This window comes from Xyrauchen texanus, chromosome 13 (genome assembly GCF_025860055.1).
Source record: "Xyrauchen texanus isolate HMW12.3.18 chromosome 13, RBS_HiC_50CHRs, whole genome shotgun sequence".
Taxonomy (NCBI): Eukaryota; Metazoa; Chordata; class Actinopteri; order Cypriniformes; family Catostomidae; genus Xyrauchen; species Xyrauchen texanus.
In genome coordinates, this window is record NC_068288.1 from 217191 (window position 1) to 361369 (window position 144179).

The 144179-nt window shown below is 39.5% G+C and overlaps 4 protein-coding genes and 1 long non-coding RNA gene across 11 annotated transcripts in view; 2 read left to right on the forward strand and 3 right to left on the reverse strand.

Moving 5' to 3' along the window:
• Window positions 1–7680, reverse strand: part of LOC127653636 (inactive rhomboid protein 2-like) — a 152429-nt gene extending 144749 nt beyond the window's left edge. For 3 of the 4 annotated variants that reach the window (XM_052140398.1, XM_052140397.1, XM_052140395.1), the window contains exons 1-2: window positions 7391–7680; window positions 1170–1263 (exon numbers count right to left, since the gene is read on the reverse strand). The gene's annotated coding sequence lies outside the window, so the exon portion shown is untranslated. The remainder of the gene's footprint in view (window positions 1–1169; window positions 1264–7390) is intronic. The other variant, XM_052140396.1, reaches the window with a different exon arrangement.
• A 7952-nt stretch (window positions 7681–15632) lies between these two features.
• On the reverse strand, window positions 15633–67147 carry acox1 (acyl-CoA oxidase 1, palmitoyl). Of its 2 annotated transcripts, none has more exons than XM_052140405.1 (14): window positions 66694–67147; window positions 65917–66076; window positions 46751–46911; window positions 41163–41270; window positions 40921–41040; window positions 36421–36536; window positions 35880–36049; window positions 28615–28777; window positions 28305–28495; window positions 27202–27378; window positions 26957–27062; window positions 18183–18326; window positions 16743–16949; window positions 15633–16528 (listed from the first exon to the last, which is right to left on the reverse strand). In XM_052140405.1, exons 1-14 carry the CDS (start codon window positions 66800–66802, stop codon window positions 16478–16480), a joined length of 1983 nt encoding a protein of 660 aa, XP_051996365.1. In that variant the 5' UTR covers window positions 66803–67147; the 3' UTR covers window positions 15633–16477. The 2 variants fall into 2 exon arrangements, with proteins under 2 accessions (XP_051996365.1, XP_051996364.1); XM_052140404.1 differs by lacking the exon at window positions 46751–46911 and adding an exon at window positions 43084–43244 and having other exon boundaries at window positions 15634–16528; window positions 66694–67145.
• LOC127653646 (uncharacterized) lies at window positions 50407–53317 on the reverse strand. Its single transcript, XM_052140417.1, has 2 exons — window positions 51374–53317; window positions 50407–51177 (listed from the first exon to the last, which is right to left on the reverse strand). The coding sequence occupies exon 2, from the start codon at window positions 51129–51131 to the stop codon at window positions 50412–50414; it is 720 nt and encodes a 239-aa protein (XP_051996377.1). The 5' UTR covers window positions 51132–51177; window positions 51374–53317; the 3' UTR covers window positions 50407–50411.
• A 2092-nt stretch (window positions 67148–69239) lies between the features above and the next one.
• ten1 (TEN1 subunit of CST complex) lies at window positions 69240–115991 on the forward strand. 3 transcript variants are annotated; one of them, XR_007971844.1, is made up of 6 exons: window positions 69240–69717; window positions 95480–95576; window positions 97825–97982; window positions 98064–98229; window positions 113173–113213; window positions 114727–115991. XR_007971844.1 is itself a non-coding variant. In XM_052140423.1 (4 exons), the coding sequence occupies exons 1-4, from the start codon at window positions 69690–69692 to the stop codon at window positions 98216–98218; spliced, it is 438 nt and encodes a 145-aa protein (XP_051996383.1). In that variant the 5' UTR covers window positions 69240–69689; the 3' UTR covers window positions 98219–98484. The 3 variants fall into 3 exon arrangements, 2 of the variants coding, with proteins under 2 accessions (XP_051996383.1, XP_051996384.1); XM_052140423.1 differs by lacking the exons at window positions 113173–113213; window positions 114727–115991 and having other exon boundaries at window positions 98064–98484; XM_052140424.1 differs by lacking the exons at window positions 95480–95576; window positions 113173–113213; window positions 114727–115991 and having other exon boundaries at window positions 69245–69717; window positions 98064–98479.
• A 27840-nt stretch (window positions 115992–143831) lies between these two features.
• LOC127653653 (uncharacterized) overlaps window positions 143832–144179 on the forward strand; it is a 723-nt gene continuing 375 nt past the window's right edge. Inside the window, exons 1-2 of the long non-coding RNA XR_007971845.1 lie at window positions 143832–143891; window positions 143989–144179. The exon at window positions 143989–144179 is cut by the window's right edge and continues 102 nt beyond it. This is a non-coding gene — a long non-coding RNA (uncharacterized LOC127653653). The remainder of the gene's footprint in view (window positions 143892–143988) is intronic.

Sequence of the window (144179 nt, forward strand, 5' to 3'; positions counted from 1 at the left end):
GAGCAACATGCTTTAAACTCTGTACGATATATTTCATTCATGGACAACGAAGTGTTTGAAATGGCTATCGTTGTGTGGACATTGTTTATTCCAAACTATGGGTAAAGAACATCTTACCACCTTGCCCTAACATATAGAAAAAAGCCACTACAATATGCAAATAATAATCTTTATAAAACAATATTTATGTGAATAATTATCTATATATACAGTATGCAATAAAGGCATGTCGCATGTCTGTTACATGTGCTACATTTTATTTTTCCACATGTATCAAACAACAACAACAACAAAGGGAAGGGGTAGCTTTCAGGGGCCCAAGAGAGATAGATCCCCCAATAGCGGTATGACGCCTGGAGATCGCCCGCCAGAGATAGCGTGCAAATTGATCATGACAAATACCGGCGCTCCAACATGGTAAATTCATGAGCTAACTGAGCTATAACTTTAATGCTGTCATTAATTTTGGATTGTTACCAAAATTAGTTAGCTGTCCACATTAAATTGTAAAAAAAATAATACAGTACAAATAATTATATTAATCATAATAACTCGTTCTTAAAACTAAACTATGGTGCCAAAATTTCCCTTTGCGCCTCCAGGCAGTGATTTTGCGAACAAATCTCACATGTGAGAATTTACAGTTTTACTGTGGCAGTACTTCCCACGGTAAAGAGGATAATTTTGGGTGAGCACCTACTGTACTCCCAGAAATGTTGAATTCTTTCCTCTGTTGACTTGTTGATGGGATCCATCTTATGACATCTGTTATCCAGTCTGTTCACGCACATGCACACTCTTCAAAAACATGTAAGAAAGCCGCTTGTGCATTTACATGGCCGAATTCTCCAGGAGAAACCTAGGTGTGTTAAACTGCTTTCTCTAAGTGCATGTGCACTTAAGAAAACTGTTTATTCCAGGGTTTTTGCTGAAAGTCATTCTGAAATGTTATGTCATGTAAATGAGAATTAAAATTTCCATTCGTGGTCATTTATGCCACAAAAACACCTAATATATTCTTCAGTATATCTTTGTTTTTATTCTGCAGAAGAAAGTCAAACAGATTTAAAACATCATGAGGATTGAGTAAATGAGGATAGAATTATAATATTTGCGTGAACCAACAAAATGCCTTGCACACCAACCAAAACACAATGCATTAAACTTACTATGTCAGAAGAAAACACTGTTCGTCTTGATTTCTGGACGGTTAGAAGGAAAAAGAGTAACAGTCACCTCACTGGCTCATCTTCAGGCTTCCTGCTAAATACACAAAGAAAATAGCTATGTCCAAAAAAGTCACCTCTTACACAATGTAATAAGAATGTTGAAAGAGTTCAAATTGACAGTAGTTCACTCCAGATAACAAAATAGAGACCTTTTCAGAATCAGGGTAATTGCGTTTTTGTGACACAACCAATAACAAAACACAGAAATGTAAATTCTATGTTCGCTCCATTTCACATAGGAAGTTAAGGCAGGCAGATAAAAGCTCTAATGATTCAGCAGTATCAGTTCTTCCTAGACAAACTTTTTATAAGGATATGCTAATTTTTATTCTGGGGGTTTGGGTTTAAAAAGCTAAAAAGTCATTAAAAAGGTCAGTAGTTGGTATTGAAGAAATAGTGAACAGTTAGGCTACAGCACATAAATGCATGTTCCCTTAAATACATTAATTCCAAGATTTCAGGTTAATTTTATTAATTTAGGTGTTATTTGTGTTATTTCATTACCTAAATAAATTGTTGACAAACGGACAAATGAAACAAGAAAAGGAGATGCATATCATATATCCATTATTAACGGATCAAAGGTTTTGTACCAGACCAGAGAGCTTAAAACTAAAGTTTTTGATAAATTGACTACATTTACATGGGCAGTTCTTGCAAAATGCAAGAAAAATCTCAGGGACTTTTGCATTGTCAAGCTACAGTCTTCATTTCTCTGTCCAATTTTACATGTCACTATGCACAATGGAATTGGTGAAGAAAGAACATCAGATGAGGAAGTGATGCCCACATTTCCCAGGTTACCTTTTGCATCATCGTAGAGCGCTGAAGAAATCAGCCAAGTAACTTTGCAACAGTAAGACACACACAACAGCCACCACAACATGGAAAACTTTATAGCCACATGCATTTCTTACATTCTTTACGCGTTGATTTTGGTGCAGATGATATGTACTTTATCCGTTGTGATTATGGTGATGTCCGAAGGCACAAGACAACACTTTTTGCTCCTGGATTTTTCTAAATCTACGAGCTCTGCTTTGCATCATTTTCATCCTTAAAAACTGTGTGTGAAGAGTACTAATAACATTTAGACCAAGAAGAGATCTCATGAATAAATAGACAATTTAGAAAATATATGGTTTGTCAATATTTTCCTAATGATCACTAGAATAGGTTTGTTGCCTGAATACTTGAAACCATTCTGTATCCGAGGGCCTACCTGTCATTTGCTTCAGGCTGCATATTCAAAATCATGCTTTCTGCATTCTTTAAATGGAGTCGACATGGGATCAGTAAAAGAAGCTGTTATAACCACTCTATGATGATTAAAAGATGTATGCAGTAGATAATGTGTACCGTAATTTCCGGACTATAAGCCGCAACTTTTTTCCCACGCTTTGAACCTCGCGGCTTATACAATGACGCAGCTAATATATGGATTTTTCCCGCTTTCAAATTTTATAAAAAAAAAAAAAAACATTCTGTGACGTGCTCAGTTTTTTTGGCGGCGTGAAGCTTTCATTAGACCAATGAAATTGCTGAACGGGTTAAGGTCAAAACAACTTTTTTTGTTTACTGTTTAGATTAAATCGAGCGCGCTCAAACTTTCCATCATTCTGATTATGGTAGTCATTTTGTCACCCTCACCATGGCAAAGACACGGAGAAATGCATATGATGCTGCTTTCAAGTTGAAGGCGATTGATCTGGCTGTTGGAAAAGGGTCTTAATGAGTCGATGATAAGACGCTGGAAACAGCAGCGTGAGGAATTGACTCGGTGCAAAAAGACAACTAAATCTGAGGCTATTCAACTCTGACACCGAAGGAGATGATTTCAGTGGTTTCAGTGCACAGCACGAGGAAGATAATGACCAATGACTTTCTTGGTAGGCTACTGTTTACTGCAAATGTTTTATTACAAGCCGTGTGTGGCAGCGGGGGCGTGGTCAAGCGCCTGTCTGGGAGAGAAAAGCTGTAAGGGCGCTTACACCTGCGCTAAATTATGTCTAACACCGGTGTCTAATTTCAAGTTCCCTGCTTCACGTGTCCTTCTTGGGAAAACTGTCACACGGGCACCAGTGTGACAGTTTTCAGCAGGGCCCTTGACGTTCCAGGTAAGGCTTTTAATGGCCACAGCAATGTTTACAAACAATTTTATAAAGTTTCTCAATTCTTCTATGCGCCAACACTAGACTGACATGTGTCACTTTCTCAGCTCTGTGGCTGCTGCCTTTTTATGCCGCTCTCCCAATGCTTACTGAAATTAGACACCGGTGTTAGACATAATTTAGCTCAAGTGTAACGCCCGTTTCACACATACTCCGTGTGCAGTGCGTATGCGGTGCGTATACGGTACAGGAGCAGCACGCGCTATAGTGCTTTCACATATGCTGCGTTTGCAGTGCGCTACTGATCCGCAGTTTCTGTGTGCCACAAAATCAAAAATGTGTAAGGAATTTTGATTTTAAACCCAAACGTTAAATTTGAGATTAAGGCATTGAAACAGTATGAAAATTCATTTTAATCATTGTGATTCTTTGTTTTACATGTAGTTCGAGTTGAAGAAAAGCTATCGCGCTATATCTGTTGCTAAGAAGGAGAAGAATGAGACGCATTTGCGTTCACTCTGTCTTTTTTTAGGGTAAAAAAATCATATAGGATGGCATTTTGCAACTTTTGGGACTATAATCATTCTTTTTTGTTTTCTTGACCCTGTAATTTAGTAACTGTAGAACACTTTAACTGAAATTATGCGTATATGATGAAATGATTACAGTTTCTTGTCAATCTATGTCTATTTTAATGTGAACAATGCGCTGTCACTTTAATTCAGCGCGGTGCAGCACAGCAAAAATAGACTCGGTGCGTAAACGATCGCTGCACTGTATAGGCACCGCAACTGGAACAGATCGTCGGACTGCATCCGCGTGCAGTGTAAAAGCTCTAACCTGTTAAAATGGGTACGGAAAAAATTACGCACTGCGAACGGAGTATGTGTGAAACGGGCGTAAGCGCCCTTACCGCTTTTTTCTCCCGGACGGGCGCTTGACCACGCCCCCGCTGCCACACCGTGTTTCGTTAAAGCCTATTTATTTTTGTTACAAGCCGTGTTTCGTTAAAGCCTGAATAAAGTTCATTTGTTTCAATGTACCGGTAGGCACCTGCGGCTTATAGACAGGTGCGGCTTATTTATGTTCAAAATAATATTTTATTTAAAAATCAGTGGGTGCGGCTTATATTCAGGTGCGCTCAATAGTCCGGAAATTACGGTAATTTTTAATGTTTACATACTGCATTCGTGGCTCTAATGCCAACACAAGCGTGCTAACCTTGGCCATAGTATGCACCTGGTACCCTCTTTTATTGTATTTTATGAAATAATTTGTGAAAATAGTGGACATAAGATTATGAAAAGGTTTCTTTTATATATATATATATATATATATATATATATATATATTTTATATAAATATATGAAGACAGACAGCTGATACTACTAAAAAGGAAAAGGGAGGGAGAAACTGAAATTCCAATAAAAGTGACTTAAAAGTTTAGGGTTCAGAATAAACATTATTTATGAGCCACACACCTTTCAGCCCTTCAAAGCTCTCATAGTGGATAGTAAAGTCTTTGAAGAGAACAGGACATAAAGATGATCACTTCCGAATTAAACACACACGTTGTTGTTGCTGCTCTTCTTCTCAGCTTTGTGTTGCGTTTGACTTCCGGGTTAAATGCACGTCGCACGACACCTCTGTTTCTTAGTGCGTACGCATAATGCAGAGGCATATTCAAGTCTGATTGACGTGTATCCATGCTGGACGGAACCAATCTACAATCACATTATCAAAGTCTTAGTTTGATTTTGCAAAATCCAGACTGGTTTTGGGCTTAAATTGGACTAAGACTTTTACATGATGCCTTAAAAAGAAGGATTATTGCTTTAATCCAAATGAAATCGAACTTTTAAAGTGCATGTAAATGCAATCAGTGTTTTGTTTACTTTTTGAATTAGTAATCCTGCCCTACTAATCTTTTAGGTTTACAAAACTTCATGGTGATCCAACTCTCCAATTGAACTAATTTCTATGTTCAATGGAAGAGCAAGTCTTAACTTGGCAAGTGGAAAGCCTCATTCCTCACATATTCCTCATACATTCCTCAGCCCTCCTTAGGCAAAAGGATTTGAAAGAGTGGTATAACTGTGGTAAAAAGCAGCAAGAAAGTATTTGATTGTCTGTCTGTCTTTGAAAATACAGCATGACTGGTCAGGAGGGAAAATTATATTATGGGCACAATAAAAAACAAACCTCTTGTGAATGATCAGAGATATGAAGCAGCTACTGTGATAAAATCCTTGATTTCCAGTAAACATGCAGAAACATGCTACTGTGAGCTTGCCTAAATGTGTTTAACATATTGGTTTACTTTTTACAAGTAAAAACATGTTAAAAGCATAATCTAACATGCTGTCCATCAAGCTTCTGACGACATGATGTGGGCATACAAATGGCACTAAAGAAATTGTGCAAGAACACAATATTTAAACCTATTTATACATATACATTTCCTGGCAAATTTCCATCAAACTGAATTGTGTAATCTAGAACCAAACAAAAATAATAAAACATCATTTTTATTTTTAATTTTGTCATATATTACTCAATTCAATTTAATGGTAACTTGCTATGAAATTGAAATGAGTAATTCTTGAAAAATATTTTGTGTGACTGATAATTTATGCTTTTTTAATTCAGGGGTTCAGTCTGTTCTGTTATATGAACATCAGGGTCATGTGATTCATTCTTCCGCAGGTGTTTGTGGTCTAGCATAACGTTTCTTAACTCTTCATGATTGTTAAAATAGCTACAAGAACTATGAATGTTTACACAGAGCTAAGGGATAGATCACCCAAAATGGAAAATTCTCTCATCATTTACTCACCCTCATGCCATCCCAGATGTGTATGACTTACTTAAATTCACAGAACGCAAATGAAGATTTTTTTTTTTAAGAATATCTCAGCTCTATAGGTCCATACAATGCAAGGTAGCCAGAACTTTGAATCTCAAAATACCACATTAAGTAATCCTAAAAGTAATCCATATGACTGAAGTGGTTTAATCCATCTCTTCAGAAGTGATATAATAGGTGTGGGTGAAAAACAAATTAATATTTAAGAGCCTTCTTACTATAAATCTCCACCTTTATCCAGCGCAGACTAGTAGGTGACTATATGCACAAAGAATGCGAATTGCCAAGAATGTGGAAGTTTAAGTGGAGATTGGTGGTAAATATTGATCTGTTTCTCACCAACACCTTTCATATTGCTTCAGAAGACATGGATTTAACCACTGGAGTCTTATGGATTACTTTTATGTAGACTTTGTGATTTTTGGAGATTTAAAGTTCTGGCAACCATTCACTTGCAATGTATGGACCTACAGAGCTGAGATATTCTCCTAAAAATCTTTGTGTTCTGCAGAAGAAAGTCATAAACATCCAGGATGGCATGAGGGTGAGTAAATGATGAGAACATTTTCATTTTGGGTGAACTGTATTTTCAACGCACAATACACAGGCTCATGAATTGAACATTTATTGTGAGATGCGAGTTGTAGTTTTGTTTAGGTCAGTTCATGATGTAGCCCTTATGCGATGTTATACTGTATTTACTTTATTGTTAATTACTTTAATACGCTTTAGTAACTGACGCCTCTGTTACATTGTATCATCTGAAACTGGCTTGGTTCCTATTTCATAACGGTTTCCTGAACATTAAGAAATTCGCAAAAGAATCAAGTCACTCGAATCTCACGCAGGCATTTATATGAAATACTTTTGGCCTTTTACAAAAAATTAGCTATCATATAACTGTGGTAGGACTACGGAGCCACTGTGCCGCCTACTCCTCGTTAATCTTTAAACTTTTTTTATTATAGACATTCTTACTGTCGTTGCAGATTTAACTATCTGTATTCCGCTCGTGCATGTAGCTACTCTGACAGAATAAATGTGTATTTTACGGGTGCATGCGCTCTCGGACGTGTGTACTATCCAGTAAGCATATCACATGCACTGATGAAATTACCATATTTAAAATATGGACACGATTTCTCATTCAAACACGGTAACAAGTTCAGATACTATTTTCTCACCTTACGGGTCAATGTGTGTACGTCCTCCGAAAGCTCTCCGCTGACCTTAGACACTAGTTTGAGCTATGGGTTACAACACTCCACGCGTTTCTCTTTTCTTTCATTCACTCGTTTCTGAGAAAACAGGAGTTATCCGGATCTTTCGGTACTAACTTGAAAGAAGTTCACCTTTAGAAAATAAACTAAATGCTGTAAAGTGACGCGTGTTGTAAATTGCTACCTAGATTGTGTTTTTGAAAAGAGAAAGAGTGAAAAGAGGAAGCCTGTGTTCATTTATGTCTTCCTGCTGCGCTTTCCTACACGCCGTCGGGTGGGAAACTGGGAGAGTTCCCTGATCATCAAATACATCCCGTGGATGTGCCATCTTATAGACTGTCTGGTACTTTTATATATTTTAGAGAAGATATTAATATGAATGAATGGATACATCATTTCAATATGGTAGTTTCTTCAAAACTATAGAAAAAAGCAATGGTAAAATGGTTTGTTTGTGAATAAAATTGTTTCCGCAATGAATAAACCAGCACGATCCATTAAAGGCTTTTGAGACAGCGGACTCTGGCATGACTAATGTTGGTCCTTCGCATGACTCATAGGTAAAATTACATAGAACAGTAGAAAACATCTTGGTATTTCTGGAATATATAACCTGTGTAGCCTTGCTATCGCCTAGCCTAGACTTTTGGTTACGTGTATGAAATTCAATGCCACATCAGAGCCCCCGCCTGATATACTTTGCCATTATAATGACTGTCATGGGGAGGGGGGAGTTAAGCCATTCATAGGTTCATTTTCTGGAGAACTGTAAGCATTCTTTCTCACTTGTGGTTTACTTGTTTCTTTACAGTGTTGCCAACTATTTTCAATGGAAAGTAGCTAAAGCCTGCTCGAAAAGTAGCTAAATGTCGCCAGATGACGTCATGCGTCATTAGCATATTAATGACGTCATCGCGTCGTATTTGCATTCTGCCTAATTTGTCGGTACTGTAGCCTACTTCAGTTTATAATAACGGTTATCTCCCCTAAACCGTGCTCATACTGTTTTTATATAAGTATATAGCCGAATGTCCAGTAAAACGGTTCTCAAGTACATATTTTCTGTTAGACAACGGAACGGAACTTAGCTAACGTTACATGTTTATGAGTTTGAAGAAGGTTTATTGTTGTGTTTGGATAAGTAAAATGTATAGAGTCTGTAAATATACGATCTGAAGTTGGAGAGTTCAGAAACCGAACCGGAATGAATTAAAACTCTGATTAGTAGTGAATATAAGCGCATGCCAAGAAAAAGCGGTGAAATTAAATGTTTTGAATTAAAACAAAGGAGAAGGCAGCTGCTATGTGATCACTGATTGGTTCCTGCTAACACAGCGTGCACATGCGCAGCTCATTCATGTCTATGTCCGCTGGCGTGCAGTCAACGGAATGTGCTGCTCCTCTCATCCGCTCACTGAACAGAGCAGACGCCGCGGGGAAGTAAGACCTCATGCTTGCAGTACTGGCGATATTTGGAATTTGGAAAGTTGCTAAGGTTTGTCCAAAAAGTCGCTAGATTTGTCGCTAGTCGCTTTTTTGAAAAAATGTCGCTAAAGGGGTCTGAAAAGTCGCTAAAAATAGCGACAAAGTCGCTAAGTTGGCAACAATGTTTCTTTAACGCGACCCACTTACACCCATCCAATGGCGTTGTGGGCGGGACTATATCTTTCTGGTTTGAGTGTTCAGAAAACAAAGTAAATTTTTGCAATACCTCTTGGTGGCGCTAGTTGCGCTGATCCTTAAACATACAATATCGAATTCTGTGTCTCGTTTGGAAGGATGCGGCTTTCGCGTTTGTTGTCAAGGCCGCATACGTCATCGAGGCTGTCTCGTTTACTTTTTAATTTTTTATTATTTTTATTGGGAGTTTGTTGTCGAGGCCGCATACGTCATCGAGGCTGTCTCGTTTACTTTTTTATTTTTTATTATTTTTATTGGGAATGCATCCTTCCAAACGAGACACAGCCATTATTACCATTTACTTCTGCTTTCTAAAGACTGGTGGTAATTATAAAATTAGTTGAGTTAGTTTCTTCTCATCAATCTCACCTGACTTTATTTTACTGTAAAGCTGTTTTTGAACAAATGTTTTTGTGAAAAAACGCTATATAAATGAATGTTGAATTTCCTTTTTATACATGTAGCATTTCTCTTATAGGCTATGTTTAGGGGAAAAAAAAGATACACAGTCAACTTACAATATAAAGTAAATAATTTCAATATACTTTATTTATTTTTGGCTTTAGTACAATGACAATATTCTTGTTAAATATTAAAGTTTGCAAACAACATGTTGTCTGTCTTTACACTTGTTGTTTTTCTTGCACAGTAAAAATTGGTCTTTATTCCAGTGGTGGAGCTAGGGGGTGGCCAGGGGTGGCCGTGGCCACCATGGACTAAACCCACTCGCTGTTTTAGTTATTGACTTTTGGTCATTTTTTGGCACAATTTAGTTCTTTAGAGATGAAATCATCACTGTACAAATGTGCAAACTTAACATGTGCACACACCAAGGTCGCAAAACCTCTCCGTCCTGGGTGTCATTGTCCCTCCACAGCTTTGCCACCACAGAGTGATCGCTTACCCCTGACTGGCCACCCTTATGAAAAAGTCCTGGCTCTGCCCCTGCTTTATTCAAGAAAATAAATAGCTACCTTTATATTTTAAGAAGGGGATCTCTAGCACGGTGATCATCATATTTAGGGGTCCTTGGTATCAAGAGGTTTAAAAACCCCTAGTCTAGAGGTGTGCCCATCTCTTCAGTCATCACACCACTTCTCTGTTCCCAAACCTAGTAAGCTGCATTTTAAGGCGAACTCATGATGCAAAGTTTGTTCCAAAAGGTACAGCCTATCTAAAACGTCTCAATTTGGCATGTACAGTATCTTTCGCAGAAGGCTTTGCAACAAGCTCAGTGATATAATGGACTAAAATGTTGGACAAGTTGAGAGAAATAGTAATTGTAAATATGCTTACATTTCCGGTGATATTGGGAAAAAGTAAAAAGTACTGATAAAATGTTTTATTCAGTCTAATTTATAATATTTTACCCAATATGTGTATTTGTTGTTTGTAAGAGTATCACATTGTTAATTAAAAAAAATGTGCTACTATCAGACTTGGAATTAATTGTGAATTTAGGCAGTAGACAGCAAGGCAACTTCCTATGTTTTGGAACATTGCTATTGTTTTCCATAAGAATCTGTAAATTCTGAACTTATACATACTTTCCATGGTGGTTGGCTGTTAAATAAGGCCATGTGATTTTTATTAATATAATGCATAGGCCATGTCTAAATCAGTTACCTTTAGACTGTATCAGTTTCCACAAAAATATCAGTTTCCACCAATATATCACCACCAAATCACCCTAAATTAATTTGTTCCACTGGCTTTGATTTAATACAAGTACCTTTCCAGATGTTATGGGCATACTTTAGTTTTCTTGGAAACATCTTTATTAAATCTGCTCTGCTCGGATGTGACCCTCTGTTAAAAAAAGCAGAGCCTCTAAATGTTCTAATAATAATGTTTATTTTATATACAGGTGAAACTCGAAAAATTAGAATATCGTGTAAAAGTTCATTTATTTCAGTAATTCAACTTAAAAGGTGAAACTAATATATTATATAGACTCATTACAAGCAAAGTAAGATATTTCAAGCCTTTATTTGATATAATTTTGATGATTATGGCTTACAGCTTATGAAAACCCCAAATTCAGAATCTCAGAAAATTAGAATATTGTGAAAAGGTTCAGTATTGTAGGCTCAAAGTGTCACACTCTAATCAGCTAAACACCTGCAAAGGGTTCCTGAGCCTTTAAATGGTCTCTCAGTCTGGTTCAGTTGAATTCACAATCATGGGGAAGACTGCTGACCTGACAGTTGTGCAGAAAACCATCATTGACACCCTCCACAAGGAGGGAAAGCCTCAAAAGGTAATTGCAAAAGAAGTTGGATGTTCTCAAAGTGCTGTATCAAAGCACATTAATAGAAAGTTAAGTGGAAGGGAAAAGTGTGGAAGAAAAAGGTGCACAAGCAGCAGGGATGACCGTAGCCTGGAGAGGATTGTCAGGAAAAGGCCATTCAAATGTGTGGGGGAGCTTCACAAGGAGTGGACTGAGGCTGCAGTTACTGCATCAAGAGCCACCACACACAGACGGGTCCTGGACATGGGCTTCAAATGTCAAACGTCTTAATGGGCTAAAGAAAAAAAGAACTGGTCTGTTGCTCAGTGGTCCAAAGTCCTCTTTTCTGATGAGAGCAAATTTTGCATCTCATTTGGAAACCAAGGTCCCAGAGTCTGGAGGAAGAATGGAGAGGCACACAATCCAAGATGCTTGAAGTCCAGTGTGAAGTTTCCACAGTCTGTGTTGGTTTGGGGAGCCATGTCATCGGCTGGTGTTGGTCCACTGTGCTTTATTAAGTCCAGAGTCAACGCAGCCGTCTACCGGGACATTTTAGAGCACTTCATGCTTCCTTCAGCAGACAAGCTTTATGGAGATGCTGACTTCATTTTCCAGCAGGACTTGGCACCTGCCCACACTGCCAAAAGTACCAAAACCTGGTTCAATGACCATGGTATTACTGTGCTTGATTGGCCAGCAAACTCGCCTGACCTGAACCCCATAGAGAATCTATGGGGCATTGCCAAGAGAAAGATGAGAGACATGAGACCAAACAATGCAGAAGAGCTGAAGGCCGCTATTGAAGCATCTTGGTCTTCCATAACACCTCGGCAGTGCCACAGGCTGATAGCGTCCATGCCACGCCGCATTGAGGCAGTAATTAATGCAAAAGGGGCCCAAACCAAGTACTGAGTACATATGCATGATTATACTTTTCAGAGGGCCGACATTTCTGTATTTAAAATCCTTTTTTTTTATTGATTTCATGTAATATTCTAATTTTCTGAGATTCTGAATTTGGGGTTTTAATAAGCTGTAAGCCATAATCATCAAAATTATATCAAATAAAGGCTTGAAATATCTTACTTTGCTTGTAATGAGTCTATATAATATTAGTTTCACCTTTTAAGTTGAATTACTGAAATTAATGAACTTTTGCACGATATTCTAATTTTTCGAGTTTCACCTGTAGTGCCTTTCGCCAAGTCATGGTCTCGTTACAATTAAAAAATAAAAAAATAAATAAAGATACAGGTGAGAACAATGATAAATGAAGTTTCAGATCAGAAAGACAGGTTATGAAAAGGTGAAGTCAGAGATGGTGGAGAAGTCACTGAGGAATTGTGGTAGAGAGTTCCATAATTCGGAGACTCTAAATGCCTTGCCACCAAGCCAGTTTAAAATGGGGAGTAACCAGTGAACCAGAGCCAGGCGACCTGTGTGTGTGAACCAGGGAGTAACGATGGAAGTCAGTGATGTACTGGGGAGAAAGACCATGTAAAGCTTTGAAGGTGATGAGGATTTTATATTGTATTCAATAAGAGACAGGTCGCCAGTGAAGGGTATGGAGAATAGAGGTAATGTGAGAAAAAAAATTGAATAAGTGAGAATCCTGGCAGCAGAGATTTGAATATATTGGAGTTTGTTGAGAAATTTATTTGGAGACTAGAGAAGAGAGAGTTACAGTAATCAGGTCGTGAGGTTATGAAGGCATGAACAAGTGTCTCGCCATCTTTGGAACGGAGGATGGGACAGAGCCTAGCAATGCTGCCAAATGACCAGCTTCCATCAAAGGTAGATTAACCCCGGAAAATTATCAATAATATTTTTCAGATGTCTGTCTTGTTACTTGCCCAAATTCAATTGACAAGATGGAGCTTGGCGTTTCATACCCAGCATTCATATCCAGTTCAGGCTTTGCAGAAAATATACCATGACCTCAGAGGCCTACCCCCTCTGCTTCAGACAACCCAATTGCAGATGATTACAAAAATGTAGAACTTGCTTTCTTCACACAAATACACAGAGAATTTATCTGTAGAATTAATGCTTATATTGGCAGGCAAAACCAGGCAGTAGACTTCTTACCCTTGCACCTGAATTAGACAGAGAAGCCCAGTCAATACATGTGAGGGGCGACTTTGTAGATGTGACCACTTCCTTAAATTGGTGCTCTACTGTCATCTTGCCATCAAGAAAAATCTTCTAGGACTATGAGCGTTGATGCTCCTGCCGAAGCAGTGCTATTGCTCAGCTACATAAAAGGTTTTGGATTCCCCAAGGAATCAAAGGAAGCTTTCTACAAACACCACCGTGGTTGCAGTCAATGCAACCGAAGAAGAGAAGGTAACTTTTCTCTTGCACCGTAACTATGCTTTACTCTTATTTCCCTGACATGTTCCTGTGGGTTAATCAGCTATATTTTCAGGAAGAACCCCCCATCATCATCATCATCCTCCTCATCCATAGACTGAAATATTCAAAATCGCATGAACGTTATGCATCCATGAGACTAAACCCCATTCAGCTGGCAAATAATAAATAAGATACTAAGCAATATTATACAAATTAGGTCTCCATTTCCACTCTATATTTTGTTTTGTATAAATTAAAAGCACTTACAGCACATATACTACTACATTACAAGTTTGTATATCATTATTTTCTTTATATGTACTCATTTTATTATTTGTCTCATCTGTTTAAGATATATTCTTTGCCAAATTTGCAAATCCTTTGGCAATACAGTGTAACTTTTACATGTCAAAACATTTAAGAAAAATAAAACAATTATTTGTTATGAAAAGGTGAAGTCAGAGATGGTGAAGTCACTGAGGAATTGTGGTAGAGAGTTCCATAATTCGGAGACTCTAAATGCCTTGCCACCAAGTCAGTTTAAAATGGGGAGTAACCAGTGAACCAGAGCCAGGCGACCTGTGTGTGTGAACCAGGGAGTAACGATGGAAGTCAGTGATGTACTGGGGAGAAAGACCATGTAAAGCTTTGAAGGTGATGAGGATTTTATATTGTATTCAATAAGAGACAGGTCGCCAGTGAAGGGTATGGAGAATAGAGGTAATGTGAGAAAAAAAATTGAATAAGTGAGAATCCTGGCAGCAGAGATTTGAATATATTGGAGTTTGTTGAGAAATTTATTTGGGAGACTAGAGAAGAGAGAGTTACAGTAATCAGGTCGTGAGGTTATGAAGGCATGAACAAGTGTCTCGCCATCTTTGGAACGGAGGATGGGACAGAGCCTAGCAATGCTGCCAAATGATCAGCTTCCATCAAAGGTAGATTAACCCCGGAAAATTATCAATAATATTTTTCAGATGTCTGTCTTGTTACTCGCCCAAATTCAATTGACCAGATGGAGCTTGGCGTTTCATACCCAGCATTCATATCCAGTTCAGGCTTTGCAGAAAATATACCATGACCTCAGAGGCCTACCCCCTCTGCTTCAGACAACCCAATTGCAGATGATTACAAAAATGTAGAACTTGCTTTCTTCACACAAATACACAGAGAATTTATCTGTAGAATTAATGCTTATATTGGCAGGCAAAACCAGGCAGTAGACTTCTTACCCTTGCACCTGAATTAGACACAGAAGCCCAGTCAATACATGTGAGGGGCGACTTTGTAGATGTGACCACTTCCTTAAATTGGTGCTCTACTGTCATCTTGCCATCAAGAAAAATCTTCTAGGACTATGAGCGTTGATGCTCCTGCCGAAGCAGTGCTATTGCTCAGCTGCATAAAAGGTTTTGGATTCCCCAAGGAATCAAAGGAAGCTTTCTACAAACACCACCGTGGTTGCAGTCAATGCAACCGAAGAAGAGAAGGTAACTTTTCTCCTACTTGCACCGTAACTCTGCTTTACTCTTATTTCCCTGACATGTTCCTGTGGGTTAATCAGCTATATTTTCAGGAAGAACCCCCCCCCCCCATCATCATCATCATCATCCATAGACTGAAATATTCAAAATCACATGAACTTTATGCATCCATGAGACTAAACCCTATTCAGCTGGCAAATAATAAATAAGATATTAAGCAATATTATACAAATTAGGTCTCCATTTCCACTCTATATTTTGTTTTGTATAAATTAAAAGCACTTACAGCACATATACTACTACATTACAAGTTTGTATATCATTATTTTCTTTATATGTACTCATTTTGTTATTTGTCTCATCTGTTTAAATATATTCTTTGCCAAATTTGCAAATCCTTTGGCAATACAGTGTAACTTTTACATGTCAAAACATTTAAGAAAAATAAAACAATTATTTACACAAATTGTATTTTGTTTTTATTAAAGTTCAATTAGAAACTAAAAATTACAATACTGACAAGCATATTTGAAAGGTACTTGGCAATTTAAACAGCACTCTAAAGGTTAATTTATTGAAGTATTAGTAATAAATTATTTGTAAAGTTGAAATAAGAGAAGTGTAAGAAATCTATATTTTTTATTTCTTCAGAGATCAGAATTCATACATCAGTGTACTAACTGTACTAATACTTAGTTTATAGAGTGAAAAAGGCTAAAAATTCAAATATTGCTGTTTGAGGGTGTGGTTAAGGCATCATTTTAGAGGCGGTGTATGTCTGACCCTCAAATTGCTCATTCTTCAGTCAATAATCATTTTAAACTCTCAGGTTATCCACACAGGGCTTTTAAATTCATGTTTAGTATTCCATTTAAAGTCATAGTTGTGTGAGTATTTTAGCATTTACCCCTCTAATTCAACTTGTTTGATTGTAAAGCATCAAGGGTATATTTATTTTAACATCATCCTTTGGAGAGACAAACACAAATTGAGCAAATATTCTGAGAGCAGGTAGGAATCTATACAATTACATAAGAAAGTGGAAACACATTAAATTATAATTCATTTTCAGTGCCTAGAAAATGCAATCATGACATACTGCTCTAAATAATTATAATGCAGACTGATATAATCACAAATATGTTAAAGAAAAAAAGCAATCTTTTCTCTGACAGCAGCATCTCATCATGGAGACTCTTCTAGAAGCACAGGAAACCCAAATGTTGAGAGATAAGATGATCTCCAGATAGGGTTAACAGTTTTCTTGAACCAGCACTTTGCTTCCAGTCATAAATGCACAGCTTATAATTTGGACTGTAGGGGCTTCAAGTACTTGTGGTAGGACTCATGCACCTTGAAGAGATAAATAAAAGTAAGGTTTATTAAAATTCCTTGCCAAAGTGTAAACAAAGAAGACCTACATACTAACTATTAGTACATATTACAGTACGTTTTAACTGACAAAACACAATTTGCTAATTATTACACATACACAGGAAAATAACAGATTTTAGATTTACTTCTAAAGTAAGACTTAACACAAATCCTGACTTAATTTACTCCTCACCTCTGTACGGTTGAGAGGAGATCTCTTGGCCCATTCAAACATGTGCTCATAGACGTTGCCATCATATCGCCCCAGAGAAGAATTCAGCATCTCATCACGGTAGTCAAAGGCATCAACCAGAGACACTGCATTGGGCCTTAATTCTGAGAGAAGACCCTTCAGCCTTTGAGAGATCTGAGCCAGCTGGGGAACGCTTATTTGACCAGTCTAACAAAGAAGAAAAACAGAATCAGGAACAGCTGTTCCTAGAACACATGCTAAACAAGCAGTCTGTATTTATCAAGCATTGTAGAGTGCTGGTATATAAACAGCTGTCTCCATGTCCTATACTGAACTGCATATCTGTAGGGCAGAAGCTACCCTGTAAACCATGAGGTAGGGCCCCGCTCATGGCTACTAACATCATGCAAGTTTGTAGCAGGTGGTGAAATAGTGACCCTGATGAACAATTCTTTTATTTTTAACTTTATATTGATTTCAGAGTGATGTAAATGAGAGGGAAGTGACTTCACAGCAAAGATTCTAGAATGGAGCTCTATGGTTACTCCTAGATAGGAAACATTAATGAGAAATTAGTTACCGAAATCTAAGTCGTTATTCACTCTCAAATCAAATCATTGATCACCTCATGTATACAGCACCCAAATCATATATGGCAGCACATCAAAAACATTAAACCTCATTGGTTCTTATGTCATGATGTTTGAGGTTTGATGTTATTGATGGCTAGGTTCACAAGATGGCACCTGTGAGCTTTCGCCATATGAATATGTGCATACTGAATAACATCACAAGGTGTGATCAGGGCTTTATTGTTGCTGTGAGAAGAGACTTCCAAAGGAGTCTTGTTAGAGACTTGGCTAAAACCAGCATGAGCGTGTTTACAATTAAAGAAAGAGAGGAAAGTGGTAAATCAGCAACAAGAGATAATGTCCTTTTTTTCCCCTTTTCCTCCCAATTTGGAATGCCCAATTCCCACTACATAGTAGGTCCTTGTGGTGGCGTGGTTACTCACCTCAATCCGGGTGGCGCAGGATAAGTCTCAGTTGCCTCTGCTTCAAAGACAGTCAATCTTATCACGTGCCTCGTTTTGCATGACACCATGGAGACTCCGCATGTGGAGGATCATGCTACTCTCCGCACAACTTACCACGCGCCCCATTGAGAGCGAGAACCAATTGTGATCACAAAGAGGTTACCCCATGTGACCCTACCCTCAATAGCAACCGGGCCAATTTGGATGCTTAAGAGACCTTTTTACTGTGGTTTCATGGTGTTTTGTCATTCATGGTGCTTGACAGCCCAGAGCCATTATTCATATTGATTTTATGGATTTTAAGACATGTGAAGACTTGTTTTCCACAGAATGAAAAAGTCATACATATTTGGAATATTTTTTAAGCAACATTTTTAAACTGAATGTGACTTATATGGTGTAACCTGCAAGAAGTCTCCAGAATTCTGTTGAACTCCGTGAAGGGCATAAAGCAGAGCCAAAGTGCTGAGCACAGAGTGGATGGCCGTATCCCCGATCTCACTCAGTTTAGAAGCAAACAACTTCACCACCACATAGTGACAATGGGCCTGTGGAGAGAGGATGAAGAGGAATTCTAGTCAAAACACACAGCTCCAAACTACAATAATTTATTTACTGCTGACAGATAGACCCTCTCCATATAAAATAAAACAGCTTGTATAAGGTTACTGATATGATTCTTCATCTCATGTAAGTGGTCAACTTTTTACATCGGTTTTACATCAAAGTTACTGATAATTACTTTAGGAGTAAAACTTCAGTAAGGTAAAAAATACGGAGAGCACTTTTAATTTAGTTGATTTGAGAGTGACCATCTTGTGTGTGTGTGGACCATGTATGCCAGGTTGATAATCTCATTGGTAACTATTTATTAACACCAAGTAGGCTATTGTTCTGAAAGCAAAAAGCAACTAATAATAAAAGACACTTTATCATCTGCTCAACTGCACAGCACAAGCAACACAAAGCAGTGACGCTTAAGTTGCGTGATACTCTACTGCAGCCTGCTCAAACTGATCTGCATTATTTCGTTCGTGAAAACGTTCTCGTTCATTTCCATACACTGACTCATATTTATCGTTTATTGAAATCTCTCTACTTTTTGAAGCCAATGAGCTGTAGTTTGAAGCGTGAGACTGCTTTGGTGGCTTTTCTTGATTTGAATGACTAACTATATCATGAGCCAATAGCATTCAAATGCAGGCTGTGAAGAAGCATATCAATGGTTACACCAGCTGAACAATCAAGTGGGTCGTTTGAGTTTGAACGAGGTGAGACAAGTGCACTGGTAAAGTCGTTCACAAACAAAATGAATGAATCACTCAAGGCATATCGTTTGTGAACAAGGATCTGCTGAATGACTGAACTAGAGGGGGCATGTCGTTTGTTCAGTGTAGCATTTGAGTAATCGCATTCAATAAGCAAAGTTTATCGATTTGTGAAGGGTCGATGTCGAGGCAATATTGAGACGTGAAAGTACGCGCGCATCCTTCAGGTCTACCACTGCAAACCAATCTAGTCCAGGCCAGCCAGCGTGACGGATTGGGAAGAGAGAGCCACGCATCCAAGCTCCGTGCTAGGGGCACTAAGGGAAGATTATTTTTGACATACCAGGTGAGGCTTCGCAGCGGGGCAGAGTAGGTAATGCGGCGTCGGGAGGCAAAAACGCATCCCGAGGCTCTGGTGCTGAGAAAAGGGGGGGCGGGTTAGTGACTGACGAGGAGGTCCCATGGAGGCGTCCTCTAGACTCATCAGAACCGGCCTCCCGGGGGACAACAGTCGCGGGGCTGGAGGCGAGAGATCTGCGTCCAATGTGCCGGGACTGTTGAGGTGTGGCGGCAGAGTGCCGTAAGAACAGCATTTGCGGGCCAGGTGACCCAGAGACAAAGGGAATTGCTCTTTTAATGAGAATGTGGGTACCGCAGCCCGAAGGGGGTGTGGCAAAGTAAATAAACTTAACAGAAGATTCTCCTCCCGGCCCTCCACTGGGGGACGGTGTGGTCTGCTTACCAGCTCCGGAGCAAACGTCTTGGTTCCTGGGTCACCCATCTCAGGAACGCTTGGGAGCCTTCCGGGTCCTCAAAGGGGTTCGTGAGACGGGGGCTGTGCACCTGCTGCAGGGTTCTCTACACTGGGCCTGAGAGCTGGGCCTGTGTTAAGGCGGAGCTGTAAGTTTCTTAGGTGCTGCAGGAGGACACTCTCGGCGGGCAGACGGGGCACAGCCAGCACTGGAGGTGTGACGGGGCATGATGTGAGATATAGCCTCAGTCTGCTTTTTCACCGCTGAGAACTGCTGGGCGAAGTCCTCGACGGTGTCGCTGAAAAGGCCGAACTGGGAGACAAGTGCGTCAAGGAAGCGTGTTTTGTCCACTTTGCACATCTCGACCATGTTCAGCCACAGATGACGTTCCTGAACCACGAGAGTGGCCATCTCCTGCCCGAGTGACCACGCTGTGACCTTCGTGGCCCTGAGGGCGAGGTCTGTCGCTGAGCGCAGTTTCTGCAGCACGTCGGGATCAGGACTACCCAAGTGCAGATTTTTAAGAGCCTTGGCCTGGTGGACTTGCATGAGGGCCATGGCATGCAGGGCGGAAGCGGCCCATCCAGTGGCGCTGTAGGCTTTGGAGGTCAGTGAAGACGTCATCCTACAGGTCTTGGAGGGGAGCACGGGGCGACCCCGCCATGTGGCGGCGTTCTCGGGGCACTGGTGGATTGCAACCGCTCTGTCCACCTGGGGGACCGCCGTGTACCCAGTGGGCCGCTCCGCCGTCGAGGGTAGTGAGAGCGGATGAGCGAGAGGCACGGTGACAGGTGGAGAATGGTGTCCTTAACGAACTCATCAGCTTATGCACTTCCGGGAAGAAAGGAACGGGGGTGGGTGGGGTCGCGGCTGTGAGCGGCGCGCAGACCCGAGGAACCAATCATCCAGCAGCGAAGGCAGTGGGGAGGACGGAGGTTTCCAGTCCAGCCCCACGCTGATGGCGGCCCGGGCAAGCATGTCCGACATCTGGGCGTCAGCCTCAGAGTTTTCCGGATCAGACGCCGGACCGCTCTCCGATGCAGCGGTGAGCTCATCTGGCTTGGGGGGCTCAAGAGGTTAGGCAGGCTGGCCGTGAGTCGTCCTCAATCCTGTGGGAAGGAGCGATGGGGGAAACAACGTAGCCATGGTTATGTTCTCACAGCGAGTACATGAGCCATCCACAAACGCTGCCTCTGTGTGATCGCTGTCCAGACACACAAGACAGCGCCTGTGGCCGTCAGGAGTGGAGAGCATTCTACCGCATCCAGGAACTACACAGGGGCAGAAGGGCATCTTTATAAAGACGCGTCCTGAAAAGGATGTTCAACGCCAGCTGTGTATATTGCTCTTTTAGAGAAAATAACTCTTTTAGAGAAATAAACTCTTTTACTGCACTGTCGAAGCGCCAGGGGCGAGAAAGCCGCAGATATGCGCCGTAGATCCAACAGCATTTGTATTCAGAGATGGGAGGAACAGTGTGCGACTCGCAGCAAACACAACCAAGAAAATTTCTGAATGAAACGGATGCATTTCCCTCCCTTTATACCCGTATGTCCGGGGGCGGGACATGCAAATTCTGTCTGCCAATTTCTCATTGGCCTTTTCTCATAGATCAGAGATGCGAAAGTCTCTCAAGAGAGACCCATAGTGTCGCTTCTTCGACACAACGTTGCAAGACTTTTACATGCCCACAACCAGCTATACCCTTAATTACATCAATGGTGTGAGTGGGTAATGCACTTGGCCAACAATAGACTACACATCGTACATTTTACTGATGCTGCCAGAGAGACTATGTTATTCTTCCTGCTGCTCACTGACTTGAAATCTACTCTAAGTTTATTTGTTCTTTTTGTGGGTTCGATGTGATTATTTTTTGGGGCTTATTTCATGGAATACATTTTTGTGCAAAATAATAGCACGGTTTATGTATACATTTTTTTTTCCTTTAAGTACATGTGTAACAAATATTAAGTATTAAATATAGCTGCAAGCAGCGATTAATGGGGGTTCAAGCCTTTATGGTCATTTAAGTTCACATACAAAAGATATTAAGTATTAATTTGATAGGCTGAAAACAACTAAAACAATGTTAAAATGCCTTAATTTTAAGAAACATCAGGTGAGGTATCACACAGATATGGTATTTTTTTTACATTCCTGACTGTTATAGTGCCACAAAGAGGCAAAAGGTACCCAATTTCATGTGTCCTTTGAATGACCCCTTATTTTTTGGAAAATGTCTCATTCCATTCCAGAGTTATAACTGTTCAAGTAAAAGTAGCAATGACTTAGCAGACTAAGACTAGATTAATAGCTGCTAAAATATGATTTTGTTGATTGCGGCTATGTTTTTCTAGGTATGTTTATGTGACTGTCCTTATAGACCTTGATGGCACCTTAGACACAGACACTGCATGCAAAATTTCAAGTCGATCGGCACAGCTGTTCCATAGTTAGATCAATTTTAATAATTTTAAAGAGGTGAATATGCAAAATAGTTTTTGTGTGTCTTTGGAATGACTCCATACATGTGTACCAAATTTGGTGACTTTATCTGATTCTGTTCAAGTTTTAACCATTTTTGTAAAAGTGGCCATGGCCATTATGAACGTTTTGATGTACCGTTTGACAATAAATCAAAATTTCAAAATTATTTGATAACTTTTCATTTTGAAAAATTTTGAGGACTCCAGAGAATCTTTCTGCACTGGTTTGGTTCCAATCGGGCGAACGGCCTAGGACTAGTTTCAAAAAGTAATCTTTTAAAATAACCTCAAATATTTATTGAATATTTTGTTTCACACCAATGGTACTTGAGATAAAGTTTTTCAGAATAAGGAGATCTTCAATGTGGTACGAATAACGTATTTCTTTGTGAAACATAGCAGTATATACTATGATTTACACTAATGCAAAACGTGATAGCATCTCCCAGTGGCCATTTATTTTTCACATTTTGCACAGACCTCTTGGGCCAAGAGACAAATAGGCCTACCAAGATTTTTTTTTTAAAGATAAAGATATGTAACTGTCCTCATATACCTTGATGGTACCTTGTACAAAGACACTGCATGCAAAATTTCAAGTCAATCAGACCAACTTAGATATTGCCATTTTATTTTTTTTTATAATATAGCGCCCCCAAGAGGCAGAAGTGTGAATGATCTCATTCCATCCAAGAGTAATAACCATTTAAGTAAAAGTGGCCCTGTTTAATCTTTCTGCACTGGTTTGAATATGATTGGACAAACGGCGTAGGACGAGTTAGTTTTGAATTTTTTTCAAATGAATGAAAAGTTCTAACTTTTTTTTTAATAACTTTTCATATTGGGAATCTGCTGAATCTTTTTGCACTGGTTTGTTTCTGATCGGGTCTAGGTTTGTTTTATTTTTTCAAACAATCAAAAATAGTGGAAAAACAAAAGGGCGGAGCAAAAATTGACACAGGGGTAAAAATCTTCGGTATGACTTAAGGAATCACTGGAAAAATAATTTTGTTTCTAGCCCTTACAAAGGTGTTGTAACAGTCTTATGCCTGTTACAAGGCATATATTTGTTTTGTTAAACCTGTACAGGACATAGTAGAGCAAGAAATTAGATCAGCCTGGTTTGCCACATGCTTTCTACTGCTCTCAAGAAGAAATTCTTGTGAGAACTTTTGTTTGCTGCTCAAATTAAGGATTTTTTGTTCTGTTCCAACTTTTGAAACCTGTTACACCTTGACTACTCAAGAGTTAGCTTTGTCTTTTGGTGCACAATTTTAAATGGCTAAGAGTCTGTTTGAAAAGGGAATACAAGGACTACCACAAAGCACTATTACCATACAACAGATAAGACCGTTTCCATTCAATTTCATCACTATCATGCTTCTATCATCCATCTATTACTTGCTGTATATTCATTTCACCTGTTCAAGCCATACCATATTCTGTTCATCATTTCATCTGAATGTCTTTTGTTTCATGGTTGTTTTCTTGTTGAAAGGTTTATTGAATGTTTGAGATTTGTAAATACACTCTTGTAAAAACAATTAATTGTTTATACTGAACTCAGCAAAAAATATATGTCCTCTCACTTTCAACTGCTTTTATTTTCAGCAAAATTATCATGTGTAAATATTTGTATGAACATAAAAAGATTCAACAATGAAGACATAAACTGAACAAGTTTCACAGATATGTGACTAAAAGAAATGGAATAATGCGTCCCTGAACAAGGGGGACGCATGGAAATCACACACAGAACGAGCAGTATGGCTGGTAGCATTGTCATGCTGGAGGGTCATGTCAGGATGAGCCTACAGGAAGGGTAACACATGAGGTAGGAGGATGTCTACCCTGTAATGCACAGCACTGAGATTGCCTGCAATAACAACAAGCTCTGTCCGATGATGCAGTGACACACTTCCCCAGACCATGATGGACCCTCCACCTCCAAAATCAATCCCACTGCAGAGTACAGGACTCAGTGTAAAGCTCACTCCTTCAATGATAAACGTGAGTCCAAATATCACCCCTGGTAAGACAAAACCACGACTCATCAGCGAAGATAACTTTTTGTCAGTCCTGTCTGGTCCAGCAAAGGTGGGTTTGTGCCCATAGACAACATTGTTGCCGGTGATGTCTGGTAAAAACCTGCCTTACAACAGGCCTACAAGACCTCAGTCTAGCCTCTCTCAGCCCATTGCAGATAGTCTTTGCACTAATGGAGGGATTGTGTGTTCCTGGTGTAACTTAGGCAGTTGTTGTTGTTGCCTCCTGAACCTGTCCCGCAGTTGTGATATTCGGATGTACCGGTCCTGTGCATGTGTTGTTAAACATGGTCTGCCACTGCGAGGATGATCAGCTGTCCTTCCTGTCTCCCTGTAGTGCTGTCATAGGCGTCTCAGTACGGACATTGCAATTTATTGCCATGGGCACATCTGCCTAAGGCATGTTCATGCTGATGAGCAGGGACCCTCTTTCCCAGCAGGGCCTCTTTCTTTTGGTGTTTTTCAGAGTCAGTAGAAAGGTCTCTTTAGTGTCCTATGTTTTTACAACTGTAACCTTAATTTCCTACCGTCTGTAAGCTGTTATTGTCTTAACGACCGTTCCACAGGTGCATGTTCATTAATTGTTTATGAATGGAAAGCATTGTTAAAACCCTTTACAATGCAGATCTGAAAAGGTAATTTGGATTTTTTATTTAATTATCTTTAAAATACAGTGTCCTGAAAAAGGAAGGTTTTTTTAATTATATTGTTTATTGTTAATACACTTATGAGAAGAATATTTGGTTGCTATTATTTCATTTGTTTTACTTTACATACTACTTTTAAACACTAAATATCCCCTGGATAGTTGCAAAACTGGTCCCCCCTTAATATCGTATAGCAGCCCAGTTCAAAGCAGTCGGATTGGTTATAGTTTGTAGACCCTTTATAGCAACGTTAAAACTTCAGAGGATGTGTAAAATCTTGGTCTTACAGACATCGAGACTTCTGAATCCATCTGGGAGGGACTACACCTATTTTCATCAGTTCATAATAATTACTCTAGAATAGAATTTCTTTATATATATCTAAGTCAATTATTCCATCTACCACTGACTGCTCAATTGGGTACATTTTAGTTTCAGATCATGCTTTAGTGCGTTTAGAGAGGTTGGCGCATATAGAGAAAGGAAGCTTTAATACATCTCTTCTACAGGACCCAGAATTTCAACAAATGATAAAGTCAGAAGTCAATGTTTATGTAGAAACCAACTGGTCCACAGTATGAGGATACTGAGGACCAGTTATGGTATGGGAGGCGCTTAAGGTAGTTCTTAGGGGGTGGATCATACAATAAGCCTCGTGCATTAAAAATATCAAAGCACAAGAATTCATAGAATTGGAAAAAAGAGTATTAAAAGTGCTGAAACAGAGCTGAAGTACAAAATGTCATCCAATGGTCTTAAAGACTTGACCCAGAAAAATATAGGTTCAATATTATTCTGTCACAGAACGTTGAGTTTTGGTTATTCAGGGCAAGACAGACATACTTTGAGTCAGGGGACAAAGGTTTGTTCAATTTAGATTTTTACACAAATGTTTCCTAAAGCACATGGTTGAACCCCAAATTGTGTATTAACAAGTCCCCCTTTTGCTGGAAAGCATGGTTGGAGAGGGGTGTTGCTATACCTGGTGACCTTTTTGAAAACGGAGCTTTGAGATAATTTGAAAATATAACATCAATTTGGGATTTTTAGGTGTCAATTTTTCAGTTATTTACAGTTGCGCCATTTACTTTGTACTATTTTTGGTGGTAGTACACAGCCCCCTAAAGCTGCAGACACCCTCTGTATGGTGCTCACATGCTTTGGAAAGGGGCATGAAGTTTCAGTGTATTATTCCTCATTGATTCAGAGTCTTAGTGATGGGGCCTTAACAGCTCTTAAAAGAGATTTTAACTTGGTATTGGAAGATGGGGAGTGTGAAAGAATAAAACATTTTTAAACCTATGCCTAGGGATTCAAGGGTATGCATTATTCAGTTTAAGATTTTGCATCATTTCTACTGGACTCCCTCTAGATTGGTTTAAAAGACACCCCTACCTGCTGGTGATGTCACTTGGAGGATGGAGACAATGGAGGTTAAAGTTGATTCTGTGTATATATATATATATATATATATATATAATCAGTTTTTGTTTTTTAAATGTATGAATCAGTAAAAAGTGATAAAAAAAAGGATCATTACACTTATCCTTTCTGGTTCTGGTTATGAATGACTGATTTTAGTTCAAAGCAATTACTTAAAAGATAACTAGTCCCCATCTACAAGCGCAATTTGCAGAAAAGGTCAGTGAATGAATCTGAACAAATCTTTTTGGTGAACAAATTTTTGGAAGACTCTTATCACAAAAATGAATCAAAATCACCACCATTATCAGCAATTCGTGATGAGCAGCAGTAGTTTTTCAGTGCGGTGCACTTCTGTTGACTAGTTTTGTAACAATTTAATAGAGTTTGGTATTTAGTTCATAACTAAATAAAACAGAATGCACGAATATGAAGGATTACTACAAGAGGAAGATTTGGCATGCAGGTGCAAGGGACTTGATGCAATTAAATGTGATGTTAAACAATATTTCTTTTGGCATTATAACTGTAAAGGTAGTTTATAAGAAGTCTCACATCAGATGCTCGGACAAGGTCGATGGAAGTGTTGTTCCAGGCATCTTCGTTGCTCTTGCTATGTTGTAGCTCCATCTGGAGGCTCTTAGCTGCCATTTCAACAAACCTGTGAACATGTTTCAAAAACATTGGAGCACAAGCTTTAAACAGCACTGTTAACAATAGCAGTTTATTTTACAACCTGTGCCTGCCAAAACGACACAAAATAAAATCTATAAAACTTAACATTTTTGGTTTTAACTTACTTGGCAGCTCTAAGTTTATATGCCTCCACGAGACTGACCAGGTCATTAATATTGACGACAGTGGGGCGGGAGGACACAGACTGGGGCTGAATCCTGCTCTGAGGTTCGTTCAGGTAAGAAACAATGCCAGTCAAATGCTGTCCTGCCCGCACTTGCTTGTAACTCTTCACCAAGTATCTAATAAACAGAACAAATGTTGGATAAGGTAATAAAAGCTGTATTCATACACACACACACACACACACACACACACACACACACACACACACACACACACACACACCATGGATGGCTTGACAAGCACAGTTATCTTTCCTGTGTTGATGTATTTTCCACTGAAACAGGAAGTTGGGTTGGGCTATTTCGAAGGACTCGTCCCCATTAGCCTTTAGTTTACGTCACAACCATGAACCATGCTTTGCTACTTCCTCTTGCTCTTAAGTCAGATGCAGTTAGTACTGTGGCAGTGGTTCTCAATGTGTGTGTGAGTAGAAATGTGTTAAGGTGAACAAGATTTTAAAACTGCCTTAATGTTCACCTTAACACATTAAAGTTTGCTGTGGTGACCATACACGGAAGAACAATGAACTTCGAATGCAGTTAATTCTCCACCATTTTCTCCTTTCATAGTGTCAGGTGTGCTTATTGTCTTGCTATTTTTGGGTGAGCTATTCCTTTAATAATGCTCCTGCAAAGCAGGAGGCTGATCACTTAATTTATTCTTTATTTTTGTTGTGATATTTGCACAATGTAGTCCTAAAAACAAAAAAGTTAATTTAGGTTGTTTTTCCCCCAATGAATTGTGTAACTTTTCATTATTCAGCAAAACAGTGAACACCAAGCATGCAGTTTTCATAACAATCTTTTTGTTATTCATCAGGAAGAGAGACATGAAGCCGAAAGACAATTTGCAATAAACTTTGTGACTAAACTAGCATTGAGTCAATTTGAGAAATATTGGTGAACTGAAAACAAAGTATCTTTAAGGTACACAAAGCAAAGACTAGCCTTTAATATAGGTGATAACATAATGTATGAAACAGGGAAGGAATTCAGTATTATAAAAAAAAAAAAAAAAAAACACTTGCTCATGGTGTTCTTACCTGGCTGTCTGTAGCATCATTACAGTATTCTCTCCCTCATAAGTGCAGGTAGGTGTGAAGGTGACATAGATGTCAGGCAAACTGCTGCAGCGGGAGTAGCCATGACCACCGCATGCCATGCGACACACCTCAATCCCTGCATTCGCTGCCCAGGTGGTAAAAGCCTTCAGACCTGCAGATAGAGCATGCAGCTACAGAAAGAACAGAGAGAAAAATAATATTTATTGATCTAATAAACACATTAATAAAAGCACAAAAACAAAAAATTCATGGACACAGATATAGGTCATCAAATTTTTTCTGAATGTACCTCTGGCAGCCCACTGAAGTCACCCTGGTTAATGTCTCCTGAGATGCGATGGTATGTTTTACTCATGTATTGTCCCACAAAATGGAAGGCGTATGCAGTGGCCAGTAGAGGAAAGAGTTTATATTGCTGGGTCTGATAGTCCAAGATCTGTGGCTCTGGTTCTCTAAAGAAAAAAAATATATATTTACAAGAAACAAGAAAGTTTCTTTAATAGCACAAGTTTTTGTTGAAAATTGTTCTTTTAGGCATAGGTTTAGTCTACAGAATGGTGTGAATTACATGATAACCATCAGGGGGTCAGAGTATGGAGGGGGGGTTATAATTTTGTGATGGGTAAAACTTTTCAATGAGGTTGCATACACTGGCGGTCAGAAGTTCGGAATAATTTACAGATTTTGCGGTTTTGGAAGGAAATTGGTACTTTAATTCACCTAAGAGGCATTCAACTGATCACAAAGTATAGTCAGGACATTTACTGATAAAAAAAAAAAAAGAAAACAGCACCATCACTTTTTGAAAAAGTCCTTTTGGATGAAATCTAGACAGGACCCATTTCCCGCAGCCATCTCTCCAACACCTTATCCTTGAGTAATTATGCTAAATTGCTAATTTGGTACTAGAAAATCACTTGCCATTATATCAAACACAGCTGAAAGCTATTTGGTTCATTAAATAAAGCTTAAAATTAGTATACAATAGACTCGCATGTCTTAAGGTCAATATTAGGTCAAAAACGGCAAAAAAGAAACAGCTTTCTCTAAAAACTCGTCAGCCAATCATTGTTTTGAGGAATGAAGGCTATACAATTCTTGAAATTGCCAACAAACTGAAGAGTTCCTACAAAGGTTTACAATGCAGTTTTCAAAGGACAAAGGACAACCGGCTCTAACAAGGACAGAAATAGATGTGGAAGGCCCAGATACAACTAAACAAGAGAATAAATACATCAGAGTCTCTAGTTTGAGAAATAGATGCCTCACATGTCCTCAGCTGATAGTTTAATTGAATTCTACCCACTCAACACCAGTTTCATGTAAAACAGTAAAGAGAAGACTCAGGGGTGCAGGCCTTATGGGAAGAATTGCAAAGAAAAAGCCCCTTTTGAAACGGAAAGTTTAGAGTGGGCAAAGAAACATACATTGGAAAACAGATAATTGGAAAAGAGTGTTATGGATCTTAAACCCATTAAGCTTTTGTGGGATCCGCTAGACTGTAAGGTGTGTAAGAAGTGCCTGACAAGACAGCCCCATCTATGGCAAGTGCTAGAGGAAGCATGGGGTGAAATATCACCCGAGTATCTGGACAAACTGACTGTCATTGCTGCACATGGAGGATTTTTGATAAGAACTCTCTGAAGTAGTTAAACCCTCTGGGGCGCCGGCACATCCTGCTGGATATTTTCGTCATTACAGCGGAAACAACTTAAACTACTCCGTCATTTTGGGGCATACAGATAAGTGTAAGACATCATTAGAGACTATAAAGGGTCTACTTTTATTTGGGTACACTCACAATAACAACAAAACCTTGTGCTTGTGTAAAATAAAGAAAATAAAAAAAGGTGAGCTTTCAGCAGTCTCCACGTTCACGAGCATATTTCTGAAACACGTCACAAAAATTAACTGCAGCTCCGTGAATACTTATCACACAAACATATGTCTAAAGAAAGCTTAAGATTTCTACTTTTAAATAAAACAATTCAAATTTAAAACAAATATTCTCCTGCAATGTAATCTGTATGAAACAAAGCAATGTACAGTTTTTACCAGTTCATCTAATTATAGATAATGTGATCACACCCACCAGCAGAGCACGCCATTCATTCGCTAATGTGCTGAGGCTATCAAGGGAAATGTTAAACGCCCCCGACAGTGTTCAGAGGTTTGATTTAAACAATTAATTCACTTTACTGCTCGTTTATAATGATACACATGCGAGGAAACTCCTGGATAGTAAAGATGAGTTAACATTTTCCTCAGAAGAAGAGCAGGACTACGATGAACGTTTGTATTTTGAAGAGAGACTTGATCCAGCCGAGGATACAATTTCGGACGAGTAAGTCATTTAGTTTTCATTAGTTGACATGCTATTTTATATAAACATGTACATATTTTACTAGTGGGACTGTTTCCAGACTTGCCAGCCAGGATTCAAAGTATTGACATTTGAAATATGTCCTTATAAGCAAGTTTTAGTTTACATTTAAATGCTGTTTCGGCTAAAGCAGGTATTTAAATTGTATGCTGTATGATACAAATATGAAATAAAAATTATATGAATGTTTAGATTATATTTTAACTAGTGTTTATGCTGCCTCATTATCATCAACAAAGCTTGTGCTTGCAAATATGTGTTCAGGTTAAATTAGTAAAATGCACTTTAAATTTTCCCATATTAGAAAATCACCATCTTATAATGATTTCTGAAGGATCATTTGACACTGAAGACTGCAGTTATGATGCTGAAAATTCAGCTTTGATCACAAATTGCATTTTACAATATATTCAAATAGAAAACAGTTCTTTTAAATTGTAAAAATAGTTCAAAATATCACTGTTTTTAATGTATTTTGGATCAAATAAATGCAGTTTTGGTGAGCAGAAGAGACTTATTTTAAACGGTAGAGTAGGTCTAAAATTAAGTAAAGACTTTATTTAAAGAAAATGTACAGTCAGATTACTTCTTTTAACCTCCTCGCATATGACCTTTCAACACTAAAATGGTCTTACAAAAATTAGTAAAATTAAAAATTAGTATACTATACTAATACTAAAATTAGTTAAATTAGTATATTGTTTTGTATGAATGGGTGATCAGGATTTTTTTCACATCATTTTGTAGCAAAAACTCTAGGCTACAAGATCCAGTTCTCAAAAGGATTGTGGACAAATGTTAAGTATGTATTATATGGCCTTATTTCACTGACTTAAAATGTTTGTTTTTTTCAAAAACCACGCATAAACGTTATTTTCTCAAAAATACAAACCTGTACATACATGTTGCTCACATATTATTGTAGCCCAGTTTGTGCTGAATACAGTGTTATCAGACTTTAGCCATTAATATGTTTTTAAGCAACTGAAAAAAGCACAAACGTCAAGGCATGTCAAAACTTCTCCAGGGCCCAAAACACCCTCAGACCCCAGAGGGTTAAGACCTCTTAAGATCCTTGCCATTTTTGGGGATTTCCGCCTGGATTTGGCCTACCCAAATTAAAAAGATTCCCATTCCCACATACTTCCGCCTAAATACACAGTTTTGGTGTAATTTTACAGGAAACCCTTTGAAGTTGCATAAAACACTGCTAAAAATTAAAAAAAATGTAATATATGTTGTCTGAACAGTAATAACCCTCCTAAAAAAAGAGACGCTTTTTGATTTTTTTTTATATAAATTCATTTTTGAAAGTGTATAACTCAAGCCCTGTTTGCCATAGCAGCATGCAGACAGTTTTGGCTGTTTCCACTAGATGTCAGCAAATACCTGAAAAAGGAATTTTGTCAGTATCATGTTTTATTTAATATCTATTTAAATGTATCTGAAGGGAGGAATATTACCTTTTTTTGGTGTACTTTCCGCCTACCCAAATCTAAAGTCTCCCCATACCCATATACAGTGCTATAAATGCAAAATCCCAGTGTAATTTTACAGAAAACCCTTTGTCATTACATAAAACACTGTTGAAAGTGGTAAATATGCGCTCAGGTGTCTGGTGAGACGGCGTCTGTGTGTTTTATGCACGTAACCTACCTAGTGAACACTTCACAGTCAGGATGCAATATCACAGCCCCTGATTGGTCTATTTGATCTTGAGAGACATTGCCGGAAAGCGGAGGGTCTAAGCTTTACGGCAATATATGCTTTATCCGGATCGGATGTTTACATATTTTCCTGGATTGTTCAATATCATATAACATTACTTTGTGGTGTTTCTGCACTCGCGTGACATATCGAGGGATTACTTGGGCACACAACCACAGAAAACACTGAAAAACGGCTCATTTTGCAGAGAATAACCTAAGGTAAAGGATTATGTAGCATTTGTGGCTAACTGTGCTGTCTAGTGCGAGTAGCATGGCAAATATACAATAATTTCACTTGTATGTTTACAAATGTTGATTGTATACCTCATGATTCATTCGAAGTGTATTAGATAAGTGATTATACCTCAATAAAAAGACTTATTGGAACTTCTTACTGGCAATGAGAGCTTTCATTTGACACATGGTTTGTACATGTGCGTCATATTTGAGCGATATGAGACATATATGTATTCAAAAACGCACATAATTATGACACGACTTTTGATGGGTGGAACTATGTAATTTATTGTAAATAAGTTACTTAGTGTAAAACAAATGCCAAAGTGATGAATATCTCAAGAAAGTAGACATTCTAAGCTTTCAAATGGTACCAGATATGAGCTCATAACTCCTCTGCATACATTTAAAATTTGAAGTACATTATTACTGACGTCATTTTAAATCCCGGATCCGGGATCGTGGATTTTATATTTTTTCAAATTGTAATAGTAATTTTTCATGTTATTAATGTCCGGACTATACTTTGTGATCAGTTGAATGCCACTTGGGTGAATAAAAGTACCAATTTCTTTCCATAAGAGCAAAATCTGTACGTTAATGCCAAAGTGCCAGTGTATGTTAACTCTTTCCCCGCCAGCGTTTAAAAAAAAAAAGTTGCCAGCCACCGCCAGGGTTTTTGACGATTTTCACTAAAATTTAATGGCCCGCAGAATATTTTCTTCCATGAATATATGAAGATGCTATATATCACAATAAAGATCCTCTGCTTTTAGGCAAAAAAAACGATTTTATTTTATCTTCATTTGTTCTTTTTTTATTGCGACTTGAACAGAGGTCGGTTTTGTCAAAAAACAGGTTTCAGACAAAAAGCTGAGAAAAAGGCATGTTTATGTCTGATATTTTGAGCTTCTCAATACTCCACTTCTTCATGTTTGAGACGATCGCAGTCTGTTTCTTTGATCAAAGAGTTGCGTACTCTTTCAAAACATGCGCAGGGGTCTTCCTTACCGTATAACACCTAAAACACGGAAACCCGGAAAATTCCGTGTTTGGCGGGGAAGCGTTTTTTCATAAAACACGGAAAATTCCGTGTTTGGCGGGGAAAGAGTTAATGTATACATTACGCTAACATTAACATGTAGGGTAATATTGTCCACTGTTAGTTCTTAGTGATGTAAAATTACAAATTGTTAACATTAATATATTTTAGTATATGTAGAAATATACATAAAACAACATTAAAATAATGTAGAATAATTTTTTATTCTTAGTACCTGTTAAATCATTGTGTAATGTTAATGTTTACAAAACATTTTGGCAATGTGTTAGCAATACATTTAATAAAGAGCAATCAAACAATGATTCCATGATAGACGCAAATCTAGCTAAACTATGATCAGATTCAGAGAAAACGGGGTTTGAAAATGTTATAATCCAAATGTGGCATATATATATATATATACACACATATATATATATACACACACACACACACACACAAGTATATATATAAACAGTTGAAGTCTATGGTATGTCCAGGTCCATAAATATTGGGACATCAACACAATTCTAATCTTTTTGGCTCTATACACCACCACAATGGATTTGAAATGAAACGAACAATATGTGCTTTAACTGCAGACTTTCAGCTTTAATTTGAGGGTATTTACATCCAAAATCAGGTGAACGGTGTAGGAATTACAACAGTTTGTATATGTGCATCCCACTTTTTAAGGGACCAAAAGTAATGGGACAGATTAACAATCATAAATCAAACTTTCACTTTTTAATACTTGGTTGCAAATCCTTTGCAGTCAATTACAGCCTGAAGTCTGGAACGCATAGACATCACCAGACGCTGGGTCAGACGCAGCCTCTACTGCAACTGTCTTCAGTTCCTGCTTGTTCTTGGGGCATTTTCCCTTCAGTTTTGTCTTCAGCAAGTGAAATGCATGCTCAATCGGATTCAGGTCAGGTGATTGACTTGGCCATTGCATAACATTCCACTTCTTTCCCTTAAAAAACTCTTTGGTTGCTTTCGCAGTATGCTTCGGGTCATTGTCCATCTGTACTGTGAAGCGCCGTCCAAGGAGTTCTGAAGCATTTGGCTGAATAGGAGCGGATAATATTGCCCGAAACACTTCAGAATTCATCCTGCTGCTTTTGTCAGCAGTCAAATCATCAATAAATACAAGAGAACCAGTTCCATTGGCAGCCATACATGCCCACGCCATGACACTACCACCACCATGCTTCACTGATGAGGTGGTAATGCTTTGGATCATGAGCAGTTCCTTTCCTTCTCCATACTCTTCTCTTCCCATCACTCTGGTACAAGTTGATCTTTGTCTCATCTGTCCATAGGATGCTGTTCCAGAACTGTGAAGGCTTTTTTAGATGTTGTTTGGCAAACTCTAGTCTGGCCTTCCTGTTTTTGAGGCTCACCAATGGTTTACATCTTGTGGTGAACCCTCTTTATTCACTCTGGGGAAGTCTTCTCTTGATTGTTGACTTTGACACACATACACCTACCTCCTGGAGAGTTTTCTTGATCTGGCCAACTGTTGTGAAGGGTGTTTTCTTCACCAGGGAAAGAATTCTTCGGTCATCCACCACAGTTGTTTTCCTTGGTCTTCCGGGTCTTTTGGTGTTGCTGAGCTCACCGGTGCGTTCTTTCTTTTTAAGAATGTTCCAAACAGTTGATTTGGCCACACCTAATGTTTTTGCTATCTCTCTGATGGGTTGGTTTTGATTTTTCAGCCTAATGATGGCTTGCTTCACTGATAGTGACAGCTCTTTGGATCTCATATTGAGAGTTGACAGCAACAGATTCCAAATGCAAATAGCACACTTGAAATGAACTCTGGACCTTTTATCTGCTCCTTGTAAATGGGACAATGAGGGAATAACACACACCTGGCCATGGAACAGCTGAGCAGCCAATTGTCCCATTACATTTGGTCCCTCAAAAAGTGGGAGGCACATATACAAACTGTTGTAATTCCTACACTGTTCACCTGTAAATACCCTCAAATTAAAGCTGAAAGTCTGCAGTTAAAGCACATCTTGTTCGTTTCATTTCAAATCCATTGTGGTGGTGTATAGAGTCAAAAAGATTAGAATTGTGTCGATGTCCCAATATTTATGGAACTAACTGTACGTGTGTGTGTGTGTGTGTGTGTGTGTGTGTGAGTGTTTGAGAGAGAGAGAGAGAGAACACACCCAGGACGTAGTTCAGACTGGTGTCGGACTGCGCTGTAGCGGATGGCGATGGTACAGGACTTGGAGAGAGCTCGTGCCGACTCCCCCACTATCATGGAGCGAATGAACACCATCGTGCCATATGTCAGCTTATCACTGGGAGGCTTTACATATGTACCGTCTGGCTCTACCTACAGATACACACAAGCCACAGAGCTTTTCACCTCATGATTCATATACACACCATAGAGCAATTACACACACATCATAAACACACCATTTAGAGCAATTACACACAACATGAGAACCATATACATCAATTACACAAAGTATATATAGCAAATACATTCATCATAAATACTGTAAATCATACAGTATATAGCAATTGCACACACATCATACACAAAATATAGATCAATTACACAATCAAACATGCTAAATATACTGTATACAGTATAAGTAAAACATTAATACTCAACCTAACAATAAATAATCAACAAGATATCTAAAACAATGTGAAAAACAAAATGTTCTTCTCTCCATTTGAGCATGATCCTCTCACCTTGGCGTACTTCATCAGCATGTTGTCTCGTGGAATCCTGACATTCTCCAGTTTCAAGTAGCCATTATCCACCTCATCAAAACCAAATTTAGGACCAATATCACCGACCACCACACCTGATCAAACATAGCAGTTCAACAGAACCTCAGTTTGAAATCAGGGACTGAACAAACAACACACAAATGATACTAAACAAATGTGTAACATCTAAACGTATAGCTGTCAACTTTCCATTTAGGCTTTTTAAACAAATATAGCACAGGGCAGAATGAACTTAAATCTAAAATTATTAAAAGATACTGAAGAAAATAAATAAATCCAATCCAAACAACAGGCTATAAATGGTATCTTTTTTAACTAATGCTTTTTCAACTGTACTGAAAAACTGCATTTACGGTCTGTTAACATTCGCAATGTGGTACTGTCACATTTATATTTAGACATTTAAACAGTTGAGTGGAAGGAGTTGAGGGGTGTGGTTGTCCAATTCACCAAGTTAAGCAAATTTTGCTGGGGTGATGGATCCTTGGAAGATTTAAAAATGTTTACGATTTATGTAATTAACACTTTTTGAAAACCATGTATAGGGTGGCACAACACATGACTTAATATCACAACGTTTTGGTTGAATTAAAGAAACATTTAAAAGAATGTTTAAAAAAAACATACTATACTGTATCAAAAAGATGGACATCTAACTGATTTTTTTTTTGGAATTTCTGGCATTTGAAGTGTGATTGGAAGAAGGTAGTTACAAGGAGAATCAGACTAGCATTCCAAAATTATGTTGTTTATTGGAGAGGTACAAAGTTGTGCAAATAAATAGTTCTATAAATAAAGTTTTTAAGAGCGTACATAAAACAAAGGTTACTTTAAAAAACATCCTAAAAGCTAGTCAGTTTTTTGGTAGTAAGTGCAGTACCCATTCCACCTCGCTCAACAATAGAGCCCAAATTATATTGCGCTCAAGCAGCATTGAGGCCGGTTAATTCTGCGTCAAACATATGGTGTAAGCTCTGTGTAGTGGCCAACGTGGTGCTTACATTTATAATTCTGCGTTGTTTTGTGAGTACACAGTGAAAAATGCTATTATAGAGAGAAAATGCTTTAATTTCTGAAATAATTGTACATTTACAATGCAATTTGTGGATACAAATGTATATAACATTTTAAGCATTAAATAAAGAGTTCATCAAAGTATGTATTATTTAAGTACATATTATGTATTATATAGTATATGTTGCCTACCATGCTGTGAGACAATAAATCAGATTTGATTTTGAGTTGCTTAAATAATAATAAAGTCATAGTGGCATATTTTGATGCTTCGTGCTGAAAAAAATTTATCAAATTAATAAATAACTGCTTAATTGACAAACACATAATGGGTGTCATTTTCTTTTAAATGCATCTAGGCAAAATAACCAACTCTTAATGGGTGCTTTTTAAATCTGCTAATAAATTAGAAGTGTTCAGTTATCATAACTTATGAAATATTATTATTTACTTTACACAATACTGTAAAACATATGGTCAAAACATAATAACATGATTGGAAAGCAACAAGTATTGTTTCACTCATATACCAGATAGACAGATAGACAGATAGATAGATAGATAGATAGATAGATAGATAGATAGATAGATAGATAGATAGATAGATAGATAGATAGATAGATAGATATAGTGTGTACTTAAATAATACATACTTTGATGAACTCTGTATTTAATTCTTAAATTAAATAAATACATTTGTATCCACAAATTGCATTGTAAATGTACAGTTATTTCAGAAATTAAAGCATTTTCTCTCTATAATAGCATTTTTCACTGTGTACTCACAAAACAACACAGAATTATATATATACGTCTAGTCATGCTTTTGCTTGTTCAGGATTTAAACAGTATATATAAATAACAGGTGCTCACAAAAAACGAAAAGAGGCCAAATACAATAGGACACGATCACTGATCAGTGGATGTGATGCATAGATAAAAATAGATTAAAATATTCTGGGAGAAAATTCGACACTTCTATCATTTCTATTCATGCTCTGGGATGGTCTCACACAGCTTTTGTGGTCTGTCAACACACACGTTATTTTATTTATTTTCTCCCCAATCTGGAATGCCCAATTCCCAATGCGCTCCCAAGTCCTCATTGTGGCGTAGGGAATCCGGGTAACGGTGGATGGATCTCAATCCACGTATTTTATCACGTGGCTTGTTGAGTGTGTTACCACAAAGATATAGCGCATGTGGAGGCTTCACGCTATTCTCCGCAACATCCACACACAACTCACCACACGCCCCCTGAGAGCGAACCACATTATAGTGACCACAATGAGGTTACCCCATGTGACTCTACCCTCCCTAGCAACCGGGCCAATTTGGTTGCTTAAAGAGACCTGGTTGGAGTCACTTAGCACGCCCTGGATTGGAACTCGCGATTCCAGGGGTGGTAGTCAGCGTCTTTACTCGCTGAGCTACCCAGGCCCCCAACACGTGTTATTAAATTGTTTCAGAGGTGCTATGCTATGTAGACTGACATGAAATTCATGTTCAACGCAGAAGTATATATAGTTTTTTTCCACCTCATCCATGTGGTCCAAACACAATAAAATCCATCACATAATCTAGTACCTCTTGTGGCAGCAGGCTGATATATACATAATTTTCCCACCTTTAATAATTGAAACATTAGTTAGTTAAAATAAAATTAACCCTCACCTCCCTAAAGTTACAATGCATAAAACACTGAAGTTTAAATAAGTGTTAAAACAACACCAATGCATACAATATATAAGATGGATAAAATGTATTTGCACAATAAAATGCAGTTAAGATTTCCTAAAATAGCTCAAATGACCGTTCCCACATTAGGTGTGTACTTCCTTAATGGTTACGCCCACTCTAGTGCTGCACAAACACAGATTACAGCTTGGCGATACGTCTTTATTTAATCAATAATTAAAGTTAATATAATACGGGAGCGTGGCATATAAATAAGCTCAAACTCCAAAACTGTCATTCTCGGTGCGGTCAGAGCCTTTCAACCAGTCGCAGAAGAGACACAATCAGAGCGGGAGTCGAGACCGGGAGAGATATAAAGTTCTGCCGGGTGATGTGCACTAACACGGAGACGCTCCTCTCTCACCCCAGCTGTCTGCAGCTTGCAACGTGTAGAATCATTGATGAGATCATCATTGATGAGATCATCATGATAAGATCAATCTTATGTGAAAAATAACACTAAAATGACAACAATAAAATGTGTCTGTGTCTGTGTCTGTGTGTGTGTGTGTGTGTGTGTATATATATATATATATATATATATATATATATATATATATATATATATAGGTTTTGTATAGACAAGATCATGACTAAATGTTACTAAAATATGACTAAAATGTCAACAGTTTTCATTGACTAAAACTACATTAAAAAGCCCAGTAAGCCAAAAAAAAAAAAAAGAAGCACAATTACAGATGTGGTTGCGAGTGTCACACCATATGACAAGTCTTCACAGAGATATAAAGAGACATGATGCACCGTTAGCAAAGTGGGATTTCAGAAAAAAGAGGTACCAGCGATAAGTAGAACTTTTTAGAAATACCAGTTGGTCATTTAAAATAAATAAAAAAATAAAAACACACAACAGCAACAACAGTTTTAGTGGTTTGAGTAAACCACACTTTTATATCCAGTTTCCTTTTCAAAAGATTTTATAGAAAGTACATGTTACATCCTGATTAAATGTCTGTTTGATCATCCTGTTTGTTTGGACAATCTTATTTGCTAGAAAATTTGTATGTTCTTATTTATTGTTCCATTTTATTTAGGTGTAATATTGAGAAAATAACAAGTTTGCAGTAATGCAAAGATGTTATTATTTAATTTTGTAAAAATATTTAAATTTGAAAACACTGCATTTATAGTTGTTGTTGTTGTTGCTAGTTTGTATGTTGAGAAATACACATTTCAGCATTATCAGTAATCTATTTGTGCATTTTCCTTGATAACCAAGCAAGTTGACTCATGTTACCATTTGTTTATAATATCGCAAATCGCATATCGCAATATTAGCCTCAGTAATCGCAATATGACATTTTCCCCAAATCGTCCAGCCCTAGCCCACTCGCTAACACTGTTCACAGTAAAAAGTGAATAACACAATAAATCAGTCCTTCGAACATAGTTAAAATACTGTAAAGGGAGACTTCATAGGTTCACCCTCACAAAGTATTGTCATAAAATTCCCTTATCTGAATGGCAACATGTGATAGTGGAAAGTAAAGAGTAAAAGCAACTGCAGGCCGCTGAAATATTTACCTGATTGTTGTTATACAATCTAATCATGATTATGTAATAATTGGAATATGGATTTTACAGCCCAATTTATGGTAGCACATCTCATCAAATGCTGATATATGGTAAAAATAAAAAATCTAACTAATTTCACAGCCTTAGGACTTACACAAACTCAAGATTCTGTACCTGGCAGTGGCACGTGTGTCTTCATGCAGCGAATGGGTGTGATGAAGGCATGTAGGCCAAAACACTTGCCCTGAGTGTACAGCTGAGCTAGGACTATAGCATGATTTGAAGTTTTACCCACTAGAGAGAAATGCAGAGAATCACTCAATAATTCTAAAAATAAATACTGTGAAATATCACTTAAAAATTCTGTTGGCTTAAATTTGTAAGTGATTTGTGGTAGGGGGGGTGGTTGTACTCACATCCACCAGGCCACCATTTTATAGAGGAGATGGTTGGACTGTTCAGAACAAACTCTTGGGTGGAAGGGTCATAGGTTGCTGTGGTTTCAAGACCACGGATGTGTGTACCTGGAAGGATAAACATGCAAACAACACAGACAAATGTCACTATAGTTATAATACTGGCAGACCAAATATTTAATGCAGATTACATTTTTCTAAACTTTCTAAACAATGATCTTAGACTGAGCAAAAAAAGTAGTATCCATAAGGAAATAAACTATACATTCTAATATTTTGTGTGGTTCAATATGTAACAGTATTCAATATCTTCCATTTCATGGGAATAGCTCTTATGAGAACCCTTGAAGGTGTTTGACAGCAGGAAATACTGAAAACTTATTTTTAAACACAGCAACAACCTATAAGCATCATCTTCTCATTTGACTTAAAATTGTTTACATGGCTCGACTACAAAAAACTAAAGCAAAAACTGTTGCTAAATTGAATTTTCTGCATTCCTACTCAGTGTAAGTTAAGCACTGCATAAAGCCATACTCGGACAGCTTGAATTGAGGGCACCTTAAACTTCATTGTACAAAGGAATCTGTCAAGATTTTAGAAATATCGGTGTATACAATTGCTTTACCAGCCAATTTTGCACCCACACATCTTTACAATCATAAGATAATGCAATTTGTTGAAGATGAAGTGTGTAATTTCTGTGCTACTAGCATTATAAGATGGATACTCTCAAATGTAGCTGACCCAAATTTGGGGTCTCGAACTCAAACTCTCTAGCACCACCAACTGTTCAAAGTTGCACTAATGTTTATGCTCATAACATTTGAACCGTAAGGCCTAGAAAATTCTTCAGAATTCTCTTTTCCTCTGATTCCTTGGTATATGCATAGTCGGTTTCATAACATTTCTGCCCAACTAGATATTCCGCCATTTTTTTTTTTTCAGATTTTTTTTTTTGGTCAAAGATTTTGCACGTATCATCTAGGAGACACGCATTGCAAAAAGTTAAGGAATTCATGATGATAAACCAAACCGTTTTCGTATACGGTGTCAATGAATTAGATGGAGAGCATGCAAAAATGGACTTGAGGCTGTACCTTCGCAATGCTTTAGCATACTGAGATGAAAATTGCTATAAGCATGACTTGATTGTACCTGCACAGTGCAAACTAATGGTCACAAAATAAAAAATTTGGCCTAAAATCATGAGAATGAACTCTTTAGATTCTCTGGGGTATGAGTTGAATGATACCCAAATATCCCATTTTTATTATAATTATAAATAATTTTTAATTTTGTCATAAAATACTGTTTTGTTTTTGCACGAAATTTCCCGTGTATCATCTGGGGACACTCTCGGCAAAAACATATGAAAAGTTTATTGATAGATCAAACAGCTCTAGAAAAGCATCAATGATTTTCATGCCAAGAAGCCTAAATGGATCGGAGGCTGTATCTTGGCAACACTTTGGTGCACTGACATGAAACTTTGTATGTGTCACTGTTACCACCACACCCTGACAGCATCATATCAATTTGGTGACAGTGCCACATATTGGACAAAAGTTATAATAAATTGCATTGTAATGCAAGCAATTCTACTTTTGTTTTTAGGCCGCTTTTCTTAAAATCATAATCAGTGATTATCCAATCATACTTCCTTATATGCTGTTGGTGTGCTTGGCCCCATAACTACAGCTTACAGCTTTATTTTAAGTTGGAATATAATTTTAACCTTGAAAAGACACTTCACCTTAAAAAGCCTGTTTTCTCCTATTTAACCATGTACCATAATAGTACTGCAATATCATGGACCACATTTGACAAGGTGATTGAGTTAAAATGTTGTAAAATTAAGTATAATCCAATCCCTCGGAATACTAATATGTGAGTGCAAGCGAGTTGGCAAATTTGTTACCATGCCCCATCTCCGTCTGTGCGTAGGTGCCAATTATCTCCAGGTTCCATGCTGGCATGAAGAAAGTTTCCAGCTGCCCGGGTGACGATTGGTTCAACAGCGTTGGCAGGAACATGCCCAAGTGCAGGTCAAGGGGCTCTGGACGGCCTCGGTGTACACAGCTTTAGTGGGGCAGGTGTGAGGGGCCATGGAAAGTGTGATATTTGAAAGAACAAGTGCATGGAAAAAAACATGAGTGGAAAGAGGCAAGGTTTATTTGTAAAGGAACAAAAAAATAAAAATGTATCAAAAAGATAAATTATTTTAGAGGAAAATATTAATAAGTGAACAGAATATGGAGAAGGAATGCCAGCAAAAACCCAGAAAGAGACAAACACAAAAAGGGGAGAGAATCACTAAGCATGTCATGCAAATGCTGATCAGAGAGCAAATTTAATAATGATTGACAGCTTTAATTTATTAAAACTGAAAAAAAAAAATCCCATCTTGTACGGACTTTTGTAAAAAAATAATAATAATTTAAAAAAAAAAACCTTCATCAAGCATTATGAGTTTACACAAAACATTCATTTTCAGAAAAAGTTATTAAAAAGATATTAAAAAGGTACTGAAGCCAACTTCTGTTGCAGACTAAAGCCCAAAGCATACTTCAGTCAGACACAAATGCTAGACGTCTGCATACAGGACACGTGATCCAAATTTCGTGATCTGCAGAGTGCTCGTGCACTGAACACATGAGGCCAGATATTCCTAACTGGGAATCTCTGAACATGCAGTATGCTCCTAAAATTGTTTGCACCAATAAGTGGGACCACAAGGTGGCAACACTCATCGTTGAGCTGTTGCTGTCATGAAGAAGAGCTAGAAGTTGTTGTAATTTTCAGTAAACAACAACAGTGAATGTGCAAGTATTAAGACGATATGCACAATGCAGAAAAAGGCAATTAGAATAGTCTGCAATGTTGGTTATTATGTACATACAAATGATTTATTTTTAACATTGCAAACATTAAAATTTAAAGACATAGTGGATTTTAAGACCACACAAATTATGTACAAAGCTAAAAACAAAGTACTTCCTAGTAATATTCAAAGATGGTTTAAGGAAAGAGATAGCAGACACAATTTAAGGAGGAGGAAATCTCTCTCAAGCAATGGCACGCACCACACTCAAAAGCATGTGCATATCCGTCAATGGGGTGAGGTTGTGGAATAATTTACCTGTAATAATTAAGGAAAGCAATCATATTGTGCAATTTAAAAGAAGGTTTAAAATGTCTATATTAGAAAAGTATATGAATTAAGGTGGACTTGGGACAAATGTCTCATTTCCTCTTCAAGAGGTTGATTTGAATTACCATACAGTCTGTTTTTTGCCATTTCATTAATATTTATATTATTGTTATTATTACATTTTGGGTTTTTTTTCCTTTCTCATTTTATAATTGTATTGTGTGATGTTGTGTTTTTTTTTCTCTCTCAATAAGGATAAATTATGATATTTTTTACTAATGATCATGTTCTGAAGAGGAAAGGGAAAAGAAAGGAAATGAGAAAGAAGACAAAAAAGAGAAAAAGAAAAGGAGAAAGATATTAAAAAAAAAGAATAAATAAATAAATTGTAAATAATATATTAAGATAGGATTAAGATGATATAATTATGAAGCCAATTTAATGATTATTAACTAGAGGTGGAGAAGGGGTAGGATTAAATAAGCTTATGCTTCTTCCTACTCCTTTTCGGACATGTATATGTTAATATTGTTTTGTTTCTTGTTTATTGTATTATTATTTGTATTACTGTATTATTTTTACATGTTCGAAATAAAGTTTTTCATTCATTCATTCAAGTCAAGAGCACCTGTGCAGGCAGGTGAAATGAGGATTCTTTATTTTTTATTAGAGATTGAGTGATTTTAGTCAGATACTGTTCATTATGCTTGTTATAGCATAGCCCTCTGAGAATAAGAGTTCTGAGAAAAATCAACACTCTGAGCAGTCAACACATACAAGGGTCATGCTGAACTATTTCCACTGTTTTTCCACACTTTGTTTGGATCTGAATAAAAGAAGTCCATTTCCTATGAGTGAATGGGACTGACCGTGCCCCAGTTCAGTCCGAGCATAGGTGCCTAACACCAGCTAATGGGATCCAGTTTTTGCGTTGTTCAGCAGTGCACTGGCTGTTAATTGTGGGTAAATATTGGAGAACAAAGGGCTCTTAGAATAGGGCCCTTACAATACTGCAGGATGGAACAGACACATATAGAAACTTTAAGCACAGATGCATGTAGAATTCAGTTATAGCAGTTTATACAACAGATTTTACAGGTGATATTAAGAAACCTTTAAAAGGCAGGAGATTTTGCATATTTAAACAGACCTGCCATTTATCATTAATTTATTAACAGACAAAAGTGGCTGCACTGGGTGAAACCAACACAACTATTTTTAAAAGCGCTAGATACTGTTTGAAGAGTATTTAAAGTGAACTTCACCGGTTTAAGTCAATCAATCAATCAATCACACACACAAACTTCAAGGCTTTTTTTGTTTTTTACTTTTTTCAAACTTTAAGCAATGCTTTATTATGCCAGCAATTGTAGACAAATATCATTTGTTTTAACAAAACTTCAGTTTCTAGTTCTTTCTTTCATTCCCACATATGACTTTCAAACACTGATATATTAAAATATGTTTAGCAGCACAACAATTCCAAATTAGATATCACACTCATAAACATAGTACAAGAGAATTCAAAGCAAATTGCAAGTGAAATATTTAATTTAAAATAGAGACTAAAAGCAAGACCAGAGTTAGCAATCAAGATACAAATGAGCAGAGGTTACCATGCAGTCATGGTTATTTAAAAGTGCTGTAAGGGATTTTTTTCATGGAAAAGTATGCAAAAAAATTTCCAACTCCCTTAAAGATATTAATGAACCAAGCGTCCTGAGATATCTCACCGGTCTCTGTGACCGCTGCAGACTTTGTACACAGCAAACAAAATGTGTCCGCAGACATTGATGCGTTTCACCTGTAAATCATTTTGTTCTCTCTCATAGTGTTGTATTTGAAGCGGATCATTGAGGCGATGACTCATAATGATTGTCAGTCGAGGTTGATATTGTGCCACTATTGAATTTGACAGCCACAGGAATGGACAATGCTGCTCTTTAGCTCAGTTTTGGTGTCAAAATTATCTTTGGAGGGCAAGGTTTTGGAATGAGGTGGCATGGCTAATTCTATAGCTCAGTCACGTGAAAGCTTTAGAAGCTAAAATTGCTTACAGCAACTTTAAGATAAGGTTAGGATGAAATTAAGTTTAGAAGGGTGGACTAAAATATTGTTTGAAGATGGGAAATAATGTTTGAATAATACACAACACTACAGAAACCAGGAGAAATCAGTAGTCTTAGAAAAATTCAGCGACATTCATCAGCTACCTTTCATTATGCATTGGGACAGCATAGCTCTCTGAAAATAATTCTGCTACAGTAAGTTCTGAGAATATCGTAATTGTATCAATAGAGCTGTCAACACCTGCAAGGGTCATGCACAACTATTCCCACGGTTTACTCTAAACCAAAAAAGGTCAACACTTTCTTTTTGGATCTGAATGATTGAAGTGCATTTCTCATGCGTGTCAAGGTGAAATGGGACTGACCGTGCCCCAGCTCAGTTTGAGCATAGGTGCCTAACACCTGGCATAACTCAGCTAACGGGATCCACTTTCTGTGTTGTTCAGCAGTAGTCTGGCTGTTTATGGTGGGCAAAAACATGGCATAGTGGAGACCAAAGGGCTCATGGTGCAGGCCCTTTACAACACTGCAGGATGAAACAGACAGGTAAAGAAACTTTAAGCTTAAATGCAGGCATGCTTCAGTTACAGAAATATACACATGTTTTTAGAAGTGATTTTCCAAATCCTTAAAAAAAGGCTGGGGTATTTGCAATTTTAAACTGACCTGTTCTTGAAAATGTACTTATTAACAGCCAACAGTGTCTGCACTGGTTGATTCTAGGGCTACACGATAATGGTTAAAATGATAATCATAATAATGTCATTTGAGATTTTTTATATATATATTACAGGGCTGCACAACTTGGACACTCACAAAGAAATTACGGTCACCACTACTTACACCAATTCTAAAAGAAAGAAACAGTAAACCACAGCTCTCATGTTGAATAAGGTGTTAAAACGAGTAAATTATACCTTTTGACCAAAATTAATTGCCACGTTTTGACTATGCTTTACTGCCAATTTAAAGTTACCCTGTAGGGTGTTTACACTTGAGTCCTCTTTAAAAAAAAAAAATAATTATTTTATTGCACTACACAAGTGAAATATTTCTGTAATAATTAAGCACACAGCAATGCTATATGGTTTCAAGCATTTCTATTGGTGGAAAACTGAAGAAAGTTTGTGAGTTGTTATTTCTGTATTAAGTTTGAGTTACAGCTTTGTGCTCTTCCTTCCAAACATGGTGAAATGCTCTCATTTCCTCCTCGGTGCACAAAACCTTGATGCCATGGGGTTACTTTAGATTTGTTTCGAAACTAATTATGGCCAGATATGTTTGGAGTTACAAAAACGTGCAATTGAAGAAAATCTAGAGTGCTTTAAATATAATGCAGTCAGCACACGTTAGTAACGCACACAGACCGGACCAACCTCAGAGCACAATGTTCTGTGTGTTTATATGTAACAGGTGAAGTATGAGATGGAATAAATGTGTATCAAGCACAGAACCGCTCTGAGACAGCTGAAACACTACTGACCACGTTTACATGCACTTAAGAAAATGGTTTATTCCAGGATTTTAGCAGAAAGCAACTGAAATGTCATGTAAACAATAATGCTGACATCCTTGCGCTGTTTAAGGGCTTAAGAGAAAGCAGTTTAACACACTTAAGTTTCTCTCGGTGAATGCGGTTTAATGTACATGCAAACATATAAGCAGTGTTCTGATGGGTGTTTGAAGAGAATGAGTGGAACAGACCTGGATAGCCTGTTGTACAAAGGTGCCTCAGTTTGTTCCTGGGAGGCAGATGTCCTAACCCCGCCCCTGCCATAATCCTAGCCATATGGAACCTGTAAGGCTGAGCAGCCTGCCCGGAACAATGCATGGCACCTTTTACCCATCGTGACCAGGATAACAAATATCATACGATAGAGTCCATCAGAAAGACATTTCTGGCCGTACAGTGGGAAAAAAAACAATCACATATACTATAAACTATACCCATTTATACACATTCATGTAAAATATCGACAGTCCCTAACTTCTGCATAGATTGCTTGAATATTGGGGGAATCCCGGAGTTTTATGTAAGAGGGAAACCACAATACTGCATAGCAATAAGCAAAGCAAAAAAGGAAACAAACAAAGCAACAACTCTGGAAACTCTTTATCTGGAAATAAAGAGAATCAACAGAGTAAAATAGTGAAGTCTTCCTAAGATGGCATGTGTGTTATTGACACAAGCGTCATGGGAAAATTACGTTGCTGTGGAGAAAGCTGCTTACTGAACGAGCCTCATGTATACAGGAGTAAAAAGTACGTCACTTGAACAGTGCATGTAAATAGGAATGCGGTTTTATCGTAATAACCCACTTTCTTGCAAGAATCCGCTTTCTGTTGTCCATGTAACCGTTGTCAGTATCATTGGCGTAGCCATATCATTGTGTAAAAATCTACAGATCAGCATACATAATCAAGAATGCGTGTATTCCAGGGTTGCTGTAGAAAGCAGCATTCTGAAATGCCATTCAGACAAGAACACTGTTTTACTTCAGCAAGAAGGAAATTAAGAGAAAGCAGTTTAACAGACCTAAGTTTCTATTGGAGAACATGGTTTCTGTGGTCATGTTAATAGACAAGAGGCATTCTGATTATGATTTTTGAAGAGTGTGCATGTGCGTGGAACAGATCGGATTACTAATGTCATAGCATGGAGCCCTAAATCATTTCAACAAGTCAACAACTTGGAAACATTTACACATTTCTGGAATACAGTGGGAAAAGGGAAAAATCACACTCATGTAAACGAGCTCAGTGATTGGTCAGTGGCAAATTTATAAAAAGGGAATAAAAGGTCAGTTTAGGTGAAAACGGACGTTGAAAGAGTTTGTGATTTTGTCTGCCATCCATAGACACAGCCTATAATGTAAATGAACAACAATTTGCAACTGTATCTGGCTGTTATCTTTGCTTGCTAGCTCACCAATATCACAGATGGTTTTGTGGTCAATTAACTGTGAGGGGCAGAAATTGTGATCATGGTTAAAATGCAATTAAATGTGCAGCCCTGGTTGATTCGGACACTATTACTTTCACAATTCTTACTTAAGTGCATTAAAAGTGAACTTTCGAGTACATCAATGCCAGCCCTTACAGACAAATAAACGTTGGTGAGTTCAACCTTGATTCCCTTTGACAATCTTTTCATCTGAGACCTTTGATCAGGCTCTGTAAACACACCCTGGATATTGCCTATGCTTGTTATTTTAATTAGAACATCTTAAACTAACACTCACACTTTTATTTTTTCATATACAACATCACGTATGCACTAAATTGCTTTGGTGTAAAATATCTACAAAGTGAATAAAGTATCAAGTGACCCCTAATAATGAGTAACTGAGTAAGACCCTGCCACACATCCTAATGTATATATGTGTGTGTGTATGTATGTATGTATGTATGTATGTATGTATGTATATATATATATATATATATATATATATATATATATATATATATATATATATATATTATTTAATTTTCATTTGTAACCAACTTGCTTAAATGTACTTTTACTAGACATACTGAACATCCAAAAAAATAAATAAAACCTATTAGGAAAATGTTGTACCAATCCAAAATTAAAACCCTTTCCACAATTTCAAGAAACTACAGTTTAACACAAAGAAGAGAAAAGCACTGTGACCAGAAAAATTTATCATTTAGATAATGTCTTGTAGACAATGGAATAATGGCTGGAATGATGCAAGAATATAACCCCATGCAGAACATGTAATTTAATTACAGAGATCCTAAGGGCAAAAGGTAGATACCAGGGCACTCATAAAAGAGTATCTGCTTGGGAACCTGCCATGTTATGTAAAATTTTAATTTGACCGACTCACTGGTCAGAATTTTTGTTTCTGGTGATTATAAAAACCTTTGTTCTAAAGGCTTATGCTAAAGTGCTTGAAATTAGTTTTATAGACAGGGGTGCACATAACTTTATCAGTGAGTTACTCAGGTGAGTACCAGGAGATGGTGTTTGGTACTCACGCCATATGTAGCGTAGTCTTATTAAGTGCAGTCTTCCTCACTGTCCTCCTCAGTGTCGCCACCACTGTCCTCTTCAGTGTCCTCTGCTTCAGCTTCCTGCATGGTAGATGATGATGATGCTGCAGATGCACCTCCCTGTCCTTGGTTGAGCCTCCGATTAGCTGTCTCCATCCACAGGTCTACAGCTTGCTTTGGGTCAAATGTCTCTGTGGTCTGCTTTGATAGGTGTATCTGCATCAGGGCTGAGAGACGAGCATGTGACAGACGAGATCTGTACTTGGTTTTTATTATGTTGAGATGTGAGAATCCCCTCTCACAAGCTGCACTGCTTAAAGGCAGCGTAAGAGACAGCTTAACCACCTTGTTGATGTTGGAGTAAGCATCTGGGTTACTTGTATTTACTATTTGGACCAAGTCATACACAGAAGAGGCTCCCAGGCGTTTTCCTGCCTGCTTTAAGCGCATCCATTCTGTCACAGTGGTGTCTCTGTCAAGTTGCAATGTGGCCTCATATTTCTTGAGAATGCTGCAAACTGTTGTTTTCCAAAACTGTGGAGGTTTTGCATTTCCTGAGGCCAAGAAATTATCACATGACTTGAGGGAGTCATATCTGATTTCAAACTCTTCAATTAACCCCCTGAGTAAGTTTGTCTTATCTCTGTCAGCATCAGCATTAGAAACAGTGTGTGCCCTGTGGCCTTCACCATCAAGCAGAAGTGTGAACTGTCCAATGGCCACCATGAGTTCATCCTTACATTCTCCAATGGTCAGCTTTTCCTTCTGAAACCTAATGGATGTGGTCTTCAAAACGTTACCAATGTCAAGCATGTTTGACAGAAAGCACTGAAAACACTCTGTGCAGATATGCTGCAAGTCACTGTTATCACTCTTAGCCAGTTGCATTTTAATGGCTGGCAATAGTCTTGATATTTTTAACAGTGTTTCATGCCTCCATGCAGACCATCTGATATTATGAAACTTACCCAGCTTCACAAAGGATATCCCATTTTCTTCACACAGCTTCTTCAGTTCAGCAGTTTTTTTTTGCTCCACCTTTTTGTAAATAAAACTGCAGCAGCTTGACCACAGAGCGATTAAATATCTCACAGTAAGGAACGTTGCGATCAGCTGATTTTGCGCAATTCTCCAGTGTGTGTGCGGTGCACAGAATGTGCACAAGGGAGTCTCCAACCGCAGCAAGTCGCCGGAGTTTTGGCACAACGCCGTTGTACATACCGACGTTGACAGCAGCCCCGTCTGTGCACACAGCGACCAACTTTGTTGTCCAGTCATCCAAGCCTGTGTCCTGGAAAAGTCTCACAAGTCCGTCTGTTATGGCCTGCGCAGTTCGGTCAGCACCCAATTCAATCAATCCAATAAAATCTGAGCTAAACTCTCCGTTGCTGGACACAGAAACAATGTAAACGATTTCCTGCTCAGTTTTTGTGATGTCCTCAGATCCATCAAAAAGCAGCCCCCAAAATTCAGCAGACTGCAACTTGGCACGTAACTCCCCGCTGATGGCGCGGGCGATGCTTTGCATGATCCGTGTGCCCCCTTCACGTGAATGATATGCACCTCCGACATTTAGCCTACTCCTAGCCGCTTCAGTAAAGGAATATCCTCAGAATAGGAAGACATGGGACGTGCGTGTTTAGCTTTATGGAAGGCGAGGACAAAAATATTAAACAGAGCTTGCCGCTGTTCTTCATTCAGCTTGTCTCGCCATCTGGCAAGTGGGCGACTGGACATTTCTTCTCGGCTCGCTTCTTTATTAACAATAGCTTGCGCCACATTCGTGTGCTCCTTGCTCTTTTCATGTTTGTCAAATAAAGGATGGTTGAAATTCTTTGAGCCTTTATAAAATGCACCTGTTTTGTCTGCTAGATGTGGATTTGAGCGGCAAATCTCGCACCACATTTCAGTGCGCTCATCGTTAGCTTCAAGCCACTGCACATCTTTGAGCCACTTTTCCGAAAAAAGTCTTTTTTTCGGCCCTGGCTCCAGTTGGCCTTTCTTTGTAGGTGGTGAAACGCCAAAGAAGCTGCTTAATGTCTGTTGCTTTTTGGACATCTCTGACAGTATAACTTAGTTGACAAGCAACATGTCATGTGTAAGTTTAGATGAGAAGATCGGTTAAGTACGCAAAGGCACGGAGTAACACAAGTCGCATTAAGGTGCGTACACACTGCCAGCGACTTTATCGCTCCAGGTCGCCAGTGGCTGGCGGTGAAGTCGCTAGTGGGCGTTCCCACTACTGGTTGCCTAGTAACGTTTATAAATGACATTCACGGATGCCATTCCATTGCTGTTGACAGCAAATCTCTTTTCTTGCCACTAAAAACAAACATTTTGGAGGGAAAAGACTAGATTCCCTCTAGTCCCTCTAAAAAGAATAATTCAAATGTTTGTTCTTGCAGGCTGATCACTTTGATGTGGCTATTGGGTCACGGTCGTACTGCCACCAACAGGCGGAAGGAAGTGTGTCACTTTAAACAGACTTTGAAATAGTAGAATTAGAATAAATGTAAAGACAATGCTGATTTAAAATTCTGAAGGGATTCTTGATATCTTAAATACTGTTGCTATGGAAATGCATTAAATGTCATCATTCATTTGTGTGTATATTCATGTTTTGAGGTATTTGCCATGCTTTAATTTTCAAGTTTATTGTTAATAAACATATTTCTTATCTTTTATATAAATAAAATATAGTAAAAATATCAAATGAAATGTAAAAATACTATAAAATACTGCCATTTGTCTCTGCTCAGCTTAGGGCTGGGCGGTATACCGAGTTTTGACAATTTATCGATATTTTTTCTCAACGCGATACAGGATGAGACAATATCGTGTATATCGATATGGTTTGATGCAAACCTCTCCCGCTCAAGCTTCAGTTAACGCGCGCGAACCGGACCACTCCCACTCCATCACACAAGTTCGCCTGACAACATGGAGGAAAACACAGTGACGATCAAACCATCCGAAGACGATCTGGTTTGTAAAAAGAAAAACACTGGTTCGTTTATTTGGAGATGGTTTGGATTTAAAAGATCCGATGAGCAGCAAAACCAAGCTATCTGCAAAGAATGCCATAAAGCGGTCAGTGTCAAAAAGTGGAAGCACATCAAATCTCTTCCACCACTTACAACGACACCATAAAATGCAGTACGATGAGTGTTTAAAACTTCGGCTTCGTCTGCTACAACCTCAGCCACGAAGAATAAGCAGCCCGAAAAGTTTTCTGTCCCAAAACAAAGCTCGTTGGAAGCAAAATCTGTAAGTAATATACACTATAAAATACTTTGTTTATTAAAGAATGTTCTACCTCAAATAACCTACTTGTTCTGATAAAGTAGTTAAGTGTTCTACTGTTCTGTTTACATTATTTGCACATCAGAGTTGTGCAGCTGTAAAGTTTCAAACAAGTAGAAAACTTTGTTTTGTATGTTATTTTGATCATCACTGCTTTAATAAAGGTGATTGTGAAATCTCACATAAGGCTTTGACTTTTAGAATGTATTGTGATTTTAACTACCTTTTTGCACATAATATATTGCATAGCCGCCATTACATTCACTATATTTGTTTCCATATTCTTGAATATCAACATTGTTTTGCAGGATATCATTGGGCAGGATGTGAAATAATAATAAATAAAAAAATACAGATTTTCTTTATCCAAATAGGAAAAACGTAGAAAGTACCGAGATATATATCGTATATCGCCATTTCACCAAAAAATACCGAGATATGATTTTTTGGCCATATCGCCCAGCCCTAGCTCAGCTCTGAGTGGCAATTACAAGAAATGTCCAATAGCGGTCAGCCAAGCTCCATTGTTAAATTAACGTTTTTTATTAGATCTATAATTTATCTGGCTTTGGGACCTATCACGCATTCACAAGCTTGTAATATGCTCAGGGTTGAAACACCCCAAGCAGAGATTTATACTTGCACAGATAGGATATATTTCACCTTTTTTTCTTACTTAATTTATGCAATCTGGCAACCTTACATGCGAGTGGGCGCTCTCTTCTTCGAAAAATAAATGAAAAAAATACTTAGCCCTCAATAGTGCAATATTATGCTCAAAGAAAATTGTGATGCAGCCACAAGGCTGCATGTGCTGTTTAGTGTCTGTGAGCAAAACCTTTTCGGTGACAAACTTTAGTAAAATCCCAATAGACCTTCGCATCATTCACACACAGAGTGGAGACACAAGCAAAATCAAGTGAAATGAATACTTTTGTCTTTGAGTTATTTGTGAACTGATGTCCCTCACACCTGTATGCAAATGTTACTCTGGCAGTAATAATTTATCCAATATCACAAAAGAGTATGTCTCAACTCGAGATGCCTAAAAGTTTAAGCTCTTTTAAACTTGACATGGCATCTAAAAAAGACAAACAAGCCATCAAATTAATGCTTCAACAATACCAAAAACGGCACAAACAGGAAGCGAGCAAAAATTATGAGGATAGGTGAGAGTGACTGACAAGCGGTTTAAATACTTGATGAATACAAAGAAAGGAATATGTTATGATGTTTGTATCATCTCCATAGTAACTGTAGCGTCTCCTCCACATTGTGCATTCACTATCAAAATACTTCTAAACTTTCACAGACTGCAGACAGCACACATACACATCACAGCTAATGTTTAATCTTCCCCCTGCCTGCAAAATCCACATTTATACAAAGAATCCCTAACATTCACTTAAAATCCCCATTAGCTGTGTAATAAAATGTGATTTGAATTTAAAGTGCTATTAATACAATAGGTTACGAATCTGAAAATGGCAATATATGCTGAACACTTGTATGCTGAAGGTGTTAATTCACGTTTTTACTGATATAAATATGGCAATTACATACAGTAGATATATGCAATATACAGAATTTGACAATATGACAATTGTTTGTGTTTTTTAAACACTTGTGGAATTTAAATGTGTATATAAATGCTGAAATATATTTGCATATAAATACAATTCTCTAATTGTATTTGTTCATATATGGCCAGTGGCAATTTCTCAGGGCCAGCAAAGCCTCCTCTGCTTGCGTAACATTCCTAATAAATACATTTGTGACTTCTGCTGTTAAAAGAAACATCTTAACACATTAATTTCTTTGTATTTAATAAAATAGCTTATGGGGTCCGTGTGCTTTTGCGTCCATTCCCTTTGCTTTTTTATTTTAACCCAAAAATGGCAAAACAAAAATGTGTGATTAATAAAAGACTGATTAATAAAATAAGCAGATACAAACTAATTTCCTGTTGACCATTTCATTTTCTATTTAAAATGAAAGAAAGAGATTGGGGGAAAAGGCTTAAAAAAAAATTCCTTCAGCGTTTAAAAATTTGTTTACGCCTAGAATATTTGATATGTACATGTCAGCAACACTGAAACGCGCCTTTCGTCTGATTGGTCAATAGCCCCATCATCTGTAACCTACTACCTTAATCCCATCAGCTAGAATGTAAACTAACTGTAAACTATGAATGCAATATTAGAATATTGCTGCCTGGCACATCATGGTGTTGTTGCGAGGTGTTGCCTGTAAAGGACGACGCATGAGAGATCGCAAGCCACATCACTTGGCATATACTATATATTATTTTTAATAACATTGTATGATTTTGTAGTGACTGTAGTGCCGTGTCCCATTGACAAATATAATGTAAAATCTTGAGTGACTTTGTATAAAAGCCCCATGAGTTAACAAGTTCATTTTTGAAATTTACAATGTTAATTCTGACAGTGCAAATGTGCTGTTACACAAATCCAATGGAGCGAGAGAGAGAGAATTACGGGCATGTCCGTCATGTGTGTTTTTATGTTTGTGCTTTTGGATTAAGTTTTCATTAAATTATGATTTATGTTCAGAAGCCGGTTCTCGCCTCCTCCTTGCCCATCATTAACTGTGTTACATTGGTGCCGAAACCCGGGAAGGAGGAGGGATGCCCGTCGCAGGGTCCTCGACACTGCCGTCCACCCTGGGGAGCGCCGCTGCCATCTGCCGGGTGACGGAGTAGCCCGACCGCCCGGATGCGGTGAACGGCTGCCGTCCACGGGGCGAGTGGGGACTGGATTCCCCGACCTCCTGGAGCGATGGAGCCGCTACCAGGGGCGGAGGAGTGCCCTGCCGTCCCCCAGAAATGCGGAGGGGTCGAGTTAAGACCGCCGTCCACGAGGGGAGCAGGGAAGTAACTCCCCGATCGCCTGGAGCGGTAGGGCCGCTGCCAGGGGCGGAGGAATGTCCCCAGGTACCGCCAGAAAAGCGGAGGGGTGTTCTGTCCGCTGGGGATCGGAGATTTGACTCCAGTTCGCCCGTAGAGGAGCGACTGTCATCCGCCAGAGAGTGTGGAGGAGTGTTCGAGGACCACGCGACGGTACATCAGAGAACCGGTGAGTGAGCTTTTTCTCTCTCTCCTCTCTCTTTCGTACCGTGTTGGCCTTTTCCCTCGCCTATTTTGTTGTTGTTGTTTTTTCCTCCTGTCTCCTCCCAGGTCGAGGAAGGTGGGGATGACCACACGGGACGCAAGATACACCCCAGGGATAGGGGGGATGTATGTCAATGCCGGTGGCACCCCGGCCTGAGATAACGCCGGGAGGAGTGTGGAGCGGAGGGGGGCGGGGCCGAGTCAGAATATCGCGCACCCGGTCCCCAATCGGCCTGATGAGGTGCGCGAGGGATAAAGGTGGCCGGTGACGATGGTTCGAAAGAGAGAATTACGGGCATGTCCGTCATGTGTGTGTTTACGTTTGTGCTTTTGGTTTAAGTTTTCATTAAATTATGATTTATGTTGACAAGCCGGTTCTCGCCTCCTCCTTGCCCATCATTAACTGTGTTACATAGAGTAGTCAGCCGTCTGCTTTATTTGTCTAAGCCTGCCATGGACATAGGCTAGTAGGCTGTGGTTTACTATAGAAATGTCATCTATAATCAGTATATGCAAGTCACTAAATACCACACACATTGTATTTATTTTTCTTCTCCTAAAAGTGTGTAAGGCAATTGAAAATGTACTATGGATGGTTTTGGCACCCAAGATGAAAGCAAAAATTCCAGTAGGTGCCGTCAACAGAACAGAAACTTTGTCTAGTGCAATTGCAATTTGGGATAATAATCTGGTTGCTTCATAATGAATAGCTCTGATTAAATGTGAATTTCCTGTTCCTGTACCTCCAGTAACAAATACATGAAAAGGCTCTGGCTTTTTACCTCCAAATTTCTCTAAGCACCACTGTCTTACTTGATACAAAATATGTTTTTGTTTGGAGTCCAGATTGATTGCTTCTTTCATTTTAAATGGTTAGATCAGGAATTATATCAACATGCTCATTAAGTTCTTTTGATGAATCTCTAATATCTTGTTAACATTCCAAGCGCTCGGACTCCTGCTCAGGAAACATCTCAAACGCTGGCCAGTTTGCACTGGCTACATCTTGGGAGGGCCCTAAGTCCCCCTATGACAGAAGGACCCCCTCGTTATTCTTCTTTTTAAGGTTTTTGGTAAGTTTGGGTTACATAACATGTGTGAAAACTCTTGAAAGTTTGAACACAGAGTTGTTGGCCATTAGGGCTTGACATGCAGGACGGGTTCTGTAGTGCCACTAAGAAGATGGCCATATTTGGGGGGCTCTGTAGCACATCCCTTTTGAGCTACAGTCACCAAACTTTGTACAAATATATATCTCATCAAGCTGGACAACTTTCATGCTGACAGTCGTAAGCTCCGTCCAACAGGAAGTTTGCCATTTTTGATTGTTTGAAAAAGCATGCTCTGGAATTTGAGATACTCCTCCTATGGATTTAATTTTACAGGTACCAAATGTGGGCGACATCATGTCAAGACATTGATGATGCTAAATTGCGAACAGATTTTTTTATATATCAAACGGTGTTGCCATGGTGACGCGATAAATAACGTGAAATTATTTGAAAAAGGATATGTCTCATATCTTCCGCTTGCAAGGCGCGATTTACATCAAAATGGAGCCAAATGTTTGTCCTTGCGGGCTAATCACATTGATGTGGCTATTGTGGGTCACAGTCGAATCATCACCAACTGCCGTAAGGAAGTGTGGCACTTTTAACAGACTTTTAAATATTCCTCTTATGTTTACCTGAATTGAAAAAAAAGTTTTAGAATAATGTCAAGACTTGATATCTTAAATACTGTTGCCATGGCAATGCATTAAACGTTATTCCTTTTTATGTATAATTACATGTTTTTGAGGTACTTGGCATGCTTGAATTTTCATAATATTTTGCACACACATCAGAGTTGTTGGCCATTAAGTCCGGATAAACGTTAACACATGGGCATGAAGGGGGAGCTCTGTAGTGCTTTTTTTGACAAAAGTGGTGGGGTCAGATTCTTCTAGTCACCAGACTTGCTAAATATATTGTACTCACTAAGCCAGACAACTTTCAAAATTACAGTCATTAGCTCCACCTAGTGTTGTGCGATCTTCTTCATTGTCAGATCGTCCTATCGTCAGCCTGTGAGATCGCCAATACACAATATTATCGTGCAGGGGCAATCATTTAATTATTTGCCCATTTATCATTGTCCATCATTTTGCGAACAAAGATAAAGAAAATGTCCCGTCACCTATTTGGCAATATTTCGGTTTTAAACCAAACTTTGCACGCGAGTTGTGTAAGGAGTCTTAACCCTATATATACATCTGCGTGCCCACCACCATGCTGATGCTGCTAAGCTAGCACCAAGAAAAGCTGTGGTCAGCAAAGATCGAAGTCAGCCATCTATCATCGGAGCTTTTGCAAAAAGCACTAAGAACAAACGAAAAAGTGAAATGTGGCTGTTGTCACAGATCACTCTGAATCAAACAGTCTTTTAAAATTATTTATTCTTGCAAGAAGGACCCAGTCATTACACAGGAGTTAATCTGTGCCATGAGTGAGACGCTGAAGGGGAGGGCTGACTTGTATTTTATACTCTTTTATCCCAAGGTTTCTTAACAGAAACAGATCCTCCCCCTCTGCATTCCTCAGACACAGGGGCATTCCCTTGCAATTACTATCACTGATCAATGAGTATCAACATTTCTACAACATGGGAAATGTGAATTATATTGCAAAGGAGATGGTCTCCTATCATACAGTTGAGTTTTAGAGATCTACTTCAAACCTTTGACAAACAGTACAAGTTGCAGGGGCGCAAGTACTTCACCAACACTGCTATTCCCGATCTGTACAATAAAATGAGGGATCTAAAGATTTGAATGCAGCTGACTTTGTCGCTTTGACCACAGATGTTGTCAAACATAAACATGACCCCCTACATGTCTGTGACAGTCCATTATATTTCTGAGGATTGGAAACTGGAGGCAAAATGTCTCGAAACAACATTCATCCCGGAGAACCACACTGCAGAGGTATGGATGGTTATATCATTTTTAATCGTATAATAATAACAGCAACTTGTTATTGCAGTGTTATTAGTATTATTATTAGTAGCATCATTACAATTTTATGTTAATGTGCAATGCAAAGAAAACAAAATGCAGACGAATGACGATGCATTTTTCGCCATGGCTCAAGCAAAAACTGTATAAGAATTATGTGTCTCTTTTATAACAAGAACTCTTGACATAATTTGTGAATATAGGTCTATCACCTTGCAATTTAATTATGATGTGGGATGTAGTTTTGTAGTCTGTTTTTCAAACATTTTCAATGTTTCATTTTTATAATCCTCAGACGCGTGTCGGTGTCGCAAGTGTTGGTTATATGCGGTGATGTCGATGTGAAAATATGGCAGGGCAAATTAATTGTAATATTAATAATAATAGCATAATAATAATAATAATAATACATTAATGGAAAAATGAGCCAAATATCGTCTTGATATAGTGAAAGGCATCAGCTATTGGCGATATCTCTGACTATCGTCGATCCCTGATATCATCGTCTATCGGCACAACCCTAACTCCACCCCACAGAAAGTCATCTATTTTGGATTGAATGTGCATTTTTTGAAATTCTCAGGCCCTGAATTTTGAATACTCATCCAAGGAGATTCATGTGACTAGCACCAAACATATATACACTATACACCACACTATATAACGGTTTTAATTTGATTAATTGTGCGTTCATTATTTTATCAAATATGTCAATATCCTAAGTGAGCATTTGAAAGCAGTCGTTTGTCAAGAAGACAGCACTGAGTGGGTACCAGTGTTACTACAGAAAGTCTGGTAATGTGACATCTTTTATATTTTAGTATCGACTTGGTCCCAAGTCAGGCGTTCAACAATACATAAACACAGTAACAGTTCAGACTGTTATGCAGCCAAATGTTGAACTTCATGCTTAGGAGACTTAAACAGTTCTAATTATTAGATTAATTCAGTAACAGCTCTAACTTATGTCTATGTTTTTTTGATTTACTACAAAGAATCGTCTCATAAGAGTCATTTATTCTGGAATTTGACTATGCTGGAAATGGCAGATGTTTTGTGCTATAGATTCAAAAGGACTAGCTTGTTAGAGTCAATCTTTCGATACTCTGGGAGAAGTGATTACTGCTTTTGGAAAAGGTCATGAGGCATCAGTGTATTACTCCCTGTTAATTCAGAGTCTGGGGTCGGAGCTTTAACTTCTATCAAGAGATTATAGGAGAAAGATTTAGGCTAAACTTGGTTTTGGAGGAGGAAGTGTGGGCTAGGATTCTAAAAAATTTCAAGTCTGCATCAAGAAATGCAAGGGTGTGCCTTCTGCAATTCAAGATTTTACATAGATTCTATTGGACCCCCTCTAGATTGCATAGGCTTGGTCTTAAAGATACACCCACCTGCTGGCAATGCCAATCAGACTATGGAGACAAAACCAATGTTTTTGTAGGGGTGGTGTTAAGGTCCAAGAATTATGGTTGAAGGTTCAGAGTTGTATGTGTGACGTTTAAGGCACTTAGATTTTACTTTGCCCCAGATTCTGCATTTTGGGTGATGGGGCCGTCATAAATTTGGGGGATAAACAAATAAAAATGTGGGTTCTGACCAGTCTCATGATTGGCAGGCAAATTATTTTAAGGGGATGGAAGTCGGATGGAGCGCCCTCATTTGTGGTGTGCGGGTGGCAGCTTTCCACAATTACTTTACATAAACAAAATTGTGACCTAATGGGGGGAATTTTCACAAATTTGTATCATATTTTAATGTTAGGAGATTTTAATATTCACACATGCTGTGTCGAAACACCTATCCAAGGAGTTCTTAAATCTTATTGTGTCCTTTGATTTTGTGCAGTGGATGGATGGCCCCACACATTTCAAGGGACACCCTAGCCCACCCTAGCAACCGGGCCAATTGGTTGCTTAGGAAGCCTGACTGGAGTCACTCAGCATGCCCTGGATTCGAACTTGTGACTCCAGGTGTGGTAGTCAGCGTCTTTACTTGCTGAGCTACCCAGCCTGGTTCTAATGACAGTAATCATGCGTGCAATCTCAAGTTAGGTACACTTGAGCCTTTTGCTACATCATGTGCTAGGAACTTCTTTTTTGACAACAACTTTAATACAAACAAATTAATAAACAAATTAATGCTGTGGTAAGATCAGGTTTTTCCATTTACAACTGTCAGTCAGTCTCTCTCTGCGAGAAACCTTGAAAAAAGTATTAATGGCTTCATCTCGTCTCACCCCAATTTAAATCTCACTACACTGGCTACCAGTTACATACAGAATTGATTGTAAAATGGTATTATTTGTTTACAAATCATTAAACAACCAAGTGCCTCTGTACCTTTCAAATTTGCTGTGTCCCCACATGCCTACTCGATCACTAAGATCTGGGGACTGTTGCTTAATATACATTCCCAGGTCCAGATTAAAGCAAAGGCCCAAAGCTCTGGAGCAGTCTGCCGGCTCATATCAGAACTTCTCCCACTCTACCTGTTTTTAAGTCTAGGTTAAAAACCCACCTTTTTCATTGGCTTTTAGCTTACCTTGATACCTTCCCTTGTGTGTCTATATTTGTATCCTGTCTTTTGTTGTTTGGATTTATTGCTCTGTATATTGTACTGCACAACACTTTGGTCAACTTCAGTTGTTTTTAAATGTGCTCAACAAATAAACTTTGACTTGACTTAACAAAAAGTACTGTTCATTATAGAGTAAAATGATTAATCGGGGATGGAGTGTGACTAAACATCCAGCAGAGGACAATAGTGACACCAGAATAGAAATATTAATTATTCTGCCAAACCATAAATATGTTAGATACATATGTTCACTGTCATTGATTACATACATTGAGAATTTTTGATTTTAGAATAGTAGCATCACTGATTACAAGTTTCTAAACTATTCCTTTCAAAACTATGTGTTTGCTTATCCAGTAAAATAATGTTTCCCATGGTACAACTTTATTAGTGAAATTAGACATTGCATTTGGCATTATCAGGAGGACTTTCAAATATCAGGACCGTTAGCATCATTATAAATTATATTCAGCATTAAATATTTGAATATAGTACGGTCATCTAACCCCTATAGAGATACATGGGGCTTTTCCACAGCATAGTACAACTCGACTCAACTCAACTCGCTTTTTTGGGGTTTTCAACAGTGGATAGTACCTGGTACCTGATACTTTTTTAGTACCACCTCGGTCGAGGTTCCAAGCGAGCCGAGCCGATGCTAAATGTGACGTCAAAAAAATGTGACGTCAAAACCCTGCAGATCACTGATTTGTCAGGGAGAATCGTCACTACCAGCGTCACTGGATTTCCGACTCGCAAAATCAACCTGCTAGTTTTAAAGTTAGCAACAGCGATAACAGTATCATTTGTTCAAACAACTTTTGCATTGTGAAAAAAGAAATGGCTGTGCGCAAAAACACACCGTGGTCAATAAACGAGGTGCAGACGGTCCACTCGTTAGCGATGAGCGAAACGAAAAGTGTTTCAGCTGTTGGCCGCACATGGCTACCACCAGACCTACCAACAGTGTAGGGAAAGTAAAAGAAAAACTTAAGTGACTACAGAAACATCAAGGAAAAGTGGAAGTGGTTCGACCAAATGGACGCTATCTAAACCAGCAAGCAATGGGAGGGATAGTGCCCTGGACGTTGATCCACGATGGAGGATGGTATGTTTTGTTATGTTAACTCTATACTCTGCTTGAAAGCTTCACTTTATTTAGTTGACCAGATACTGGAAGCTTGCTTCTAAAACAATCAGGCTAATTTAACTGTTACACTTGTGTAAAATCACCATGCAACAACTGCTTTTTGCAGCACAATGAGCTAGTAGGTAACAGCTAGCGGTCGTGTTATTGTTTTGGTCAGTTTGTGTCGTGTTTAAGATGATGTCACGGCAGAAGAGGTGGCGCAACTATGACGATCAGCCTATAATTCCAATCATGTTGAGATGGCACTAAACTGCAGTGGAAATGCAAGCTCAGAAAAGTAAAGCGAGTAGAGGCGAGTCGAACCATAACATAAAGTGGAAAAGTGCCTTTACTCTCGCGCTTACAAGTCTCATCCTGGTGCTCACTGTATTACACCATTTTCGATAATGAATGATTTTATAGATTAGTTGTTGCAGCCCTAGATTCATGCTGCAGATTTAAAAAACAAGGCTATTAAGAGTCATTATTTGGGGAATCGGACACCACTGGGCATGCAGTGTTTCGTACTGTAAATTCAAAAGAGCCGGCTCCTAAGAGTAATTTGTGCGGGAATCAGACTACACTCCGTGTTTCACACAGTAGATGCAGCAAGGGGCAGGACTGATGCTGAAATGCACCGCAGTAAACACTGTGAGAGCATTTTAGTACACTGTTCGATCCACATTGGTCGAAACTGTACATTAGTGTTGTCAAAAATACCGGTACCAAGTCGGTACTCAAACAAAACATTATTTACAATACCAGAATTTCTGAAGGTACCGGGGTACCGAGTACCGGGTCTACCCGGTACCCATGCAGAGGCGGGAACTTTCGAACGCTCACAACAAGCAAAAGATGACGACAAGAAAAGCTGCTGCGTAGCCTCAACTGAATCGTGTCGAAATGAAAAGTGGAAAAAGCCAGGTAATTGGAGGCTGATGAAAAGGGAAACATCACAGATCAGCAAAAACCGGTTTGTAAACGCTGCTTTCGCAATTTTCTGATGATAGGAGGGAACACATCAAACTTAATAAAGACAGACACCCGGATTTATTCAAGCAAATAAAGCAGGTGAGTTTAAAAGCATATTATCATTTGCATTAGGGCTGAAACGTTTAGTTGACATTATCGACATCGTCGAAAATACAAAATTGATGAGAAAAAGGTTTGTTGATGAATAGTCATTTGATCTCATTTAACGTAACATGAAATCACATTAAACTGTAACTATATCATGTGAGAGCAGCAATTCACACCTGATGGAGGAAGAATTACACAGATCAGTCCAGAGGCACTCTAAACTTTATGTTTATTTTATGTAGATCCCAAAGTATTAGGGAATGATTAAAAAAAAAGTACATTCAGAAGCATGTACCGTTGAGGAATAAGCGGAGACGGAACTCTTTAAAGGAAACATCCCGGCGCAACATCTTAAATGCAGAAAAATTGCTTTATTAAAGTTAAAATAATACAGAAGCAGGTCATGTTAATAACTATAAACTCAGAAACTGGCATTTCTGTGTGGTCGGTGCCTCTTCTATGAGTTGCGCGAATGTCCCGATCTCAGGGGGAAGAGATTGGAACTACACCCGGCTAAGAGAGACTCTGCCTCGGTCGCTCCTCCCTTGCGCGCGCACGCTAAATGCAGCTAGATTAGAATGCGGTTGCTCGCGACTTAATCATAATATCTATGTATATATATATATATATATGTGTCACTATGCATTTCTTATCATGAAGAAAATTGGCAATATGCAGCTTTATTAATAAGAGAGCACTTTGCACATTAGTTTGTAAATTGTTTTTTATGAATTCTATTGTATGCTTGTTTATTTAGGCTTTTTTTTAGTACTTGGTAAAAACTTAAGTTAAAAGTTGCAAAAGTTGAAGCAAATCATATATAAGTGTTCAAAAATACTTTAAGCATACATTGTTCAGTTTTGTTATAATAAAAAATAATATATTTAAATTAAAGTGTTGCTCAATGGCATATTTCTGTTCTTAGTTCTGCTGCTAATGTTTTGTAGACTTTGTTAATAAAAGAGTGTTGTTTAGTAACCTGTTTTTGCTTTGGTACCGAAAATGGTATCGAGTACCGTGAAATTTCACTGGTATTGGTACCGACTACTGAAATTTTGGTACCGTGACAACACTACTGTACATGCGAGAGCTGTTAACAGAACCGAAAGTCTGAAACACAAACGTTTCCAGTATTTATAAAAACAATAATTTAAAATAAACTGCTTCTGAACAAGATCCGGTTCTCAACCCTACTTCTACCTTATTACATTATACGACTGCACAGTGTATAATTCAGTGTAACTGGGAGGTAAGCATGTGATCAAGTTTTTTTAATCATGATGGAAATGCATACCTCTTGTATGAGTAGATCTCCTCTGGATCAGAGATGCCATACTCCCTAAGCTTCACAATCATCTGAGCACTCTTCTTTACTGCTGCATCATATCTCTCACTGCGGGAGAGGAAGTTCAGGTCTTCATGCTGGAAGTCTGGATCTCTGATAACCAAAGACTCTGAGGCAGGAAATAAAGTGCTAAGGGTAATCAGTATTTTTTAAACCTAAATAGCAATTAATCTCAAAACGAATAAGTCATGCCAAACAACTTACAAATAGACAGCGTTTCTGGTTTAACTATCTTGTTCACTCTCTATTCCCAAAATACCACATGTGAAATACAGAAATAGTGAAGAGGTCACTTATGTTTTTTAACTATCAAATTAATTTGTTTCAATCATAAGTTTCTACAGGTAACATTTCCAAGAAAGGGAATTGTAAACAGGAGACTAATGGCCAGTGGGGGCGAAAGTGTTGGCCCCTGAAAAAGCAGACAACAGAGACAGCATCCTACAGTATAGCTTATGGCTAAAAGAGAGAAAGAGAGGGTCCATTTAAAGTCAATATCTACAACTATGAAATCTAGAAATCTTAATATTATAGCACTCATCATATAGTACCTCAAAGCGTTTTTGCAAGGAAAAGTAAAAAAAAAAAAAAAGAAAACACTAAACAAAACGCAAAATCATAATAATAACTTACAATAAAAGAAAATGTTTTGCCAAACAAGTCGTTTACCTTGTATATAGAAATGAATTAATAAGTACATATGGTGTCAGTTATGATCACACTGACCTATTTCTCTCCTCCTGCGAGTCTTTTCTGCACCACCGTCCAGTATGTTTGTAAGGATCTCCAGGTCAAACGAGGCATTTCCCCGTTCACGGCTAATATCAGGATTCATGGTTGTTCTGCTGGACTTTCTTATAGACGATGTGCTGTCTGTGCGACAGCTGATGTTGTATAATATTTAAACTCTGTCCTACTGACGTTTGTTCCTTCCTCAAAGGTGGGCGAAGTTTGCACACGCGCAGAACTTCTTTCACGATAGTAACCTTCTCGGCTCTACCATTATTAGCGTAGTGTCAACTAGCGTGTTTCGACCAAAGTTTCCTTTGCGGATACACAATACAAAATGGGGTGAGCCGTAAATTGACAGCTTCTGTCGCAAAATTCTCCTTGACTGCCCTTATAAAACACAATGGCTGTGTCTCGTTTGGAAGTCTGCATGCTAGGTACGACGCGTCCTATGAATGCTGCAGTACCGAGCGTCCTCTTTTAAACAAGCCTTGACGAGAAGGCATTCGTAGGACAAACGGAAACGGGATGTAACATGGTTGCTATGACAGCACGCCACACTTTAACAAGCGTGAGCGCTTTGAGTGAGAAAGGAACAAAGTCCCTTTAGAAGGAAATGTATGAGGTACATTTTAGGAGAGTTATAATGATGTAAAGAGACAATAAAATAAGGTGTACGTTTAGTCTAATGCTTTATAAATATATTAATATAATTATACATATTATATAGCCTACTCTGCACCCATCTACTGAGGTACTTCAACGTCGTCATTAACATTCCTTCCGTTTGAATATCATATTTACGGGAAAATTGTCGTAATTGTTGATTGTGAGTGCCCATGAAGGATACACTTTATGCATCCCCCGAATTCCCGTGAAAGTTAATTACTTGGATACAGCAAAAGATCTCTTCATTCCCGACTTTATCTCCAGAGACGACATAACATTTGGTTTGATATCGCAAAGCAAAGACAATGAACTCTGTTGTAATACAATTCTGTAGCTACATTTTTTATCCACAAGTGTAGAACTATAAAATCATCCTCCCAATTATTAATATTTTTTTGTAATGAATTTAAATTGTATTTGAAATCTCTAAAAACTCTAAAAGGTCCAAAAGAACAAAAATTGACATCCTAAAACACTTCCCGACTATAGAAAATAACTGAACTTATTTCTGGGTTATCACTGGGTTATTTATTTTATTTTTTTTTATTATTATTCATGTTATTAAGAGCTGTTTCCTTTGAATGTTTTCTATGTATATTTATACTGCAGTTGTGGATTATTGCCATATTTGTTTGTAAATTCTGCAATAAATAAAAAAAAAAAAAAAAGAAGAATTTCCGTGAATTCGAAGGCTGCATTCGAAGTGTCCTACTCGCTTTTATATATAGGCCTACATATATATAATATATATATATATATGCTTTTATTTGACCATTCAGTTTAGTGTGGTATAACAAAATTAGTACACAACAATAAGTATTAAGAATAACAGCAATATAAAGAATAGTTAAAGAAAACACTACCTAGCTCAAAACAGAAACAAAACTAGACAGGAACTAAAATAATAAACGAGAAAGAAAAACAAGAAGAAATAAAGAAAGAGGGCATTATTTAAATTAAAAGAAAATTACACATTAATTAAAGTATCAAATTTGAAGGCTGTGCAAATTTTACATGTTCTGAGTGCTTTTTTGTGAAGAGAAGATGAAATTGTAATCAAATACTGTTTTATCTCTTGTAAGAATACCAAAAGAAATATGCTTACAATTCAAAAACTTACATTTATGAATATAAAATCTACATAGGAAAAGAATTAGATGTATTATAATGTAGGAATTTGGATCCGCTTTAACAAATCCAAAAATAACAGTTTTGGTATTCATTGAAAAACTTTGCAAGATATTGCTTTAGATAAAAAACTTAAAAAAAAAAAAAAAAAAAAAAGTAAAAAAAGCTGGACTTTTTTATAGACGATGGTCTGTACGACAGTTGATGTTGTATAATGTTTCACCTCTGTCCTACTGACTTTTGTTCCTTCCTCAAAGGTAGGCAAAGTTTGCGCACGCGCAGAACTTCTTTCACGATAGTAACCTCGGCTCTGACATTAGCGTAGTGTCAACTAGCGTGTTTCGACCAAGGTTGTTTTGTTCTTAATTTGTTTATTATTTTAGGGAGGTATCACATTCATAAATGTCGTTGGTCAAAAAGTACACCTAGGTTTGTACAATTTAAGTTTGAGCTTTGTCAGTATCTTAAAGCATTGGAGGGTGTAAGGAACACCCAAGCACAGAAGACTACAGCTTGTTGTAAAGTTGTTTATTTAATTTAAATATTTTATTTTTACAGGTTTTTTGCAATTATTGTTAATGTTATTATGTATTTTATTATTATGTGATTTATTACTAAATAAAGCATAAACAAAAAAAGTGTTTCGAACAAGGTTTCCTTTGGTTTCCTCAATACAAAATGAATGGAGAGAGCCGTAAACGGACACCTTCTGTCGGAAAATTGTCCTTAACTTCCTTTATAAAACACAATGTTATCGTAGTAAACGCCACACATAGTTCGTTCCAAAATCATTTTAAAATGTACGACATGTTGATGATTAGCGGACAGGCGGTCAGTTTATTATGTGGTGAGCTGTTTTCTCACAAAACAGTTTATTCAGCGTACTGAAGAATCTCCCCATTAACGTCCATAAAAAACGGCCTCTGGTGTCCTGGTTGCAATGTTTTGCTAACCTATAGAAGCTTTGGTTCTGGTTTGCGCTGATAAAACAGTGGCATAGGGCCACGCCTTCGTTGCCTGAAGCTGTTGTACGGCGAGGCAAAAGGATCATACTTTGTGATTTATTATTATTTTTTTAAATAAAGAAATGTGAGAGCGACGTACTGACTATTTCCCTGCAGTGATATCTCTGAACATGCTGCCTCCTCCAGCAGTGTTTCACCTCCCATGGGAACTCAACACAGATTTGGTAAAAGATGGTGCATCAGTGCGAACGCATGGCAGGTTGGTCCATTTCCTAGTGTTGTCTTAGATGTTTGAGTGTGATTGTTGCGCCTTTAACTCCATTTTATGTTTGATTCAATTATCTAATGCATGTGCTCCAATGATACATCGTAATTCAATATTGACACACCTCTTTCTAAATAGTATTTTTAACAACCCGGTCAAAGGTGTTTTTGTATTATTCCTGGCAAACTCTAATATGCCAAGTTACAAAAAAATACAAAAGTTGCTTTCTTATTTGAAGGGATATCGTTCACGGCACCCCACACACTGAGTACGGGGCAGTTCACTTCACTTTACTTCAGTGCTTGATGTTTTTGGTAAATAAATAATAGACTACTTTTTGTTGCGGTGGATGCTGCACGGTTGTGGTGGTTGATGAGAGTACCCTGTTCTCAAGAGAATGCACTTTGAGTGTAGTCTCAGAAAAGGCCTATATAAATGTAACATTAATTCATATGCTTATTTAAAAATAAAAATACATTTGGGGGGTTTGAACTATATGGCTCTTCAACTACTTTCTTGCAGTGGTCAGATTATCTTTATCAGACACTTTCATTGTAACTAACATGGTAACAAGGGAAAAAACTGTTAATAATATGTTTATTTACATTAAAACAGTCAGGGGTATGTATTTTTAAGGTTTGGCCATAAATCTCTTATTAAGATCTGGTTAAAGAACAAACCTCACACTCCGCTAACAGATAGGTTTCAATTAACTTTACTTTAAAGACATACAGATTGGCTAAAGTCTGTATCTTTTAAAATATCAACCCGCATAAGGAAACAATGGCAATCTAAAGTAGAACTGACTTTCTACATAAAATAAATGTAAAACTGAAATGGAGCAATGCCTTTTTCTTTATAATGCTCACATTCAATAAGGGGGAGATTAGCCTTTCCAAGTCCTGCACAGATGGTGAATTTGTGCAGAAGCCAGATATTTGTACATATAATCGTTAGTAAACGGATTTGATGATATTCAGGATTGAGAACACGGACACACATCTGTATATTGAACCAAATACAAGCATGTGTGCATGTTCAGTGATGCTTAAAGTGATAGTTCACCCAAAAATGAAAATTCTCTCATTATTTACTCACCATCATGATATCCCAGGTGTGTATGGCTTTCTTTCTTCACCAGAACACATTTGAAGAAAAATATCTTTGGTCCTTAAAATGCAAGTGAATGGTGATTTATTTATTTGAAGCTCCAAAAATCACAGACAGTCAGCATAAACGTCAGCGATACAACTCCAGCAGTTAAATTAATGTCTTCTAAAGCGATACAATCACTTTTTCTTTTGGTGTGAATTTTATCAATATTTAAGTACTTCTGAACTGTAATCCAATGCTTTGGGTAAGCTTCATGAGAGGGTGGAGTCCAAGCAGTCTCTCGTGTGATGTATTTGCATTGCCGTGATACAGACGTAATCTCACTTTCTCCACTCGGTTGAGACATACAAGATAAGCACACCAACGCACCATTGTGAGTAAAGAAACAGATAAATTCAGATCTAAACCAAAATCAACCAAGCTAATGTCCAGCGTTCCTCCTCACTTTTGATGCACGTGCCTCAGTTCTCACATGTATCAAGTGCCAATGCAATTACTTCACACATGCATACTGCTGCTGAACTGAATCATGATTTAGAGTTTTTTTTTTGTTGTTTTTTTTTTGCCCCAAAAGCGATCATTTCACTTTAGAAGACATTAATTTAACAGCTGGTGTCGTATGGATGACGTTTATGCTGACTGTCAGCTTCTTTCTTTTTTTTTTTGAGCTTCAAAAGAGAAATCACGATTCACTTGCATTTTAAGGACCTACTACTGCGGTAAGATATTTTCTATTTTTGTTCAGATATGTTCTGGTGATGATGTCATACACTTCTGGTATATTGTGAGGGAGAGTAAATAATGAGAGAATTTATATTTTTGGGTGAACAATCCATTTGACATTATCACTTTTTACGAGCACTATAGATGCTGAACAGATTAGATGCTATTGAAGAATGGAGAATAAAAGCAAACATTTTGTGTATTTTATTTTAAAGTTCTGTTTTATTATCAGTGTGTCTTTGGTTGAAAAAGACAGTGCAAATGAGCTGACATTACTTCTGTAACAGCTATGATGCATTTTTTTAAGTCTATAGTTTTGACTGCACACACAATTTGCATAAATACTTTTGATTGAATTAGACGCATTAAAATGTGCTCACCGAAAACTTACTGGTTCATTTTTTCGTGAGGAGTTTAACTGAACTATGTCTGGACTTGGGCTGCAAAAAGTCATTTTGTGATTATTTTGAAAAATATTGTGATTGTGATTTGAGGTGTGATTATGATAGACAACATTTTTTTTTTTTTATGATTTCCACATGTTCAACTGCAAAAAGGCTACTGGGGTTTTCACACTTGAGACCTCTTAAACAAATAAGTAATTTACCCACAAACAAATGAATATATAAACAGTGAAACAAAGCCATCTTCATATTCAAATGTTACCATCCACTGTGTACCTGTTTTTGTCTATTTTGTGATAGGGTCTCAGCCCACTAATCATCATCATTAATTTTTGAAACACAGTTAACTTAAATATTAGGGATGCTCCAATCAGGATTTTAACATCCAATACCAATCTCCAAATTGATTTTCATCTAATCAATCGATGCTGATCATTTAACTTTTATCAGCAGCTCTGTCAAAACTGGTTATATGTAAGCTTTCTGCTCAATGTCACTGTTAACTAAATTTCCCTGTTGGTAATACCGTAGGTGTTGCCTAGTTTTTGCTGACAAAAATAATGCTGATTGATTGAATAATTCTGTATACACAAAATATAATTGTTACTCTTTATTCTAGGCCTTAAAAACTAGTAGGCTTATACAAACTATTCTTTACTGTATGTAAGCTAGTCCTAAAGAATGAGGCTTAATATCAAACTGAAGTTGAACTGATAACCCATTGGTGTAATTACATTTTAAGTGGAAATTTTGGTTACTTTGTCACAATTGCATTTATTTATATTCATTATTTAATTATATTTAATTTAGCAGTGCATTATATTATAGTAGCTAAATATTTGATATAGATTTATTATATGTACGTTCCTTCCATTTCATTTTGTTGGATGTTGGTAATATTAGTTCCGCTTTCACTTGTTTCCGCCGGGAGTGTAATAAGGGCGACATGCTCTCTCGTGAAGTAAACAAATGACAGGAGACTGGAGGAAAATATGTTTCTTGACTCTACAGGTGTTACTGTTAATGCTGTTTGCTCATCAATCATTTAATAAAGATGTTTGAATTATACCCCATCTTGTATTCGGCGTTATTATTATGACTCATGTGCCTTAAGGTACTACCGCAGATAATAATACAACTACGCGTCACGCAGGACACGCCAGTTTAAGTTAAATAAAGCATTTAGCGCATGTAAGCAAATAGAATCGAACTCTGAGCACTTCTGTTACTCTAAACATGAGATGGAGTTGTGGAGCACAGAGCCGCTCTTAAAACTTTGTAACAATGCTTAATATAGTCTGGATAGAGCAGTGCAAATAAACTTTGAAGCGAGCAGACTATTTATTTATTTAATTAAATCGCAGCCCTTTGCAAATTAATAATCGCACAAGGTCATATTGCAATTTCGATTTTATTTCGATTAATTGTGCAGCCCTAACAAATAAATGTGCTGCAAAAAGAAAGTGTTTGTTTTATTTTATATTTCGTTTACAACCATTTTAATCACATTTAAGCCTCTAAAATAATTATGGTTACAAATTAATTTTAAAAAGTACAATTGTAATTTTCTTTAATGTTGAACTTGCCTGTGTAATACGAGCTGTCACTGTTGGAAATTTCATATCAACTACACATTTAACACAAATTATTAACAAGTTGAAACATAAAAGTTAAAGAGAATTACACATATAACAATTAAACACTTGTATTATGAAAAAGTGCATTGTGTCATAGCTGTCCGAATGTGATCTGCGAGGTCCAATTTACCTCTCAGCAGATGTGGGGAAAAAACATTTAGGGTGACAAAAAAAAAGCCTCACTAGCATTTTCACCTAGTAAAGGGGTGCTGTTGACTCACCATCAACTCTTGGTGAAAAATACTTTCTGTGCTCCCACGTGTAATCCATTTTGATCGACTCTTCTTAGTAGCTTCAATACAACAGGAAGTTAGATGACAACATTTGGAAAAGCAGAGCGCGGAAAAAGGGTGGGCTGAATAAGGTTAATAACACTTTCCCGTACAGAGTGCTCATTTTTAGCGGCAAGTAAACTGATTTCTTATCAAATTGGATAATGTAACAGAAATTGTTGACATTGTTAGTGAGTTTAATGCATACAATAATAGATTGTTCGTCTTGTTCATGATAGGATGCATTAAGTACAGCTGCAGTTAAAAGCACTCTCCCCTGCAGAATGTTCATTATTAGAGGCAAAACAAATGATTTCTTGTCAAATAAGAATTAAATATTTGTTTTAATGGCTCATCTGTGATCAGATTTTCTGAAGCTTTGGCAAGTTGTGTAGCCAACCAATAACATTAGAGTGACAGGAACGCCCACTAGAGACTAGTTGCATCTAGCGACAAAATCGCTAACAGTGTGAACGGGGTTTTTTAGATGGATGCATTTGGAGCGTCTCACTTTGGTTGCAACACATCATACACATAAAATTTTTAGGTCGCTGTGTCAAGTTAAACGTAGTTTAATACTTAAAAGAACACGTCTTGAGATTCCTTAGTTCAGATTTGTGCTCCATCAAGGTGTTTTATACGCAATAACGCATGCTGGTGTTGCGCTGTCTGCTAAAGGGTTTTGTTCTCTGTAGCTGCTCATTGCCTATAAATTGAAATTTCTCTGGAATCTTCCTTATTACGGTCCAGGGACATGATTAATTGCATCCATTTTTATAACGGGTTATTTTTTATAAAAATTTATATTTGGTTTAAAATGGCCTAATTCTGTAACAGTGCAGAGTAATGGTATCTGCTAAGTTTACAGACAAGTTTATGCAAACAATAAAGCAATGAACAGGAGTAAATTTAGATTAAAAGACAATAATAAAGATATTAAAATGGGAGGAAGACAAATTAACAAAAAATAAATAAATGAAATAAAATTGTTATTGACGGCATAAATCGCAAAATTTAACAGAAAATATTAAAAGTTTTTGTCAAGAAATCAAATGTAAACATGAGTATATTTCTGTAAATGTGCACACTTTGAATGAACATTTTCATGGATATTGTTTATTGAAGCATTGACATGACACCGACTATTCAGAAGCAGAGCTTGCATAGTTGGTAGGGATGTCCCGATACCATATGTTTTGAGAACGAATACGAAAATACATAATTTTTGGTACTCTCCAATACTGAGTCCGATATATGCCGGTAGCTACGTGACTCAAAGTGATTATTAAACCACAAAAGGCTGCTATTTAATTAAATAAGTGATCTGTATGTGCATGGCCGTAGCCAGCTATGAGGTCACCGAGATCTGGACCTCTGTAATTTTTTCATATTAAAAAATATACAACTATATAAAAAAAATAAGCGGTTGATAACTCATTTGAGTGTCTGCATGCATGTATAATTTAGTTTGGACAGTTGGATGGATTCTTCAGTGTCCGCAAATACTACAAGAGTGTGATGAAATGGCGCTGAAGCTGCACAGTAAAGCTCTGCACCGGGCAGAGCAGAGTAAAAGCGGGCCGGTCTCCGCATGCGGCGTGCTGTCCCAAGGTTAACACAGTGTTAGTCATGTGCGACCCATTTGAATTTGACATACAATTCTTTGTTATAAACCCATCTGATACAAGACACTTAAAGGCTCTGTGCTGAAGCTAATCAAGATTAAACAGCCCGTCATATTAAGCTACAGTGACGAGGAAACAGTGGCGGTTCTAGCTTGTATGGCGCCCTGGGCGAACAGCGCCCCCATTCTGCACTAACTAATTTTTATTTGTAACAACACAAATTATCAAAACATTTACAACTATATACATATTAAAATATATACAAAAATAAGATAGAAGTAGTAAGAAGTAACAAAGACAAATTGAAACAAATTGTAGTATATTGATAAAAATAAAAAAGGGAATCGAATTATTACACTATTACTCTATTGCTAACAAAAAACACACAAATAAAACTAAATTGCACAAATCCTATATCACACAAAGACACAAATAGAATAACACACTTATAAAGAAGAGAACCCAATTTTTCCTAAACTGGGTGCCTAATGGCTTTTCTTATCCATTTGTGTTGATTTGACTCAAGCATCAATAATAACCAGTCAACCAATCAAGACTAAACCAATTCACCTTGGGGGTGTGCAGACTGTCTGGTTTTATATTATTCTTAACGATTTCACACAAACCACAAAAAAATGCAACAATATGTCTGTGAAACTATATATTCACAGTATTATGAATGAATTGTGTTTTATTTTGTAAAGTTTTGTAGTGTGACTCAGTGGCGTAGCCACGAGGGGGCCTGGGTGGGCCTAGGCCCCCGCATTTACATGTCCGGCCCCCTCAGATTTAAAAAAAAAAAAAATTGTTGATTTGTTAGGATTGATAGATTGACCAATCAAAATGCTGCGCGGTAAAATGCGGCTGTTTTCAAACTTGATTTGTTTATGTCACGTGTTGTGCATAACGTACGCTGTCATCTTCGCGTGAGAGTTCATTAATATGCAGTGACAATGGCAGGTGCGCAAAGTACAATATTACGCTTTTTAAAAAATGCACGGAAAGATGAGCGAGAAGGAGAAAATGTGCCATCTACATCTGAGTCTGCTTCAGCTTACTATGAGGCGACAGCGAGTGAAGTGGCACCTGAGGCTTCTCAGGACATAGAAACACAACAGCATATTTCATCAAAGGAGTGGAGCGGTGAGACTTCTACACAGATTGGCACAATGCCCAATGACTTGTCTGCAATTGATGATCCGCCTTCACAACCAGTGATGATCACATTTCCTTACACTGAGTTTGCCGGAAAGAATCGTTGCTTTTCCACAAACTGGTACAGTGAATTCACATGGCTTGAATATAGTTCAACAAATAATGCTGTGTTTTGCAAAGCATGTCGGCATTTTCCCGATCCATGCCCAGAAAAAGCGTTCATCTGTGATGGATTCACAGACTGGAAACCCCTCCGCAGGTCATGCATCAGACACAAAGCCAGCAAATCTCATTCCCTGTCCATTTGTAAATATGAGGCATAAAAGCAACCCGTAAAACCCAGGGTCATGTTTTAAACCAGCTCTTTCGGGATGACCGCACGTTTGTGGAGAAAAACCGTGAACACGTGAAAGTGGTCATTGACATTGTTGTGTTCTGTGCAAAACAAGGCATTGCTTTACGTGGCCACAGGGAAAATGAAGAGGCCTTAATTAAGGGCAATTTTTTGGAACTGTTTAGCTTAATTGCCAAGCATGACCCAAACGTGCAAAATCGTCTCCAGGAAATACCAAAAAACGCCAGACTAATGAGTGCACAAATTCAGAACGAGTTACTTGAATGTGCAGCCTCACTACTTCTACGAAAGATCAAGTCTGAGTTGCATGAGACACCATACACCTACTACGCAATTATGGCTGATGAATGCAAGGACATTTCAAAACGCGAGCTGGTGGCTGTGTGTGTAAGATACGTTCATGCAGGCAAAGTTAAAGAGAGAGCGGTTGGATTCGTTGAAATGGGAGATATGAACGCTAATGGGATTTCTTCTAAGATTTTGCAAGTCATTGAGCCATTACAGTTGGATCCATCTCTTTGCGTTGGCTTTGGCTTTGATGGGGCTTCTGTTATGTCCGGTAAAAAGAGTGGTGTGCACTTGATTCTAAAGCGTACTTTTCCAAATGCCTTTTATGTGCATTGCAGCTCGCACAGGCTGAATTTAGTTCTCTGCACCGCAATGAAGGTATCTGGCCAGGTCAATACTTTGAACTCTTTGCACAATTTCATGACTGGTGCGCAAAGGCATGCCCGTTTTTTAGAGATCCAGAATGAGCTTTATCCTCACAGAAGATGTCTTGAACTTGAACAATCTACAGATACAAGGTGGAGCTCGAAATCTGGCTCCATTGGCAAAGTACTGATGTTATTTGATGTAATTTTAGAAACGCTGGCAGAGATCTCCAAAACAAGTGGCCAAACGAAACTGGAAGCTGATTCACTCATGCATCAAATTCAGACTAAATTTTTTTTATTTCTGTTGGTGACATTTGGGAAATTATTTGATACCAGTGACGTTGCTACCAGGTCTTTACAGAGCAGCACAATATCAGTCACCGACTGCCTATCGCTGATCAAAAATCTAAGGGATATGTAATTACAGTTCCGAGAAAATGTGCAAAATGATTTCAACAAAGATTCAAAGTTGACTGATGAACTGATGGAAAATAATTCAATTTCCAATTGGGATTTCACCAGCACCAGAGTAAGAAAGCTACCGGCCCGACTGAAAGAGTCTCTGGTTTCATGTAGTTTAGGCAAAACCACAGCCATAAAGGAGAATGCTGATCTCAACAAACTATGGGTTGATATTTTAGACCGACAAATCACCGAACTGAACAGCTGCTTTCAAGAGGATCAATGCGGATTAATGCGTGCAGCAGCTGTGTGTTTGCCCGGCTCTGATTTTTTTTCAAAAGGCGAGCTACTAAGGATGCCCTGCGAACACTATGGCGTGTCATTTGAAGAAGCCGAACTACTCATTTTCTTTCAACTTCTGTGCAGGAAAATAGACGATGGACACTTTTTCTCTTCCCTCATGGAGGTTTTGGACACCTGCCCCTCTGATATCTTCCCAAACATAAGTAGACTCTTAAAGATAATGGTCACACTGCCAATGACTTCTTGTAGTGTCGAAAGACTTTTCTCAACAGTAGGAAGAGTCAAATCATCTTTGAGATCACACATGACAACTTTGCGTTTAAATAATCTTTCCCTACTGTCTTTTGAACGGGAACTGGTGGATTCTTTGGACTATGATGACATCATTGACATTTTTAATAATCGCCCCCGTAGACTCCGCCTTGTCATGTAAAATGTAATCCCATGGTTTGAATAGACGCTGAGCTATGTATTTGTTTTGCTGCTAAAAACAGTGAAGTAAAAATGCTTTAATTTTATGCTGTATATTTGCTTTTAAATCTTTCCACGCTGTTTTTCGAATGTGAATTGGTGGATTCTCTGGACTGTGTATGATGGCATCATTGACCCTTTATAATCGCCCTTGTAGACTCATGTAAAAGGTAATAAACACCGCTATGTTGTAGGCTGTTATGTTTGTTCTGCTGAAACGGTGAAGTAAATATGCTGTTTTAAATGTGTGCAGGTGTTAAGCTGTTTTATTTATAGGTGTTAAGCTATATATATATATATATATATATATATATATATATAATATGTATGTTGCCCCTCATTTAAAGACGGGACCCCCCAAAAATAAAATTCTGGCTACGCCCCTGGTATGACTTATTTTCATTAGTACTGCACAAAGTTAGATGTGCTCTATATGATAGATTCCCCCATCCCCCTACCACGGGCTTCCTGTGGTTAGACCTGAACTACCCCCACCCCCCTCCCCATCTTGTACTTCTGAGTGGGAGAACTTCCCAGGTAGTAGCCTGCCTAGCTCACAAAAAAAGGAGAATCAGGGCGCCCACTCCGACAAGGTTAATAGTTCCACACGGTGACATGATATCATTGACGTGACGTGCAAATGAGCGATAGAAAACTGACTGCACAAATGTCACCATTACGAATTTGTTTTGTGCAGGCCCGTGCCGCCTGCCAGCAAGATGCCTCCCTGGGCGCTTGCCCATGTCGCCTATACCTAAATCCGCTAGTGCGAGGTAAACAGGAAAACATTGTTCCATTCACTACGGTAATACAGGCTTTTCCACAAATCAGCACCCTTATAGAAATATACCTGACAGTTACTGTTAACATTAACTGTATTTCTGGCAAAATACCATAGTTACTACTAGTGTAGGCCTATATATTTTATAAATGTTAATATTATTATTATCCTACAAAAATATGAAATATTGTATATTAGGGCAATAGAAGTCAATTTTATGGAGTTTTTTTTTATTATTTCTACATGTGTTTAGGATATTGTTTTTCATTACAAATTCCGTAGATTATTATTATAATTTTTTTTTTTTTTTTTTTTTACAAATTAATTACATACATACACTACATCTAACCTTTTTTTAACCTGTGATTAACATGATTTTACTAATACCATAGTTAATCTCTGGATACTATGCATGAACAATGGTACATTGTTATAAAGGCAACTACAAAGCAGAATAAAAAAAACAAAAAAAACTTTAAAGCCTTGACACTCATGAATTATGAAGTTATGACTTTTTCTTCTTTTGTAAATATGTTTATTTCTAATGAACTTTAATTGAAAACAGTGAATTAAAGGTAGCTACACTCATTAACTTTTTGTTCATGTCATCTTGGACTTACAGTGACACCTAGTGGTGTGGATGCAGAATCATTCAAAATCAGCAGTTTTCAGTAACTGATTCCATTGTAGAAATTCACTATTCACAATCAACCCTTACTAATTTAATCCAAGAGTGAAAGTGTCCAATAACAAGATGTTTACTGAGATTAAGCCAGTAGTATTCAGCTGCTCATGTGATTCTAAAATGGCAGCCCCCATGAGAGCGCCCCTGCCCCATGTAGAATAAATAAGCTTTTATAAGGTTACTGATGACTACAGTCCTCATCTCATGAGTGCTCATGATTTTATGTTTCAAAATTATAATTAATTTCTTCAGGAGTAAAACTTTTTCAATGGGGATTAAATTACTGAGTGCACCTTTAAATAATTAATAGTCTGGCAAAAGGAAAACAATTGATTGTTTCGGATAATATTAACATGTAACATAGTCCTAGATAAATGAGTTGTTAATTAACTTTTGCTTTTTTTATGTAGTTAATATGAGTAAATTTAGCTGCCCAACTCAAAATCAATGCTTTGTTTTCAAATGTGCATTTCTATGTGACTAAAAAAAAAATCATTATGAATATTGTTAACTGCATTTGCAATTAAAATATTATTTCAGTATTATTATTGGTTTCTGTCCTTTCATTTTTATATTTAATTTTGATGTATAGAATACTGTATGTTGCATTTGTAGGTGTAATTTTGGTAAAAGTTTTGACACCTTACTGTGTACCTCACTAAATATCATATCCTGGTTAAGGCCTTGTGTATGTGCTTCACACTACAACATGAATTGGCACTCTCTTTACTGTCATCTGCTACAAACAGAGTTTGTGATGCTCATGATGGTGTTTCCCCTGTATGAGACTTGGAGGAGCAGCTTTAAATGGTATTGAGCAGCTGGCGACAGTATAACACGGTCTTCACACCTTCACAAATGTTCACATTTGAATTACATGCAAACTATGGATTTATCTCATAAAATTGCAGCTTTTGCGGTAAAAGAATCTCAGTAGGACACAACGTGATTTGTGGGCTGAATGACATTCGTTCGTCAGATGGTGTTGTTTTAGTAACTATAACCATGCCTATATCTACTATGTTACACATCTCATTTTAACTGGCGCATGTCTGAAATGAACATAGAAACGAACATAAAAAAAGAATCATAAACTGTCACAGGATAGTTCCGGTTGCTGCCAGCATGCTACATGAGTGTTTGTAGCTTGCTATCCTGCATAGCATTGCTTATTTTTATTCTTATAAGTTCATCGTTTTATCCTTTGCCATTTTTCCGCATGCTACAGGTTTTCCCTCTTTTCTACTGTTTTAACTGTGTGTGTTTTAACGCGAGCACCCGTTTTCTCTTTTTTTTTCTTTTCTTGCTTGTCTACATCTCGCGTCTCGACTGCGTGCATTCGTTTTCTCCACTGTGTTTTACACAGATTATTGCAACAATCTCAAACATCTGCTGATCAGGAACCACATCTCAAACTCTCGACACTCAAGAACAACCATAACAACAACAACAACAAAATTGTGGTAAGTCATGGCATCCACTCATGTTATTTCTTCCTGCATTGCATGACACATGTTTACTATATCTTCTTCCGTCAGCAGTGAGGGATTCACATGAGATAAATGTAAGGAATTTGTCAGGCAGACGGTGAAGGTTAATGAGTTAGAGACACTCTAACTCATCTAACTCATTAGAGGCTTGAACATCTGACATCAGATCAAATTTAAAAGTGCTGGCTAATGCTAAATGTAGATTTTCAAAAATTGTTATTCATATCAGCACTAACAATGTCCGGCTTTGCCAGTCGGAGATCACTAAAATAATGTTGAAGGGGTGTGTGAACTGGCAAAAACGATGTCAGACACCTTAATATGCTCTGGCCCCCTCTCATCTTGGTGATGAGGTTTATAGTAGATTAGTGTCAATGAGAACGGCTGGATGTCCGAGTGGTGTCTCAAGAATAGTATAGGATTTAATAGTGTAGTATTTCACTAATTGGGGCCCAGGTCAGGAAGCAGACAAACTGGTTAATCTGAACGTCTGCCAGCTAATGTCACACAATCTACACCATGCTATCGTTCAGGTAGATCTATTCTTTAGACCACTACAGATAGCTTCACTAATAATCTTCCAGAATTGTCTCACATACTTAGTAAGGCAAAAAGTCTAAAAGAACTTTATTTAATAACAGAAAACATAAATGCAGTCTTCTCTAGCATTCTTGATATTGTCGCCCCCCTTTGATTAAAGAAAATTCAAGAAAAAAAGCCCCACACAATGGTGCAATGATGTCACTCATGTTGAGCGCAAGTGGAAGAATGCAAAATTAGAGGTATTTTGCGGTGCATGGAAGGATAGTGTCTGTAGCTACAGACAGGCACTAAAAGCTGCCAGGTCAACATATTTTTGCAAACTCATAGAAAGTATCTACAACAATCCTAGGTGTTTATTCAGTAGTGTGGATAAATTGGTTAGGAATAAAGCATAGACTGAACCATATATTCTGTTGCAGCACAATAGTAATGACTTCATGGATTTCTTTACAATTGAAATTATCAGAAATAAAATTGGAACTATGAAATCAAGCACCTCAGAAAACAGTGTCTCATCATTTTCCTCAGGAGCAACTTTAATCCTTCACTGTCACAGGTCATGAAGAGCTAACAAAACTTTAGGGCTACCCCTGACCAAAGATTTTCCTAGTCGACTAGTAGGCATTAGTTTAAGCCATTAGTCGACCATTTGTCGTATGTATATGATATTAATTTAATTACTTAAATATGTACTGTATATATTTTGGGGGGCATCAGAAAATGGTTTGAGTTCCAAGGCTGAGAAAGAATGTTATATAACATTGCAAACAATGTTCTACATTACTGAGATATCCGAAACTGTAATAATGAGCATTTAAAATATACATTTTACAAACGCACTAAGCAATCAGCAGAGACACCGAATAAAGCCATAATGATCCTGAATGTGTCGAAACCAGCAAGGAGACTGACTGAACATTTAGTTAATTTATAGAGAGAAATACACATTAGGGGTGTGCTGACAGACAATGATCCAGAGGATCGACGATGGTCAGAGTGATCGCCAATAGCTGATGCATTTGACGATGTCAAGATGATATTTGGCTCGTTTTCCCATTAATGTATTAAATTATTGTTATTATTAGGCTATTATTATTATCAAATTAATATTACAAATAATTTGCCCTTAGACACACAAAGGCGTGCTTGAAGAAACACTTTATTATATTTTTCAAGACAGATGACAGAAAAGCAGTCTTGATGATGATGAGTCAGCTTGTATGACACAAAAACTTTGTTACCTCGAACCATGATTTTTATTTCAGTGATTATTGTCATCATTCTAATTATTATTTTTACACATTTAGAATTTTTTATGTCTTCATTCACAAGTAATTTTCCTCCTGCATGTTTACACGGATACTTGCCTGATGTGATTTTAGTTTTCTAAATACAATTTTTGTCAATGCAAAATCCCTAAAGCAAGCATATTCACCGACCCCTCAGCTGTGTGTGTGTGTGCTGAGAGATTTTGACAACTGTTGTAGAGCCATCTTTCAAAAAAATTAACAACACACATTTTAATTACACTCACAATTTTTTTTCCAGTTTCATTTGAATTTTGTTGTTAAAATAAATAGTAATGAATTCAAAGTTTGAAATCAATGTGTCTTGCTTTATTGTGTTTATTTAACTTTGCTTAATGAAAATTACCCCATAGTAACACCTAGCATCCAACCAACTGTAATATAATGTAATAATGTAATACGGTGTTCGTCAGTTTCCTGTGGAGTTGTTTTAATTTTTTTCTGCGACCAATCAAAACTTGGTCGACCGAGACTCTTCTCATCGACTAACGTTTGGTCGACTATCAGGGGGCAGCCATTCAAAACAAAATAAAAAATCAAAAGCCACAACATGTACACTACCGTTCAAAAGTTTGGGGGTCACTTGCCTGAAATGTTTATCTTGAGCTTAAAAACATTTTGATCTGAAGGCGTATGCTTATGCTTGAAATTATACAAAAATATAATTGTGCCAACATATTAATTTATTTAACTACAAAACTTAATGTTTATTAAAATGTTTTTTTAAATGGATGACTCGGACCGAATAATTAAGAAAAGCAGCCACTGAGTTCCCATCTATATGCTTCAATACTGTTTCTGCAAAATCTAAGTTAAATTTTGATTTTATTTAGGATTTTTTTTAGTCACAACATAATTCCAATATTTCCATTTCTATTATTCCATAGTTGTGATGACTTTACTATTATTCTAAAATGTGAAAAAAAATAAAGAATGAGTAAGTGACCCTAAACATTTGAACGGTAGTATATGTTAGATTCAATACCAACTAAGCTCTTAAGAGGTATTGTCTGTAATCTCAGAACCTCTTCTTAATATTATTAACTCCTCGCTATCCTTAGGACATGTCCCAAGAAACTTAAAAATGGCAGTTATCAAACCACTTATTAAGGAGCAACAGCTCCTTAATAATAATCCTGGAGAATTGTCTAATTTCAGACCGATTTCAAATATACCATATAAAGCGAAAATACGAGAAAATTTAGTGTCCTCCCAACTATGTTCATTTCTACAGAGAAATGGTATATATGAACAATTTCAATCATCAGGATTTACGCCCCATCTCATTACAGAGACTGCACTTGTCAAAGTTACAAATGACTTGCTCTTATCATCTAATCGCAGCTGCATTTCTTTTCTAGTGCTTTTAAATCTTAGTGCCTTCTACACGATAGATCATGAAATTCTCTTGAATAGGCTAAATAATTATTCTATCATTTGAGGACTTGCATTAGCATGGTTTAGGTCTGGGTGTTATATTTTATACCAATCTGTCCTTTGACCATTTGATCATGAAATCTAATTTCCAATGTTTGTAAAACGGCATTCTTCCACCTTGCTGTTAAGACACATGCTCTCTGTTGCTGATGCCGAAAAACTAATTAATGCGTTCATGATCTCAATACTAGATTATTGTAATGCATTACTGGTAGGATGTTCAGCAAGTTCAATAAATTAACTTCGATTGGTTCAAAATGCAGCTGCCAGAATGCTGACTAGAACCAAGAAATATGATCATATTAGCCCCATATTATCTGTGTTACATTGGCTACCTGTTAAATTTCTAATTAATTTTGTAATTATATTTAATTAATTAATAACATACAAAGCTTTGAATAGTCTAGCTCCACAGTACTTGAGTGAATTTCTGACATGCTATATTCCATTTACGATCACAAAATCCTGGCTTGTTAATAGTTCCAAGAATATAAAAATCAAACGGTAGCTCCTTTTCCTATTTGGCTAATAAACTATTAGGTTGCTTTAGTTAGATCTGTCAGAACCAGAAACATCTATAATGATTATAACTCTGCATAAAATGTTATGACATCTACACTAATATTATTCTATTTGTTTCCGTCTCAACCCGGCCAGATCCAGCTCCGTTCCTCTTGGTGTCAGACTCCGCTGCTATGTGTCTCTTGAGTGATGACTACTAAATGCAGACGGTGCTCGCCTGACATCACTTCAGTCTTTTACGGTGGACTTCAGAATATGAACTGATGCCAACTCCAACTGTAAGACATCGGATATTTCATATGCCACTGCCTGAACCTTGGATTTAGGATGGACCCCACCGAACCCACCAAAATGACCTGTGGTTGAACTGCGATGCACCTCATTGATCTATGCCTGCATCACCTTTGTCTATTGATGGACTACACTCTTGAAATGGAATAAATACACTTGTTTAAGTGCCAGCAAAAGCCTTCATCGGCCAACTAACAAAGGACAATGCATGTATGTGAACTTCTGCAGTAAATCCATGATGGACTTCTAAGACATTTGTCAATAATCTTACAGTTCATAAAAAATCTAAACACTGGACCTTTACACTTAGTTTACTAATCTTAAACCATGACCTGCACTGCACATAAATAACTAATATTGGCATTATATTCATGCTGGTTAACCAGAGGGGAACTGGTCCCACAGTGAGCCTGGTTTCTCCCAAGGTTATTTTTCTCCATTAACCAACATCTTATGGAGTTTTGGGTCCACAGTCGCCTTCAGATTGCACAGTCGCCTTCAGAAAGGGGTACAATTATTATATAATTATTTATTTATTTCTACACTATTTACAATCATATTTAATGAAACTACACAATGATCACTCTAAGACTTTATACATATTACAGTTCAATATTTTTGTTAATGCATGTGATGGGCAAGGAGGAAACGAAGACGTAGAGCTCTTCTAAGCAGACTTTTAATGGCCACAGCAGTGTTCACAACTTTTATATTTTTACAGCATTCAACAAACATGCAGGACCTCTGTACAAGCCAACACTAGACTGACACGTCTGCTCTCTTTCTCACGTCTGGAGGTTCTGTGGCCGTTTTTATGCCGCTCTCCCCATGCTCACTGAAATTAGAGACAGGTGTTAGACATAATTTGGCTCAGGTGCAAGCGCCCTTACCGCTTTCTCCCCCGGACGGGCACTTGACCACGTCCCCGCTGCCACAGCATGACTTTATGTAAAGCTGCTTTGAAACGATGTGTTGTGAAAAGCGCTATACAAATAAAAATGACTTGACTTGATACCATATAATTAATTACAATAATAAAAAATGAAAAATGTCTCATCTTTTACTCACCTTTATGCCATCCCAGATGTGTATGACTTTTTTTGCAGAACACAAATGAAACATTTTAGAACAATATCTCAGCTCTGTAGGTCCATACAGTGCAAATGAATGTTGGCCTGAACTTTGAATCTCTAAAAATCACAAATATCTGCATAAAAGTAATTCATTAAGACTCCAGTGTTGAAATCCATATCTGCAGAAGTGATATGATATGAGTGATATGTGGGTGAGAAATAGATCAATATTTAAGTCCATGAATCTCCACTTTCACATTATTCTTCTTTTGTTTTTTGGTGATTTGCATTCTTCGTGCATATCACCACCTACTGGTCGGGGCTGGTCAAAGGTGGAGATTTACAGAAAAATAATTCTTAAATATTGATCTGTTTCTGCCTACCGTGAGGAAAATAAGTATTTGAACACCCTGCTATTTTGCAAGTTCTCCCACTTGGAAATCATGGAGGGGTCTGAAATTGTCATCGTAGGTGCATGTCCACTGTGAGAGACATAATCTAAAAAACAAAATCCAGAAATCACAATGTATGATTTTTTAACTATTTATTTGTATGATACAGCTGCAAATAAGTATTTGAACACCTGTCTATCAGCTAGAATTCTGACCCTCAAAGACCTGTTAGTCTGCCTTTAAAATGTCCACCTCCACTCCATTTATTATCCTAAATTAGATGCACCTTTTTGAGGTCGTTAGCTGCATAAAGACTCCTGTCCACCCCATACAATCAGTAAGAATCCAACTACTAACATGGCCAAGACCAAAGAGCTGTCCAAAGACACTAGAGACAAAATTGTACACCTCCACAAGGCTGGAAAGGGCTACGGGAAATTGCCAAGCAGCTTGGTGAAAAAAGGTCCACTGTTGGAGCAATCATTAGAAAATGGAAGAAGCTAAACATGACTGTCAATCTCCCTCGGACTGGGGCCCCATGCAAGATCTCACCTCGTGGGGTCTCAATGATCCTAAGAAAGGTGAGAAATCAGCCCAGAACTACACGGGAGGAGCTGGTCAATGACCTGAAAAGAGCTGGGACCACCGCTTCCAAGGTTACTGTTGGTAATACACTAAGACGTCATGGTTTGAAATCATGCATGGCACGGAAGGTTCCCCTGCTTAAACCAGCACATGTCAAGGCCCGTCTTAAGTTTGCCAATGACCATTTGGATGATCCAGAGGAGTCATGGGAGAAAGTCATGTGGTCAGATGAGACCAAAATAGAACTTTTTGGTCATAATTCCACTAACCGTGTTTGGAGGAAGAAGAATGATGAGTACCATCCCAAGAACACCATCCCTACTGTGAAGCATGGGGGTGGTAGCATCATGCTTTGGGGGTGTTTTTCTGCACATGGGACAGGGCTGACTGCACTGTATTAAGGAGAGGATGACCGGGGCCATGTATTGCGAGATTTTGGGGAACAACCTCCTTCCCTCAGTTAGAGCATTGAAGATGGGTCGAGGCTGGGTCTTCCAACATGACAATGACCTGAAGCACACAGCCAGGATAACCAAGGAGTGGCTCTGTAAGAAGCATATCAAGGTTCTGGCATGGCCTAGCCAGTCTCCAGACCTAAACCCAATAGAGAATCTTTGGAGGGAGCTCAAACTCCGTGTTTCTCAGCGACAGCCCAGAAACCTGACTGATCTAAAGAAGATCTGTGTGGAGGAGTGGGCCAAAATCCCTCCTGCAGTGTGTGCAAACCTGGTGAAAAACTACAGGAAACGTTTGACCTCTGTAATTGCAAACAAAGGCTACTGTACCAAATATTAACATTGATTTTCTCAGGTGTTCAAATACTTATTTGCAGCTGTATCATACAAATAAATAGTTAAAAAATCATACATTGTGATTTCTGGATTTTTTTTTTTTAGATTATGTCTCTCACAGTGGACATGCACCTACGATGACAATTTCAGACCCCTCCATGATTTCTAAGTGGGAGAACTTGCAAAATAGCAGGGTGTTCAAATACTTATTTTCCTCACTGTACCTATTGACACCTATCATATCGCTTCAGACGATAAAGATTTAACCACTAGAATCTTAATGGATCAATTTTATTCTGCCTTTATGAGAGTTTTAAATATTCAAAGTTCAGGCCAACATTCACTTCCATTGTATGGACCTAAAATTCCTGTTGCATTGAGCGGTCAGGAGAAAACAATCAATAGGCCTTACAGATTTGGGTAGCTCCAGGCGGGTCCTTCACCATGGCCTTGGAAGCAGTACCTTGTGCTCACGAAGATGGGGTCCCAGGATGATCCGGAGGCATTCATGAGCCCTTTTGTATAGTCGGCCACCAACCCTGGCTGGCTGTGGACACAACGAGCCCTCCACCTGCTGCTGTTGCTTGTCCACTTCTCTCTCACTCTCTCCTGCTGCTCCTCTTGTCCCTCCCTCTCGCCCTGTACCCGCTCCCCTGAAATGGGGAATTTTTCCACCCAAACCGGCACCCCTCTTCCGTGGGCTGCACTATCTGCCAGTCCCGACCTACCCCTCTACTTAGCCACTCCCAGGATAATGTATCTGCCACCACGAGTGCATCCAGGAAGACTGGGCGGGGGTTGCAGGGAGCCTGGACATGCCCAAGACCTGTGTCCGGTAATGGAGGTGGGGACATGGGTCCCCAACATGCCACAGACCACACCCAATTGAGCAGGGATGTACTGTGTATCGGTAAGAATTAAGGAGTGTGCATTCCAAGCCCTGGTAAATTCTGGGTGTAATCAAACCTTGATTCACCACGGCTTGGATCATGACGGGGCTTTGGGTGCAAAACACAAGGTGATGGTGAATTGTGTCTATGGTGATGTTCACGAGTATCAAGTAGTGACAGCCATTATTCAATTCCAGGGGGAAAAGCATAGAGTGGTAGAGGCCATGGTTAATTCCTGCCTCATCCATCCACAGATTTTGGGGACCAATTGGCCAGGGTTTAAAAGTTTTATTAAAAGCAAAACAGTGCATCCGGAAAGTATTCACAGCGCTTCACTTTTTCACATTTTGCTATGTTGCCTTATTTCAAAATGGATTAAATATATTATTTTCCTCAAATTCTACAAACAATACCCCATAATGACAACGTGAAAGAAGTTTGTTTGAAATCTTTACAAATATATTAAAAAATTTACATTTTAAAAATCACATGTACAAAAGTATTCACAGCCTTTGCTCAATACTTTGTTGAAGCACCTTTGGCACCAATTACAGCCTCAAGTCTTGTGTATGATGCTAAAAGCTTGGCACACCTATTTTTGGGCAGTTTGTCCCATTCTTCTTTCCAGGACCTCTCAAGCTCCATGAGGTTGGATGGGGAGCATTGGTGCACAGCCATTTTCCGATCTCTCCAGAGATGTTCAAACGGGTTCAAGTCTGGGCTCTGGCTGGGCCACACAAGGACATTCACAGAGTCGTCCAGTAGCCACTCCTTTGTTATCTTGCCTGTGTGCTTAGGGTCATTGTCCTGTTGGAAGATGAACCTTCACCCCAGTCTGAGGTCCAGAGCACTCTGGAGCAGGTTTTCATCAAGGATGTCTCTGTACAATGTTGCATTCATCTTTCCCTCAATCCTGACTAGTCTCCCAGTTCCTGCCGCTGAAAAACATCCCCAAAGCATGATGCTGCCACCACCATGCTTCACCGTAGGGATGGTATTGGCCAGGTGATGAGCGGTGCCTGGTTTACTCCAGACATGACGCTTGCCATTCAGGCCAAAGAGTTCAATCTTTGTTTCATCAGACCAGAGAATTTTGTTTCTCATGGTCTGAGAATCCTTCAGGTGCCTTTTGCCAAACTCCAGGCGGGCTGTCATGTGCCTTTTTACTGAGGAGTGTCTTCCGTCTGGCCACTCTACCATACAGGCCTGATTGGTGGAGTGCTGCAGAGATGGTTGTTCTTCTGGATGTTTCTCCTCTCTCCACAGAGAAATGCTAGAGCTCTGTCAGAGTGACCATCGGGTTCTTGGTCACCTCCCCGACTAAGGCCCTTCTCCCCCGATCGTTCAGTTTGGCCAGGCGGCCAGCTCAAGGAAGAGTCCTGGTGGTTCCAAACTTCCATTTATGGATGATGGAGGCCACTGTGCTCATTGGGACCTTCAGTGCTGCAGAAACTTTTCTGTACCCTTCCCCAGATCTGTACCTTGATACAATCCTGTCTCGGAGGTCTACAGACAATTCCTTGGACTTCATGGCTACGGTTTGTGCTCTGATATGCACTGTTAACTGTGGGACCTTATATAGACAGGTGTGTGCCTTTCCAAATCATGTCCAATCAACTGAACATGTGGACTCCAATCAAGTTGTAGAAACATCTCAAGGATGATCAGTGAAAACAGGATTGTAGGGTGCACAGGTTGGTTAGATCAGTTCTACTATCAGATATAATTAATAATTGATATTTATGAATTATTAATTAATAATTAAATTAAATAATAGAATATTAATAGATAATGAGCAGACACACAAAGGAACTCTACGAAACAGGCGGGAGACTTTGAAAAACACCAGCCTGATTCGTACATAAACCGCGGTGCTGCTCGCTCCGTGAATTTCAGTGTGTGTGTGTGTGTGTTAGAGAGAGAGAGAGTGAACAAACAGGGGTTTATGCAATTTAACAGGATACACGCTGGTAACAGCGCGACTGAATCGTTAATTCAGATCACTCAATAAAATAACATTTCCCCAAAAATGACGATCTCATAAATCCAAACGCAATCAACGATCGTAATTAAATGTACAGTTGTAAACAAAACATCAAACGTTCAGCGATCGTAGTTAACATACAAATGTAAACAAAACATCAATCATTCAGTGATCAAATATATGATTTAGCTTTATAAGAAAAGTCACAGTTTCTAAACTAAATCTGCCCATATATCAAGCCTTACATGTGAAATCCTGTGTGATTTCAGCAGGGTTGTCTGTTGAATTCCAATCTGGATTCAGTCCTTTGTCTCACGCTCATCAGCGAAAAGACACGTCTCTGCGTTGTTTCTCGTGTCCGGTGATTGAGAGAAACGCGGGAGGCAGTCAACATTGATAGAAAACGATTGAGAAGGGAAGCTGGTTGCCTTTTCTGTTTTCTAAATAAATTCACTGTTGTCTCGCAGTGAAGATGAAATTAACCGGTTGTACGAAGTACACTACACATCTGGAACAAAGCTAAGTTAATCTTACACTACCGTGGCCAAATGGTGAGGTTTAGAAAAACGTGGTCTCTCTTTGTCCAGAAGGAGGGAAATTCCTTTGTGTAGATATGTCTCTTTAGAGCGCAGCAAGGCTGTAGATGTAGCAGCCAGGCTGGATGCGGAGAGAGAGCGAGAATCAAATCGGACCGCTAGTTTTGTCAAGAAGATGATGTCATCAGTCATTGACCAATGACGTTTGAGATTGAGTCCAGTCCCGTTCGGCTGTGAAGCATTCTGGGAAACCGAGTTCAATGTCTCCCCTTCGATCATAGAACAAAGGGCCATGCTGTCTCTGCTGCCATTTTTAGTGGGGCAAGGCCCTACAGGATGCACCTGAGCTCAATTTTGAGTGTCATGGCAAAGGCTGTGAATAATTATGTAAATGTGATTATTATTATTATTATTTTTTGTTTGTTTTAATACATTGGCAAAGAATTCAAACAAACTTCTTTCACGTTGTCATTATGGGGTATTTTTTGTAGAATTTTGAGGAAAATAATGAATTTAATCCATTTTGGAATAAGGCTGTAACATAACAAAATGTGGAAAAAATGAAGCACTGTGAATATTTTCCGGATTAATTACCATTAATCAAGGCCCCCTTTGAAAGAATGGTCATGGACATTGTCGGGCCATTAGAGCAGTCCGCACGCAGATATTGGGTTTGTATTAGTCCTGGTGGATGATCTTCGAGCAAAGGGACATTTGCTCCAAGTTCAAGACAGACAAAGCCAGCTCTATTATAGGGGTGCCCAGCTACGGGAATTTGCACCGTGAGACAAAGTCTTTGTATTACTGCCAACTTTGAGCTCTAAATTATTTGCCAAGTTTCAAGGACTCTTTGAGGTCACATGGCAAGTCTGGGATCTCAATTATGAGGTCAAATGAATGGATAGAGGCATAGCACATCAAATTTACCACCCCAACCTCCTTAAATTGTGGAGAGATGTGGTCCCCGTATCCATGGTGAAGGTAGTTCTGAGAGGGCAGAGCTCGATCCGGAGGTGAAGTTCAAAGCCGATCAATTGAACCCTGTCCCTTGTGGAGACCACCTATCACCGTCCCTGCTCAAAAGTTGTAAAAGGAGTTTGCAGACATGTTCTCCCCTCTCCCTGGTCATACGAACCTCATAAAACACCACATCAAGACTCAACCGGGAGTTGACGTACATAGTCGCTGGACACGTGGATCACTCGTTGATACCTGGCACTTCAGCCATAGCTGATTTCCTCTCCAGGAGTGTGGGGGGTTAGCATGCCAGACGGGGCCCAGTGTGGGGATGTGGGGATGGGAACGTGGTCATGTGTCTGTCAGTGGGGAGAGGGGAAGCAGTAATGGCCATCACCTCGTGATCACTTACTCTAAAAACCTTTTGTCTCATTTCAGTGACGGAATTTAAGATATAGGCTTTAAAAGGCCGGGGGAACAGCAGACTGGCAGAGAGAGACTGAGTCGCACACACACCCAGACTGGAGATGAACACTGAAAAGCTGTTTATATTTTCCATCTAGCGAGTTTATGTTGACCGTTATCAGTGAAGCTGATGTGCGTAAACTAAAGTTCTTGCTGAAAAGCATATTTTGAGAAAAATAAAAAGAACACTCACATGGACTGCAACGCCGGCTCCCACTTCCTCCTTTCCTCCAACCCCCAGATTGTCTACAATGTTATCATAATATTCATATTTTTTAATCTGTACAGAGCTTCATATATCTCATTAAATATATTGTAAGATGTAAATGATTGCAATGACATTAATGCAGAACACAAATCTGTACAAAATATTGTACAGATTAATTTTAATTCTAAACTAAAATGAATTAATTTGTAACTCCTCTACCCTCTGTAATGCTGTTGCAATTGCAATCATCTCAACTGTGTATATGGACAAATGATCAGATGTTCTTCATTTAAAAGAAACATGTAAAGCTGGAATACTAAAAGCAAAACCTCTGCTCCCTGTATTAGGATATTAGATCCATCAGTAGATACCGGAACAAACGTTTGATATAATGTTTGTAACCTATCTGCTAAAAAGACTGCTAAACTGTATTTCCAAAACCTACCATGTACCTGCATTTCCTCCAGAATTTAGAAATCAACTGACACCGAGGGAAACAGCCCACCACAGGGTGGTGTTACTCATAAATATAAAAATAACTGTACTGTGAGAATATATATTTTCTGACTTAATGTCATGTCTCTGGCTACTTTGTCACTGCTCCATGCAAAACAATCTCGTTTGGCCCTTTCTCTCTCTCAACATGGGAGAAGTACCTTTGTTGTTGGATGTCGGTCTTCTGAATGTCCTTCAAGATTTACTCAGTAGTTCATCATTAACTGTTTGTGTCTAATATGCAGCAGCATTTTACCCACCTCAACCTGTAGAGTGGGCAGTAACTGTCGTTTTGAAACCACCACAACAATGATTCAAAGTGTGAGCTTATACCACCTCAAACTTCTTTAATGAGGTTTTGCTGCTGAAGCATAAGCAATGCACCCATAATCTAACACTGATCCAATCAATGCTAAAACAATATTTCTAATTGCAGATCTGCTCGATCCCCATTTCCAAGTGTATCTTTTTACACTTGGTGATTATCTTATGAATATGTTCATTCCATGTTAACTTTGCATCATACCACACACCCTGAAACCTAAAGACTTTCACTTGTTCTATACTTTGCCCATACATCTTTATCTGTGTATCTTTATCTATAAACACCTCTCTTTCTAGTGAACATAACGGTTTTGGTCTTTTCTACTGAAATCTTTCATGGTTGAATGAATCATTCAACCATTTTTCAACCACCTTAACAGCCTCTTGTATTTTTCCCATAATATCACTATATTAATTAATTGATTTACGCTGATAAATAAAGCAGAAATGCATAATCATAGTCTGTGAAAAAGGTCTATCTTTCATATATGTGACGTCAGTGCTATTGGACTATACTTCATTGGATTTGATCGTTTCCTGATAGGAATAATCACTGCCTCTTACCATCCAGTTGGCAATTTTCCCACTTCCCATACTTTATTATAAAAACCTAGCAGCTTCATACATACTAAAACACCTAAATGATTTAGGATTACATAGCAGATTTCATCCTTCCCAGGAGATGTTAGTCCAGATCTTATTATTGCCCTCTTCTTTCCTTCCAAGGTAAACGGAGCAGCCACTATGCTGTTAATATTGTCATTTCTCTGAAGAATTTCAGGATGAGCTGATTTTGTCATTTTCCTTGCCCTCTTCAGTCAAGTTATTAGAACTATGAATTTGAGTAAGTGCCTACACTATCATCTCTGCCTTCTCTTCATCAGATACTGCTGCTTCCTCTGCCATCTTCAGAACAGGATACTGCCATTCCCTTCTAGATTCCTCTCATGGTCCTAATCATGCCCCAAACATCTCCCACAGGTGTTGATCTACCAATTTTATTACAAAAGGTCTGCCAGCTTTGCCTTTTTGCTTTAAGTATAATTTGTCTAAACTTTACTTGTGCTTGCTTATATTTAATTAAATTCTGAGAATGAGTTATTCTTAATATCCCGAGAGCTTTATTCCTTTCTTTAACTGCACACTCATCTGTTCACCAGGGAGCCACCTTTCTCTTCATTCTTCCTTTACTTTTAGAAATCGAATGATTAGCAGCATATAGTCATGCTGTTTAAAACTTTTATCAATCTTCTCAATATCTTAATTTAAGTCTATTTTATCCATTTCTGTCTCACAAATATATTTACAGTAAATCTTCCCAAATTTCACTGCCAAATACCCACTTACCCATTATTTCCCCTTGTTCTTTCTTTGTAGTAATACGCGACACAACACTGGACAATTATCACTAACTACTGATGTTTCTTCTGATACATCCCATTCACAAATCCCCACTAAATTTCTAGATACTAAGGTTCCCTTAGTCCCTCTCCCATCTTTTAAACAAACCATGCTCTTTTCTTCTAGCAGTTCTTCAATTACCTCACCATTTGCATCTGTTCTTGTTCCTCCCCATAGCGTGCTATGTGCATTAAAGCCCCCACATATCAACACCCTATTACATCCAGCTTTTCAATTTGTGTTAACCTACTCAAATCTAGTTTCTTACAAGTATTTTAATAATTAATTATCACAAACTCTCCCTCATTTGTCCATATCTCTACTGTTACACATTCTTGCTCATTTCCTATACTCATCTCTCTAAATTAAATATCTTCTCTAATAAATGTTGCACATCCTCCCCCATCACACCTAACAGAAGCATATCTGACTATTCTGAAATCCAAATTTTGTCTGAACCATGTTTCCTGTACACAGATGTCATCTGGTTTACTGCATAAATCATCTACATACTTTTTGAATTCTTGTCGATTGGCCCACAAACATTTAGCATTCCATTGTAGCAGGAGGACCATTATTAGTACTATCCAACCCATGATTGCTCCTGGCTTGTTTGAATGCTGAGATCATTCCTCACCTCCACCCATCTAGATTATGAGCTGCTGCCTTAATGATTATTTTCATTCTCTCTGTTTAACCTCCATTGTAGCATTTACTACCCCTGCTATGAAATTGACTAGTTCCTTTAAATCAACCATTACTTTCCTTCATTTGCCTGATCTGATTCTTTTGTGGGTTCATTTCCTGCTCTGCTTCTTTCATTAATTTCTCCTCTATGACTCACCATCTTCACAGCCTCTGCATATATGATCTTACTCTGAGTTCTTACCTGCTGTATTTCCGCTTCCCTGTTCATCACTTCACAACCCCCATAAAGCCACACTGTGATTGCCACCACAGTTACAACATTTTGGTTGTTCATGATTACATTGCCCATGATTACATTGCCCAAAGTGTCTGCCAAATGCGTAAATGTAAATGTAATGTTTTTATATTGTAGTAACTATGGGTAATTTTGTGGTTACTATGGGTTTACTATGAATACCATGGTCAAATTATGCATACTGTTGTTAAGCCATGGCTAATGTTCATTATGGTATCTTTGAAAGGTGATGTAGGATTGCCATGTGTGGCTAAGGTTCGTGGTAAAGCAGTGGGTCATTGTCACAAATGGAAAGCATCTCAGAGTATCACAGAACACAAAGTTTTAGGGCAAGAAACATGTTTAAATAGCTCCTGTGTCAGATCCAGGTCAAATTCCACAGTCAAAGCCCAAACAATACCTGAAAGAATATTTTTTAAAAGACTAGTTTTATGTAAATTTGCTTAAATATATGTCTCACAGAGGAAGATGGGCTTCCTCCTAAGGTTTTCTCCCTTATCCACTTAAACATCTTAGTTATTTTTTTGTCATTGTTGCTTTTGCGACTAGGAGGTTTTTTAAAGCACTGTTTTCTGCTTTGAAACAATATGCATTGAGAAAAGCACTATACAAATAAAACTGACTTAACTTGAAACTGACTTGTATTTTCATCTATATTCTTATACAAAAAGACTTTTCAAACAAGTTGTGCAGAAAAAAGTTGCAGACCATAGCCTATGGCAGACTGTGTGATATCAACCTCTTATGTCAGTCTGTATGTTTGCATGTCTGTGTAGGTCAGTATGTCTACGATTTATAATCTAGGCCTGCATGCTAGATGGTGACAGCACTGAAATGTGATTTGCTAATGATATTATTAAATCAGCTGTCCATCTCTACATCTAGACTTACAAGTTACCAGCCAGAGAAGTCCATCGCCACTCTAAGTGCCAAGCAGTCCTCTGCACAGTTCCATGTGTCTGTACAAACATCATTTGTTGAACCTTTCCAGCCTATAATTGGAGCTCAGTATCTTGTTCTTGGGGAGATTGAAAAGGCTGAAGGTGAGTCTATCTAGATTATTTTTGTTGTTGTATTTGTATTCAGAATATGTGCATTTCTTTTTCTGTTGCTTTTGTTTCCAGGAGTGATTGGAGTTACACTGCATGCTCGTGCTTTAAGTTGCATTGATGGAGTAGACTTCACACTACTGCAACGGGCCATTATGGACCAGAGATGCTTCTTTAAGGAGAGAGAGACTGAGCTGAATGTGCAAGCTTCCCACTGTGAAAGCACTTAACCCTCTCAAATGTAAAGAACTTGTAAAATGTGATAATTGTAGAACTGTTTGTGTTGTTGCCTCTTTTTTTTATTTCGACAATTTGAGTGCATGACTTTCTATGTCAACTAATGAAAAACAGTGTATCATCAGTTGTATTTTTGCTAAAGCAAGATGTGAAAATAATTATGGATTCTCAATTGTTAAAGTATGAATGTTTAGCACATACAAAATAAATGAAACCGCTTACTGGACACTACCTGAAGGTGTGAATTCAGCCCTGAGTCTTTGGCCTATTGGTAAGTTTAATACATTCACTAGAAACTGTTAAAATCAGAAGGTAATCATCATCATCTTAATCATGTGCACTTATTCAGGTTATAATTATGAATGTTACATGTCGTTTGTGTATTTTACCTCTGAGGGTCAGACGACTCATCTGATGACGGAATCCAGTAACAGTGCTTACTCATTCCGCCCAGCTCCTAGAAGGCATAATGTATATACTTGTGAGTTGTAATTAATTCACTGAACATTGATCAAAGTAAGATTAAGATTAAGATCCATTAATAGCTGCTGTTTCTGAGGAGTCACGTGACGCAATGCATCCGATGTGTGAACAGCGAGCTCTGCACACTTTGCTAGTTTTTATTTCTTTTTGAGTCCTAATCCGGTGAAATTCGATACAATCTGTTTCATAACTGTTCTAAGAAGAAAATATGTCAAAGAATTTTGATGACATTAAAAGACACTTGCGTGCTCAAGCTGATACCTCTGACGAGTCCGCAGACCAGGGACACAATTTGGATGGTACAGCGGGAGAAATTGAATGTCAATGGGCGTGCATGTCTGTGATGCTGATGAAGGTTGTAGCAGACCTGGAGGATCTTATGGTAATACGTTGATCCGTTATGACGATGGAAGCTAAATTCTTGATGTCGGATGTTGAGAAATGGATCAATTATCTGGTCATAGGAGTGGGAATTAGCTGCTAATCCATTGCTAGAGCCAATCTGCATTGGTGACCAATGCAGATTTGCAGTGCATCTGGGAAAATTTGGAAGACCGTGAAAATTGTAACTGGCGAAACAACGTCCGAATTGTTGGAATTCCTGAGCATGAGGAAGGCCGAGATATAGAATCCTTTATTTTGGTCACACATTATACAGACAGTTTTTTGCATACAGTGTTAGTTTTTCACATATCCCAGCTAAGCTGGGGTCAGAGTGCAGGGTCAGCCATGATACGGCGCTCCTGGAGCAGATAGGGTTAAGGGCCTTGCTCAAGGGCCCAACAGTGGCATCTTGGTGGTGCTGGGGCTTGAACCCCTGACCTTATGGTCAGTAACCCTGAGCCTCAACCACTGAGCCACCACTGCCCCTAAATATGGTGCAATTCCTAGATGTGCTCTTCCCGAGTCTGCCCGACATAACCGGCCATAAACTGGAAATCGAGCAAGCTCACAGAGGGAGACAGGCCCCATCAATTCTGGCCAAGTTCAGAGATCATCCGATAAAGATCTCGTGTTACGTGAGGCGAGGAGTAAAGGAAAACGTTTTTGGAATAACCACAGCATTTTCTTGTTCCCAGACTTTGCGAATTCAACGAGAGAAACATGATCGATTCAAGGAATGCAAGATACTCTCACATAAACAGAAGATCGCTTTTGCACTGATGTTCCTGGCCAAATTGAGAATAGATACTAAGTATTTACATGCCCACAACAAGTGATGTCTTTAATAAAGTCAATGGAATGAGTAAGTTATTTTGGTGATTTTCATGTTGCTCCCGAGTGAGCTTGACTCATTGAACATTCACTTGACTGTTCGAGGAAGTTGGGCACCTTTTGCTTTTTTCTTCTTGTGCTGGCTCAGTCTAGCGACTGGAGTTTGTTTTGTGGAATAACCCTCCTTCGGGACAGTTGTGGATGAATCTGCTCGTTCTTTGTACTTATGCCTCCTATTGGATGGAGCTTATTTTTTTGTATATTTTTTTGACGGACATTAGATGGATTAGGCCATCTGCTGCACTCCTGAAACAGCCGGCTCACTGAGCATTCGTTTGATTGCCCAAGGAAACTGAAGTTTGTTTTGTGTGTGTTGGTTTCGCTAGAGGCTGGAGCTTGTTTTGTGGAATAACATACCTTCGGGACAGTATGTGGATGAATCTACATGTTGTTTGTGTTTATTGAATATTCTGCCTATTGGCTGGAGTTTGTTTGATAGATTTTCTTCTGTTTTGTTATTCTGTATCACAATATTTGTATAGAAGCACCGGACTTAATGGCAAAGTTGTCGTGGGGACTCCGGTATGCACACATGTACTTTGAGATTAGAGGGATGAACGACGGTTGGAGCTGTCCATGCGCATGTTTTTATTTTTTCTGTTTTTTTTTTCTTGGTTTGATCGTTGCACTAATGTGGAATGTGGTCTTTATAAGCTTGTTTTTTTCTCACAATCAATTTTTTCTAATACTGTATGTCAAAATGTCAAATTTGAGTGGATAATCTCTCTCCACATGGAATATGAATGGGTTGGGGCACCCCATAAAATAAGGAAAGTTATTTATCTTCTTAAACATAAGACATATGATATAGTGTTTTTTCAAGAAACTCATCTTTGCCCGCTGGAAGCTGAACATTTTGGAAAGATATGGGGTGAACATGTTTTCTTTAGTGCTGGCTCAAGTAAGATCAGGGGGAGTCATTACATTGTTAAGTAAGCATCTACAATTCAAAGGTCTCAAACAGATTAAAGAAATTCATGGGCAAAGGTTGATTTTGGCTAATACTTACACACCTAACGATGATCAGGGCATTTTTATAGATCTTGAAGGGATGTGGCATGCCACTGGCACCCCTCATGATATAATATTGGGAGGAATCTTTTGATTGAATCAGTCCTTGATCACAGTGAAGCAAAAGTGTGCAAGCCCCCTAGAGCAACAATAATGCTTCACAGGATGTGTACAAATCTTGGTTTAACAGATATTTGGAGACTTTTGTGCCCATCTGGTAGGGACTATACATTTTTTTTAATCTGTCCAGAAGACCTATTCTAGAATAGATTTTTTTTTTTTTTTAAATCTAAGCCCCTTATTTCATCTGTTGAAAGTTTAGAGGTGTTGTCGGAGGAAAATAAATCATATAGTTAGTGCTTTAATAAATGAGTCTAAACTCATTTATCAAGAAAGTGTGTATTTCATGTTAACAGAACAGAATACAGTAGTTTGAATAATTATTTTACAATCCAGTGCTTGAGGAATGCTTTCTACACTGTGTACCATTTTGTATAAAAATATACTATATATTCCCCCTTTGGGACTTCTCAAAGTCCCACCTCTATCGCCCTTACAATTGCAATTCCACAAGTCAGTCCCTTCATTTCTATCAAGTGATCAATGTAAGTCACACATTCCTCTAACAACAACTTCTCTTATGGATCCACCCTCCAGAGGAGAAATGAGATCAAACATCTCCTCCCACATTTGGCATGGGGGAAGTAAAATATCTTGTCTCCCTAACTTTCTTGGGGGTAACACAAATTAGAAACAAATCAAATTCTTGAATAAAAGCATGTGCATGCAAATTCAGCCTTGCCCATGGTTGTTATGGTTATGTAGAGTATATTAGTTATTAAATTTATTTCAGTAGATTAAAATATTTCAGTAATTTAACAATTTCAGCATATTGATATGTCCCACGGAGCCAGAGGAGCTCACAGACATTTCAGGTAGCCTGGAGCACTATCTGGTGGTGTTGGAGTAGACAGTGGGGTTTTAAACCACCAGTAGAGTCTGCCTTAGCTGCTAAACACTGAGGTGCTCATCGATCCTTTCTTCACTTTATGATATCTTAGCCTCTGGCCCTCCAGTGGCACTTCCAGAGTTTTTCAAAGTTTATAAATGCATATTATATTTCATTCAAACATGATTTACTTGATAACTTTGAAAATGATTCAAACAATAAGTGATACTTTTAAAATATTCAAAAAGTACAGATAATCGAATAAACCTTCTTATCGTTCCCTTTTGACATTATATATAGAATTCTTAAAAGAGATAAATAACTTCAGGAAGGGGCATATGCCAAAATAATAAACATAATACCTTCTGTCTTCCTGCCTACTCTACCCAAGATCTAAAGTGCTTACTATTTTTGCATAAAAGAAAATACAAAGAGTATGTGACTCCCTTGCTATTCAAAAACAATAGAAATTGAAAATTTAAAAACAAAGAGTCAAAAATAAAAAGGCTCAACTTCCCTATCACTCCTGCATTTTCAGTCACCTCTTCCCTTAGACTTTTCAGCTTCTTCATTGCCTCAGTAACGGATCCATCAGGAGCTTTATTATTTGGGATATAAGTGCAAAAGTCAGCTCCAAACATTACACAAACACCTCCTTTTTCCACCAATAACCAATTTAGTGCCTGTCTAGATTGTCTCTTAAGGCCTTTAATGCTTCATCAGTATAATTAATGAATTTTTGCTGATTGTAGTAAATGTAATTAATCCATTCTGTATTCTTAAGTGTTATCCAAATTACTAAAGTCTCGAAGCCTGCTTTTATTTAATCTCTAGATTTAAATTCATGTGGTATTCCTCTTGGTTGGCCAATTGCATCTAAGTATACATTAGGGTATTTCCGAGAAGGCTCTTTTTACAGTTTTTTTTCTGTACCTTTTCTCTAGATTAATTCAGGTTTTCAGATACTTCTATTACTGTAAAAAGTTCCTTCATTGTGGCTGTTGCAAATGGGGCTTCTTTTATTGTACCATTTTTCTTCATTGTGGCTATTCCACATTTTATGCAGCAAGATTTATAAACTCCTAATTTTTTACATACAGATGCCAAATTATTGTGCAGTTGCCTCGAAATTTTGGATCGGTGGTAGATCCAGCCTCAGCGAGGGGGGGAGTTGCTACACATGGCGACCGAAGGGCAGCCGAAACTTACCCAAGGAAAACACGGGTCCACTCGTAAGGGGACCGTATCGCGGAAAATACACACAGGGGGAGTCCGCGTAGGAGTCCTCACCCTGTGGAGCACCTATTCCAGTACAGGGTAGATTTGAGTACCCGCAGTGGATTGGGTCGGCAAGTTCCTCCGCCGAACTGCGGACCCATGAGGGCTAGGGAGGAATCGACCAGGGATTCGAGTTGAGTGGAATCTCCTGGGAAAACAGACGCACGATTTTACCTCAAGCGAGGGAAAGGGCGCTATATGCAAGCGATTAACCCGGCCAGCCCATCAGCGTGTTACCGAGTTCTACTGGCTCGGACCTGAGAAAACACGGGATGAAACTGACTCAACCCTGAGATTGTAGTATCTCGTAAAGGTGTTGGGTGTCGCCCAACCCGCTGCTCTACAAATGTCTGCCAGGGAGGTACCCCTGGCCAGTGCCGACGAGGACGCAACACTCCTTGTCGAGTGAGCTCGGACCCGCAAGGGGGGGGGCACGGCCTGAGTGTGATAAGCCAATGAAATGGCATCTACTACCCAGTGGGAAAGCCTCTGTTTGGAGACAGCGTTTCCTTTCTGCTGTCCCCCAAAGCATACAAAGAGCTGCTCAGAGTGTCTAAAACTCTGCGTCCGGTCCAGATAGGTACGCAAAGCACGTACCGGACACAGCAATGACGGGGCTGGGTCTGCCTCCTCCCGGGGCAGCGCTTGCAGGTTCACTACCTGGTCTCTAAAGGGCATGGTAGGAACCTTGGGCACTTAGCCCGGTCGCGGTCTTAGGATCACACGAGTGTCTGCCGGACCGAACTCCAGGCAAGTGTTGCTGACAGAGAACGCTTGCAGGTCCCCGACCCTCTTGATGGAGGTGAGCGCGATCAGCAGGGCAGTCTTAAGAGAGAGGGCCCTGAGTCCAACTGATTCTAGCAGCTCAAAGGGAGGTCTCTGGAGGCCCGTGAGGACTACCGAGAGGTCCCAGGAGGGGAACAGGCTTGGCCGGGAGGGATTTAACCTCCGGGCGCTTCTTAGGAACCTGATGATTAAGTCGTGCTTACCAAGGGACTTGCCGTCTACTGCGTAGTGGTGGGCCGCGATAGCAGTAACATACACCTTCAAGGTGGACGGGGACAGCCTCCCCTCCAACCTCTCCTGCAGGAATAGGAGCACTGACCTAACTGCACACCTCTGTGGGTCTTCAGCCCGAGAAGAACACCAATTTGCGAACAAGCGCCACTTCAGGGCGTAGAGCTGCCTGGTGGAAGGGGCTCTGGCTTGGTTGATCATGTCTACGACAGTAGGTGGTAGGCCAGCTAGATCTTCCGCATCCCGTCCAGGGACCAGACGTGGAGTTTCCAGAGGTCTGGATGCGGATGCCAGAGCATGCCCTGCCCCTGAGAAAGAAGGTCCTTCCTCAGGGGAATTCACCAGGGAGGGGCTGTATCGAGGAGTACGAGGTCCGAGAACCAGGCCCGGCTGGGCCAGTATGGAGCCACTAGTGTGACTTGCTCCTCGTCCTCCCGGACCTTGCACAGCACCTGTGCAAGAAGGCTCACTGGGGGAAATGCGTACTTGCGCAGCCCTGTGGGCCAGCTGTGTGCCAGTGCGTCTGCCCCGAGGGGAGCCTCTGTTCGGCCATACCAGAGCAGGCAGTGGGAGGTCTCTCGGGAGGCAAGCAGGTCTACCTGGGCCTTGACCGAATCGTTCCCAAATCAGCTGGTTTGAGTGTTTGGCGGCATGCAGGGGTGATTATCACACGGTGCGTGCCGTGGCGCCATGCTCGTCTCGGGACTCGAGTCTGAAGCCAGTGCTGAACGGTCTCATATGCATCAACCCCAGCGGCGTGACTGCGGCGGAGGATGCTATATGCCCAGTTGTGCCTGGCTTGAACTTTGCGAGGCATTTCAGCACCGACTGAGCACGCTCGTTGGTGAGACGTGCAGACATTGAGACTGAGTCTAACTCCATGCCGAGAAAGGAGATGCTCTGAACCGGAGTGAGCTTGTGCTTTTCTCGGTTGACCTGAAGCCCCAAGCGGCTGAGGTGTTTAAGCACCTGGTCTCTGTGAGCGCATAGTAACTCTTGGGAGTGGGCCAGTATGAGGCAGTCGTCGAGGTAGTTGAGTGTGCGGATGCCGGCTTCTCGGAGCGGGGCAAGGGCTGCCTCTGCGACTTACGTGAAGACGCGAGTGGACAGAGACATGCCGAAGGGGAGGACTTTGTACTGAAACGCCTGGCCGTCGAACACGAACCGTAGGAAGGGTTGGTGTTGCGGCAGAATTTAGACGTGGAAGTATGCGTCCTTCGGGTCTACCGCTGCGAACCAATCTAGGTGCCGGACGCATGTTAAGATACACTTTTGCGTGAGCATTTTGAACGGGAGTTTGAGCAGTGCTCGGTTGAAAAACTCGCAAGTCCAAGATTGGTCGTAAGCCGCCGCCTTTCTTGGGTACAACGAAGTATGGGCTGTAGAGACCCTTCTCCATTTCGGTTGGGGGGACAGGCCCTATCATGTCTTTGCGCAGGGATTTGGCATGTTTTCCGTCTACTGCGGAAACGGACGCCTGCGAAGGGGGGGTGTGGCCTGGCAAACTCAATTGCATAACCGAGTGGAATGGTCCTGTACAGCCAACGTGATGGGTTGGGCAGTGAAAGCCACGCCTCCAAACTCCGTGCTGGGGGTACCAAGGGGACGAGTATTTTGGACGTACCCGGCGGGGGCTTCGCAGCGGGGCGAAGCAGGTAGTGTGGCTTCGGGAGGCAAGGGTGGGTTCCGAGGCTTTAGTGCTGAGAATAAACTCAAAGCACTTACCTTGCTGGGCGCGGGTTCGTGACTAGAGGAGGAGGTCCGGTTGCAGACGTCCTCTAGACTCGTCAGAACCGGCCGGCCAGGGGACAGTCGTGGGGCTGAAGGCGGACTGTGGCCGCGTCCAGCATGCCGGGACTGTTGAGGCCTGGCGGCAGAGTGCCGTGAGAACGGCATTTGCGGGCCAGGTGACCCAGAGACAAAAAAGGAAGTAGCTCTATTATTGAGAATGTGAGTACCGCAGCCCCCGTTAGGGGGTGTGGCCAAATGAAATGAATTCAACAAAAGATTCTCCTCCCGGCCCCCCACCGTGAGATGAGGGGGCATCCATCTTCTGCAGGGAGCTCGACGCCGGGGCTGAGAGCTGGGCCCATGCTTGTTGAGGCAGAGCACCGCTTGAAAGCCACAGGAGGACGCCCTTGGCGAGCAGACAGGGCATTGCCCCTGGCAGCAGGTTTGCGGCAGGGCAGGATGTGTGAAATGGCCTCCGTCTGTTTCTTCACCACTGAGGACTGCTGGGTGGAGTCGTCATATGTGTCGCCGAATGGATGGAGCTGGGAGACGGGAGCGTTTGAGAAAGCATGCTTTGTCTACCTCCTCTACTGCGACCAGGTCCAGTCCATGTGTTGCGTTTCCGGACCACGAGGGTGGCCATCATCTGTTCGAGTGCAGTTCCTGCGGCACGTCAAGAACAGGACTACCCAAGTGCAAATTTTGGAGTGCCTTGGCCCGGTGGACTTGCAGGAGGGGGCCATGGCGTGCAGGGGGGAGTGGTCTGGGACCGCTCTACCGCCGAGGGTAGTGAGAGCGGAGGAGAGAGGAAGCTTGGCTTGCTCAGCTCGTCATGCACGTCCGGGAAGAAAGGAACCGGGAGGGGGTGCGTGGCTGTGAGCGGCACACATGCCCGTGGAACCAATCAAATAGCCGTGAGGGGGAGGGGGACCGGATTTTCCGGTCCAACATCGCGCTCGCGGTACCCGGGGAAGCATATCGGACCTCTGTGCATCAGGTTCAGACCTGAAGGTGGCAGCGCAGACAAGCCATCAACATCAGACGCCGCTGTAATGCTCTCCGATGCAGCGGTGATTATCGTCATCCAATTCCGGGAGCTCAAGGGACCGGAAGGCCGGCCGCGAAGCGGGCCGCACTCATCCCGAGCTTAGATGGGAGCAAGCAAGCGTGCCGGGGAGGTTGGTGGTTCGCGGGGATTTACCCGGCAAACACAGCCCGTTATTGTCCCCAAATCGCCTCCATCGCCCGCGGCACCTGCCTCAATCCTGTGGGAAGGAGGCGAGGCGTGGGGGGGCGGCTGAAGTGGCTTTCTCTCATGACAAAAGAAAGCCTACGACCGCAATGCTGTTATGGCTATGTTCTCGCCCTGAAAACATAGACCATTCATAAAAACGCTGCCTGCGTGTAATCGCAGCCCAGGTACGCCAGGCAGCTTTTATGACCATTGGAGGTGGGGAGAAATCAACCCCATCCAGAAACTACACAGAGGCGGATACACGTCTTTAAAAAGACGCGTCCTTAAAAGGACGTTCAACGCCACTGTGTATTGCTCTTTTAGAGGAAATCACTTTTAAACAACTCTCTTAGAGTTTGGGTTTCTGCACTGTCGAAGTGCCCGGGGGCAATTGCACTGCCGTGCAAGTAGGAGAAATTGCCGCTGTATTGCGCCATCAATCCAACAGCATGCAGAACGTCAGAGGAATCCTGGAACTGGTGTGATCTCACGCGAACAGCATGCACAACCATCGGAAAATTTCTGAATGAACTCTAGTATTTGCCTCGCCTTTGTACCCGTATGTCCGGGGGCGGGGTATGCAAATATTAGCTGCCAACTTCTCATTGGCCTTTTTTCATAGATCAGAGGTATATTCGGTGCTCAAGAGAGACCCCTAGTGTCGCTTCTCCGACACAACGTGGAGAGAGAGACAGAAGGGGAACCGTGTTTAAGTCTTCCTGATCGTCTGTTTGGTCTTCTCATTGTCTTGGTCTCAGTCAAGGCACTCCAGTGCAGTGATTCAAATGATACCATGTTGTGCTACCCTCCACCTGTACTGCTGTTGGGGTTGCCCTTATTACAGTATAAGGTCCTTCCCTTCTGGGTTCATTTCATTTCCTCCTAAAAAAATCTCAGGTATACTTGGTCACCAGGAACAATGGGACAGGGCACTACGTCTTCTTCCCTGGGTCCCCTGCTCTGTTCCTGTGAATAAATGGCTTCATGTTTAGTAGTTAATTGTCTCATGTAAGCCCTTAATTCCATCTGCAACTGTTCTAGAGGTGGTCTTTAATAAGGACATTATGGTACTGGCATAGGTCTGCCTGTTAGCATTTCATGCTGTGTTAAATTGGTGATTCTATTGGTTTGCATGCGGTAACTCATTAGTGCAAGAGGTAAAGCATCAATGCAATTTAGTTTAGTGTCAGCAGAAATTTTATCGAGCTTAGCATTGGGGGTTCCATTCACTCTTTCTACCCATTCCCTGTGATTGTAGATGATAGGCACACCTAGGGGCTGGGCGATATAACCAAAATTGTTATCACGATAATCTTTTTCAAATTGTTCGATATTGATATTTATCACGATATACATTTACACATTGCACTTTCTTTTTTTTATTTCAAAGTTGACGGAAGAAAAGAAGAAAAAATAAATTCTAACCAGTCAAAATAGTCTCTACAAAACTGCACAGGGTGTCCGGAGACGGCCAAAGCAGTGGGGTCTGTGGGATCTTTTACCAATTTTACCGTCTTTTACCGTTTATCAATTGAAAATTAATGTTAAAATATCATCTGTTTGTTCTGAAGCATAGTGACAGCAGTCCAGTATTTGTTGGAATATTTTTTACATTTAAATGAAATATTCTTTATATTTCTTTAGATTCAGATACCCAAGTATGGGGCATAGAAGCCCTTGTGACTGTGGAATGATTTTAGATAAGGTTTATTTTTTTATGTAAAAAACATTTGTATATTTTCATTAAATAGTAATAGTAATTAATAGTAATTTTAGTCTTTCCTTATCCATTCCAGACATCTAATACATTTTCACAAAATTAGAACAGAAATCGATTTGTTTATTCGATTTGTTTATTATTAAAGGCTCGTAACATGCTAATTAATAAAGATACATTTAGAAGGGAAAAACGTTATAGTCTAAAAGGTGCTTTGAAACCACGTTAACTCAAAGAGGCACCGAGTGCGGAGAGGGACAGGGCAGAAATAATGCATGTTTGGTGCCAGAGAACAATATTCAAGATTACAGCGTCGAAAGATCAGAGCTGTTGTCCACATCACTGTTGTTCTGTCGAGCTTTTCAATAGAGACGATGAGAGGGTGCAACCGTTGTCATGAAGTCTTGCGGGGCGGATGGGTCCGACATAACCTAATCATTAGCAAGGCAGCTAGCATTAGCAAGTTCATCCAGTCTGACCCTACGTTACCACTGGCATGTTGTGAGCGAAGCTGAGAGTGTTTTCAATTCATTTCTATGAAAGCCGAGCGTCATGCTCGCAAGGTGGACCGTAGGATTGGCAGCGGTGCGGAGCAAGCTCTCTCCTAGCGCTGTGAGTGCCTTGGAGCGGATTTCGTCCGCCCCAGTGGAAACGCAGCCTGAGAAAGCCGAACTGCTTGTGTTTTAATTCCTCAAAAGCTTATCGTGGATTTTCTTTATCATGATATATATCGATATCGCTTTATCGCCCAGCCACACCTTAGTCTTTGTTTTATTTTCAGTTGCTGTAACACTGTTTTCACTGTTCTTTGAACAAATGCTGAGCCATTGTCAGAACTAATTTGAGATGGTATGCCAAATCTTGGAATTACCTCCCTGGTCAAAACTTTTATCACAGTTTGGGTTCCCTGATCTGCTGACGGTACTGCTTCTACCCATCTACTGAATCTGTCTATTATCACCAGCATATATCTTTTTCCTCTTACTGATTTTATCATGTCCACAGTCTATTACCAGGTGTTTAAATTATCCTTCTGGAACTGGTATTTGACCTATTGGTGCAGATGTACCTTCACATTCAGCCAAAAATTAATCTGCCATTGCAGGTAGGTATGGCAACCAATATCCCTGTCCTTTTATTTTGCTAACCACTTCCCCCCTTGTACAATGGTCAAACCATGCACATCTGAAATTACAATAGTAAGGAGTGGTGTTGGGGCAATGCGCCATATCCCATTTGCATCTCTGCTTGCGCCCCTTTGTTGCCATACACTTAGTTCATAAGGGCCAGTCTGATGCTGCATACAAGCTATATCATCCATTTGGGGTTGAGGTTGAATCAAAATTGAAGTTGCCATTATTGCTAATTGGCATCCTGAGGCCCTTTTGGCATACAAATCTGAAGCATTATTGCCTTGAATGACAAAATCATTGCCTTTTTTGTGTGCTTGACATTTGATGATAGCCAATCTCTTTGGGTGCATCATAGCTGAAATTAGTTTAATTATTTGGTCACCATGTTGAAATGATGTCCCATCACTCTTTTTGAACCCCCTTTGTTTCCAAACCACTCCAAATAGATGGCACACTCCATGAGCATATGCAGAAACCGTGTAAATATTAACAGTTTGATTTTTAGCCAATTGACAGGCTTCAGTGTGTGCTTTTCATTCAGCCTGTTCTGCAGCACAATTATTGGGATAAATGTATTGTCTTCTCTCTTGAAACAGCATATCCAGAATGATTTCCCAGATGGTCTCTGAAGCAATATCCATCTACAAAATAATCTGCATCGGTGATTGGTGTTGATTCTATATCTGGTCTTAAACAAGTAAAGGCTAGAGAGTCTATTACACATTCATGAGATGTTCCCTCCCCTTCTAGAGGAATGAAATTGGCTAGGTTTACTGTTGTGCATTGCTTTATGCTGATGTTGGTGTAAGTTGGCAATGTTGAGTATGTCAAATACCTGGCTTGAGTCAAAACAAAACTACCTTATTCTATTAGTTCTGTGACTTTAAGATGAGTGTAAATTATAACTGGGTAGCGCATTGTCACAGTGGAAGCTTTATCATAAGCAAAATGTACTGCTGCAAGTCTTAGTTGATAGCATGGCGGGTAGCCCTGTGCTACATTGTCCAATCTGGTACTGTAATAGGCAATTGGTTGCTTTTTTCTTCCACTACAAGTTTCCTGCATTAAGACTGCTGACACATACCCATATTTTCTATCTGCCACATACGTACGGAACGGTCTGGCATAGTCTGGGTTTGCCAGAGCTGGGGCTGTCTTGAGCTCTTTTTTTCAATGACTCAAAGGCTATCAATGCATCAGTATTCATGTCAGTCGTGCTCAGAGATTCTGATGACCTGTTTATTTCATCAGTGCCCTTAATGGGATTCATTTGGATAGCATAATCTTCTATCCAGTCAGCATTAAAAAAGGTCATCATTTGTCCCACTGTTTGCTGTTTGTGGTGTGGATGATATAGTCTTAGTTTTATGTGCAATGATTCGTCCTTAGTATTCTACCTGTGGTAGGCAATATTGCAATTTATCTTTAGAGACCTTGTGGCCTCCTTCAGCCAATTTGGTGAGCACTTTATTGGAATCTAGATTACATTTTTCTAATGTTGTTGAGCAAATCAACAGATCATCCACATACTGTATCAATGTGCAGTCTTCTAAATCAAGTTTTCAAAACTTGATTGAACACATGTGGTGAATGTTTGATTCCTTGGGGCATTCTGGTGTACGTATACTGTTTACCTTGATAAGTGAATGAAAAAGGTGTCTGCTTTCCTCTGCTAAGGTGATGCTGAAAAAATGCCCCCCCTGTCAACAAGCTTTGCCCCCCCCCCCTGGCCCCCCTAAATTTGGAATGGGATCACGCCAATCAATTTTGCATGCAATGCGCAGTTTGTCCTGTGGGTGGCAGTAATGGAAATAAAGTTGTTTATTGTGCCATAACTTTTATGTTGAGAGGAAACTCCTCAAAGCCAGACTGCATGCAGAGACCTCGTATTTCAGAGAGGAGCTGCACATCTTCTCCCAAAAAAGATACAGGTAACAAAAATATTTAATTTCAGTCATGTTCACGTAGTGAGAAATAATATTAAACTACCAATTGTCCGCTGTTGCCTATATTAGTCTTTTAAAACTACATATGAAGCAATCATGACTATGCAAATTTAGCAAAGAGTCAACAGCTACCAGAGAACAGATGTAACACCTTAAAGAAATGTAATTTTCAGTCAGGCTTGTGGCGATACGGCAAAAAAAATCTCTTCAAAGTCTCTTCAAAATGGGCGGAAACCAATGAGGAATTAGAAGGAACTTGTATAAAAGAGAGAGAGAGAGAGAGAGAGGAGCGGAAGTGAAAAAAAGAAGGGGGAAATAAACTTAAAACTCATAGGTAAACTAAGAAGATAACATGCTACCTGAAGGTCGGGCACTGCCAGTTGTTCCTGGATTATTCTGTGTGCGCTGACCGGGCGCGATCGCCAAGTGACGGGAGAAATTGAGCTCTGCACCTTTCGCCTGCCTGGTGCAACCTAACTCCAGCCTGTCTCACCTGCCACAGGTATTAGCATTGTCCATCATCTTTTAACCCCGCGCTAAGACTCAACTTTTTTCCAGGCTCTGAATATTCAGTGGTGGGTCCGCTACGTAGCCTGCTGCCTGCAGTCAACACACACACACACATACACGCTCACTACGCACGTACGCACACACTGACGCACTGTGACAAATTGTGAAGTCAGAACTGAATTTGAGCCACAAGCTGCTTGTTTCCGTTTCTTTATTCATTTGTTTTGGTTGTGTCATTGTGAAAAAAAAAAAGAGAGAGGAAAAAAAAAATGCTGTTTGAAAAGTGAACATTGAGTTACCTTTTTTTTCCCCCCCTTCTATGTTTTCTTAAATAACATGCTTTCTCTGTAGTTTTTTTGTTTTGTTTGTTTTTTCCCTTAAAACCTTCAACATATGAGTGTCCATATTCTATGCGCTATTGTGGGTATTGGACAGCATTCATTTTGTGTATCGGTGGATTATATATATGTGTGAACTGATTTATTCTTTGACAAGTAAAAACTTGTCTGGCACCCGAACACTTTGACTCAAGCCAGTTATTCATTTTTTACTTTTATTTATTTGTGACCGCCACCGTTACAGGCTCTTATTACAAGGTAATATTTAACTTATATTTTCCGCTTTTGAAAATATAAGCCTACAGTTAATTGTTTGTCTTTTTAGAAGGTGATGTGAAGCAGACGAAAGTGTGAAGATAAAATCTGGTAAGTCTTTTATTCATTATGAAGGATTTGTCAATCACTCAATGAATGAGATGTTAGATGTCCAGAATTTAGATTTAACCCTCTGGGGTCGACGCATGCGCTGGCTTGATTTTTTCCTCATAACAGCGAAAACAACTTAAAATTCTCCGTCACTTTGTGCACACAGATAATTGTAAGACATCATTAGAGACTATAAAGGTTCTACTTTTATTTGTGTACACTCACAATAACAACAAAAACTTTTGTTTTTGTAAAATGAAGAAAAAAATAAAAAGGGTGAGTTTTCAGCAGTCTCTGTGAGCATCTTTCTGAAGATATGTCTAAAGAAAGCTTACAATCTCTACTTTTAATGAAAAAAAATATTTGTCTCAGGTGTGCGGGTTATTTCACTGACTTAAATCTTTTTTCTTTTTTTTTTAAAACCATGCATAAACGATATTTTCTCAAAAATACAAACATGTACATACATGTTGCTCACATATTATTGTAGCCCAGTTTGTGCTGAATACAGTGTAATCAGACTTGAGCCATTAATGTGTATTTAAGCAACTGAAAAAAGCACAAATGTCAAGGCATGTCAAAACTTCTCCAGGGCCCAAAACATTGTCAGACCCTTGGAATAAACTGACCAAAATTGAAAATGTACTTGTTATTTTCTAACTCTAATGTCGTGTCAGCTAATGATTTTCTGTCATCCATGTTCTGTCATGCTCAAAAAAGGACAAAATATAATAAAATCACAGTAAAAGGAATCATTATGACTTATTCTATACTGTATATTGATAATTTGTAAGTTTTCTATTGCCCCCTTTTTGAGCCTGACAGTTCATCACAGTCAGAATCACTATTTCCTTTTATTTTATATATGTTTTATTTCATTATATCTACAGAAAGTAAAATGGGCTTGTAAATAATGATAGGATTTTTGAGTGAGCTTCTCTTTTCATTTTACATTTACATCCTTTTCCCCTTTGTAGTTAAAATGAAGAGAAAAAAAACCAAAGGACATAATGTCCTTCTTTAATAATAAAAATAAAAATAGTGGTCAGTCAAGACTGAAGAGAGAAGATGCTTGTGAAAAAGAGTCAGAAATACATGAAAGCTTAGAGAAAGAAGAAAGCCCAGAAGAACAGCGATCCCATCAGCAAGGTATTTTAGTTGTGGAGAGAGTCAGCAGGTCTGGAGGCAGAGAGCAGACAGACAGCAACCTGGAGAGTTCTAGAGCAAGAAGAGAAAAGAGATGAGGCTGCCGAGTGTGACTTTGAGGCAGAGTGTGAGCAAGATGAGCCCTGTGCATCTACAAGCACTTCATCTGAACCGTCAGGTTTGTCAAGGAGCTTAAATTGTCAGTCGCTATAGGCCAGTTGTCTATAGACATGTTTAGGCTGATTGAGATTAGAATACTCAGCTTTAGCTCTTTTTGTTTTTCCAAAAACATTTATGTTTTAATCATTTGAGCTTGACTTATGGAATGCTAAATAATTATTCACTGCGACTCTTTCATCTTTCACAGATATCTCCAAGAGCAGAGATCATCCACCTGTGCAGCCACTCTTAACAACATATCCAAAGACACTGATGGGGGACAGGAAGAGGAGCTTCAAAGCAGAATGGTACAAGATTCATCCCTGGCTTTAGTACTCCAGAATATTAGACTCTGCATATTGTTATGCCTGTCGATATTTTAGCCCTCCCAACAGCCCATTGTCAGTTTTTGAGAGTGGTTTTAAAAACTGGAAGAAGGCAACCTACAAGGAAGGGGGATTTGCAATTCATGCAAGACCAGAGCACCACAAGCAAGCCATGGTTGCATTTAAAGACTATGAGACAGCAGTGAAAAACAACAGAACTTTGCTAAATGCCTTGAACAAAGAACATGACAAGCAGATTAAAGAAAACCGGGAGTATTTGAAAACAATAGCTGAAGTACTTCTACTAACTGCCACACAGAACATTGCTCAAAGAGGACACAATGATTCGGCAGGGTCAGACAACAGGGGTAACTTCATAGCAATCTTGGAAACATTTGCCAAACATGACAAAACTCTGAAAAAAAGGTTTCTTTCTATCCATAATGCCAAATACACCAGCAAAGCAATTCAGAATGAGGTTTTGAGTTGTTTGGCAGACATGGTTAGAACACAAATAATAGGAGCTTCTCCACTCTAAAACTGGTCAAGACACATCTGAGATCTACTATGGCAGATGAGAGAGTTAGCAACTTGGGTGTATTGAGTATTGAATCCAAGCATGCAAATAAATTGAATCTTGAAGAATTTGTTGATGTGTTTGCAAGGAACCACAGAAATTGCAGAATACAGCTTTTATAATAAAAGCTAAAAGCCTTTTAATTTCCTGATTTCTGTGTATTTCCATCCACACCTGTCATATCTGTTCAGGGTCATTTCTTAAAACAATTGTTACCTCCAACCTTCTTGTAGTCTTGTTTGTTTTTTAGACTGGCATTATTTGTCTGCTTTCCTCACAGGAAGGAAAGGATAACACCTTACTTCTCCACTGCACTGGTCGTGTGCATGAACTTACAACAGTGTAAATGTTTTGTAAAGATTATTGCTCCTCCTAATCCCTCTGGCCAGCATCTCCCTATATTCCTTTTGAGATAAGGCACGTACACTGTGTCAATGGGGATTTCTGCTGATACAAACAATTACCACATCCGGTCCCTTATCAGGCTAATTAAGCCTCCGAAAGGGATAAAGGCCGAATGTGGATGGTGGTGCGACAGAGAGAGCTCTTTTACAGGCAGCTGACCGCCATGTGTGCATTTGTGTCTTTTGTTTAAGTTTTTCATTAAACTATTATTTATATTGTCAAGCCGGTCTTGCCTCCTCCTTACCCGTCTAAATCTCCTCTCTCTCAGCTCTGTCAATTCCCTCTAACATCTATATATTAAAATTCTTTCCAGAAGTGATTGCTAATCCTTTTTGCTTCTATCAAAGCCTTTTCAAATGTTCTCTTCTCTTCTGATTCAAATAATCTTCAAGTAAGATATTCCCTCTCAAACTCTGCTAAGTTCCACATCAGTTCTTAGTTAGGAGCAACACAAGGAAAAAAGTTCCTATTCTCACACACACACACTTGCTTGCCATCCCTCCTTTCACTCTTTTTCTTCAGTCACTCATTCTTGTGCCACACAGTCAATCTTGCATTTTTTACTTTTGCTTTGGGAGAGAAACAAGTGCTTTTTCTTGATTTTGTTTCGTTATTAATAATTGTGTCCCTTTATTTGGATCACAACGATGATAATTTGTAAGATTTACAAACAATCGACAAAGCCAACTTCTTGTAACGTTCTTTGGGGTGACGTCTGACCTTTTCATTCATTCCACTATTCAGGTCTCATAAGCTTAATACTAGAGATGCGCCGATCGACCGGCCAGGGACCGGAATTAGCCGATTTTCCGCATGCTCGGCCCGGACCGGTGATCGTCCGGTCAGCCTCACGTCTTACCGATTCCAAGCCGGTCCGTTTTGTTGCCAGCAGCGCAGGCAATAACGTCACAGCTGCATGTAAACATGTAATTGGCATGGAAGATCTTCACTGTGTGAGTAAAGAATACATAAAGTTCGAAATGTGTAATAATTGTAAGGCCAAAGTAAACCGTGGGGGAACCACCACAATAACTTTCGCATCAACAAACCTAATTAGACATTTATAACACCATCACCCAGCTGAAAATGCCCATTTTAAAAAAGAAGCTAAAAAGTGAAAGCGGCTAAAGCTAGCCAGAGCTCAGAGCCAGTCACAAGTCAGCAGCCTCTCCTATCATTCCTTGGTATGAGCAACGAAAATACCAAAGCAATTACGAGGAAAAATATGGAATTCATGCGCTGGATGACCAGCTGTTCTCCATAGTTGTGGACAGAGGTTTCAGAAATCTGATAAATTTCCTCGATACAGAGTATGAGGTTCTTTCCGACGTCGCATTGCCCGAGTTGTTTAATCTTGTGTCATGTAACACACACAGCCTGTTATCTGTCAACATTTGGGTACACAAATCCGGGAGAGGGGAAGGGGGGTGCTGGATGGCTGAGGCAGGCTAAATACATACAAATTGTGCCGTTGTGATTTAACGTAATTTTTCCCACCGTGTCCGATATTAAAATCAGTGCAACACACATTGCAAAAGGTGTGGGCATTGTCGATATGACTTCGGAATATGAAATTCAATTCTTCCATCCAGCTGTTGTTAAATGTACATGTATATTTTGTTTTTTTCGCCGGAGCACCAGCTGATACTTCTCCTCCCATCTACCAGTGATGCTTGATTTAACATGCCGCGTCTACTGCCTGCGCAGATATCAACAGCGCAAATGGGTTGTAGGTTGCCAGATTGTGGTCATAAATGATTTGTAATGTGTATGATGTGTCGATTGTGTGAGTACGATGCGTTTCATTCAAGATCTGGCAACTGGACCACCTTGGAATAATATATTGATGTGATTATTCATATAACGTGGTTTGGGCCATACAAATTACGGGAGTTTTTTTGGGAGAAATAACAAAACGGGAGACTCCCGGGAAAAACTGGAGTGTTGACAGGTATGCAAGCCGTTCCCGAAGCAGTGCTCAGTTTTACAACTGATATTTATACATCTAACGTAAGTTGAGCGTATTGGACACTTCAGTTTTTCAGATCTTTGGAATTGTTTTGTTAGATGAGTTATAAAGAGAAAAAGGTCCATTTATAAAAATAGTGGAAAATGACATCTGTTATATAAAGCAACTTATTTGCAGTTAATTGTCATTTCTACCTCTTTCCAGTCACAGAGCACTTTATTTTGAGAGTTGTTTAAGTGAGAGAAGATCCTGTAACTTAGTGCAGTTTGGGGGAAATTGTAATGTTTAATAATTTATTTTATTATGAAAATAAAATTTAGCATTGAAGAAAGGTAGATTTTGTTTGTATATGTGGTCAATAATAGTTCTTAGAAAGAAAATCGGAATCGAAAAAAATCTGTATCGGCAGGTCACACTTGCAAGAAATCGGAAATTGAAATCGGCCAAGAAAATTGCAATTGGTGCATCTCTACTTAATACACTTGTTTCTTCATTCCACAGAGTGTAACAGATGGTTATCTTGTATGTTCACATTTAGGAAGAGCAACTCACACAGACAGACGGCACAGTTCTCAAACATATTCGTTTTTTATTCTTCTCCTTCTACATTCCCTACTCACCCTCTATGTCAGGATGGGTTCTACTACATCCCCCTCTTTTAGCAACAAAATCAAGTTCTTCTATTTTTCACAACAACATATTTTCCTTTAACTTACACAGCTCTCAAGCAATTATTTTCTTTTTCCTTCTTAAGAGAAACACATTACTTTTCCAAACATTTTATACATTGAATGAATATATTAAAAACATTTCTTTACTAGACTAAAGGCCAGGGTGGACTACCTGAGCCTTTAGACACTGCTGAAGGGATTATTCTGCCCTTTTCTTGACAGCAGGTCTTACTAACATCTATTTACTCACAAGTCCAATCTTTTAGGAGGACGGGAAATCCTACACGACCTAGTCACAGACTCACTGATATCTGGCTGGACTGTTTCTGAGATTACTGTGAGATGAGCTCTGTTCCTTCTCAATGTACCCAAATCAGTCTCTACCTGATATGATCTAGGAGTGGATGCAAAACCACAGTCCCTGTGGCTTTAGATGTCCTGATCCAAACCTTCTGACCAGGCATGATGGTTGGTAAGACTTTTACTCTTTGTCTGGATCCATACGTTTCCTGTTGTTTCTCTTTTAGAGACTTATCTTTCCTTCAGAAATCCTTTAGGTCTGGCCAGAGTTTTTGTTGAAACAGGAACTGTAGATCTTATTCTCCTCCCCATCAGGAGCTCTGCAGGTGAGAATCCATGAGCTAAAGGAGTCGATCTGTAGACCGGAAGAGCTTTCTGTGGTTCTTGATTTTTGCTCAGTATTTGTTTCACTGTACGCACTGCTCTCTCTGCCTCTCCATTGCTCTGAGGAAATATTGGGCTGCTTGTGACATGTTCAAAGTTGTAGTTTTGAGAAAACTGTGCAAACTCTGAAGAAGCAAATTGAGGTCCATTATCTGTCACAAGTGTCTATGGAATTCCAAACCTGGCAAAGATAACTTTCAGTTGTTCCACTGTAGTAAAAGTTACAAGCTTAGGCAAGTTAGCAATTTCAATATAACGTGAGAAATAGTCGACCACGACGAGATAATTACTTTTCTCCCATTGGAAAATGTCAGCTGCCACTCGCTGCCAGGGTCTTGCTGGTAACGGCGTTGGCATCAACGGTTCTGTGCGCTGCTGTGAATGTTGACAGCAGATGTCACATCTCTCCACCAGCTCCCTGATGTTACGTGTCACTCCTGGCCACCACATAGAATGGTGTGCTTTCGCAATGGTCTTTGTCATACCTTGGTGACCATGATGGAGTTTCTCAAGCATCTCGCTCCGCATCGGTCCTGGGATAAAAATTCTTTCTCCTTTGAGCAGGATCCCATCCCCTACATGAATATCGGCTCTGTGTGACCAATATGGCATGAGATGTTCTGGAACAGTTTTTCGATGCGTTGGCCAGCCTTTTAGCATGTACTCCCTCAGTTGTTTAAACATTGGATAATTTTACTGCATTTCCTTAATCTGTATTATTTTTGTTTTTGTTGCAGGGAGCTGCTGAACCACAAAATCTACAAAAAGTCTCATTCTTCCTCCAATTCTCCAACTCTCATTCCACTCTCAATTGTTTTTTCAGGTCCAGACGGGGCCCTAGACAGAGCATCGGCAGTGACAAGTTATTTTCCCGGAACATGCACAATGTTATATGCTTATCTACCGCAAACTCACAATTGTCATTTAGCCCTGCTTTTTCAAACTTTCTCAGCACGTCACACAGTCTCTCATCATGTTCTCTCTTGTTCTTACCAAACAAGAGTGTGTCATCTGCATGGCAGAGGGTTCCAGCTGTTCCTGCAATTAACTGTGAATTTCGGAGTTGAAAATGCTCAGGAGCTGAAAATATCCCAAAAGGAAGGCGTTTAAAGCTGTATCTGCCGAATGGCATGATGAATGTAGTCAGTGGTTCCGAATCTCCATGTAAGGGGATTTGCCAAAACCCTGAGGTGGCATTTAGCTATGCTAATGTGTCATCTACTGCTGGAAGTATTTGTCTTTCTCTACGCACATTCTCATTTAGCCTTGTAAGATTGACGCATATTCTGATCTTACCATTTGGTTTTGGTACTACAACCATTCCCACACACCATTCAGTAGGCTCTTCGATTTGGCGAATAACTCCCATACTTTCTATTCTGTGAAGTTCCGCTTTTACTTTATCTACGAGAGGTAGCGGTACTCGTCTTGGGGCGGACAGTGCATATGGGGTGGCTCCATCACCCAGTTCAATTTTATAGCAGCCCTGTTGTCTCCCTAGACCAGAGAAGACCTTGGGGAACATGTTTTTATATTGTTCTCCCTGTTCATGCACTTCACCCACTTGTCGGAGCAGTTGCAAGCTTTGAAGAGCAGGCAGACCTAGCAGGGGCATTACCAAATCATGTACCACATATATGTCTTGCTGGGTTTTCTTTTTGCCTTTTTGTATACTAGCATGGAATGTACCAGTTACCTTCAGAGGTATGCTGTTAGGGCCCAAAATGGTTTTCTTTGCCTCGTTGAGTTCCCCATGTTTTCCTACTGAATACACAACTGCTGGAATAGCCGTTACTGCTGCTCCCGTATCCAATTTAAAAGTGATTGGCTCTCCATTCACTCTTATTTTCTGTTGCCATATCTTGTCTTGTTTTTGTGTTTGAATGGCTCCCATAAAAGCAGACTCCTGCGTATTGTCTACTGTAATTTCTAGTCTTTGCACTGACCAGCACATTATGGTGAAATGTCCCTTTTTCTGACATTTACGACACTCAGCCTCCCTTGCCGGACACATTTTCCATGAGTGTTGAGGGCTTTTCCCACATTTCTTACAACTTCCCATCTGTTTTTCTTTCTGTGCTGTATTATAAGTGCTGAGTGCTCTCTGGGCTGTCCCCTCTGTTTTATGTGGTATTTTCGCTTTTGACATTTTTCTTGTCAGCACTGCATCCACATTCACTTCCTTTGTGTCAGACTTTTCACATCTTATTATTGGTTGCTGTTTTTTAATTTCTTCATTTTGTCTGACCTGTGTTATGGTTTTATCCAGTGTTAAACTTGGATCCAATAGCAGCTTTTCTGAGAGCTTTGCATCTCTTATGCCCACTACAATACGGTCTCTGATCATATCTTCCCATATTTTGCCATATTTACAGTGTTCTGCGAGCTTGTAAACATCAGTGATAAAGCTTTCAGCTGACTCACCAGGTTGCCCTTGTGCATCCTGGTGCTAGTGAGAATATCTGATCCATGTTGTTAGTTTAACACAATTGGTAGAAGCCCCCTTAATTCGTCTGCTTCCTCCTTTTTTTTTTACCTTCTTTCCGTTTACTTACAGGTTATCAAGGAACCACCTCTGACACAATATAACAGATGGTAATCTTATATGTTCACATTTAGGAAGAGCAACTCATATTCGTTTTTTATTCTTCTCCTTCTACATTCCCTAATCACCCTCTATAATCACTCCATAACGCCCTCTATGTCAGGATGGGTTCTACTACACAGAGCTCAAAAACAAATCCAAGAAAACACTTATATGGGCATATAACAGCACACTCAGCTGCAAAATCACAGTTCTCTCACACATACGGCATAGTTCAATACAAATGCAGCACAGCCAGAATGAACACAACACCACCAATATAAAAACAATTGTATAAAAAACTCAGCACAGCCAATATGTATATACTGTACAACTGATATCTACACTGTACAGCCCGGGCTCTATCAACTAATACATTCTATAAAACCAATACTTTAACTATCTCAACACCCCTCGGGTGAACACGTCTCTTGCGTGTACAATAAAAATTGTGGGCTCGTTCTCAGCCAGCTCAAGGGCCACTGTTCAGAACGGGCTCCCTCTACTTACTGGTGTCACCACAAGATGCGGTATCCGCAGGGTTTTCAACACACCCCTCTTGTGTGAACACTCCTCTTGCATGTACCTGCCAATTCAGCCCTTTTCTTCCAAGGAAAGCGGTATCCGCAGGATTTTGCATGCTTATTTACATTCCCATGCGCAGTTTTGGAGATCCGGAACCCACTTTTCTATTTTATCCAATTCATTATTTAATTAAATTTGATTCTGGTGAGGCCTTTAGAGTTGCCATCACCCAGGCCCAACTTACAACAGACTACACAAAACACCATAAGCAAAAATTGCTTACCTTATTTTTTGGCACCAGTTGATTTGTGTAGCCTGTGTCAGCCTGCTTGCCGTGGTCCCCCTGTTTTCCGGCCTCTTTCTCCAGCCCCACGATGGGCGCCAATGAACACATTTCCACGTCTTTGTCTACTGATGAAGATATTAGAAACTTTGTGGAACCATTAGAACTCCCTAAACTGCCAACTGAGTAAAATAATTCTATTGATTCTGAAATAACCTTGGAGGAGCTTGACGAGGTACTTAAAGCCTTGCCTACAGGCAAGGTTCTGGGGACATATGGGTATGCCGCTGAATATTTTAGATCGTATGCTACAGAATTGGCACCACTTCTACTAGTTTACAAGTTTATATGGAATCATTAAAAAATGGAAAGCTTCCGCCAACCATGACACAAGCCCAGATCAGTTTGATACTTAAAAAGGACAAAGATCCTAGTGAGTGTAAAAGTTACTGTCCAATTTCCCTGATCCAGCTAGATGTTAAATTATTGTCAAAAATTCAGTTTGAAAGTTATTATTCTGTTTAAAGTTATGACATCTCTTATATAGATTAGGTGGGGTTTATTCAAGGCCACAGCTCTTCTCATAACATTAGGCATTTCATCAGTATCATGTGGTAATTGGCTAATGATCAGACTCCGGTCATTGCCATCTCACTTGATGGCGAAAAGACATTTGATATGGTAGAATGGGATAATCTTTTCAAGATTTTGGAAATATACATGATCGGGAATGCTTTTATTGGATGAATTAAGTTACTTTATTGACACCCGGTAGAAGCATTATAAACAAATTAATTAATTTCAGATTATTTTAATCTGGATAGGGGTACCCGGCTGGGTTTCTCTCTTTCCCCATTATTGTTCTGTCTTGCCCTGGAACCATTAGCAGATGCGATAAGTAGGGAGGTGTGGCGCATAAGATTTTGCTTTATGCTGATGATATTTTATTATTCATCTCCAACCCCATTAGATCTATGCCTTGCCATCACAGAATTATTAATAGCTTTTCTAAGTTCTAAGGATACAGAGTCAATAGGTTTAAATCCAATTTTTGGCTCTGACAGCATATTGCCCATTAACAGCTTTTCAGCCTGGCGCCTTTCACTGACCCAAACAGGGCATTAAGTTAGAGTTAATTTTGACCCCTTAATAAAAAGGTTTTCGAGTGATGTGGGCAGGTGGGCTACATAACATTTATCTATGATTGGGAAGGTTAATGTTATTAAAATTAATTGTATTCCAAAATTTAAATACCTGCTTCAATCTCTACCTGTAGATGTCCCCCTGTCTTATTTAAAGCAATTTAATAGCATAGCGAAGTACTTCATTTGGAATGGTAAGCGTCCCAGATTACATTTCAATAAGTTACACCGGCCGATTGACAAAGGTGGGATAGGCCTTCCCAGGATTTTGTTTTATTATTATGCATTCAGTCTCAGACATGTGGATATTGGTTGCTTCCACCTGAGAGAGCCCCTCCCTGGTTTTGTATTGAACAGGATGTTCTTGCCCCATTTCGCCATTGCAAAGCCTTTCTATCAAACAAATCGGAGAAGTTAAGTTACACCCCGTTGTCTTGCAAAAGTGTGTGGACAAAAGTATCCAGAGTGTTTAACTTGGAAATTTATTTAAATGTTGCCTTGAGCAAATGGCTGAACACCAAATTTTGTATCAACAAGCAGAGGCGTTTCCAGCATTGAATTACATTAACATAAAGTCATCTCAAAAGAGTTATATTATAGTGAGTAAAGTGAAGTAACATTTTTTTTTAATATAAATAATTTATATTTTTTGACATAAATAGTCAAAATGATGTATAAGATCCTAAGTTAAAGCAATACATGAGTGACTTTAGTCTAAGTTCATTGACGCACCATGGCATCGAACTGTATATAATTCTCCATGTTCATCTGTCAAAATTCTTTCATTAGGATCATTGAGATAAACAATGTTTCACGTTTAACTTTCTCTAAAGTAAAGTGACTGATTAATTGTTACCAGTTTCCATGCCTGATTCTGGCACATCTTTGCTACCCTCTACAAAACCATTTAATCAAATCAAAGTATATATTTACTACAAACTAATATCACAAAACAAGTCACACATACATTTTATGCTAATGCTTATTGGTTATCCTTAGATAAAACAACACCTGATAAACAAAGAAAAGTATGTTCCGAACGTGACTCGAACCGCGGTTTCCAGCGTGAGAGTCAACTGCACTAACCGTGAGGCTAGAGGCCAGATAATGATCTTTAGACTTTAAGGACAAAAATAAATGTGAATTCTTACCAACTGACTTCTTTCTGGAAAATCCCCAAAGCCTCATTTGCTTCATTTTTGCTGTCTTTCCTGCTAACTGCTGTTAACTCGCCACTAAGTAACGTAAGTTGATGTCAGCTCCTCCCCTACCTGCTGCATATTCAACAGAGAGGAAGAAACGGAGTCGCCCATAAGCTACCGACAGCAAAGGAACTTATTCTATAGGCTAGATTATGCCTATGTCTATTTTTACAGGCTGTATGCAGTATGTGCAAAGCCAAAGCACAATGAAATAAGGCAACTTATGATTTCGGGGGTTTACATAGGCTATTGTCCGGTTTCATATTTGTCAGTCAACTTTTCAAAATTCATTCGGGGCTACACTCAAAACATTCGGGGCTGAAGCCCCGGCAAAATCGGCTGCCGCCGCCTCTGTCAACAAGTCCCCTCTTTGCTGGTCAGAGTGGATTGTGAGGGGGGTTACTACACTCTGTGACCTATATGAAAGTGGAGTGTTGAGATCATTTCAAAACCTTTTGGGATTCCCAGATCTCAGTTCTATCAGTATTTACAGCTGCGCTTCCTGCTATGTACTGTTTTTGGGAGTGGTTTACACCCCCCCCAAAGCAGCAGATACTCTGGGAGTGGTGATTACTGCTTTTAGAAAAGGTCATGAAGTATCAGTGTATTACTCCCTGCTAATTCAGAGTCTGGGGGATGGAACTTCAACTTCTCTTGAGAGATTATGGGAGAAAGATCTAAACTTGGTATTGGAGGAGGGAGTGTGGGCTAGGATTCTAAATAACATCAATTCTGCATCTAGAGATGCAAGGGTTCGCCTTATGCTATTCAAGATTTAACATGGAGTCTATTGGACCCCCTCTAGATTGCATAGGCTTGGTCTTAAAGACACACCCACCTGCTGGTGATGTCAATTAGAAGATGGAGACATAACCCATCTTTTGGGGATGTGTTAAGATCCAAGGTTGTGGATTCAGTTTTGTGTGTGAGGTTTTGGGCTCGCAAAATGTGAGGGTTAAAAGTTTATTGTGTTTGTGCATGTTTTGTTTTTCATTGTTTAATAGTTAAATCAATAAAAATGTTAATCAGAAAAAAAAAAAAAAAAAACAGCAGCTGTTTCTATGGACCGCAATACTGTTTCGACACAAAAGCAATTTATGCAGCAGCCTGAGCAAGGAGCTCGGTCTGAGGCATCTCGTCCTCTCACTCACTTGCATTCAAACCAATTCAAACAGCTGTCCTTGTTGACCCTTTCAAGATGGTGCAACAGTTGATGTAGCCAAAGTATCCAACTTCTTTACCATGACGATGTAATGTCAACAAACAAAATGACTGTAAAAATGACGATTTAAACAACTTTACAGCTCAAATAATACACAAGTTTTAACAGAAGTAATGTAAGTGCTCCAAAAATTGGCCACATTCACTTTCATTGCCCCTATTCACTTCCATTGTAAGCAGTGTTGTATAAAGTATCTATTTGTCATACTTGAGTAAAAGTCAATTTACCTTCATGGAAATTGATTTAAGTAAAAGGAGTGTAGTGGTCTAAACCACATAACTGGTAAACTGGTAATCAGAAGGATGCTGGTTCGATCCCCACAACCACTACCATTGTGTCCTTGAGCAAGGCACTTAACTCCAGATTGTCCCTGTAATAAGTGCACTGTAAGTCGCTTTGGATAAAAGCGTCTGCCAAATGCATAAATGTAAATGTAAATGATAAAGTAGCTCATGAGAAAATAACTTATGTAAAAGTAACTGATATTAAATTTACTTAATTATCAAAAGTACATGTAAATTGCATAAATTACGGAACAGTTCATTACTCACACTCATGCCATCCCAGATGTGTATGACTTTCTTTCATCTGCAGAACACAAACAAAGATTTTAGAAGAACATTTCAGCTCTAAGTTAATTCAATGCAAGTGAATGGTGACCAGACATTTCAAGCAACAAAAAGCACATTAAGGGAGCATAAAGTTATCCATACTACTACAGTGGTTAAATCCATGTCTTCTGAAGTGATTCAGTTGGTTTTGGGTGAAAACAAACCAAACTGTAACAAATTTTCACTGTATATATTGCCATTGCAATCTCTAGGCACGATCATGATTTCAAGCTTGATTTCAGTTTCTGTGCAGAGCCTTAGATGGCTCTATAGGAAGTGTAATTGAGCTTGAAATCCTGATCACCAAGAAGACAGCTAATGTCAAAATTTATAGGCAAAAAAGGATTTATATTTTGTTCTATTCTCACCCAAAACCAATTGGATCCATTCAGAAGACATTGATGGAACCACTGGAGTCTTATGCACTTATTCTGTATTTATGTGCTTTTTGGAGCTCAAAAGTCTGGCCACCATTCACTTACATCGAATTGACCTACATAACAGCAATATTCTTCTGAAAAAATTGTTTGTGTGTGTTCTGCAGAATTTTTTTAAAGTAATACACATCTTGGATCGAATGGGGGTAAGAAAATTATGAGTTTTTGGTGCATTCAAGTCAAACCAGAATGATCATTTTTATGGGAAATGGGGCCAATAAGCAAATTACCCAGAACACCCTGGCAACTGGATAGCAATGTGCTGAAACACAGTTAAAACAACTTAACAGCATAACAACAAACTGACAACCACATACTGTAGCAATGTGCCAAAACACACAGCAGAGATCACCTTGATTACTGCATAGCATGCCCTAGCAACCATCCAGAAAACGTATCGGTTACCTAACGTAACCTCGGTTCTCTCTAGATGAGGGAATAAGTATTGCGTAAGCTAGCTTACGCTACGGGAAAGATTCATCTTTTCTGAGATATTGAAGCCAAAAAATTATCCTTAATATTTGTATCCATTGTCAACGCAGTGCGGCAGCTGCAGACCTTGAGCGGGCTAGCTAGCGAGCTCATTGGTTGCTCTGTGGCAACTGCTGCAGCCTATAGACGAGCTTGGGCGAACTCGCATGCAATGAGAGGCGTCCGCGCGCTCACGGCATCAAAGCCCGCCAAAATGGGCGTGACTAGAGTGCATATAAGCGTAGTTCGTAGGCTGGAACCCTGGTTTTCATTGACTGAAGCGAAAAGTCGCTCGTGGCGCGCAATACTCGTTCCCTCATCTAGAGAGAACCGAGGTTACGTTAGGTAACCGATACGTTCTCTTACGAGAGGTTCTCTCGTATTGCGTAAGCTAGCTTACGCTACGAGAACCCATTGTCAACGCCGTGCGCGCCAAGCATCCACTGTATGAGCCCCAGGGAATTAAGGGGGACCCGGGGAGCCCTTATGAGTGGGGAAATAATATTTGGCCGGCAAGAATGCGGGTCATTGATTGTGTAATACATAAGCACATAGTGGGAAGGGAGCGACAGAGCGGCGGTGCCGGTCTGTGTGGAATGTGTCCCATCAGTGCAGCTCACCAGGGGAGCTGTAGCGTATTAAACCGCTAGTAGTTTTGCCTGCAGAGCGGGCACTTCCATATTGTAAAATCTGACAAAGGTGGAGGGGAAGTCCATCCCGCTGCCACACATATGTCGTGAATGGAAATCCCGCTGGACCATGCCCACGAGGATGCCATGCCTCTAGTGGAGTGAGCCCTAATGCCCAACGGGCATGGCAGGTCTTTTGACGCGTATGCAGCAGCAATAGCGTCCACTATCCATCTAGATAGTGTCTGTTTCGAGGCGGCGAGACCTTTGGTGCGCCCTCGAACGAAACGAAAAGCTGCTCGGAGCGTCTGAAAGCAGCGGAGCGCGCAGTATACAATCTCAGTGCTCTGACCGGGCAAAGGAGATTGGCGTCGCGTTCGCTATCCGGTGCTGGCAGCGCCGATAGGGAAATGACCTGTGCTCTGAAAGGAGTACCGATCACCTTGGGAACATAGCCGTGTCTAGGCTTTAAAATGACCTTGGAGTCACTTGGTCCAAACTCAAGACACGCAGCGCTGACAGACAGCGCGTGAAGGTCTCCCACACGTTTGACTGATGACAGGGCAGTCAGAAAAACGGTTTCGAGTGAAAGGTATTTCAAATCCACGGATTGAAGTGGTTCGAAAGGGGGGGCTTTCATAGTTTCGAGAACTATAGAAATATCCCAGATAGGAACCGATGGGGGCGCGGGGTTCATCCTTCTAGCTCCCTGAGGAAGCGGATGACCAGCTCGTTTTACCCCATGACTGGCCGTGCAGGGGTTCAGCGAACGCCGCAACGGCCGCCACATACACTTTGAGCGTGGATGGGGATCTGCCCTTATCCAGCAGCTCTTGTAGAAATACTGAGCAGCGACGACACCCCACATGTCCGCGGGTCCAGGTCTCTGTCGGTGCACCATTTTGAGAACACAGACCATTTTGACGCATAGAGTCTTCTCGTGGAAGGGGCTCTAGCGTGTATGATGGTGTTTATTACTCCTTCTGGCAGAGCGACGGGTAGTCGTTGATCACCCACGCATGCAGCCCAGCGCTCTGGGTGGGGATTCCAGATTGTGCCACGAGCTTGAGAGAGGAGATCTGCTCTCACTGGGATGGGCCACGGCGCTGTCAGTGACAGCTGCGTAAGCTCCGGGAACCATGTCTGATTCTCCCAACGCGGGGCTATGAGGAGCACCGAGTGACGCGTTTCCTGATCCTCTGCATTACCTGTGGCAATAGCGAGACGGGAGGGAAGGCGTAAAGCGGGCGTCTGGGCCAGTCCTGGGCCAGCACGTCCTCGCTTTCGAGAAAAATATTGGGCAGTGAGAGTTCTCTTTGGACGCAAAGAGGTCTATCTCTGCTCTGCCGAATAGGTGCCATAACGTCTGGACTGTTTGAGCGTGCAGGGACCATTCCCTGGGGAATATTGTCTCTGGACAGTCTGTCCGGGCCGTCGTTCAGGTGGCCTGGCACGTGCGTCGCCCTCAGCGAGCGCAGGTGGCACTGGGACCAACTCAGTATGCGTTTTGTCAGATGGAAGAGGTTCCTGGATCTGACACCGCCCTGACGGTTTAGGTAGGATACCACAGATCTGTTGTCCGAACGGACCAGGACGTGGTGACCCTGAATGACCGGGAGAAAGCGCCAGCGGCGTACTCGACCGCTATCATTTCCAGACAGTTTATGTGAAGGAGCTTTTCCTGAACTGACCATAGGCCGAAAACCGGAGAGCCCTCGCGGACCGCGCCCCAACCCGTGTTGGACGCGTCTGTCGAGATGACTTTTCGGCGAGATACAGCTCCCATTGTCACTCCCCGCTGATACCATTCGGCCACTGTCCAGGGCTGCAGAGCTGATATGCAGGTCTGAGTCACCTTGATGGGCTGGCGGCCTGTGGCCCAAGCCCGGCGAGACGCAGCGGGTGTTTAGCCAATGCTGAAGCGGGCGATGTGCAGTAAACCCAGCTGAAGTACTGCTGCGGCTGAGGCCATGTAACCTAGCACTCTCTGGAATTTCTTCAGAGGCGTGAGGCTGTTCATCTGAAAAGATGCGGCTAGTCGCTGAACACGGCGTGCGCGCTGTGTAGATAAGCGAGCCGTCATTGCCACGGAGTCTAGTTCTATTCCCAGGAAGGAAATGGTCTGACTGGGCTGTAGTGAGCTCTTGGTCCAATTGACTGCAAGACCCAAACTGTTCAGATGGCTGAGGAGAACTGCTCTGTGAGACAGAAGCTCCATATGTGACTGAGCTAATCAACCAGTCGTCCAAATAGTTCAGAATTCGCAAACCCTGACTCCGCAGGGGTGCGAGCGCCGCATCCATGCACTTCGTGAAAGTACGGGGTGCTAAGGACAGGCCGAACGGAAGGACGGTGTATTGATAAACCTGGCCGTCGAAGGCGAATCTCAAGAATGGCCTGTGACTGGGATTTATCTGAATCTGAAAGTATGCATCTTTCAGATCGAGAGAAATAAACCAGTCCCCTGGCGCATCATGCGCGAGGAGTTTCCTGATTGTAAGCATTTTGAACGGTCTTTTGCAAGCACCTTGTTCAAAACCCTGAGATCTAATATGGGTCTGAGGCCGCCGTCTTTCTTGGGAACAAGAAAATAACGGCTGTAAAGCCCCGACTCGCTCAGAGAGGGTGGCACTTTTTCTATGGCCCTTTTGCACAGAAGGCTTGCTATTTCTGAACGAAGCATGCACACTGCTTCCGTGTTCACAGTGGTTTCGAGCCAGCTCTGAAGCGAGGGGACGGCGATCGAACTGTAGCAAATAGCCCTGTTGTATTGTGCTTAACACCCACTTGGATATCCCTGGAATAGCTTCCCACGCTTTGAAGCGTAACGCTAGAGGGTGAATGGCCAATTTGCTCTGATTGCCGCACACAGAGCTGAACAAAATGTGTGAGCGCGTTTAGTGTGTTCATGCATGATTGCTCGCAGACAGCATGAACAGGCTGTTTTGTGAGTGACTTCCGACTGGAATGAATGGGGAAAGAGTCACATCTGTTACGTGATGCTCAAGCATAGTCATGGGCACGGGACTTACACACAGAGGAATGGTTGCTGGCCGTGTAACAGAGCGGGCAGAGAATGGGCGCAGCGACGCATTTGTGAGCGCATTTATTGACTCTAGCGCTCGAGCGGTTCGTAACCGCTTTATGTGAGCGTGCTCTGGTGGGGACACGAGACATGCAGTGCTTGTGTGCAGAAGTGAACACTGGATTGTGGGCACATTTTCTACACATAGGGCTGGTCGTGTGACAGAGCGGGCAGAGAATGGGCGCGTGCACGCATTTGTGGGCGCCTTCATTGACTCTGACGCTCGAGCGGTTCGTAACCGCTTTATGAGAGCGTGCTCTGATAGGGGCACAGGATGTGTTATGCTTGTGTGTAGGGGCGAACACTGGGTTGTGGGCACTTTTTCTACACATAAGACATTTTTGCTCTTTACAAGATTTATTTGGGTCGCCGTGAAAACGGCGTTTGAGTGCAGGCAAGCGGGCAGTGTCACCGGCATGTTGGCTGCTAAATTCACCACTGTAGTAGCCTGAGAGAAGGGGACTGACAGGGGGCAAAGCTTTGACGGTGGTCCGCCGCGGCGGGACTGAGCCGTCGTTTGTTCAACAAAGTTAGGAAGACTTCGGTTGCTCTGGTTTCAGCGTTACCTTAAATCGAGGCCCGCGGGGCGGCGGTCTGCGGCGGCTGTCTGAGCGCTGATCGAGGGCGCCGCCCTGTCGACGCTGAGAAGTCTGAGTTTGTTGAACTGGGCGCTGTGAAGAGGCTCGTGCAGGAGGCTGATCACGTGAGCGGCCTGCAGAGGAGCTAGCGCGACGCGGCAGGAAGAGGTTCATGGCTTGGGTGGCTTTCTGGACTTCTGAGAAGCGGTCAACAATGCCACTCACCGCGGAGCCGAAGAGACCGGTCGGAGAGAGCGGTGCGTTGAGGAACGTGGAGCGCTCTGCTTCTCCCATGTCGGCTAGTGTTAGCCATAAGTGTCTCTCGGTCGCAGTCAGCGAGGCCATGCACTTCCCTAGAGCTTGGGCTGCAGCTTTGGTAGCGTGAAGGGTGAGGTCTGTCGCGCTTCGTAGATCAGTAACAGCCTCTGGGTGCCTGCCTTTCTCATCCCACTCCCGAAGAAGGTCTGCTTGTAGGATCTGTAAAACGGCCATTGAGTGCAGAGCAGATGCGGCTTGGCCGGCGGCGGAATAGGCGCGGCCAACATAGGCGGAAGTCGCTCTGCAGGCCTTAGACGGGAGCACAGGCTTGGAACGCCATCTCGCGGAGGGCGGACAAAGGTGTGCTGCTACCGAGTCCTCGACCGGGGGGATGGAGGAGTAGCCTCTCTCAGTGGCGCCGTCCACCGACGCGAGAGAGGTGGAGACGTGGGAATGGGTCCTGGCTGAAAAAGGATGTAATTCCGGCAGGAAGGGAGCGGCCCGGGCCACGGGTGTAGAGCGGCGATGGCTTTGAAGAAAGCAGCCGTCGAGTCTGTTGGGTGCCTGCTCAGGGGGCGGTGACCACTCGAGCCCGAGGCGGTCGACGGCCTGTGTGAGGAGGCGTGTTAACTCCCTTCGACTCGGCGCGGGTCCTGCTGGATTCCTGGGCCGAGGAGGAGGCTTGGGAGCCTGTCCACTCCTCGCTGTCCGAAGCCATGATGGAACAGCGGCCCTTATCCTCCGCCTCGTCATCCGAGATGGCAGCAATGCGGCCGCTCGGCGGCAACTGCGCGTCCCGGGGGGGCGGGGTGGGTGAAAGCGATGCTCGAGGGAGAGGCTCCGGCGAGGCAGTCGCTTCAACCACAGTTTCCGGCAGCCTTTGTGAGCGGCGCTTCTTCCTGCACGGCTGAGGGTAAGGCGGCTGGCGGTTTCTGCTTTGACCGCTCGAGTCGAGCCCGCAGGGTCGACATCGGTAGCTCCTCGCAGAAATCGCATCCGCCCTCAGTGAGGGCGAGCTCTGCGTGCCCCAGTCCCAGGCAGAGAGCGCAGATGATGTGGCGGTCTCCTGTGCTGAGAAGGGCGCGACATGAGGCGCAAGTGGAGCGAGGCATCTTTAAAAAGACGCTCGTACTCTTTTGTGAATAGTTCGTGAGAACTAGCTTGCTGAATAAAAGGATACGTCGTCGGATGCCGTAGCTCGCAGGATGGCTGAAGGTGGCTGAGACGGCCGGCTTCTTCTAGCGCTGTCCACGCTTGCTAGATGCCCCTCGAACGGCGACGCGGCTTCCAGGTCAGCGATGCGGAGAGCTTCGCTGAAGAGATGAAAATCGGGGTTCCAGCCTACGAACTACGCTTATATGCAATCTAGTCACGCCATTTTGGCGGGCTTTGATGCAGTGAGCGCGCGGACGCCTCTCATTGGATGCGAGTTCGCCCAAGCTCGTCTATAGGCTGCAGCAGTTGCCACAGAGCAACCTATGAGCTCGCTAGCTAGCCCGCTCAAGGTCTGCAGCTGCCGCGACTGCGTTGACAATGGATACAAAAATTAAGGATAATTTTTTGGCTTCAATATCTCAGAAAAGATGAATCTTTCCCATAGCGTAAGCTAGCTTACGCAATACGAGAGAACCTCTCTTAAGAGAACCCTGGTTACCACATACTGTAGCATAAATGTGCTACACAGCAAATATAACACTTTAGCAACCACCAGAAAACTAGTTTTGCTTCGGCAAAGACCATTCACATCTTCATGAAATATAAAAAATAAATATTGTTGGACATTTTCATGAGTGTTGGTTATTATTCATATACATCATATCTTGGTTAAATGTAAAATGTGAATGCATGTGATTGACTTATATATGAACAGGTTTCCTGGAAAGGCAGGAGACTGATCGCACATAACTTCATTATTTAATAGCTTTTATAATGTTTAAGACGAAACGTATAAATGTAATTAGTTAAAGTAAATAAATAACTCACATGAGCAGTTTCTTATCTTCCCCAGTGGAGACAGATGACGGAACACACGTTTCGCCTGTGATTTTGATTTGGTTCGTGATTCTCAAAACGAATCATTCACACCACTTTTTGAATCTTTTTGTTTAGTAAAAAGCAATCAAATTGAAAAGATTCGGCTCAAATGATTCTTTCAACGAATCACACATCAATTTTGCCAATCTGCATGCATTTTTGCATGTACAGCTGTTATGTTTTTTGCTGTGTTCAGTCGCAAAAGTAACGAAAGTGTCTGGAGAAATTTATCGGAGTAAAATTATACATTTACTCTACAAAATGTAGTAAAGTGAAAGTAAAAGTCCAATGAAATATTTATACTCAATAAAGTACAAATATTAAAAAACTGTTATTTTGTACAGTAACTAAGTATTTGTACTTCATTTCTATACACCTCTGATTGTAAGTACCTCACTGTAACCTCGATTTGGGGGATGAGTCGACATTATCTATTGTTGTAATTAACATTATGCCACAAGTGCTGTCGATTGAGCATAACTTTGCTTGTATTGAAACCGGAACATTCCTTTAATTAATTCACTGAAACTGTATGTAGGGGTCAAAACTACTCCAGAACTCACAAATTTTCAAACCCTGCTTATGGCCCTGCCCCTCTGTTTTGTTCTGTTTAATGATGTCAGATCAGGGTTTGTTTGGAATTCTGAAAGGAGAAGATTCCTCTAAATCTATGATTCACCTCTGACCCCTATCTGCAGACCAACTTTATTTTTTGACCAAATTTTTATCTTTATTTTTCAATTTCCCTTCTCACAGCAGGCATAAAAAAACTAGTTGTGTAGACACAACACACACATCTACAAACCAGCAAATACACATGAACACAACATAATCATAAATTCAGACAAAATCCCAAAATGATCAAATAATTAATAAAAATGTACATCATTACATAATATGATGAAGATGACACATAGAATAATGACACAAATAAATAAGCAATGCAAAATATATACTTCAACACAACTCATATGCACACACTGCTGTTTCTATGTTTTTTGTACATTCATATAATCAAATTAAAATAAACTCCAAACCCTCGCCTTCCCTAATGTGACCTATACACATTTTTAATGGCCTAAAAGGTGCATTCAGTAATTCGGGGCTAATATAAAATATTTTACACATTAACAAATGAATTGTGTTTTTGTGAAGAGTGGTGTAAACTCCCATGAGATGAAGAATGTTCTCATAATAGTTTTCTATAAAAAGTGTTTTTATTATACATGGTGCAGGTCTCCCCCTTCAATGTGTTTTGCCATGTTGAAATTACATGGTCCGCTGTGTTTCCATAAACATAGAAGAAGGACATTTTCGAGCACATTGGCTGCTGCTTATGTAGATATGCTTGGCTGTGCTTAATGCAGTATTGTTTGGTGATGCGAAGTGCAAAAATAATACAATGGAACATTCTTTTTATCGTGCTTTAGAAGCAGAGACAATTGGAGATTCAGTAGCTGTAATGCCGAAGAAGCAAAAAAGGTCCGAAGCAAGAAGACAGAAAGACTGACAAAGGCAAAAAGGAGTTTATAAATAAAAATAAATAAAAAGAGTAAACATTTGTACGCCACACACAAGGTGAAGTTTTGTTGATGAAGAAAAACACGAGTAGTGATGCATATGTTGCTTATTTTTTATTAAACAAGACATAATTAATTGTTTAGACCACTCTCTAAAATAGTGGAATTTACAGAAAACTCATACAAGTTTCCCTCAAACTTTTTAAAATTACGTGCAGTCAATGTATGTTAGTAATAGACAGTTTTCAGCTGTGTTTACAAATGCCACTGGAAAGCAAAGTGTAATTTTATTGTCTTTGTTATCACAGCTATATATTTTTTTTTTTTATTAAATTGTATTTATTTTATTGAACAAAACACAAATTAAGAAGACAGAAGGTTATACAAGAGACCAATGACACGCATTTTATATATATATATATATATATATATATATATATATATATATATAAATCAAACAAAAACAATAAAACATAAAAATAAATTATAGGTGTATAGATATAGTAGTGTCTACAGGTATTGTTTAAGGAATAGGTTATTTAATGTCATATATCAGTATTCATTATTATTAATTACATTTTTCTGGTGATGTGGAGAGAGAGAGGAAAAAAAGATATAGATTTAAACTAGCTGAGTGATAGATAGGTATGGAACAATCATAGATATAATAATAATAATAATAATAATAATAATAACGATAATAGTAGTAGCGTCAGGAATCAGTCAAGCTCGTTCCAATCCACCACTCAAAGATCACTCTCCCCAGAATACTAATCACACACACCTGGTCATCATCTATCACATCATCAATCAGCTCATAAGAACACTCACCACGATTCCAGTCTTTGTCAAGCCTCCAACAGGAACAGACCGTTTCTTCCCGCATCCTGAAATCTCCGTCAACTCTGAATTCCTGAGTATCCTATTTTCCTTACCTGATTCATGCTAACCCTATGCACTGTTGTTCTGCCATCTCCAGATCTCCCACCCGATTCCTGAGCCCATGTCCGAGATCTGATCAAATGGCCCCGATCACCCCTAGAAGAGAAGAGGGGTTAACGAACTGATACTGAGTGATATTACTACGTTGGAAGTTATCTGGCTTACCTGTTGTTCTCTGTACATCCAACGATCTTCACCTGCACCCGAAGATTCACCATATACTTACCTTACACGATTATCATCTGAAATAAACAGCACTTGAATCACTTACCTCCGATCTCCTGGTCTCTACCCTGACAAGTAGTAGTAGTGATAATAAAGCTGAGATGATATTATTATTGTTATTATGAAATGTTAGACCAGTCAATAAAATTATTGCCGATATACAAAACTCTAGGTCTGGGAGCCGCTCCACTACCGCCGGCGAGCACATCTAACAGACAATGCCGGATCTAGGGGGTGGCCAGGGGTGGCCGTGGCCACCATGGACTGAAGACCCCATTGGCCACCCCACTCGCAATAGCCGTTTTTGAGCACAAGACTTAACATGTAATGCCCGAAAATGTCTGTACCACCACAGACTGATTGCTGGCCCCTGCCTGGCCATCCCTGTGAAAAATTCCTGGCTCCGCCCCTGCTAACTTAACCCCCCAACACAGACACCAACCCCAATTCTGATCCACCCGGTCTCTCCACCTCTGCCGCCGGCAAAATCCAATCCTGTACCAGCGGTTAAGCCTCTGTGCTCCGCTATGTCTTCCTCCAAAACAGCACACCTGGTCTGTTTTTGACCTGGCAGATGACCAAAAATCCTTGTTTGGTTGCCCTTTTTAGATTGTAATCTTTGGCTGGAACGTGGTGTGGACCAGTTAGCTCCCCAGCCAGACAGCACTCCGACACGGTCACGTTTAAATGAGAGAAGGGACCGACGACAGAGGTGGCAAATGGAGGGGCCAGGCATATATGCCTATGCCGATAAGACGTGCCAATCCCACCCACCGACAGCACTAGAACAGTCACCAGACCCAAGACAGTTAATAAAGTATATAAATTATAAGTGTATAAATATAATGTTTTTGGATTTTATAAGGGAGGCGTCCTTACCCCATCAACAATAACAACAATAGCATTAACTATAACAATTACATGCAAAATTTTTATGTATATAGAAAATATACAAATGTTTATCACATGTAAAATAGGAAATAAACATTACTGTTATACTGTATATTAACAGGATACAAATATAATTATAATATGATAATACAGTCATAGTATATAGAAAATATGTATTAAATCAACTTAATTATTGACACAATTATGGAAATATCTTTATACAATGACATTGGTGACAGTGCTGACAATAGCTATAATAATATTGATGGTAATGAAAAAGTATTAACGATCATAGTGGTAATAACAGCCATGCTAATAATGATGATAGTGCTATAAATAATAATAATAATATGAACAATATATAATATCAACATGTATATGCATACGGATAAAACCACAAATATGTAAATATTTTTATCCTTTCCCCTTGTAAAGATATGATTGGGAGAGTATGTGGGTCCGGTTCCAGGTGTTTGATTTAGATTCAAATAAATTAAAAATGGGTTCCAGATGTCATTAAATGTAAATATATTCTTCTTGTAGGCGAATGTTATTTTTTCTAATGTGATGTATTCTGTAAACAGATTGATCCAATGATTGATATGTATAGATTTTTTTGATTTCAAGTTTAACAGAATTATTTTCTTGGAGATAGTTAGAGAGATGAGGAATGGGTTTTTATATTCAGTTGGAAGATTATCGACTTCTAGGTTGTTACAGAGTAAACAAAGTGATGGCGATGGAGGGATTCTACAGCTCATGATAGTGGAAAGTTTATCAGTCACTGCTATCCAATAGGAATAAACTGGCTGACAGGTCCATGTGGCATGGAAGTAATCTTCAGTGCTACCCAAAGTGCATTGTGAACAGGTGTCTGTGTCACTTAAACCATTTTAAACTTTTTGTTTTTTGGGGTGATGTGGGTCCTATGAATAATCTTTTACTGTATGAGTTGTCAATTTGTATTGCTAGTCATAGAGAAAGTATTGTTACAGATTTCTTTCCAGAGCTCGGGGTTGGAGGAGAGCACTAAATAATTTTCCCATTTGATTATTGGTAGTGTTATAGTTACATCAGTATTTGATAGTAGTTTATAAAGTTTGGTTATTCATTTTTTGAAATTAGTGATTTTCATTCTTCCATTAACTGAGAAGTGTGTAATGGGTTATTGGTTATATTAATCTTTGATTTAATTATGGAATTTATTTGTTGATACTGGAGAAACTGTCCCCTCCATAGACTGTATTTCTGGACTAGTGTATTAAATTTTATGAAATGGATATTTTGGAATAAATTATGGAGGTGTGTGATTCCTTTGTGCTGCCATGATGGGAAATGTACAGGAATATTGTACTGTTGAAAAACAGAATTGTGCCAGATTGGGGTGTATCTACATGGAGTTAGTGGTGATTTATTAATTCTGTTTACTTTACATCAGGTTCTCAGAGTTGAAACGATTTGTAATATTTTTAAAGTAGTTCATTTTGTTTATTGAGTTTGGTAGGAAGGCAAGGTCTGCAACTGAGAAATGTTTTGCACTGATTTTCTTCTAATTCTATCCATGAGTTATTAAAAAAAAAATTATGAATCCATTTCACTATGGAGCTGGTTTGTTAAAAAGTTATATTGAAAGTTTGGCACATCCAGGCCACCTTGTGATTTTGTCTTTTGTTGTTTTTCCAGAGATATTTTAGGTGTCTTGTTTTTACAGTAGAAGTGAGAGGTTAATGAGTCCATTGATGTAAACCATTTATCTGTAGGTGTTATTGAAAGCATTGAGAACAGATTGTTAATTTGTGGTAAAAGCATTACGCCCAATGAGTGATAGTGGAGATTAGTCCAGCGTTTAAAATCATTTTCTATCTTTTTTAGAAGAGGGGTGTTATTGAGGTTAAACAATTCTTGACAGCATGGAGGAAATGTTGATACCTAAATAGGTAATATTGCCAGTGCGGAGTGGGAGAGGAGAGTTATGAACTGTAGAGTCCCAGGCATCTTCAGAAAGTGGTAATATGGTTGATTTATTCCAGTTAATTGTATAATCTGAAATTTCAGAGAACATATTAATAATTTTGAAGGTTTCCTATAGTGAACTGTGGGGGTCCTGTAAACATACGTTGTCTGCATAAAGACAAATTTTATGTTGTGTATTGCTATCTTGTATTCCATTAATTTTATTATTTTGTATCACAGCTATAGTTGGGGGGCCCATCTACCTCTACCATGGCATACGTCTTAATTTGTTTAGTAGCTTGCCACAGTGATTGATGTGGATTTTGAGTAAATATAACAAGATCTTCAAATACAGTATTCATGGACATATTAAATGTAATCATCAAAAACCATTTTAATCTTTCCTTTACCATAACATTCTGTATGCCAGATTAATTGAGGTGTATTTCACGCAAAGCAGTTCTCTTAATAAATGTAAAAACTGTCTTTAGAAATAACATGAAATTTAAACAGTCTCCAAAGATTATTGATACGAGGGACATAATAACTGAAACCTATTGTTTTTGTTAGGATTTCTTTTATTAGGGTTTCAAGCACTTAGCGATGAAACCCTATTGTAATTGTTAAGATTTTTTATATTATTATTATTCCACCATAAAACTGATCGGGCAGAGCGTACCGTAAGGCCTAGAGACTTGAAACCTGGTCAGATGGTAGTAGTATTGCTCGCTACTCAGAAACATGGACTCATGGAAACATGCGCTAAAGTGATCAAAAATGCGTAATTGCTCATTACTCCTAGACCGTTTGTCGTAGACTCAAGTGCTTTATACCATTAGAATCCTTGGCTAAACCAAACAAAATGTATATCTCAAATTTTCTGTCATCTTGAATTTTTCATAAAACCTACTTTTGCGAACTAGTCCTAGGTTTTTCGTCCAATCAGGACCAAACCAGTGCCAACGATTCTGGAGTCTCACTATAAAAATTATCAAAAAGGTTTGAACTTTCGACTCAAGCTATTGATTTGCATACATTGTCTTTGTCTCAGCTGACATCATTGTCTACATGGAAATTCACGTAAGTTGAAAAACATGGCCACCATCAGCCAATCAAATTTCAACAACTATTAAACAAAGGTTAAACATGACTGATTGGAATGAAACTTGGTTCGAAATTAAACTTGGTGGACCTATTTGACTCTTTGTCTGAGAGGGTTGTACAAAGTAAAAAAACAAATCGGCAACTAGTGTGTTTTAGTGTATTTAGTGTGTATAGTGTGTCTAGTAGTGTTTTACATTTGGATAATAACGCAATCTTACTTAGATATTTGAGTAAGTTAAAACCCAATACTTATATTTAAAAGTGTAATTCTGCAATTTAAAAAAAAAAAAAATCCTGTCGTCACTGGCGCGCAATGAATTCTGGGGTAGGCAAGGCCGGATCCATCTGTTGTATCCTTCATGTCACGGGAAACCAATGCTGCATTTGGAGGCCACATTTGAAGGAGCCTTTGAATTGGGACAGCCTATGTTGCGCTGCAGTGATGCAATCGGCCTTCGAATGCGACCTTTCAAGGATGCAGCCCTAAAACTGATTGTGCAGACCAAATCGTTAGTCATAGAGAGCTGAAAATTTTAGGGAAGGTAGTCCCCCATAGTACTACAGCGTATCAAAGTTTGGGCCTGATCTGCCTCAAGGTGGCGGTATAGTGATCATTTTTAACGTTTTGTCCCATAACTCCTCAACCATTTGTCTCAATGTCTTACATCGTTGGATTCCTTGGCTCAAGATGAACAAAATATTTTTAATATTTGAGAAAAAATTGGCCTATACACCTTAGGGTGCTACAACTAAGAAATGCATATAACTCTGCAACTGTATTATCAAAGTTGTATGCTTTTTGTAGGGGCCAAATTCTAACATATTCAACAATATGACACATGGCCGCCAGCAGCCAATCATATTTCAGCAAAATGGCTGTATAAATTGTGTGTAAATTATTGTATGTTATCCAATGTTACCTGTTATTTTGAACTACATCTAGGACTCCCTAGATCACAAAATGGCTGTATAAATTGTGTGTAAATTTATTGTATGTTATCCAATGTTACCTGTTATTGTGAACTACATCTAGGACTCCCTAGATCAATAATTATCAAAGAAAAGTTGAACTTTAGTTATTTAGGGGTTGCATTTATCATGTGGGTTTTAACAAGTGTATCCAAAAGCCTATAATTCCTAAAATAAATATTAAAACTTCTAAAATCTTTTTGGAGATTGGGAGATTTGTGGCTTTATAACAGTTAAAAAGTTAATAAAAATGACCACCATAACAACATTTTAAAATACAGAGGATTTTGGGGGAATTCAAACTGCAGATAAAAACTCTACAATATCAGGAAGATAAGACCTTTCCTCTCTGTACATGCCACACAACTGCTCGTTCAGTCACTTGACATAATGAGACTGGACTACTGTAACGCTCTCATTGCAGGCCTCCTTGCATGTGCTATTAGACCTCTCCAAATGATCCAGAATGCAGCAGCACGTCTGGTCTTTAATGAACCTAAGAGCGCACATGTTACACCACTCTTTGTCTCTCTCCACAGGTTGCCGGTTCATACACGTACTAAATTCAAGGCCCTGATGTTGGCATACAAAACAGTCACTGGGTCTGCTCCAGCATACTTAAAAACATTTATGCAGAGCTACGTTCCCACCAGAAGCCTGCGGTCGGCTAAGGAACGTCGCCTTGTCGTACCAAAACAAAGAGGCACCAAAACACTTTCCCGGACATTCAGTTTCATCATACCACGTTGGTGGAATGACCTTCCTAAGTCAATCCGTGAAGCTGACTCACTCTCTATCTTCAAAAAAAGCTAAAAACACATCTTTTCCAAAAGCACTTAACCGGTCACTAAAAAATATATATATATATATATTTACAAATCTTGTTGCACTTAAATCTGCTTTGTATACTATTCTGATGATAGTGAAACTTTGTAGTATGGCACTTTTCATACCACTATCTCCTTAAGATGATTCGCTTACGTTTTCCTCTTTTGTAAGTCGCTTTGGATAAAAGTGTCTGCCAAATGAATAAATGTAAATGTAAAAAGAACACATCAATGAAGGGGTTCAACTCTAAAACATCAAGACTGCAAAATACACATGCACTCACACAGAAACACTTATGCACACACATATGATTAATAATGATCAATCAATAATACAGTCATAATACAGGAACAAAGCACACATCAATGAAGGGGTTAAACTCAAAAACATCAGGAGTGTATATTAGACACACCCACTCACATGTACACACACTTATACACACACACATACTGTATACAAACAGTGAAATCATAGGCTGAGTTTGAGACTGTTTACCAGTTAGTTGAGTCTGAAGACTCAACTTATGCCTCCTACACACTACCCAACTTTCAAAGACGTCGGATCGTGGTACCATTCATATTACACAACTGTCTGTCTTGTCATGGAAGTCGCATCGTTTTCAAATTACACGACGAATTGGGGACAGGGGTGAACACATTACAAAACATTTCACTATTGACGAACGACTCTGCCTGGGGGTTGTTTCATAAAAGAAGCTTATAAAAGCGGGTTAAGGTTAAAATTTGTTAACCTAACAAATCAGTTGGGGCTTAAGGCGGTTTCATAAAAGGTAATTCAAGTTCACGCAGTCTCACTAATTTGAACCAGGTTTATCTAGTCTAGATAATTGCGCGTGCACGCTATTCTTAAGAAGCCCTGATGGTGGAGCATAGATTCCTCAATTTAACATGGCAACTAAAGGAAAAGAGAGAGCAGCGATGTTCTCGGCAACTGAGCAGCAATTACTTCTCGAATCTTACGAAGAATTTAAACACATGATTGCAAAAAAAAGGAAATACCGCAGCAATTAATAAAACGAGAGAAAAAGGCTGGCAGGAAATTGCTGATCGTCTCAATGCGTAAGTAGCAATTAATGTAGGCCTACATTACTATATTTTATTAAAGTTAAATTAAATGTTTGTCAAAATACATTGAAGTGTGTGTGTAACTTTTACAGCAGCAAATTAAGTGAATAAAAAAGAACATGGCAGCAGGTGAAAATAAAATATAAAAATATTGTTCAGAATGGTAAGTATTAATTTTAAAGTATAAATCTATGTAAGTACTTAAGCATAACCAGCGTGATGTTACAACTGTCCAGTCTCATGATGTTTAATAATTGCAGCTGCCAAAAAGAAGAGTGAGGTTGCTGGCACTGGGGGAGGGCCACCAACAGCCAACTTTACTCCTGCAGAGGAGCTGGCATTAGACCTGAATAAAGGGAGGCCTGTCATTGAGGGAATAGAGGGGGGAACAGCATCTGGATCCATTCCATCCAGTATAAGAGATCACTACTTAAAAGGTATTTTGTTTATT

What these genes read in the sequence shown, in the direction of transcription:
- LOC127653646 (XM_052140417.1), bottom strand. Translation starts at nt 51,131, where the DNA reads ATGGTGGCCATTGGACAGTTCACACTTCTGCTTGATGGTGAAGGCCAC.
- acox1 (XM_052140405.1), bottom strand. Translation starts at nt 66,802, where the DNA reads ATGAATCCTGATATTAGCCGTGAACGGGGAAATGCCTCGTTTGACCTG. An exon ending in GAGATCTACTCATACAAGAG is followed by an intron (nt 46,912 to 65,916) that starts GTATGCATTTCC and finishes TTCATCCTGCAG; the next exon opens with TGTTGTAAAGGGCCTGCACC. An exon ending in ACTTCAGTGGGCTGCCAGAG is followed by an intron (nt 28,496 to 28,614) that starts GTACATTCAGAA and finishes TTCTTTCTGTAG; the next exon opens with CTGCATGCTCTATCTGCAGG.
- ten1 (XM_052140423.1), top strand. Translation starts at nt 69,690, where the DNA reads ATGGTGCATCAGTGCGAACGCATGGCAG. An exon ending in TCAGTGCGAACGCATGGCAG is followed by an intron (nt 69,718 to 95,479) that starts GTTGGTCCATTT and finishes TCTCTTCATCAG; the next exon opens with ATACTGCTGCTTCCTCTGCC. An exon ending in GCCCCAAACATCTCCCACAG is followed by an intron (nt 95,577 to 97,824) that starts GTGTTGATCTAC and finishes CTCTACATCTAG; the next exon opens with ACTTACAAGTTACCAGCCAG.